Source organism: Colletotrichum siamense (assembly GCF_013390195.1).
Source record: "Colletotrichum siamense strain Cg363 chromosome Unknown KSG_Cg363_contig02, whole genome shotgun sequence".
NCBI lineage: Eukaryota > Fungi > Ascomycota > Sordariomycetes > Glomerellales > Glomerellaceae > Colletotrichum > Colletotrichum siamense.
Genome location: NW_023501015.1, coordinates 6,118,781 through 6,226,503, shown reverse-complemented (window position 1 = coordinate 6,226,503; position 107,723 = coordinate 6,118,781). Strand labels below are relative to the sequence as shown.

General features: G+C 52.7%; 32 protein-coding genes across 32 annotated transcripts; 17 read left to right on the top strand and 15 right to left on the bottom strand.

The window, feature by feature from the left end:
- Positions 1 to 467: 467 nt before the first annotated feature.
- CGCS363_v003630 (uncharacterized protein) lies at positions 468 to 5,752 on the top strand (the record flags this gene model as incomplete). Its single annotated transcript, XM_036635479.1, has 11 exons — positions 468 to 845; positions 895 to 1,602; positions 1,664 to 1,672; positions 1,725 to 1,911; positions 1,964 to 2,007; positions 2,066 to 3,142; positions 3,192 to 3,242; positions 3,297 to 3,824; positions 3,888 to 4,019; positions 4,070 to 4,163; positions 5,469 to 5,752. The coding sequence occupies 11 exons, from the start codon at positions 468 to 470 to the stop codon at positions 5,750 to 5,752; spliced, it is 3,492 nt and encodes a 1,163-aa protein (XP_036500830.1).
- Positions 5,753 to 6,002: 250 nt separating this feature from the next.
- On the bottom strand, positions 6,003 to 7,264 carry aco (1-aminocyclopropane-1-carboxylate oxidase; the record flags this gene model as incomplete). Its single annotated transcript, XM_036635478.1, has 4 exons — positions 6,003 to 6,281; positions 6,334 to 6,702; positions 6,755 to 7,128; positions 7,189 to 7,264. The coding sequence occupies 4 exons, from the start codon at positions 7,262 to 7,264 to the stop codon at positions 6,003 to 6,005; spliced, it is 1,098 nt and encodes a 365-aa protein (XP_036499808.1).
- Positions 7,265 to 8,249: 985 nt separating this feature from the next.
- CGCS363_v003628 (Pantothenate transporter liz1) lies at positions 8,250 to 10,210 on the top strand (the record flags this gene model as incomplete). The annotated part of the gene is made up of 9 exons (XM_036635477.1): positions 8,250 to 8,322; positions 8,374 to 8,462; positions 8,521 to 8,617; positions 8,670 to 8,730; positions 8,786 to 8,934; positions 8,984 to 9,353; positions 9,407 to 9,590; positions 9,648 to 9,758; positions 9,818 to 10,210. 9 exons carry the CDS (start codon positions 8,250 to 8,252, stop codon positions 10,208 to 10,210), a joined length of 1,527 nt encoding a protein of 508 aa, XP_036499809.1.
- Positions 10,211 to 10,436: 226 nt separating this feature from the next.
- Positions 10,437 to 11,429, bottom strand: ywnB-3 (Uncharacterized protein; the record flags this gene model as incomplete). The annotated part of the gene is made up of 2 exons (XM_036635476.1): positions 10,437 to 11,116; positions 11,168 to 11,429. 2 exons carry the CDS (start codon positions 11,427 to 11,429, stop codon positions 10,437 to 10,439), a joined length of 942 nt encoding a protein of 313 aa, XP_036499800.1.
- Positions 11,430 to 12,416: 987 nt separating this feature from the next.
- Positions 12,417 to 13,967, top strand: azaK (Efflux pump azaK; the record flags this gene model as incomplete). Its single annotated transcript, XM_036635475.1, has 1 exon — positions 12,417 to 13,967. The coding sequence occupies one exon, from the start codon at positions 12,417 to 12,419 to the stop codon at positions 13,965 to 13,967; it is 1,551 nt and encodes a 516-aa protein (XP_036499801.1).
- A 1,158-nt stretch (positions 13,968 to 15,125) lies between these two features.
- CGCS363_v003625 (Satratoxin biosynthesis SC1 cluster protein 4) lies at positions 15,126 to 16,768 on the bottom strand (the record flags this gene model as incomplete). Its single annotated transcript, XM_036635474.1, has 5 exons — positions 15,126 to 15,692; positions 15,742 to 15,818; positions 15,870 to 16,308; positions 16,362 to 16,429; positions 16,492 to 16,768. 5 exons carry the CDS (start codon positions 16,766 to 16,768, stop codon positions 15,126 to 15,128), a joined length of 1,428 nt encoding a protein of 475 aa, XP_036499802.1.
- A 1,817-nt stretch (positions 16,769 to 18,585) lies between these two features.
- On the top strand, positions 18,586 to 19,389 carry CGCS363_v003624 (uncharacterized protein; the record flags this gene model as incomplete). Its single annotated transcript, XM_036635473.1, has 2 exons — positions 18,586 to 18,993; positions 19,054 to 19,389. The coding sequence occupies 2 exons, from the start codon at positions 18,586 to 18,588 to the stop codon at positions 19,387 to 19,389; spliced, it is 744 nt and encodes a 247-aa protein (XP_036499803.1).
- A 2,248-nt stretch (positions 19,390 to 21,637) lies between these two features.
- CGCS363_v003623 (uncharacterized protein) lies at positions 21,638 to 22,024 on the bottom strand (the record flags this gene model as incomplete). Its single annotated transcript, XM_036635472.1, has 1 exon — positions 21,638 to 22,024. The coding sequence occupies one exon, from the start codon at positions 22,022 to 22,024 to the stop codon at positions 21,638 to 21,640; it is 387 nt and encodes a 128-aa protein (XP_036499804.1).
- Positions 22,025 to 23,469: 1,445 nt separating this feature from the next.
- Positions 23,470 to 24,570, top strand: CGCS363_v003622 (uncharacterized protein; the record flags this gene model as incomplete). Its single annotated transcript, XM_036635471.1, has 2 exons — positions 23,470 to 24,114; positions 24,169 to 24,570. 2 exons carry the CDS (start codon positions 23,470 to 23,472, stop codon positions 24,568 to 24,570), a joined length of 1,047 nt encoding a protein of 348 aa, XP_036499805.1.
- Positions 24,571 to 25,690: 1,120 nt separating this feature from the next.
- Positions 25,691 to 27,511, bottom strand: CGCS363_v003621 (uncharacterized protein; the record flags this gene model as incomplete). The annotated part of the gene is made up of 4 exons (XM_036635470.1): positions 25,691 to 26,500; positions 26,556 to 26,772; positions 26,828 to 27,328; positions 27,393 to 27,511. 4 exons carry the CDS (start codon positions 27,509 to 27,511, stop codon positions 25,691 to 25,693), a joined length of 1,647 nt encoding a protein of 548 aa, XP_036499806.1.
- A 3,709-nt stretch (positions 27,512 to 31,220) lies between these two features.
- Positions 31,221 to 33,234, top strand: BLRO-1 (Bilirubin oxidase; the record flags this gene model as incomplete). The annotated part of the gene is made up of 2 exons (XM_036635469.1): positions 31,221 to 31,363; positions 31,419 to 33,234. The coding sequence occupies 2 exons, from the start codon at positions 31,221 to 31,223 to the stop codon at positions 33,232 to 33,234; spliced, it is 1,959 nt and encodes a 652-aa protein (XP_036499807.1).
- A 13,675-nt stretch (positions 33,235 to 46,909) lies between these two features.
- Positions 46,910 to 48,293, bottom strand: FUB8-5 (Oxidase FUB9; the record flags this gene model as incomplete). The annotated part of the gene is made up of 6 exons (XM_036635468.1): positions 46,910 to 47,062; positions 47,127 to 47,380; positions 47,436 to 47,657; positions 47,720 to 48,063; positions 48,116 to 48,149; positions 48,209 to 48,293. The coding sequence occupies 6 exons, from the start codon at positions 48,291 to 48,293 to the stop codon at positions 46,910 to 46,912; spliced, it is 1,092 nt and encodes a 363-aa protein (XP_036500895.1).
- Positions 48,294 to 48,930: 637 nt separating this feature from the next.
- Positions 48,931 to 51,070, top strand: moxY-5 (FAD-binding monooxygenase moxY; the record flags this gene model as incomplete). Its single annotated transcript, XM_036635467.1, has 7 exons — positions 48,931 to 49,121; positions 49,174 to 49,193; positions 49,258 to 49,268; positions 49,326 to 49,842; positions 49,900 to 50,536; positions 50,601 to 50,670; positions 50,726 to 51,070. 7 exons carry the CDS (start codon positions 48,931 to 48,933, stop codon positions 51,068 to 51,070), a joined length of 1,791 nt encoding a protein of 596 aa, XP_036500894.1.
- Positions 51,071 to 51,474: 404 nt separating this feature from the next.
- uaY-7 (Positive regulator of purine utilization) lies at positions 51,475 to 53,676 on the top strand (the record flags this gene model as incomplete). The annotated part of the gene is made up of 5 exons (XM_036635466.1): positions 51,475 to 51,561; positions 51,626 to 51,674; positions 51,735 to 51,954; positions 52,005 to 52,179; positions 52,321 to 53,676. 5 exons carry the CDS (start codon positions 51,475 to 51,477, stop codon positions 53,674 to 53,676), a joined length of 1,887 nt encoding a protein of 628 aa, XP_036500897.1.
- A 59-nt stretch (positions 53,677 to 53,735) lies between these two features.
- Positions 53,736 to 54,179, bottom strand: CGCS363_v003616 (RutC family protein; the record flags this gene model as incomplete). Its single annotated transcript, XM_036635465.1, has 2 exons — positions 53,736 to 53,960; positions 54,015 to 54,179. 2 exons carry the CDS (start codon positions 54,177 to 54,179, stop codon positions 53,736 to 53,738), a joined length of 390 nt encoding a protein of 129 aa, XP_036500896.1.
- Positions 54,180 to 54,739: 560 nt separating this feature from the next.
- Positions 54,740 to 55,906, top strand: CGCS363_v003615 (putative aminotransferase; the record flags this gene model as incomplete). The annotated part of the gene is made up of 1 exon (XM_036635464.1): positions 54,740 to 55,906. One exon carries the CDS (start codon positions 54,740 to 54,742, stop codon positions 55,904 to 55,906), a length of 1,167 nt encoding a protein of 388 aa, XP_036500899.1.
- A 513-nt stretch (positions 55,907 to 56,419) lies between these two features.
- Positions 56,420 to 57,953, top strand: mtr-7 (N amino acid transport system protein; the record flags this gene model as incomplete). The annotated part of the gene is made up of 2 exons (XM_036635463.1): positions 56,420 to 57,047; positions 57,106 to 57,953. The coding sequence occupies 2 exons, from the start codon at positions 56,420 to 56,422 to the stop codon at positions 57,951 to 57,953; spliced, it is 1,476 nt and encodes a 491-aa protein (XP_036500898.1).
- A 381-nt stretch (positions 57,954 to 58,334) lies between these two features.
- On the bottom strand, positions 58,335 to 58,991 carry yjlB-2 (Uncharacterized protein; the record flags this gene model as incomplete). Its single annotated transcript, XM_036635462.1, has 1 exon — positions 58,335 to 58,991. One exon carries the CDS (start codon positions 58,989 to 58,991, stop codon positions 58,335 to 58,337), a length of 657 nt encoding a protein of 218 aa, XP_036500901.1.
- Positions 58,992 to 59,545: 554 nt separating this feature from the next.
- CGCS363_v003612 (Meiotically up-regulated gene 14 protein) lies at positions 59,546 to 60,433 on the bottom strand (the record flags this gene model as incomplete). The annotated part of the gene is made up of 1 exon (XM_036635461.1): positions 59,546 to 60,433. One exon carries the CDS (start codon positions 60,431 to 60,433, stop codon positions 59,546 to 59,548), a length of 888 nt encoding a protein of 295 aa, XP_036500900.1.
- A 508-nt stretch (positions 60,434 to 60,941) lies between these two features.
- On the top strand, positions 60,942 to 61,936 carry CGCS363_v003611 (putative 2-hydroxyacid dehydrogenase; the record flags this gene model as incomplete). The annotated part of the gene is made up of 3 exons (XM_036635460.1): positions 60,942 to 61,058; positions 61,113 to 61,532; positions 61,595 to 61,936. The coding sequence occupies 3 exons, from the start codon at positions 60,942 to 60,944 to the stop codon at positions 61,934 to 61,936; spliced, it is 879 nt and encodes a 292-aa protein (XP_036500903.1).
- A 1,460-nt stretch (positions 61,937 to 63,396) lies between these two features.
- Positions 63,397 to 65,635, bottom strand: CGCS363_v003610 (putative transporter; the record flags this gene model as incomplete). The annotated part of the gene is made up of 13 exons (XM_036635459.1): positions 63,397 to 63,524; positions 63,581 to 63,714; positions 63,768 to 63,975; positions 64,038 to 64,195; positions 64,245 to 64,465; positions 64,522 to 64,602; positions 64,669 to 64,693; positions 64,750 to 64,818; positions 64,874 to 64,907; positions 64,959 to 64,970; positions 65,026 to 65,172; positions 65,230 to 65,392; positions 65,468 to 65,635. 13 exons carry the CDS (start codon positions 65,633 to 65,635, stop codon positions 63,397 to 63,399), a joined length of 1,548 nt encoding a protein of 515 aa, XP_036500902.1.
- Positions 65,636 to 66,170: 535 nt separating this feature from the next.
- Positions 66,171 to 68,978, top strand: CGCS363_v003609 (putative oxidoreductase; the record flags this gene model as incomplete). Its single annotated transcript, XM_036635458.1, has 10 exons — positions 66,171 to 66,407; positions 66,463 to 66,745; positions 66,834 to 67,001; positions 67,058 to 67,089; positions 67,745 to 67,835; positions 67,897 to 68,127; positions 68,188 to 68,355; positions 68,461 to 68,694; positions 68,765 to 68,832; positions 68,901 to 68,978. The coding sequence occupies 10 exons, from the start codon at positions 66,171 to 66,173 to the stop codon at positions 68,976 to 68,978; spliced, it is 1,590 nt and encodes a 529-aa protein (XP_036499866.1).
- A 1,301-nt stretch (positions 68,979 to 70,279) lies between these two features.
- On the top strand, positions 70,280 to 70,603 carry CGCS363_v003608 (uncharacterized protein; the record flags this gene model as incomplete). The annotated part of the gene is made up of 2 exons (XM_036635457.1): positions 70,280 to 70,444; positions 70,505 to 70,603. 2 exons carry the CDS (start codon positions 70,280 to 70,282, stop codon positions 70,601 to 70,603), a joined length of 264 nt encoding a protein of 87 aa, XP_036499867.1.
- A 5,895-nt stretch (positions 70,604 to 76,498) lies between these two features.
- Positions 76,499 to 77,461, top strand: CGCS363_v003607 (uncharacterized protein; the record flags this gene model as incomplete). Its single annotated transcript, XM_036635456.1, has 1 exon — positions 76,499 to 77,461. One exon carries the CDS (start codon positions 76,499 to 76,501, stop codon positions 77,459 to 77,461), a length of 963 nt encoding a protein of 320 aa, XP_036499864.1.
- A 365-nt stretch (positions 77,462 to 77,826) lies between these two features.
- Positions 77,827 to 79,473, bottom strand: andE-3 (FAD-dependent monooxygenase andE; the record flags this gene model as incomplete). Its single annotated transcript, XM_036635455.1, has 4 exons — positions 77,827 to 78,324; positions 78,401 to 78,774; positions 78,853 to 79,124; positions 79,175 to 79,473. 4 exons carry the CDS (start codon positions 79,471 to 79,473, stop codon positions 77,827 to 77,829), a joined length of 1,443 nt encoding a protein of 480 aa, XP_036499865.1.
- A 1,477-nt stretch (positions 79,474 to 80,950) lies between these two features.
- On the top strand, positions 80,951 to 82,258 carry gly1 (putative low-specificity L-threonine aldolase; the record flags this gene model as incomplete). Its single annotated transcript, XM_036635454.1, has 3 exons — positions 80,951 to 81,085; positions 81,152 to 81,494; positions 81,555 to 82,258. The coding sequence occupies 3 exons, from the start codon at positions 80,951 to 80,953 to the stop codon at positions 82,256 to 82,258; spliced, it is 1,182 nt and encodes a 393-aa protein (XP_036499862.1).
- Positions 82,259 to 82,516: 258 nt separating this feature from the next.
- On the bottom strand, positions 82,517 to 84,945 carry CGCS363_v003604 (LysM domain-containing protein; the record flags this gene model as incomplete). The annotated part of the gene is made up of 2 exons (XM_036635453.1): positions 82,517 to 83,238; positions 83,310 to 84,945. 2 exons carry the CDS (start codon positions 84,943 to 84,945, stop codon positions 82,517 to 82,519), a joined length of 2,358 nt encoding a protein of 785 aa, XP_036499863.1.
- Positions 84,946 to 86,080: 1,135 nt separating this feature from the next.
- CHIT1-1 (Chitotriosidase-1) lies at positions 86,081 to 89,813 on the top strand (the record flags this gene model as incomplete). The annotated part of the gene is made up of 3 exons (XM_036635452.1): positions 86,081 to 87,895; positions 87,963 to 88,240; positions 88,301 to 89,813. 3 exons carry the CDS (start codon positions 86,081 to 86,083, stop codon positions 89,811 to 89,813), a joined length of 3,606 nt encoding a protein of 1,201 aa, XP_036499860.1.
- An 852-nt stretch (positions 89,814 to 90,665) lies between these two features.
- On the top strand, positions 90,666 to 91,298 carry CGCS363_v003602 (uncharacterized protein; the record flags this gene model as incomplete). The annotated part of the gene is made up of 1 exon (XM_036635451.1): positions 90,666 to 91,298. The coding sequence occupies one exon, from the start codon at positions 90,666 to 90,668 to the stop codon at positions 91,296 to 91,298; it is 633 nt and encodes a 210-aa protein (XP_036499861.1).
- A 7,663-nt stretch (positions 91,299 to 98,961) lies between these two features.
- Positions 98,962 to 100,161, bottom strand: sevA (Severin; the record flags this gene model as incomplete). The annotated part of the gene is made up of 1 exon (XM_036635450.1): positions 98,962 to 100,161. One exon carries the CDS (start codon positions 100,159 to 100,161, stop codon positions 98,962 to 98,964), a length of 1,200 nt encoding a protein of 399 aa, XP_036499858.1.
- Positions 100,162 to 100,594: 433 nt separating this feature from the next.
- CGCS363_v003600 (putative transcriptional regulatory protein) lies at positions 100,595 to 102,996 on the bottom strand (the record flags this gene model as incomplete). The annotated part of the gene is made up of 3 exons (XM_036635449.1): positions 100,595 to 100,874; positions 100,937 to 102,814; positions 102,872 to 102,996. 3 exons carry the CDS (start codon positions 102,994 to 102,996, stop codon positions 100,595 to 100,597), a joined length of 2,283 nt encoding a protein of 760 aa, XP_036499859.1.
- Positions 102,997 to 104,886: 1,890 nt separating this feature from the next.
- glpK (Glycerol kinase) lies at positions 104,887 to 106,583 on the bottom strand (the record flags this gene model as incomplete). Its single annotated transcript, XM_036635448.1, has 3 exons — positions 104,887 to 105,126; positions 105,203 to 106,361; positions 106,429 to 106,583. The coding sequence occupies 3 exons, from the start codon at positions 106,581 to 106,583 to the stop codon at positions 104,887 to 104,889; spliced, it is 1,554 nt and encodes a 517-aa protein (XP_036500652.1).
- Positions 106,584 to 107,723: the final 1,140 nt, after the last annotated feature.

Below are 107,723 nucleotides of genomic sequence, written 5' to 3'. Positions count from 1 at the left end.
CGTTTTGAGCGCCTCTTATCTGCCACATTGCTCCCAAAAATTCTCTCGCCTATGATATCGAACCCCGGCTTACAGCTTTCCCCGCCCATCACGGTGGGATCGAGGCATGTTGCTGCAGCCTGCCGGAGCTGAAGAGCCACAAGCAGGCTGTGATTGGGTTGTGATACACAAGAGCCAACCACCTTGTCTTAAATCTGACCACCCATTGACCAATCTAGTCAAGGATGAGCGAAGGATGAGCGAGAAAACCGCAACTTGGCTCGGAGCCTCGTTTTGGCCCCCAACGAGGTCCGGTCTCTTAATGGTCCTGTTCCCATACAGTTGGCTTCATGAATGCGCAACCTGACCACTGAGATCAATCACGGCTAGCCAAGATACACGACTTGCATTCTGGGCAACTGAGACCCGCAAGGCGCGACTTCACATTCACATTCTGTTGTCAATACATCACCTTCGTCCAGAAGACCATGGGAGATCACGACACAACGCCGACCTGTCTCTCCGCGGAACCCCACGGGCCCGAAGTCATCCGGGACATTTTGGCACATTACTTTGGCTGCATTGAGATACATGAACGTCCCAACTTCCTGTCTCGTATTGGGAACAAGTCCTACTGGGACAAAGAAGTCCAACTTGAGATACAGAAGTTGAACCAGCAAGATGGAAACGATGAGACGAAGCAGGACTTCAGAGACCGCGCCGAGGAGAATGTCAAGAAGAAGATCCGCAGTCATGCCATTTCCATTGAGGCACAGTATAAACGAACAGACACTTTGCGCAGCGCTCTTGAGGGTGTCAAATGTCCTCACGAGAGGAATGGAGGCCATTCTGAGGACTGCAATCTTGTGAAGTGTCTGGCGGCATGACAAGTGGAGGGGTGACAAAACGACCAAGAAAGGAATCCGGGATATACGCGAATGGAAGAGGACGAATAACAGACCTACCGACACCTTTACTCCGGACCCAAGAACAGTAGATCTAGGCCGATGTGAGGTTCTGGACCTCATAGGAAGCAATGAGAACACGGGTGAAAGCTCTGATGACGCGGCAAAGAAATACGATTTGGAGCGGGACATCAATGGATACATCATGGAATGGGACATCTGCAACCCTGAGCGGAAAGGAACGGAAGGCAATGACCCTGGCCAGCTTTCTGCATCGACCAGCTTCGACCGACCCAGTCCGGGATTGAGAAGGCAGTCTACGCCAGCAATCTCGAGAACCACCACGGAGCAGCTGACGGAAGATATTCAACCACAACGGGAGTTTGATCAGAGAGAGGAGTTCCGACGACCAAGTCTAGGAGTTCCGAAGGACTCGTACATGTCCCATGCTTCCAAGTCCTTCTACAAATCGCTTTCTGCGGATGAGAGATACCTCAAGCCAACCGACATGAAGGATGACTACCGATTCAAAGGCAAATTCCCTGATCAGAGACTGTCTCTAAGGTTCCTCCTTGGCAAAAACTTCGGAAAACCAGAGTCGAACGGCCCCGAAGAGGCAGACGAAGGCGAAGAGTCTGGGGATGAGAGTATTGTTCTCAACAAGAACGGCCATCCAGATCGGGTGCGATATATCCACATTCCTCATAACAACATGGCAGTAAGTATATCTCTATCATTCCGTCCATATGTTCGAAACAGATGCTGACCCTTTCTACCAGTGGATCGAAGTAGGACTCTTTTAGCTCTATCAAGATATGCCATCTGCTGACGTTTATCAAGCAAGCCATAGCACGCTACTTCGGTGATCGCAAGCCGGATCACGGTCGCATTTACCGAGCCCCCCCGGTCAAGACCAGAAGTCATATGATCCTTCGACCTGAGTATTGGAGAGGTCAACAACACGGAGGGAGACGGAGTATGGTCCACGCGCGGCACATGAGAGCGATTTGTGAACGAGTGTCGTCTGGTGAGCACCACCGGCCCCTTGCAAACGACATCATTTACTAACCATTGCACAGAAATTTGGGACTCAGAAGACAACCCAGGAAACGTCGTGCTTTTCGTAAGTGAAGAGACCTGTGGACTGGCGTAGACTCACCAGCACCCTAACATTGCCCTAGATGCCATATCTTCATTGGGAAGAAGACAGGAAGCGTGACAAGATCGCCAAAATAATCGACGAAGAGACCGCAAAGCATCGCAAGAAACGGGATGACGAGGCAAAAACGGCGAGGAAGGATAGGGTTGCCTTTCGAACCTTTGCCGGCAAACCTCTCAAAACGACTAGAGCGGCTCCCACCCATCCCCCGGAAGATCCAAACCACTTAAGTAGGATCCAGGAGGAGTTGGAGAAGAGAGCATCTACGACTTCATTTTCCGGGATCCATCGCACTGTTACCGAGGTTGCAAAAGGTTTCGCTGATAGGACCGGACCAGCAAAGGATGAAAAGCACGAAGATGGGCAGCAACAGCTATGGTACGTGGCCAAGCTGAAAACCGACGGCCATGGAAGAATCAAGGCCAGAAGCAAACTTGGTCAGCTTCTACTTGATGCTGCTAGGCTTTACGAGGCCATTGCTATATACAGGGATGAACAGCTTCTGAAGAAGTATCTTCACCATGATCCTCCGCTGCATCCTCGGAGAACACTCGATCAACCCTACTATTGGACTTTGAAGACAACAAAGGCTCGCGACCGAGACCAAGTCGTCTATCGAGGTACTACAATGGACGACAGAAACATGCATCGTTTCCGCGAGCTAGGCAAGAAAGACTGTACTGGAGAAGAGGGATGGATTCGCAAACACCTGGCCCTGGAGAGACTGCTGCATCACAAAACGGATGATCTTTGCGAGCGCAATCGCGACCCTGACAACACTTCGGACACGTTCAGATGGGACGATCACTGGATAGGAACAGACACCGACGGTTGCGATCATTGCCGTGGTGAGATCCGCAAGGTTTCTCGAGTTGTCATGGTTGACCAGCTTTGGATGTGGATACTCGACAAAAAGACGATCATTACCAGCTTCCCTAAGCGGTACGGAGCGAACAAGCAGGATCCCTCAGGTGTGCACAAATCAATCCGGACACGAATCAAGAATGCTCGGAAGAACCAGATCCGTTCGGTCTTTGACGTGGCGCTGATCATCCTGGACGAGTGCTCCAATACCTTCTTTGATCGCACCAAGACCCCGGTAAGCCATTCATACCACTCTCGACTTTTGATATCTGACTTGGTCACAGGACCGGCACCCTCAGGTCATGGACATATTTGGGGACGCTATTGGAAACTTGGTGAGTGCCAGCGTTTTGCCACTTGGTGGGTGTTAGGAACTAAGAGAACAACAGACCAATTTGCAGACAGTGTCCTTTCACCATCTATGGCACTGGACCAAGAGAGCCTCCCAGTTGTATGTCTCCAAGTTCAAATACGAGGACGCGTCGCACTTGCATCCGCCACTTCTCAACATCAATCCTGAAGGGAAGCTTCAACGAGAGATCAAAGACATCATCGACGAACTCGACATCATGATCAATATCAATAACAAACAGAAGGAAGTCATCAAACGATTCACGAAACATGTCGAGAACATCTACGACTCAAGCGGAGAATGGAGGGATAACTCACGGAGCCCAGATAATGACCGAGGTTATCGCAATACTGCGTCGTCTCGGCCATCCTCACTTGAGAGGAAATTGAACGAAATTACCGAAAAGGAGGCTAAGGAGGCCAAGGAGGCAAAGCAAATCAGAGAAAGAGAAAAGCAAGAATTCTTCTGGTTTCGAAAACAAGCATATGACTTGATCTCAGATGTTGGCGACAGAGTACTGGAACTTGAAGGACTTAGAAAGAGCGCTGAAAGCACAGCTCAAGGGGTAAGCCAACCCAGAAGGGTACATCGATGTAGTTGCAAGAAGATGTTGACGAAAGACCCACAGATCAAAGACCTGCTCGATCTCAAGCAACAGCAAGCCAGCATTTTGCAAGCTTGGCAGTCGGTTAAACAAGCAGATGAGACTGTTCGGCAGGGCAGGTCCATCATGATTTTCACCATTGTGACAATCATTTTCGTACGTCGCTCATCATCTTCATGGTCAAGTTCTCTACTGACTGCCCCAAGCTTCCGTTGTCCTTCATGTCCAGTGTTTTCGGCATGAATAATTCGACCATCGGATCAGACAAGATGACCTTTGGCGATCAGGCGAACTTCATGTGTACGTATCAATTCCTGATTCCTCCCCGGCTCAAAATAAGTGCTGATATTCGCCCATGAAGTCCCGATCTCGGCTGCTGTAATTTCTGTGTCGATCGTTTTCGCCTTTGGACCTTCCCGCGAACTGTCTTCTGGTCAGCTTATAAGATGCTCGAGACCTGGGTCCTGGTATATACTGGAGCCTACTATGTCTGGCTTGTGGTTTGGGACAAGTATAAGAAGTTTATGAAAAGTGACGATCTTCTCAAGAACTTAGAGAAAGAAGTCAACAGGATCAAGGGCAAGGTGAAAGACTCAAGAAAAAAGCGTCTGGACAGAAACCTAGACCAGAAGACCGACCAGGGAAACACTGACACTAATGGAAACAAGCCTCAAGGCAGGAGTCTACAGAATGTTCACAATTCCGCCCTGCCCACTGAGAGAGAAGGCCTACAAGAACAAGGATCTGATACTTCTAAGACTGAGGTAGAATCGCGTAGTCGTGGTTCTTGGCGATCTAGGCAGCCGTTTTGGCGCAGGCCTAAGGATCAGGGCTCCGGTCAGGCCGCTGAGGTCTAATTGTATTGGTTAGCGGAGGCTAGATATTTTGTTAGATTGTATCCAATGTGATTTTTCCGATGTTATGTTTTTGTATGCAGTTTATTTATGTAGAGCTTCTCGGTGTATGATGCATTATGCTTTGTTACGTCGCATGCAATCTGGTGCCTTGGCCGGGCGTTCGTGTTCTGCAACCATTTCTGTGGCTTGCTGTGGGAAGCGCAGACATTGGAATGCCAGACACGGAAGTTTCCTATCGCAGCAAAATAGGAATTGCAATCGCGGGAGCCAAGCTATATGTTGTCATGCTATCGATGCCCCTAAATGTCATGACGAGTCATACCATTGGACTTTACACCAGATGATCGCCTACTGAACCTAATATTAGTGTTCATAGTGGATTACGACCGGGGTTTACAATCAACTCGATTCAAAAAGGAGTATTGCACTCTCAACTTAAAAAAGAAATGCGCCTCCTGATTGCCGTTAGAGGCGGGCTGCCCCCCCGGCGATGAATCGACTGACCGAGCTTAGCTCTTGGCCATAGGAGAATATTTAAGACTTCGAACTCTACAACAAGAAACGGTTCATCCCAAGGTCATCCCGATTAAACTTTTTTAACACCAAACATTCACTCGTTGACGCATTGAAGCATTACTGTCGTTTACTATCCTCTTGGCCTCGGCTCGTTCACAACATCCAGTATGTATAGTTTTGCACATCCTCTCCTAGTTTCAATTTCAATCTCATACTAACAAGGAATCTCCAGCAATGACTCGATTCGCCCTGATTATCGCCGCTCTTTTCGCTGCTCTCGCCTATGCCGCTCCGGCCAATGGCACGGCCAATGCTAGCTGTCTCGTCCAGTTCGAAGACTCGATCAATGGAGGCACTGCTGGTTCTTGCTCGCAGGGAAGTGCGAGTGCGGGCGTCAGGCTGCCGAGCGGAGGACCGTACGTCCAATACACCATCAGCAAATCATGCGAGCTTGCGATTACCAACGGACCCTTAGATGGAGTGACGGGCACTGCGACTATCGTTGCGTCTTGCTAAGGCACGAAGACAAGCACCCTGTCGAAAGAATGTACAGAAACAGGCAAATGGTGACAGTCGGATTTGATATACTTGGAGAATTATCTTGATATCGATGTTTTCCTCTCTCTCTCTCCTTACTCTGGACGCAACATGGACGACATAGCGCTTGTAGATACGATGCACCGGAGAGCTTTTGTTGTTATACGGCTTTCCTGCCTATCAGTGGCCAATGAAGTGTTTTTTTACATTTACAACACTGTTCATCTAACTATTGGAAGTACTGGCCCTTGAAACCAGGCAAAATCTCTTGGCCTTCGGATGACTGGTAGCTGACGCCCTTTCTCTGCTGCCATGTCTGCTTGAGAGTCGTGAACTCGCCCATCGTTGGAACTCTGTGACCGCCGGCCTCGAACTCATTTTGTGTGAAGCCCTCGCGCTTCAAGACGGGAGAGTCAATGGTCTTCAGCGTGAGATCATTCTGGGGACGGGCGAAGTACAGAAGGCCCAGGCGATCGACGTGGCGCTGGTCCTTGGGGGGAACAGATACCTTCGCGAAGAGTCAGTACGACAATTGTGCAAAGTGATGGTGGATAGCTTACTCTGTGAACGGTAGACTTGACGTAACCGCCAGTCAGAAAGCTCAAGGCGTCGCAAGTGTTGACAGTCAGACTGCCGTCAAGAGGCTTGGCCCACTTCCAGTTGCCGGTCTCGTGATCCCTGATCTGCAGCGCGGCCACTGGCTGGCGGAAAAGAAGGGTGATGGTGCCGAGATCGGTGTGGCCACGAGACCAAAGACCGTCATCGAGCTTCTCAATCTCCTCTGGTGTGAACTTGGAGTACTTCATGTATCGCAGATGCGACTCGTCATGGACATCCCACTTGTGGACACGAGTAAAGAAGTCTTCCGGAAGCTCCAATGCAAGAGCGATGAGGTGGTTCAAGGGGTCCAATACCTTGTCATGCAAGTCCTTTCAACAAGAATTAGCATACGGCCAGGGCATCGGCAGAAATCTATCTTACCTTGGCGAAGCCCTCAATCTCCTCTTTGCGCTCCTCCAAAAGCTTGGGCAGGGGCTGGGTAATGTGACCATCCTTGGTCGCCATGTTCCAAACTTCGGTCTTGTCCTTAATGCCACCGCTCAGGAACCGCCTGCCTGCAGGACGGTATCCATTGTAGTCACCGGAATCAAGGTTGGGCTCATACTTTAGCTTCTCATCAAGAGGGAGCTCGTAGAACTTCTGGCCTAGAGCGAACTGCTTGTCGACTTCTTGTTGTGAGATGCCGTAGTTGATGACATAAAAGAAACCCTTGGTGCGGATAGCTTCGATCAAAGTCTGGGCAAGTTCCTTGTTGCCCTCTGGTGTTCCGTACTTGGCAAGGTCAATGGTGGGAACTGCGTCGCGTCAGAAAGTCGGCAAAATATTCCCTGCATAAGCTCATCATGAAAACTCACGGTCTGCCCAATCGAGGTTCTCCTCCGTCTCGGGGACGTGGGAGTATTGGTACAACTCAGACACAGCAGAAGGCATGTTGGGCGGGCGGTGAGGCGGGGTGTATTTTCTTGGGAAGGCGGGCTGATCTCTGATGCAAGCTCAGACTTTTCAGACTCCAAGGGTTCTGAGCTCGCCATTTTAACTATTAACCTTGGTTGCGACTCCGGACGGCATCTCGCCGGAAGTCCAGCCCGGCCCCCCTGAACCCTCCATCGGCCTTTACTCCGCACAACACGACCTCCACGTCCAATAACGCGACGTTGATTTGACTCAATTGTCTTCATGGTCACACACTTGAAGTCTACCCCGCGGCATCACTAAGCAAATTGGCCAAGTTATATGGCCGAGGCCGTTGGGGATGCGAGATCGTCGCATGTCATCATTTGATAACGGATGGCGCAATCCCCACCACAACCAACCCCGGTCCGCCAACGTCGTCTGCCTCGCCGGTAGATGCGCCGGAAAATAACCGTAGCAACCCCTCAAGACCCCCGCGTACGCGGTAAGCAAGCTCCGTATGATGTGCTCCCGCCGGTAAAAGGACACCGAGTTCGGCGGGATGATGCTTTGTCCGGCTCACGATTCGATGGACACTGGCCTCCCATACCGTTTCGGAGATTATTTGCATGGTGCAGTCTCCGCAAACCCGCGTCGTTCCCCAGAAGCATTGGACACCCCGAGTTGTTGAAGCATAATCGTCATTCCTGGCATAATGGCGAATAGTGGGCGAAGAGGCGTGCTTGCTGCAACTGGTCGGGTCTCGGCGGATGAAGTCCGGAGGAGAGGTTAACGAAGCTGCAACTCTGCAAGCTTATCGCGGACTGCAGGCCGCTGGTTCTGGGCGTTTGCAAGGGTACTGAAGTGGCAATGAGCTTTATAAAGATGCTCACATAACGAAATTTGGGTAGGAACCTACCTCGAAGAGTTGGGTGTACGTATAAAACGTCGGGCAAGCTGTAAAGCCGAAGGTGCTGTGCCTCTCGGACTCTCTAGCAGACCATTACGGCACACATCGACCAACATGGGGGCTATTCTTCGGGCGGTAAAGAAGAACAAAGTGGGAGCTGTGGTATTGTCAGTGTTTGACTGGTATCGTAAGTCGTCCGTGCCGATTGCTTCTCGAAGTTACCCTGACAAATTTCCAGCGTCTCACTATCCTGCCGCGGAGCGGAAGCTGCTGAGAAAGCTGGACTTGGCTATTCTCGTCTTTGGAAGCTTGAGTTTCTTCTGCAGAGTAAGTAATTTAACAATCGATACGTGATACAGTGGATGATTCTAACTGACATTGCCAGTTTCTTGGACAGCAAAATGTTACGAATGCTTATGTCTCGGGCATGCGGGAAGACCTCAATGCGTGGGGCAATGAGCTGAATTACTATGTCGTGGCATGTGAGTTTCACACCCTTCGCCTGTCTACTTGATCATGCTGACATTTGATAAGACAACACGGCCTATGTCATTGGACAGATTCCGCTGATGACCCTTCAAACCAAAGCGAAGATGTGCGAGCCTCTTTAGACACAAGCTCCAAAGCAAATAAAAGCTGACTGTATTCAGCGCTCCGTTTTTGCTGCCGTCTCTGCAGATTATTTGGGCCGTTATCGCGTTCTGTCAGTCCGAAATCAAGCACAGCTGGCACTTATACATCCTGCGCGCGGTTACAGGCTTCCTGGAGGCATCTTCATTTGGCGGCACTCACCTTATCCGTAAGTACCCATGCGCAACTGAGCGAGCAACTCTCCTAACCCATTCTAGTGGGTAGCTGGTTCAAAAATGAAGAGTTGTTCAAGAGAGCGGGTGTATGGTTCATGGGTAACTCACTTGGTTCCATGTTCTCTGGTTACCTCCAAGCAGCAGCCTACCGAAACCTGAATGGAGTCTACGGAAGAGCTGGCTGGCGATGGCTGTTCATCGTCCAAGGCATCATCACTCTTCCCATCTCATTCCTAGGCTTTGCCTTCTGGCCTGGTCTACCAATCTCTCCCAAGCGATGGTTCTTCACCGACGAGGAGTACGCCCTTGCAATCAAGAGGATGCCAACTGTGGAAACGGAGGGTATCACCTGGAAGACCTTCAAGTATACGCTTTCGCGACCAATGTGGTGGATCTGCGTACCGTGCTACATGTTAGTCGCTTCTAACTTTTCAAATGGAGGACGCCATGGCTAATAGCTAGCAGTTTCCTATGCCAAGCACACTACTGGACCGGTTACATGGCCCTGTGGCTTCGAGATGCGAAGTACTCCATCGAGTTGGTCAACATCCTACCAACTTTCATTGACCTCCTTCGCGCTCTGTCTTCATGGCTGGGTACTACGTTAGCAGGTTGCTTGAGTCTCAGAGGGCTTTGGACTTTTCAAGCAGTAAGTTGTTCACTGGTATGGGCTAGTTAAGAAGACATTACTGATATCCTATCCCAGAGCTTCGTGCTATTTTCATGCATAGTTCTATCAATCTGGAACGTCCCAGACATTTTGAAGTTCTGCGCATTCTACTTTGGCGGCTTTTCAGGCATGGCCTCTCCGATCCTGGTAGGTCACTCAGACGAGATTCTAAACACGAAGGCTGCGACTAACAAACACTTTCTCAGTACTCATGGCTTAACTTCACCCTGAAAGAGAACTACGGCGAGCGTGGTTTGATCATCTCATCCATGATGACCCTGGGCTTTTGCAACCAAATCTGGATTCCCCTCTTCACCTTTCCTACCGTCGAGGCGCCTCGATATCCGCACGGCTACCCTGCAGCGACAGTATTCGAGGTGGCAATGTGGGCCTTCCTGATGTTTGGCACGTGGTATATGAAGAGGTGGAAGCTGAAACACCCTGATCTTGAGATGAGGCTGGCAAATGAGGAGGCTAGCCAGGATGCGGCAGGTGTGACATCAGAATCTGATCGTCCTGAGGCAGAGACAGCGCCTGCGTATGACACGAAAGGACCCGAGGTGGTAGCAAACCAACCAATTTCAGTGCAGAAGCAGTAAGTGTTGCGTTCTCACAACACGACATGGAGAACACGCAACAGGACATGGAGAACACGGGTTCCGATGGGCTGCAAATGCCACAAGAATGACCTCTATTTTTCATAGTACGAATGATAGTCTATCGATCTCGTTGACCTCATGAGCTATTGTACATGATTTGAAACCAACCAAACGGCTCATTGTGACAGAGGGAAATCTCACCTTTTATCGAGTCGACTTGGTAATACTATGTAAGAGTGACATAAGTTGGACCAGGTCTATCATCAAGACCATCTGTATACGGACACCAGTGCTTCCAAACCTTCGTCTGTTGCTCAACCTCGTCTGCAATAGCAACTGCCATATCTGGAACCGAGATGCTCTGCAAACGCCCATCAAATATCGAAAAGCTATCACCGCTTTCCGCACCTTTTTGAAGTTGAAGGGGCATCCGGTCGAGCTCAACCGTGTACAAACCGGTCCTTGTCCCAGGCCGATATAGCGGGGGAGGAGCTATGTATGTCCACTTGAAAGACGTGTTACCGTCAAAGAACATGTACGTGGCGCGCGCCCCTGTGATGAAGTCCACCCCCTGGCTGTTCATATCTGCCATAGTCTTCTCCATATCCTCTAGCACCTTCTTCGTCGCATCGGTCCCCTTCCCATCCCGTTCTGCAAGCCACGCATCTCGAGCTGTCCGTAACCTTGTCGCAAAGTCTCCTGCCCAGTCTTGACAGTGCATTATGTAGGCCTCGCTGGCTAGCATTGCTCTGCCGTATGCTGTGAAGAACCTCGCATCGTCGGCGGCCGTCATATATGGCTTGTCCGGTATCTCCAGACTACCAGCTCCCCCGACCATGACGAAGTATGGTACGTGAGCCTCTCTTGAAGCAAGCAATATTTTGCGCGTCATTTCAACAAACGACCCTGTCAGAACATGTTAGCTAACTGTTCGGAGACTTCACAGGAAAGTCTTACTGTAGGCAAAAGATGATCCAAGCTGGCTGTGGGGCCCATAGGCGTTTACAACTACATCCAATCCGTAAAGTTGTTTGGATATATCCAAGACGTCCGAGCTGCCGAGATCGATGCTTCTGGGCTCATAACGCTCGTGCTTCCCAACCCTTGATGGGTCTCTCGATACCCCAACGACGTGGTGCCCTCTGTTGATCAACTCCACGGTCGCATGAGACCCCGTCATCCCCGTTGCGCCGATCACACCGACCTTCAAAGAAGACATTGTAGGAACTTCGCCGGGGGAGAGAACAGACATTGCCAAAAACGGGGAGACGTACCGCGCTGGTGGTTAAGTACTAGACCTGAGCCAGCGGAGCCGCGGTATGCTCGAGCCTCCGCCCGAACTCCCGCTAGATCTGTCATACGTCATGCGTCCAAACTCGAAAGAGCGTAACCAGTTGGAAAGAATCGGAACATGTCAGTCCTTTAGTCGGAAAGCCACGACGTGAGAACAAAGAGACGCAGGTACGGACTTTGACAAATAGCGTTTCGGGCCGGGCTGAGTTCGCCAAGCCGAGACGAGCTAACCAGAACTCCCGTTCCTGATCCGACACCTTCTTGAACCGTGCCTCACGGACGAACCCCATACTATCCGTTGACAAGAGGGTCTTGACGTCGCCTTAATCATGCCAGAAAAACCATAGGGATGCAGCGGCAGCGGCGCCAATTGAGACACCTTGAGCAACGGCTTGCAACTGCTGCTGTCGCTGTTTGTAGAGTTCGACCCCTGCAGATGACAAGCCCGCAGGTTAGACAGGGGCCAATGAGAAACACCTCAATGTCCTGGAAAGCATCTTATCATTTATCAATCTTCACAATCTCCACTGTTAAGAAAACGAACTGCTACCTTGAAAAAACTCAATTCCAAATGGCTTACGATCGCGTCGCATCTCTGCATTCTCACTCCAAAGCTGCCACCTAACTACTGTGCCTGTGTACCGAGTTCGGATCCGTCGGCGGAGATTAATTGGGGGAATAAGGGCCCAGAACAGCGAGCGCGCCTAGCCTGAACGGGAAGCTGGATTCGTAGACTTTTTGTCTGACGGTCACGCTTAACGCCGAAGACGCGCCCTTTGTGAAATTCGTCTCACCTTTGCCGTCGGGCTCATATTGTCTCAAAAACACCTCCGGAGGTGACACCGACCGTCAGCATCGACGACAAACCCTCTCAGTTATACCAGACTTAGGTGTCGGGCATCAATTCGGCACAATGGCGCCGGACCAAAGAAACCAAAACGGCGGCAACGCGTCGAACGGGGCCGTCGACGCGACCGAGGTGACACCGCTTCTGGCGACCAAGGATGTCGCTCCGACCGCCGACCCCGACATCTCACAAGCCACGACCCTCCATGAGCCGGAGCCGAACCAGGATGGGGCCGCCGAGGACGACAAGCCGCTGCCGGTGTGGCAGATCATCTGGCTCTGCTACGCCCGAATGGTTGAGCCCATGGCCTTCTTCGCCATCTTTCCGTACATCAACCAAATGGTCCAGGAGAACGGCAACCTCGCCGACACGGACGCGGGGTTCTACTCCGGCCTCATCGAGTCGCTGTTCTCCCTGACACAGGCTGTTGTCATGATCTTCTGGGGGAAACTCTCGGATCGAGTCGGCCGCAAGCCGGTGCTCGTTTACTCACTCGTCGGTGTTGCCTTTGCGACCTCCACCTTTGGCATGGCCAAGACCATTTGGCAAATGATCCTGTTCCGATGCCTAGCGGGTGTCTTTGCCGGGACGGTTGTAACCATCAGGACCATGATCGCAGAACACAGCACCCCGAAGACGCAGGCGAGGGCTTTCAGCTGGTTCGCCTTCAGCGGCAACCTGGGCGGCATTGTCTGCGGTCCGCTTTTGGGTGGTGCTTTGGCCAACCCGGCGCAACAGTACCCCAGTGTATTCGGCGACGTCCAGTTCTTCCTCGACTACCCGTATTCGCTTTCCACCTTTGTCGTCGGTTTCATCGGTCTGACGGCGGCTCTGACAAGCTTTCTTTTCCTTGAGGAGACTCTGAAGAAAGAGCATCATGCGGATGGTGATGGCCGTGGAGGACCCAAGAAGGATAACCGTTCGATCTTGGAAATCGTGAAGTCTCCCGGCGTCGGCATCGTGCTCTACACATACGGCCATGTCATGCTCCTTGCCTTCGCGTACACCGCCATCGTCCCCGTGTTCTGGTACACGCGCGTCGATCTCGGCGGACTCGGCTTCACCTCTGTGCAAATCTCCCTGATGATGGCCGTGAACGGCATCGCTCAAGCATTCTGGCTCCTGGTCATCTTCCCCCCACTCCAGCACCGCTGGGGAACCAACGGCTTACTCCGCGTCTGTGCCTACGCCTACCCGTGGTTCTTCTTCATGTTGCCACTCGGAAATCTCGCCCTCAAAGCCGGCGCCCACAACACGACTGCAATAACCTTGTTTTGGGTGTTTGCCCCGATACTTCTGGCCATCGGCAGTGGAGTGGCTATGAGTTTCACCGGCGTCCAGCTGGCCTTGAACGATGTTTCTCCTAGCCCTCAGGTCCTGGGAACCCTCAACGCTCTGTCATTGACAGGGCTCAGCATCATCCGGGCCTTTTCTCCGGCTCTTTTTGCTAGTCTGTACGCACTTGGCGCACGCACTCAGTGGCTGTGGGGATATGCGATCTGGGTTTTGTTCATTCTGATGACCTTCCCATACATCTACGCCGTCCTACACCTTCCTGAGTATGCGGATCTGAAGAAGGCACGAGAAGAATCTGAGCGAGCGGATGCCAGCCCGTAAGGCTCTGCAATGCAAGGGTGCCTGTAGGTAAACAAGACATCAGCGCGGAAAATAGACTATGTTGAGTTCAGTCCGATTCGTACATAAGGAGCCTGAGTCACATCAATTTCCAGTGGCTTGAGCTGTGAATAGCTTCATGCTGTCATTCACTACAACAACGTTGTTGTGTGATTCGCCGGCGACTTCCATCAATTATCATGGTATAAATTCAACTAATATCGATCCTCAGTTAAGGAAGATGAAGCTCAATTGAAAAGAAACTTCATTCCAGTAAATCCCGCACCACACCACAGCGTGACATTACACACAATGACTTTTGTTCACAGCGAATCAGCTTTGGCTCATAGGTTCGTCTGCTGCTGCACAGACTGCAACTGCATTGAGCCTGTCGACTCGCCTAACGGTATCTGTGAGAAGTGTCAACTCAGATGCACGGGAGGAGATTCGGTAGCCATCGAGACGAGTACGCACGAAAAATGCGAGTCAGGAACATTCGAGCACCTGTACAGCGCCCGTTGCCTATGAAGCTCCCATAGCACCAGATACCTTGTTATAAGTCTCAAAACAGTTGCAGTTATCTATGAGTCCCATTTCAATTTCCGCAGAAACGCCTGTTGGTGATCGACATTGGTTCCAGCCGTGAAGGATCGATCGCAGAGGTTGCAATTGTAACGCTGGGTTACATGCCAAGGAATCATGGGTTTGCTGTGAAATGTCTGACAAACACAGTGAAAATTCCCAGACAGAACTGACTGGGGAAGTCCTGGCCGGGCAGCCCTTGCTCTGTTCTCGTCAAAAGATTTCCCCTGCATGGGCCGGTCTTGGGCACGTGGGTAAGGGGCGGCCGCAATCGTTCGGTGCTGGAGGGGCGGGAATGGCAGCAGGGATCATATCAAACCAGTTTCGCGGGCCACCTCAGGATCCCGACTGATGGGAACGGTCCTCCCAAGGGCGGAGGCCGAGGGGACCGACTTTGCCTACCTAATCATCACCAGCAGAATCAGCTGCATTGTTTTCACCGTGGCTGAGAGTCAATCTTCGACAGCTTGAAGCTTCAAATATCTGAATAATTGTGCGTAATTACTGATGACTACTATTACAAAGTTGTACAAAGGGTATTTCATTGGGTCCTCAACCAGCTGAAGAGGGTCTCCCATCTCATAATCCGGTCGACTTCCGGAAGCTCTTTCTGTTGGACTCTGACAACACAGACTCCGGCTCAACAGGCTCCGTCGTAACCTCGACTTCACGATGCTGCCAGATTCGGTTGTCGTGATGAGGATAGCCCGTCTCCTTGCGCTTCGACAGCTTCGTTCCGTGATAATGCTCTCTCGCCGTGAGCGGCTGTTCGTTCTGAGGGAACGTTGACCTTCCCGGGCTCTTCACCGTAACGCTGACAGTACTCTGAGGCATGAGTTCGATCTCGTTTGACCCGCGTGAGCTGTGTGAGCTGCTGGCATCGTCGCCACCCATGGTCTTGAGGCCGATGCCATACTTGGCTTCTTCTCTCAGACCGGGCTTGTCTCCCTGCGATTCGTGCATCTTGGACCAGTCCTTGGACGCAGCCCTGGCGTGTGAGGCTGTTCCAGATCGTCCACCACCAATGGTCATGCCCGCTGACCTCCCTGTTGACTTTTTGGCTGCTGATGATCGGCCGTACTTGTCGAGACCGCTGCGATGAGCAGATTCGAGAAGACCCTTCCATAGTACCCGGATAATTGGACCCTGAGCCGTTGTTAGTACGGTCTTGATAGTGCCTCTTTCGATGACTTACCAAAGTTGGCAAGCAGGCCGAAACAATGCCACTGCTGATCTCGATAATGTTCCATGCCAGACCTTGAGCGAGAGAATCTTCAACATATTAGTATGCCGACGCCAAATGACACGGATGAGAATACTTACATGGCACATCATCCTTGGTGTACAACAAGAAGATTCGGAACCGGTAGATACTCGTGAAAACAACATAGCTACCCAAGAGGAAGGTGAACAAGACCAGAATGCGCTGAGCCCGATTCATCTGCAGCTTGAGGACGTGAGGAATTGGCAGGTAAAGAATCGCAATGTCGACGATAATACTCGGGACGGCGATGCACAACTGCGTCAGGAACAGGTTGATACACGTTCCCGGCTTCCAAGGTTCCCACAGCGTGTTCAGAGGAAGGCATTGGATCGATGCCGCGATAACGCAGGCAAAGGTCCAAAGGGAAGTCAGGCTGCCGCATATCCATGCTCCTTTGCGGACCTCAGGCATGGGGAAGATGCGCAGGTACAAGAACAGAAGAGCGATCTTGTACATGTTGACGCCGTTGACGTACAGGATCTCAGCGCCGATCATTGTCTGAGCACCAAGTCAGTCCCGCGCTCGGCTTCGTGGGGTTTGGGAGTACGTACGCGATCGAGAAATTGAATCTCCTGTAATGTAAGCCGGCCGGAATGCAACCCGATTCCACGATCAACAACTGCAGCAGCCTTTGTGTTAGTGGTCTCTCATTGATGTTTAGGTTGCGAATCTCCAACTTACGAAGCAGGTTCATGGCCATATTCCCAATCAGCAAGACCAAAGCGAACAGCATCAAGTAATCGTCGATCAGATATTTCGCGGCCTGGAGGTGACGCGCCAGGAACCTCAAGCCAACGATGAAGGCGGCGAATGCCGTAAAGGCGATCGTAATACCCCGAACATATCCTCTCAAGTCGTCGTCCAGGTTCTGATCCTCGGCGAAGTCGGCCAGCTTCTTCAGGTAGTCCCTCTCGCCTTGGTCGAGACTGGTGTCATTGTACGGGTAGAAGGCCGCCATGCTTGGCTGTGGCTGCTGGTGGCTTGGTGGCCACACAGGCTCTCGTTCGAACAGCGATGTTCTCCGGGACTGTCAGTTCGTCGAAAGAGAGGGGTTCATCACCGAGCAGACGGTTCACGGGGGGCCGTCTATGATACGAACCACGTGGGGAAGGAGAATCATTTTAACAAACCTTCCCACGACAAGTCTTGGGGGGAGTTCCTTTCCTGTGCCCTACGTCTATCTCACTCATTGTCTCGCTTCAGCACCAAGACACTGCAAAACACGTGCTGGTGGATGCCGCGGTTCCGCCGACGACCTGTTTCTCGACCGAACCATGGTAGCATTCCTAAACTGTCAATCTTTTCTCTTTCGGCCTGTCATGTTTGACAACTGCAAGTGACACCCCATCAACTCCATCCAGATACGACCTCGGCTGGTGGAATAAAAAGAAAGGAACATGTGGACCGTTGCACTGGAACAGGAAACGGAAAAGGGGGCAAGAGTCCCGGTCAAACCCCGAACAGTTGCCTGCTTTGTCACATTTGATCAGTTTTGAGGAACGGCATCCACAAGGGTTCACCACTGTTGTGGGTTCTTCGCCAAGGGGAATGTCGTAAGAAGAGATATTAGACTTAGTTTCTCCCGCGATATATCCACAGGAGGTCGGCCGCACTGAAAAGAGCCGTCTTCTCCGTCAACACCATCCGATTGACTCTCGAAATGGATCGAACGTCCCGGCGCACGGCTCTCCTTGAGGCTCGTTTCGTCTAGGGGAAGACCTTTGGATCTGGGTAACCGGAGCAAAGCGTTAGTCTAGAGGCCCCATCAAGACCCGCCGCTACAGGAACCCAAGAGCCCCGCCTGCCATCCCATTGATGGAACGAATGGGGCCACCGATGTCGACAGATCATCAGCGGCAATTGGCCTCTGCGTTGCCCGCGAGTTGCCGGAAGAGAAGCCGGTGGTCTTTGAAATCGCGGCTGGGGTCCATTTCCGAGTCATCAACCCTGCGATGTGCTGCGGCGCGTTGGTGGTGGATCTCAGATTTCTGACTGTGCGTCATTATCGTCATATTCCCGGGGGATAAACATACGAAGTCCTCGTTCTCCTCGGAAGGATTTTTGATCACATAAAGAAGAAATGGTCGAACAATTCCTTTCTGACTGCCGAGGTTGCAGAGATGCAAGAGACTCTTCGGGGAATTCTTCGAAGCTACTTAGCGAGAAGGCTTGAGTTATGAGTTGGAGGGTTGCGTTGCATACGCCACAAACCTGCATAAACTGTCAGTCTTGTTGACAGCCCCCACGGACTTTGTGTCCGCCAATCAGGTGTGTCCGATTCGGGTACCTGCGCCGTTTCGATGTGCCCCCTTTTTCATACACAAATGGAGCAATAAACCCACCGCCAACGTTGGCCCGTTTGTGGATATATCGAAAGACCGCGTACACTCGTGTGCTGCAGCTGCTGCGCACCAACATCGCTAACATTGCGGAGACGTCAAAAACCACAAGGGACATGGACACTGCGCAATGTCCGGCCGTTGGACTGGAGACGATCCCGCTGTCAAGCGTCGTTCATCGCCGCTGTCATTTCGGGGATATTGCTTGCTGAGGACCGACATTCATGCATCGTAGCTTTACAACTTTGTATTTTAGAAAGCCTCTGCCGCGTTGATCATCTGCTTGTTTCTTTTTCTCAGGCAGGCCGTCCGCTCATTCTCAAGTCTCAGTCGCTTCCTTGCCCATCACTCTGCACGCTCCTCTTAGTCAATCTACCTGCAGCAGAAACAAGATCCAACCCCTCCGTGGCCCTCATCCCCAGTTTCATCTGAAAAAATGAAGCCCTCAGTTCTCATCGTCCCTGGTGCTTGGCAGCTCCCCTCTGCCTTCCAGCCCTTCGCCACGGAGCTGGCCAGCGCCGACTTCAACACCTCCATCGTTGCCCTCCCCACCGTCGGCGGCACCACCACCCCGCTCGCCTCTCTCTCCGACGATGTTGCGGCCGTGCGCACTGAGCTCGATAAGCTTGTTAGCGATGGCAAGGAGGTTGTCATCTACTCCCACTCCTACGGCGGTGTTGTTGCCAGCAACGCCGTCGAGGGCTACGACGTCGCCACCCGCACTGCCGCCGGCAGCACTGGTGGTGTCGTGAGCATCGTCTACGCCAGCGCCTTCATGCTTCCCAAGGGCTCCAGCTTGCTCGACCTCCTCGGCGGCACCCCCCTTCCTTGGATGGTTGTTGAGGTATGTAGCCCCCTTCAAACCTTTGGCTGAAAAGTGACCGTGAAACTAATTGCAAAACAGGGTGACCGTGTCGTCGGCAACGCCACCATGCTGCCCGAGGTTGGCTTCAACGATCTCCCCGCCTCTGAGCAGGAGAAGTGGGCTTCCCAGATGACCTGGACTGCCCTGGGTGCCTTCACCAACGCCTCCTCCTACGAGCCCTGGAGCAACGGCATCGACTGCGCGTACCTTTACGCCACCCTCGACAACGCCCTGCCCCTCAGCTACCAGCAGGGCATGTCTGCCGTCCTCCCTGCCGGCTCCAAGACCGAGTCTGAGCCCAGCGGCCACTGCGCTCACCTCTCTCGCCCTTCAAACGTGACCTCCATCCTCAGCAGGTGGTACCCCGGCAACTAAAGTGCAGGCGATGTTGTGAGAAAGCGGGATGTTGCGAGAGAATGTTAGCGTTATGATAGCGACGGGCGCCTCGAGGATCTAAATAACGACAATAATATAATCCAAATGAGTAATGCAACCTTGCCAACAGCTTTTACTTACGACGTGATTTTTGTCGGCAGGCACGATGCACATATCCTGCTCAGTGAACGGTACGTGAATCGTGTAAAGCGCGGGAGGCCGGCGAGCTGGGGGATGCCTGCTTCAAAAGACGTTCCCCGATCTTCCGTCGCAGAATTTCTGTCATGGCACGATGAACTGTTTCGGATCGGTGTTACCACATCGAGCAGTGCCAGACCCCACAAATGTCCTCTTGTCAGGGGAAAACGTTGGAAACGTCTTTTTTGTGGTTCATGTGAAAAGTCCAGTATGCGGGATCCTTGTCGGCTCAATGGCACCAACTCAGCTCCGTCACCCGTGTCTGTAACCGGCAGGCATCTTGATTCTCTGATGGAGAGTACGATAAATCTTCGCGTAGGGAAGAGATACTTTGCTGAATCATATAATCATATTACTTTTTCCTTGTAGCAGAGGTGAATGGGTTCCAGCGGGCGCTTGCCAAAGCAGTGATATTGCATTTGCTGTGGGTGCTACCTAGACAGAATCTCGGGGTCCCCGACTGCAGTTACACAATGATTGAGTTATATCTGGAGAGATGCGGCGTAACAATCGGCGACTCTATGGCACGTCAGGATAAATGGCTCATTACGGTTGATTTGAAGCAATCAAATTATTGCTTCAAAATTGACTTCGAGAAACTCTCTGTCCCTCATTGAATATTGGTGCCAAACTGTCGAACGAGAAATAGACTTATTACTGACATCAAAAGCTGTCCATGGTCAGTAGATGTCGACTGGATTCAAACTTTGTCTCAAGAATGGATGGTCCGGCCTGCCATGATGAAAATGAATGCCGTCTGGTTCTGGCTTCATCCACGTGAGCTCAATGGGTAGGTACCATAATTACCACTGTGCCAGAGTGCAAGTGATAAATCTTGGACATAGTTTTTCATTCAATCGACCATATAATCTAATAGCTCATCAGCCGATATAGTCATCTCGAATACGTGAGTTAGTAGCTGACCCTGGCAAAGCAACTTAGTTAGAAGACACGAGAATTGCCAAAGATTGACAAGTGTGTTTTTATGGTGCACTGAAAGACCACCAAAGAAAGCTCTGGCATTTATCTTCCAAGTTTATATACTCAAATCCAGTTGCTTTCCATCAATATGCTCTCAGTTTTGATTTCATTGCGCGGGAAATATCAAGTGACATTTAAATTAACAAACGGATCGGTATCCTACCGGGTGGAATGTCAGAATGCAATATTGGCCTAGATTTACGACTATGCCGGGTTACATCATGTATTGTAGGCTCCTAAGCATGATGAAGTAGAACTCTCATCTGAATATAAGATGGCATAAGTCACCAAACACTCGGACTGCATCATTGAAGAAGCCAGCATAAAGATCCAATGGTGAAGGAGACCGAGGAAAACCGGGGGTGTCACAACCTCTTTTTACAATGAAGGTCGTCAGAATTCAGCACAGCCATCCAATCACTCGAAACCACTAGCTTTAAAGTCAACGAAAACGTGTGTTTAATAAGAGATAGCGTGAGCATATTATTTCCAGGAGTACCTGTGACACCATCAGCCCGAGTTGATTCCATGTCTCATTTCTGTTAACTATAGGTGATCAGCATCGATAGCCGCATGATCAAGCAAGACAGTGTAAATGTGATTATGCGCCTTCAGTGTACAGGAGCAAGCTTGCTGATAACAAGAATATAAAACAACCGAAATGAAGCTTTTCATTTGTCGCGTATTGTCCGGAAAGTTTTCATAATGGGTCATGACGACGGCGACTTCTTTGAAAAGCAAAGGCATAGTAAATCTGTACCAATGCCCTTCTTGTGAACTATCACTCGTGACAGGTGGTCGGCCCCTGATATGCATCTACGATGCGTATCCCAAAACTGGCGTTGACGGTTCCTTGAATAAGCCTATTGAAGCATTGAGTGTGAGCGTGTTGACATTCAACAGGCTGTGTCTTTTGCACTGAAGAAACTCACGTTTGCGATCTCCGGAACTCCGTGCTGGGTGCAATGTAAACAGAACTCTCGCTTGTCGCAACACCATTTCTGTCAAGCAGCCCCCTCCTCCACGCCTAATCCCCTCCTCCAGACATCCGCATTCATCTCAACGGAGCTCAAACCACAAGACCCAATGTGCACGCCGCGAGCGCTGCTAACAGCAGTCCTGCAAAGGGGACTGGACGATACGAGGATGCAGAGCGGACTTGGACCCCGTTCGACTCGGTCGAGTTTCGTCCCTCGGCGCGCAAGCAACTGCCGAAGACGGAGACAATTTGTGCGTCGTCCCTGTTCTTCTTGGTTGCTTCGGGAACCTCGCACCACTCCCAACAGTCGTTCACGAGATGGACTGGGTTGGGAGAGCAGCAGTTGACCATCCACGGGTCTGAGGCGTTGTGTCCCGGGATGACGGCGTATGTGACATTGTTCGGGATTGGCAAGCCCTCGGGGATCTCGTTTGTCGGACAGGATGAGGGCGCTGTCGCTGTGGTGGTTACGGACATGGCGATGGTGTTTCGCAGGCGGTGAAGGGATAGAGTGGAGTTGAGCGGTCGACAACGCGATGGCGGGAGTGAATGAATTTGAAAAACGTTTGGAACTTGAGAAAGGATTGCGGGTCTGCCGGAATTAAGAAGGCAGTCGACTTCTTTTTATACGTGCCTCAATTGCCAACAGCTATTATTTTGCAGCTCTCTCAATTTGGCGAGGTGAGTTGTTGCTTGTCACTGCCACCCCAGAACAACAACACCCTGACCCCATGAATTTGCATCGTGAACGGCGCGTACTTGGCTAATTGATTGGCACGGTAAAAAATTGCAAAGTCTTGGTATCATCTGATTGGCTGAAATTCGGTTTGGAACTGGCCTCGGTGTAGCCATAACCGAAATCTGTTGGTGACTGCGCCTTCAGAAAATCTGGGGGCCAACGAGATACAGGGGTTGTGCCCAGCCACGTAGGCGTTGTTGGAAGCTGTGAACCAACGTTTTAGCTGTAGACATTCGGGTTCCAACAAGAGCCAAGCCTCAGCCCCAGGATTTGAGGGCAGGGGGACCTTTCGAACCAACGTGGTGACTATGTGACTGTTGGAGGTTAGAGACAGGGGTTAGCACATGCCTGGGGAAGACTGAAGCCAGCAGCTGGCGCCATTGCTACAGAAATTCTGGGGTAATCAGAGCCATATCTAAGCCTCAAATGCAAAAGGCATGGTTCCCCCAGGCCCCATCGAGGAAGACCTGAAAATAGTAGCTCCCGCCGCATTATAGCAGCTTGGGGGCTGACGGAGGGCGAACTCGACCTCGGCTATCGTGGGAAGGCAGAGTTGAGGCATCTCATCGCGGCACCAACCGCTAACAAGCAGTATCGGAGCATCAGAACTTGAAGAATCATCGATCAAACCCTGGAATATCACGAAATGCCAAGCCGTGGCTCCCAAATACTGACACGAGAATCTGATCCTGCGTGCCAGGGCTTATGCGGCACCTCACGTCGTTATCCACAAGCTTAGGGGATCCAACAAGAACGAACTCAGCTTTAGCCTCAATCAGGTGGACATGTCGGATGAGATACACCTAAAATTCGACTCAATCTTGATCAAACCATGCATCGTGAGATGTTTCGCCTTGTGGACTCGTCGAAACTGTGCCCGAAATGTTCGAGGTGGAAGGAGGCGTAGTTACACGGCCTCAGTAGCTGGGCGAGTTGCCCAGAGAACTTGCGAATAACTGCATTGATGCTTCTGACCTCTGTTCAGACATATCGAGACTTAAGGACATAAATAAACACCATCTGCCATTAGATCAATCTCATCATCACTCACAAGCTCATCACATCAAACATCATCACCTTTACTCAAACCCAATCAACACAACTATCTTCATATCAACTACTCCCTCTTACCCTCACTTCTCATCTCCTCAGCACTCATCTCTTCCGCAATCACTCCATCAAGATGAAGTGCTTCTCCGCAATCCTGACCACCGCGTCCCTCCTCTCCTCCGCCCTCGCCGCTCCTGCCCTCAGCCGCCGCGACGAGACACAGCTACAGCAAGTACAAGTAGTCTACCAAGAATGCGACACCGCAACCTCCGTCGAGGTCTTCTCAGGCGGCACCGTTGTCGCGGAGGCGTGCTCTAACACCCTGGACACAGGCTCCTTCGCCGCGCTCCCGATCATGTTCGCCGTTGACCGCACCGGCGCCGGCACCGTCTCAGTCGGGTCCACGATGTACAAGATCCACGAGAAGAAGGAGATCTCCGGGGGTATCGTCTGCGGGCGGCTGTTCGACGACGGCGAGTCCGTGGTCTCGTGCGACATCGCGGTGCCGGCTGGGATGGCGTTCCAGAGCTTGAGCAGGCGCCATGAGTGTATCCCCGATGGTGAGACTACGATGGCGAGGGCGTTGCGTATTCGGAACCCGGAGCAGGACTTGCAGGCGCGGTATATTGCGCCGATTCCGTTCCTCACCTCGGGCGAGACGGATACCAACTCCGACAAGCGGGAAATCGGAAAGAGGCAAGGGTGCTACCCTCAGAAGTGGACTGAGCTGGTTGGGGACGGCAACCCGCACCAGAACTACTACCACTCCCAAATCACCGTATGCCATCCCCGCACCCTCAAATCCTCATGAGCACATACTAACAAGACACAGGAAAACAACGAGTGCGGCCTAGCAACCTGCTCCACCGGCACCGAGACCTCCAAGTCCGTCTCCGTCGGCTGGAGCGTCGAGACAGGCGGCAGCATCAGCGAGTGGATTACCGGCGGCTTCTCCGTCTCCGTCTCTTGGTCCGCCGCCGTCTCGCAGGGCTGCGAGACCGAGCCCGGCAACACCGTCTGCCAGTGGTACCGCACCGCGCACACCGCCTACACCGTCCGCGCCGGCACGACCAACACGTGCAGCTTCATCCGGTCGCTGAGCGACCCCATGGTGCTCCGCTCGCCCAACACGAACAACGCCGGCGGCGGCTACTACTGCGTTGTCGGGGCCCAGTTCTGCCGCAGCTTGGGCTCTGCGTACTGGGACTTTAACGGTCGTGCTGGTGGTCCTTGAATAGGGGGAGAGGATGGGTTGGTGAGACTACGATATTGGGACTTTCATGTTCATGGGTTGGGTGATACCCGCGGCTAGGGGCGAGAGATGATGGAGACGGGGGTTATCTGTTTACTTGCGATTTTACTACTCTTACAGCTATGTTTATGCGTCATTTCATGTCTTTGGGTCTTGTTCTTAGAAAGCGAATCGAATTCACAATATTCTGAATCAATTCGGCCTCCTAGTCTCAAAGGAGATACCATAACCGGGGCCGAGTCACTTCATTCTGGTTATGCTTAATTGGTGATACACTCCATCTTTCATTTCCACATCAACGCCATGCTGACAGATCACACGTGCCCCGAGTATGCTTAAAACATTGTTTCTTCGTATGCCCTTTTCTCCGAATGACTTAGTTCGTTCTGAGTAACGACTCTATTCATATACCGATCCCTGGACTAACGTTGATACCCCTTTCTCGAAGAAGACGCCCATAATAAAGCACTGCCCCTGGGGTGCGGCGACGGCGGCCTGACGATTTCGGTTCCGCATCTTTGCTCCGCGCAATTTCGGCGCGCTCCGACGCTATAGCCAGCCACGTTGTCGCGTCCAAATGGAAATGGGAAGTTTTGACGCGACGGCGGGTGTGGCTCGGGCTTCGGGCGATGCTTTAAAAGTTGCTAGCGGTGGTGTTGGTGGTGGCGTTTCTGACCACGACGAGAGTCATTTCATGGATGGGCGTGACAGATGATTGACAAAGCAGATGTCACGATTGACCTTGGGGCGAGTAGCGCTTCAGCTCAAGTCTGAGTGTGGTGAGGTGGAAATGACACGTCGATAGCTAATAACTTACCTTACGGTGAATAGATGACGGAAGGAGACCTGCTGGTAGATCTACGTAGTATGATTCTTGCGGTGAAGAACCACCTGAAAATGAAGATGCAAATTGGACAGCTAAAGTATGAATCAACGGATGCGGTTGTTCAATGGCGACGGTGTAGAGAAGTTATGTCATAATAGTCATCATTCATAAGGGTCTATGGTCTATAGGTATACAATAGTTGAAACACAAAGAAAGAAGAGAAGATATGCGAAAGAAAATAAAACCAGCTGTCACATCCAAATGGAAGCAAAATCTTTACCAGTTCGTCCTCGAGGCAGAACCACCCAGATTGCTGGTGCAGGTGACCTTGGTCGGTTGCTTGATCTTGTTGCCGCTAAAGTTCCAGACACCCTTGCCAGTGTTAGCGGCAGTCATGGACAGGATGGAAGTGCCGTCTTTGTTGGTGTAGGACATCTTCATGTTGACGAGGTTGTCGTTGGTGTTGCTGGAGATGCACTGAACGGTGAGAGTGCCGCCGCCAGAGGAGGCCCAGTTGGATGAAGTCGCGATGGTGACCGTGTCGACAGGTGGCTTGCTGGTCGCAGCTGCTGCGGCAGAGCTCGTGGAGCTGGGTGTAGCAGCGGGTGTTGTGGCCGGAGTGGCGGGAGCAGCAGCAGCGGGGGGACACTGGGAGTTGTCGTAGACGCTGACGCCAGACTGGGGGAAGGGGTCGAGGGGGCCCCAGAGGTTGCCGTCAGCGTCGCGGCCAAGGCCGTTGATCATCCAGCCATAGCTGCTGAAGTCGTGCCCGGTCGGGACCCTCCCGGGGGTCGAGTCCTCGGGCTGAATCCACTCGGTGACGGGGGTGACGTAGGAGCCGGCGGGGATGCCGTTTGTGGTGGCGTTGTTGTTGAAGTTGGCGGCGGTGATGTAGTACTCGCGGGCGTAGAGGACCTTCTGGCCGGACGTGGTGCGGTATTCGAACTTGTTGCGAGGCTCGGTGTTGGGGACGTTGACAGTTGCGATGTCGCGGTAGACGGGCTGGCCAGTGCAGCGGTCGTAGTCGATGGCTTGGATCTTGATGGGGTTGACGGTTGTTGCGGAGTCAGAGGTGTATCCGACGAACTGGGTAATGAGTTAGTTGAAGCCTTGTGCTACGAAGTGTATTGGAATTGCTAACCTTGGTCTGGGCGATCTCTTGGTTGATAGTGTCAGCTGTCCAAACACCAATGTTTGCATCTTCCATGCGAACATATGTTGGAGTGCCAGTCGTGGTGATTTGGATGTTGAAGGCTACCAACTCAAACACCACAATCTTGCCACCAGTCTGGTAGCCAGAGAAGGTGATGAAGTCGCCGGCAATCAAGGGAGCCATGACGTTGGCGTCCGCTGCTGGGCTATTGATGGCATTAGCGAGGGATGACAAGGCGAAGAGAGGATGACAAGACTCACATGGATCCTTGCTTGAGACCGGGACGGTTGCTCATGGGGCACAGGGGGTCGCTTGCGCTGCGCGGAACGCACATGGGGAAGCCAGAGAAGGAGCTGACGCTGGGGTTCACGTCATCCGCGGTGAAGAAGGGATCGATGCCCAGGCCCGCGTTTCCGGCCGAGTAGACGGCATTGGGATCGTTGATGCGGATTGTGACTGAAGTGCCTCCGACATTGACGGTGATGTCGCCGTTGAACTTCGTCTCAGTGATGTAGCCACTGGATGTTGTCGTGGCAAAGGGGGAAATTTCTACTTGTGCAGCTACTGCATTCTTGCCACCGACTATGTTGCCGACGATAGAGCACTCGTATCCTTTGTAGCTGCCCGCATTGGCTACAAACTTGGGGAAGGGGATGAATGCAGCTGGGAATGTGACCTGAAGGTTCTTGGGAACGGTCACTGTTTGGCCATTACATGTGATGGAGCCGCCAGAGTTGAAGGCTGTGCCAGTAACAGATGCGCTGAATGATGTTGGTTAGCATTGAAATTCGAGTCACAATTTCAGGCAGTTTGGGATGCACTCACCCCTCGAAGGCTCCGTCGATGTCAAGGGGGACATCTGCCGTAGTGCCCAGCTGGGCCTGAACCCCTGTGAAGGACAGGGTCGCGCCAAGCGCTGTGTAGAATAGAGACTTTGAAAACATGATGAAGCCGAAGATCCAAGAATGAAGTCAAGTGGTTGTGTAGAGAAGATGGTGTAGTGGATGAGTTGGGTGGATAAGAAATGTCGTGTTTAATTTCGCGATCAAACTCGAGTCTTATGAATTGCCTCGAGATGACTGCCAGAGCGTGTGATTGCCACGCGTGGCTCTCGTTCGCACAATGGCACAATGCTCGAGAGCCCAACCGTCTAGACCCTGCCGCTGGGCGAACCTAAACGCACAAAGGGCCAAGAATGTGGCTGCCATGAAGAAAGAATTGGGCCCAAGTCATGACTCCTTTGAAGAGAACCTTCATACCCCAGATGGCGGCAAGTGGGGATCATCGGCCACTAAGCTTCTGCTGGTTGGTCCAAGACCGAGAAGAGGACCACGATATCGGATGCCGAGTCTAGTGATTGTGCTCATGCACATTTGCATACGGGTGTGTTTGTGTGTTTGCATGAGCTGATATGCAGTCTGCACTGCAGCCCGGGATTCTCAGCAGGCGGTGATGCCGCGCGCGGGACTGACGACGGCCAGACTATTCACAGTCAATGCGCGAACCACTAGGAACACAAGTTCAGGTTAGTAGTCCTATGCAGATCTCCACAATAGCCACACCATCATGTGCGGAGATGAAGGATCTGGACCACTTGCCTTGCATAGAAGGAGGGCTGGACAGCTGAAGAGCTGGTAAGGTATCGATCACGGGCTGGGGAGATGAGGGTTCGCTAGAGCTGACCCATCTCGTCGACAGCGTTGCGCCTCGAGTACACTGATCATCGCCACATGAAGATCGCATTTGTTTGTGGCAAACAGAGGCTCTTTCTCTGTCAAAGATGCCCCTGAATATCCTCGTGGTTTGGCGGAACGTCTGCTGCGTACCGTTGGAGAGCGAGACACCTCGTGGCAGGCGAGACAAAGAGTGTCAACGCTTCAATATCTCTTGAAGACAATCCGAATGAACGGTTCTCGTATCCACAACGTTTGGGGTGAAACGAGGAGCGTTGGGGGCTTAGAGACACATCGGCTTGTGGGACGGCCACTCAGGCCAAGGAAGAGATCGCGTGGCCGCATTGTTGAGATCCGACAGGCCGGGACGCGGAGAAGTGGGCACGACAAAGGCCGGGATGAGTCGACGAGGATTCAAGGTTAAACAGTTCAAGGTTGATAAGCCAGGCTCTGGACTGGGGTTTGCAGACACAAAGCGCCGAGGGACACGGTCTGGCGCGGTCGAAGTTGGTTGAAGTCGTCGGAGGATTGTGGTGGTTAGCGGCGTCCTCCCAAGCCAAAAAAGGAGGGTGTGGTGAACCCTGAACCTGGGGGCTTAGCTAAGAGGGGAAAAGAGCCAATCATCCGAACTACATTTTAAGCTTCATAAGCGAGGCCCGCTGTCTGAGCTGAGGCGTTAGCGGGAACTAGCGGCTTGGCGTCAGCATCCCGGGGGCGGCAGGGACGAACAAACTTGGGGAAGGACCCAACCAGCCCAGGCACCTTCCAGTCCCTATCCGTAGGGCCAGGCACCTCGCACCTCAGGCAGCCCCCAGGCAGGCAGCTCGTCACGACTTGCCCCCCCTCCTTCCTCGTCCCGTCTTTCCCCCCTCCACCTCACGCATTCCTCTCTCTCTCCCATTCCATTTCCGGCGTCATCGCATGGTCCTCTCTTCATCTCCCTTTTCCAATTCCGGCGACTTCTTGAACACTGCCTCCACGGCTTCGATTTTACCCCTGAGATCAGACTGCTCGACTGGAAACTTCAGACGAGATGAATTGTCCCAACTTCCATTGTCCTTTTTCATCCGAAACCCATCGTTCTGCTGCAGCCCGCAGAGCCTCCTCTAGTACGAGATATCGTCGAATCATCGCATCATGGACGGGAACACGATATGCAGCAAGATGCAGCTACATCGAAGAGGCGCACGATAGTCTCGTCAGCTTGGCATCCGACTCGAGGGGACAAGCTAGCTGACTGCCACCCGCGTCGTGCTGGCCTGTCGTCCAGCTCTCACCGAACCTTCGCGCCCAGCTGCCAGGATTGTCAGCGTGGGAGACGTCCAGGCCAGAGTCAGCCTGTCATCATTGACATGAGGATGGCCCGAACTGCGTTGTGGCTGCACCAGCCGACGCGGAGGACCACCACTCGGGTTCGTTGGAAACCGGCCGAGTCTCGTCAGGACCTAATCTTGGCCATCACTTCCCAAGTCACCTGGACCAGGCACCAGATCGACCGGGATGTCCGCTTTGCGATGCTAACCCCGCCTTGTCGAGGTCTTATGCGGAAGATACGATGAAGCTCTTGTCGAGATCGAGACCATTGGTTCGGGGCTCAGGACCCCTGGTTGTGCGACTGTTGAATCGGAGCCTGTCATTCGCCCCCGCTCACCGAGGCAACGCTCCTCGCATCTGCCGTCCCAGTACCATGGAGCTCTTGCAGATCAGCTCTGCCTTCTATCGATTATTCCATGTGCACCGACACCCATGCAATCTGCGGCTACCGGTGTTGACGCTCAAGCCTACCGACCTACCCTGTGATATCCCAGAATAACCTTATGGAGGTCATCACTTGCGCTTTTCTTAGCGGCCTGTTTCAACAATTTAGGCTCACGCTATTGGGGACTGGCATTGTCCAGAGTCGGAGGCTGAGATCGCCACAACGGCCTGGACAACAAGGAAAATCAGCATCCTCAAAGAGATGCCACGCTACGTCGGTCTTATACCCGTTGTTGCTTAGCGCCCGAGTCTCGGTCGGCTCGTATGTTAACTCCAACATCGGCGAAGGACCACTTGCTCGGCAGGCAAACCTCGTCTGTCAGGTTGATACTCCGGATTTTGCACTATCTGCTACTAGTGCGCTTGCGTACCGCGTTCCCATTGCTTCTACAACCGAACTTGCATTAACGTACAGCAGGTGCATTCAATGGGCATGTGCAACCGTGGGCTGGACCTCTATTCGCAAGAGACTCGTCCATGAGAAGTGGCTGGACCTCTTCCAACAGCTACTCGCCTGCAAGTGGAGGCGAGTTACCCGACCATCCATCCCGTTGGGTCGGCATGAGGCTGCTGAACCAGAGTCCCGGGTGGTCGAAGCCCATGCCCCACAATCGTGCCTCCAGCTGAGGACTTGCAACCGTCGCGTTTTCCAGGTTGTCTTTGACTGTTTCAACGATGACCGTTGGACTCTTGTTCTTTCACAACGATCCAACGTCGACTCCACCGCCATTCAGCGTCGCATTTCAGGTTGGAGGACTAGGCGCCAGCCCGGCGCGCCGCAAGCCTCCTCATCCCGCCATACACTGCTGGAGCTGGCGAGGGCGGCCCAGACTAACACTCGTCTTCCTCAAGGGGCTAGCTCGGGACTTCCGTGCGAATATCGACTGCTCGAGATGGGTCGATGCTTCTCTATCACGAATGGCCGCCATGATGGCTTTCCTTCCGCCGCGCGGCGTGCCCTTGTCGACGACGACTCGATCGAAACATCCCGTTGCCAAGCACGAGCGGGCCGAGTATGATTCTTCTCGAGCGTCGATACCCATCGAGAAAGCAATTAAATACCCTGGTCATTTCCCGCCTCATCCGGAAACTTTCCTCATCACTCTCACCGACAATCATCCACTCCTCTCTTGACACATTCAAGGCGTCGCCACCCGTCTTGGCCAGCACTTGTCACTAACATAGCAGCTCTTGGCTTTTGCCCTTTTACATTCTATTCATCATGGTTTACCTTTCGGTTCGCCAGTCTCTGGCAATCCTTCTCACCCTTGCCTCCGATACTTTTGCCAAGGACTGGCTCAGCCCCGAGTACACCTGGCTCTATGAGTTCCCTCTTCCAATCCCTCCCCAGAAGCAGGAGAAGTTGTAAGTCTACCAATATCTTACTCTGATCTTCAGGATCGTTCTTAACACCAAGCAGCTCCGACAAGCCGGTCATCAACCCTGTCACGGGCAAGAAGATGAGATACTACGAGATCGAGATCAAGCAGCTTAGCCAGAAGGTGTACCCCAACTTGGGCAATGCCACTCTCTTTGGATACGATGGTGTCTCTCCCGGTCCCACCTTCATGATGGAACGTGGCGAGGAGGCAGTGGTCCGCTTCACCAACCATCACCCGAGCATGGCCAACTCTGTTCATCTTCACGGTTCATACTCGCGCACCCCTTGGGATGGATGGGCTGAGGATGTCACCAAGCCTGGGGAGTACAAGGACTACTACTACCCCAACAACCAGGCTGCACGAACCCTCTGGTATCACGACCATGCCATCGACCACACTGCAGAGAATGCCTACTATGGTCAAGCCGGCGCTTACATTCTCCACGACCCTGCTGAGGATGGTCTTGCTCTTCCCAGCGGATACGGCATCTACGATATTCCTTTGATCCTGTCTGCCAAGCAATATAACCCTGACGGCTCCCTGTTCTCTCCCGCCAGCGAGACTACCAGTCTTTACGGCGATGTCATCCATGTCAACGGACAGCCTTGGCCCTACCTGAAGGTTGAGCCCCGCAAGTATCGCTTCCGCCTTCTCGATGCCGCCATTTCCCGCACCTTCCTGCTTTACCTTGAGAACAGCAAGGGAGAGCGCGCCGATTTCCAGGTGATCGCTTCCGACGCTGGTCTTCTGACCGGCCCTCAAAAGGTCCAGGAGCTGTACATCGCCATGGCTGAGCGCTACGAGATCGTCATCGATTTCTCCAAGTTCAAGGGCGAGAACGTCACTCTCCGCAACACTCGCGGCTTTGCTGCCGATCAGGATTTCCTCCACACCGATAAGGTCATGCGTTTCGTGGTCAGCGATGAGTCTGTCGACGACAAGTCAGATGTTCCCTCTTCCCTCCGCAACGTCCCCTTCCCCAAGGACAAGACCGGAGTTGACCAGCACTTCCGCTTCGAGCGTACCGGCAGCGACTGGCGCATCAACGGTGTCACCTTTGCCGATGTCAACAACCGCGTTCTCGCCCGCCCCAAGCGTGGCACTATCGAGGTCTGGGAGCTTGAGAATAGCTCTGGCGGTTGGTCTCACCCCATCCACATCCATCTTGTCGACTTCCGCGTTATCAAGCGTGTCAACGGCCGCGGCGCTGTGATGCCATATGAGTTCCAGGGCCTGAAGGATGTCGTCTGGCTCGGGCCCGGTGAGACTGTTACCGTCGAAGCCCACTACGCCCCCTGGCCCGGTGTGTACATGTTCCACTGCCACAACCTGATCCACGAGGACCACGAAATGATGGCTGCCTTCAACGTCACTGTCCTCGAGGATCTTGGATACACTGAGGAATACTTCGTCGACCCCATGGAGAAGGAGTGGCGCGCCAAGCCGGAGACCTCCAACGCCTACAACTACGACTCTATCAAGTCCCGCATGCAGTTCATGGCCAACTACCAGCCCTACAACAACGTCGACGAGGTCGAGAGCCGCCTCGATGCCTACTGGGCCACCAAAACCCTGTCCACCTCCATTATCGCGGCTGCCAGCTCCACGCCCGCTGCGGTCACAACCACTCCCGTCTCTTCCTCTCCTACCTCCACCATCACTGCCAAGGCCACCACCACAAGCAAGGCGGATGATGACAAGGGTGGAAAGGACAGCACGAAGGACAGTGGCAAGGATAGTACCAAGGACAGCGGCAAGAAGACAACCACCACTACGAGCAAGAACAAGCGCGGTCTTCGCTTTCGCAACGCCAACATGCCGATGCCCAAGCGCACTGCTGCCCCTCAGGCTTGAGATGGTCGATGACGATGAACATAACCTTTTATCTTCACTCTTTCCTTTTTCTTTGACGATCTTCACGATTTCTTCATTCTTTATAGATCATAGACTTGCGAGATACTCCCCATTTTAAGACTATTTCCTTATGGAGGCGGTGGATATATGGCATGGCCTCACTTTTTTTTAATGTTACATATTGTCTCTTAATTGAACCATGTTCACCTACAACTTGACTTCCCATACGTAATTCTGATGGCTAAACTGTGTGCGGATGCCCTGCGCCTAAAGCCACACATCACGAGCGTTCTCCTAGACTGGCGGCAATGAGCCGCTATTTCGTAATTGTTGCCGTGTGATGTTAAGCTGTCCTCGACAGGTCTATCTGTCCCTGCCGAACGCAAACTTTGGAATTTTGGGTGCCGACGCGCCAATTGTATGTGTGTGCGTGCATTGCTGGGATATCTGAGGTGCCTCAGAATCGAGCAAACATGCTCTGGTGCCTCTGTCTTCCATGCCAAACATGTCAAAACAGAGCAATACGCTCCCGTGAGCACGACCCTAGATTGGATGTTTCTTCTCGTAGACTACCAAGTAGCTTTATGTTAATCATTTATGTAATCCTAACGCAGGAGATTCAAGTGACACGGGTTATTGCAGCGAGGCAGCTTGGTAACAATGTGTTATCTACCGTTTTGTAGCAACATCATTAAATTGCTCTCATCATGTGCAGCATCTTCATCGACATCAGGCCGGTGCGCGCTTCGATTACGTCCTTGGGGAGTGATGAAGCGTTGCGGCCCACTCAAGTCCCGCAGCTTGCAAACCACCAGGCTCATTTGATGTTACAATTATTGTGGTACAATGGTACATGGGAGAAAGCCATTTCGCTTCAAGTGGGAGTCGAGCGCTGAATGGGGAGGGGTCATGAGCGCGTGGCCAATCTGGCAAACTGGTACGCGCCAGCGCCATTATTCTCGGAATGCGCAGGGCGATCCACACCAACAGATCGTCATGAGATCATCTCAAATACAACGCATAGTGTAGCCCGAGAAAATCTGGCTAGGTCAACCGAAGCTGGCACTCGGTGGGCAGAATAAATGGCCGCTCATCAATTACTGTTGGTACCAAAAAGCGGCCATTTTGTGTGTCCGCCGGTATGCGAGGAGAACGCACCTATTCGTTTCCCCAGCGTCCAGCACGATTTTGCTACTGCTTGCTCGCCGTGGGCAGGTGTTGGCTTCAAAAACATGTGGAGCTTGGGCAACCTCAATCGAATCCCATTCCGTCCTCGACGGCATACCTTGGCGTACTCCGTAATCTATGATTGTTGAAAACTGGGAGGAGGTGACGAGGGCACAGCTGCCAACGTCGGCAGACGGCATGGGGTGACGTTGAGGTTCGGGGATACGCACGTTGCCCTCGACAGGCGGATTCCTTCGGGAGGATCCCTGCTAGGCCGTAATGGAAAACACGACAATTTGGCGTTTTCTAATTCTGCAACCAATTGCGATTGCAGGAATATCCAGGGGCGGTTTAATCTTCCACGGGTATGCGGAGTCCTTTCGTTGTACAAGACTCTGGTAGACCAAAAGGACTGTGCATGGTCTGCTTGGTCTGCATGTTTGGGCATTGCCAACCAATACCTTTTCGTCTCCTTGTGGCCACGGCACCCATATCTGAGCGTGGTGGCGCATTTAGGCGGTGGGGCAGCAGGTAGGCTCGGATGCGCTATCATGCGCGGTACTTTCATGCACCACCTAACCGGCGATTTGGTACGACCCCAAGGTCCCCCAAAATCGCAATTGTATAATACGGCGCGCAACCCCGCAGTCTTCGAATCGCGCAGTTGCGCAAAAAGTCTTTTCATTCAGACATCAAAGAACGGTTGTGGGCACCTCCGCTCTCATCTCAGACCAGATTCTCCGATGAAAATCTGCTCCAATACCCCGGAAGCCTAGGTTATAAGCCGGCTACCCCTACATCTGTGCTTCTACAGCAAGTAAGTTCGTCCAACACGTCCTCTCGTCTAGCAACTCCGGCAGTCCGATGATCCTTGGAATCATCATGAGGTTATTCCATTACCAATTCGAGTTCAGTCTAACAAAATCCAGGCTCCGAATCATCACATTCGACACACGTGACAAAAAACAACACGTGACTGGGAACAACCGTTGTTTTGCCGACCAACAACAGCCCGGCGAACCGTTTTCGTCCGCGACGAGGCAGCCAACCGCCTACTCACCAACACCCAACAACGACGCCTTACTTCACCCGATTCTGCCTTGTCAGCTGTTGAGGCCCGACGAAAAATGCCTCAACCCAGGCATCCCGAGCCCTTCCGACCCCTCCCAAGCCGGGCGCAAAACCCCGGCCAGGCGGCCTCCTGGACGCGTCACTCTCATGCAGCCATGATCCCATGATATCGCAGCGAGGCTCTTCACTGGACCACGTTTCTTCTCGCCAAGATGGGCTGCATGAATACGAGATTCTCAGCAACATGAGAGAGAAGTCACCCTCAGGTCACTTCCCCACTCCGTGTTGGCGAGAGGCTTGCTCTCAGCTCTAGCCGACTTTGGCATCCGCCTTCAGAATAAGACGGAGGAATCAATTTGCCTGAGCAAGGGAGCATCATTCAGCACAACCATAGCCCTCTGGAGCAGTTCAGGTTCGCCGGGCGTAAGGCAGCTACCAAGGCGGCCTCGGGATGCCGTATACTCTCGCCCCAGGCGTGAGCCCGGAGCTTTTGCTCAAGTCCCTCCGTTATTGAGTTCACGATGAGTGCTATCGTGCGTACCGGTGAGTTGAGAATTCTTCACGATGGTTCCGGTTCCGGTTGAGTTCATCGGAAAGATTCCCGGGCGAAGGCGGCGACAAGAGCCTCCGGAACCGTTATTCGCGGTGTTTGAGCTTCAACCCGGAAGTTGGTCCGGGTCATGGTCACGTCCGGGTTCCGTTTCCACGGGATCAAACGGCGCTCAGTATCTGTGTTGAAACTGCGCCATGGGCTTCTGAATGCTATACCAACCTGTCCAGAGGCATGTCAGTGTGACTAATGCCCAGTTCGAACCTACTAACAGTGGTCCATCAACCCGGCCAACGTCTAAGCCTTATCTGTGACGGATGATTATCGGAGTTTTCGATGACACTGCTCATTGGCCCAGCAGCAGACCCCTCTCCCCGGACAACACTCTCCGCCAAGGAACCGGCGCTCGCTCGAGCCCATGCCGGCGCTGTGTTGTGTTACAACAACCTCGCACCCCGAGCTGCCTCCAGAAGCAGTTTGAATATGGAAAAAGTTCCAGTTCGCCGTACCTATTGGCTGTCTTTGGTGTTGGATTTTGGAATTCGCGGCCGCCGCACTGCCGTTACGCTACGAGCGGGGTTCTATGGACGATCAGGCATTTCCCCTCAATCTGGTACAAACGGGCTTTGGAACGACGCTGTCAAGAAAAGCCGTCGAAGGGCAGTAGGTTTCTTTTCCGATGGACTTGCTGTGATTCTTAGTATCTTTTGCACATTTCCAACTTTGTTGGTATAAATAGATTCTTTAGAATTGATCATTCAACTCAACTCATATCTTGACTTGCTATCATTCGATCAACTACTTCTAGGCTCAGCAGGCTCGTTGACGCAACCGAATACTGAGTTTGCGACTACGCTGTGTGAAAATTACAGCGGCTATCAGAAATCTTCAATCTCTACCGAGACGCCATGACTTCATCCAACCAAACCAACTACCACGGGTGTGTTGTCCGACTCACTCAGCTCACGAAGATAGCGAGCTAGCTAACAGATGGTTTGCAGAGAAACCTCGTCGAAACCGTCTCATAAGCACTCCTCCAAAGACTCCCGCAAGACCCAGGCGAAGCGCCGGCAATCCATGTTCGAGGGTCACCCCGATGGCAATATGCATCGTGTTTCGGGCCAAGGCTTCAATGCCGAATCAAGCAAGTCTCAACATAAGAAACTCATGGAGAGCAAGATCGCGAACTTCGACAAGCACTTCGGCAGCAAGCCGTAGGTTTGTTGCGGAGCATCTAGTACGGCTGTTCGCTCGGAATCGTTGTCCTTGGCAGTTTGTGAGGCTCAAGCTTGTCATCGTGTTATCCGGCCTAATCGAAGTATCAAGCATGGATAAAACTTCGACAGGACTTTCTGCACAGGCTTACTATGGGAGATAATGGTGTTCTGGGGTCATAGAATCTTGCAAGGGAAGGGTCATCGGGAGTTTGGAGTTAGTTGGCAGGTGGGAATCGGCGTCACAGGCGGCAAGAAAGCCTTTCTGTTCGAGCTTGGTGTTTGTGAATTCCCAGCTTAGATAGAGCCTGCCGAATTTGAAAGCCATGTTGAATTTCCCATGTTTGAATCGGGACTTCGTAAGCATTCGTATTCGTGGTTATGCAATTGGGATAATTAATCGAGGCCAGATACACCAATGCTGCCAGGCGCTCGCCGATGCCGACACGGCGTTCGGTCGGTAATGTGGGTCTTCCGGCCGGGTCGGCCGCGGCCAACCGCGGTGGTTGAGAGTGAGAATCGGTGGGCGGCGCTTGTGCAGCCCGTGGGCCCGCCCCTACCTAGCATCCCCTGAAGAAACTCTACTCGGGGGGCTTTCGAGAGCTCACAGGGCTCAGATATAGGCTACCTGTGGCGGAGTCTACACTTACATGCAATTTTGCTATATCTGATGTCGAATTATTTCTCAATGAATACACACATACGCGTTTTATTTGGGGAAGAAGTGGCAATCCTCTTCGAATTGAAGGGTGCAGCTCAGTTCAGTACTTGTCGACATGGCGCCTCAGGAGGGACTGCTAGGGCCCAGCTCAACATAGGTACCCGTGCGAGCCGTTGGCCTATTTGCGCGGCGATTGATCTCCGAGCTGCCGCTGGTTGAAAGGAATGTAGCGAGCGAACGGCTTCCACTGCTGACGTCTCGACATCCCAGTTTTCTCCCCTTGCACGAGCGACCTCAGTTTGGTAACAGAAAATATGTTTTCGCAGAGGTTTATTGGGCGCTGGCGTGCGTTGCCCTGGTCATCAGGAAAATTAGGGATCTGCCTGCCGCACCTCCAGTGTCGCCATATGACCCAGGCAGCCAAACTAAGCCGTCCTCCCCCCTACGCCAACAGCCTTTCAAGAGGCCGAATTGAAGAGTGACAAGCCAACAACCCGCAGCGCGCTGGCTCATTCAGAAGCTTCAGACGCTTGGTGCCATGAAATGCCCGGATTCTGCGGTCATCGTATGACACATTTGACCTGGCGATTGACTGCAAATGCTCAAGCAATTGAATTTGCTGCTCAATTAAGTGTCGTTTGTAGGGGATAGAGGCCACCAGACACATTGATGCAGTGACGCAGTGAAGCAAAAAGTGCCTCGGCTCTCTCGCTCTCATTGGACAATGGTTGAAAAACCTTTCGGGTCAGGACCGCACCTCGTCGCGTCTTGGTGAGTCGAGGATTCACTATCCGTATTCAACCAACAAAAACTTTCTCAGATGATGCACAGATTTGGGATGCTAAGTACCATCTGGCGGTGGATTTGGGCCCATCGACGACGGGGGTCACCCGCCGTGATTGCCGGAAGCAGCGCACCGCACTAAATTCAATCATTAACGAGCAGCATCATACTCTTAATTGCATGCTTCTCCCAGCAACAAAATTCCAACTTGAAGCGGGTGCGGCGAGACTTGAGAGAAGGGCCAATGGCCCTCTTGACGATCGTATTTGCACCATTGAAAGGGCTGCTAGAGCGAGGTTTATCAAGGTAGTGTGACTGTTCTAATCCAGCTTAGAAAGAGCCCGGGCGGCTGAGCTGCACCTGCTACTCTTCTAAGTCCTACCCCTGCCGTGTGCTGAGCTAACTATTTAGTGGGGCCCGCGCCTCATGTCTTCACCTCTGCTGAACGTCTGCGGCCCGGATTGACCTGGTCGCAGGAAGTGCCGCCAAGCGCGAGAAATAAGTGCCTCGTGGAGCACATTATCTTTCAGCATACGCAGAGTTGTTGCGGACGCAGAAGTCCGACGTGCAGCAGGGGGGAAACACGTTGCTCTGCAAACATAAGTATTACCTCGAGAGAACTTGATCAGGACGTGTCCTACCCACTTTGCACAGTCATTTCGAGGACCAAGGCCCCTGATCACGGCGTAGTAACTAGGCTCAAAGACATTCATGGCTCATATTTTTCATCTTACATGTTGCTTGTCAATTGCCTAACATACAACCTCAAATACTTGACTCCTTGGGTCTTGCGCTGATACTGGCCTTAAAATCGCATGGATGGTGAGATAATTCTCGATGGAAGCAAGTTACTGTTCATGATTGCAATGTCGCAATGTGGTAGGCATGCATCGTACCTACGGCTAGCAACTGACTACCTGAAGGGTGCCTGGTGTGTGATACCTTCGTCCCATTAATCGGAATGATTCGCTGCAAACCAAACTGTGCACGCTTCCGCAAATCGCGAGAAAGCAACATTATGTCAATTGCCTGCCAATAAGTAGGTGCGAACCAGTGAGGCTAGTGTCAGAATCACCGGTGCCGACTTGCTCATGGTTGGGGTGGGGCGCATGGCGGGCCACACCACACTCTATCGTCGTTCAGATGCCTGTCACCTTGCCCAATGGACAGGCTTTCTTGTGATGCACCGTACTGCGTGATGGTTGAATGACAAATACGAGTCTAATTTTGGTGGTTACTGAGACGACTTTCCTACGAAACATTTCCAGAAGAGTGGGAAAATGGATACCAATCACTTCAGTCTTTTTCTGCATAGGGCATAGAATGCCTATGCTGAAGTTGCTCGTTCCGGCAGTACAGGTTGGTGCAATCGCTGGAGCACAAATCGAAGTCTTAATCGGATAGCCTCTTTAGACATAGATCTCCGACCTCCTACCATCATCTCATTCTGTGGTGGGCCGCGCCGGTGGTGGGCGCCGTGAAGCCCATGTCGCCACCATTCATTGCCAACAGTCGACAAAGACGGAACGTATGGGCGGTAAGAATGCGCCATACAGTGTCGTTGAGGTGGTCTGCGGTGGACCACTAGTGGAGTGGAATGCCCATGTAGCAGGGGTCGCAAGTCAGTGAAAGGGGATCAGTGAATCAACTGGCAGAGTCGACCTGCCGTCTGCTGCCCGCACCTTTACGAATGGGTTGCGGTAAAACATCTTGCGGGGACTGGCGTATGTTACGTTCCTCGACCAGCCATGGCCGCGCCAGCACAAGGCATACCACAAAGAGACACAATACTCGTGAACCAAAGCCCCTGGGGAAATCGAAATCAAGCAAACGTCCTCCGCCATCTGAAGTCCATCCCGTCTTGCGCCCCGTGCAGTCCCCGCAGCACCAGCAGCACAGCACAGCGCCTGGCACCTTACCCGGGGCCATCCCTATGAATACGATACAGTCCGTGAATGATTGAACTGTCTCCTTCCTACGATTTACCGATTTTGACGAGAACGGGTCGACTTTTCTCGGGCCAAAAAAGTCATGTGTGCCAGGGTATTTCCCATTGACCCTGGACGGCTTGACTGAGGCGCCAAACACGAAGGAACGGGCCTGCCCGGTGCCTCGGGGGGAGGCCACCCTTTGGTCTTATTGAGGCCATGCAGCTGTCGCCACTTCCGGTAATGTGGGTGAGCGCCGAGCGCCGCCGAGCGGTGAGATAAGATGGAGGGTACGATCCGGGTTGCGCAGGCTGCGGGAAATCGTTGGTGAGAACCCCTGGCTACACCAATGAAGACTGCCACGGCAAAGTCACTACATACCTTATGTATCTGTAAGCTCTTGGCAGACGGATCCACCTACCTCGCGCGTACTAGCTGTCACCCCTGGATCCTCTGAGATGCCAACCTCACGACAACATGTGGTGCCCCGGGTACGGTGCCAGGCGCTGTGAGCGTAGACTGGCTGACGAGCGTCAAAGGAGCGACTACTTGATCTTGATGTCTTGAGGTGTATATTGCAAGGTTCGTTATCCTGAAATGGCATCGCAAGCAACACCATCAAATCTTCCTGACCGGCACTCGGGGGACCTGAAAAAACGAAAAGCCTCTCTGTGACAGCTACTGGTACTAGAAACCGGCCATTCTTTCTGCCCACTGGGTGAACGTCAATTAAAAACAAAAGCGGGTATCGAAGGGAACCTTTTGCATCCCTGGACACTTTTTAAAGGCACCAATGCCCATGTCGGGTCATGCCCAAGCTTGCTTTCGAACACCACACTGGGCTGGTTTCCAGTCGTAATGTGTCTGACCCCACGCCCGACTGTGCAGAAGTATATCAACCTCCTGCGCGCACGCGCCAGGGTATGACTTGTTCTTCAATCGCACACGCAACTTCGATCTCTCCCTTCGTATATCAACCCCGACCTGCCCTCTTGCGACTAAAAGTAGGTTGTAGCATTCACTCACCACTCATATATTCTGTGTTTCGACTTCGCCTGACGGCGTTGCCCAAGCCAGTCTTCTTCCCTCTCTTGGTACATATCGCGCAACCCTCATCACCCGTGGATCCCCTATTTTCAATATTGACACTTCTCCCCAGACTTCCCATCAGACATCGCATCTTTCAGCATTCATGGTAAGCTATCCCTTCAACAATTCTTCGGCCTTGCTAACAGCAGCAGATTTCCACCAACCCTATCTCATGATTACGTGATCCGAGCCGGCCGATAGCTTTTCCCATCCGACCCGTCGCTGAACGATTTCATCCACAAAGGCAACCACCTTCTGAAGGCAACCGAGTGTTCCCAGGCCGGCAAACCGATACTGTTGCCTGGAGCAGGCAGGTATCTCGGGATGCGAAACCCCTCATGCCAAGCGTGATGAATTGGGCAGGTGGTTTTTGGACGCGCTGATCTCATGCATCATCACCACCATCATACACCAGTCCATGCTACTCATTGGAACACGTATTCTGGCAAGGGACCCACCCTTATCAACACGAAGCACTGTATGCGTAGGACAGCGCCTAGCCGCTCACATCATCGCCGACATGGCTCCGGCGAGCCGCTGCCAATGAGCCCTGGCCAGCCGCTCCTCATTTACGCCCGGCGGGTATTGCGAAGTGGCTACGGAGATTGCACATTCACCATGGTCCATGCAACATTCCCTGCAGTCAATTGGTCTAATTGACCCCATTCGAGCTCATCGGCGATGGGTCTTCGAAGATGAAGAGCGAACATCGAATGCAGCGACACCGGGCGTACACGAGCTTCGACTTCGGGAGCCAGCACGTTAGTTCATCCGCGTCTTCTGTTAATGTTCGGACCCGCAGGCTGCGAAGAATTCACGATGCTTTCTGCGAATGCCACGAATTGTCATAACGACGGACTTGTTACAAGCATTGCCGGCGCGGCTTTTAGTTTTTTTGGCAGCGTCAAATTCGGAGCGGAGGCATTGATCTCAAATCGGCCCCGTTTTCAACTCGGCGGTCCTTTTGACGACTGCCGGACTTGCGGACTCCCGATCTCCGGATCAATAATGTGCTATGCCTTCCCCAGGGTTACAACCACTAGCACTAACATCAACTTCCGTTCTGCTATCGGTAATACAAGCTGATCCACAGCCGACTCGTGCCAACCAAACCGCCCTGCATATCTCCTTTACCTTTCTAGCTCGCCTGCTTTCACAACAACACTCCCCCTCCCTCATACTGCTTGCGCCATCCAAGACGGATGCCCAACGGGCGTCCCCTCCCCCGCCTGCCGGAGCTGTTCAAGAATGGAGTCTTGTGCGACCGAGCTCTACAGGGAGCTGTCTGACGCCTGCTTCTTTCGCTTCTTAGCCTTTGGCTGAAGGTATCATTGCAATTGGAGTCTGAAGCAATGACGGGACTCTACTGGCAGGGTCTGAAGGTGGTCGACGAGGCGGATTGGAGCTACTGCGAGGACACAGAGATAACATGTCTGGGACACTGCGCATTGGAATTGCTCTCTCCTGCTGTCTGGTGCGCGCCCAACTTTGGCGTGCCAAAAGCCAGTATATAAATTCCTGCCAGTTTTGGGCCATTGGTGCAGTTGTTTCAATGGCAAATCACCGTGGATAGTGAAGAATACAACAATTACACCATCGTTTCATTTTCTTCTCCCTCAAATCCTCATCGGCAGACAATTGCAAACGTCTCAACACACCAAGGCGCGCACCGAAGACTCGATATCTTGCTAGTGTCAATATGAGCGATAGGTCGCAGAAGTCGAACTATTCCGGGTACGCGCAGATCGCCCCTGACAAGACAGCTTTCCTCCGCTAACCAACGCTCTCGCAGACATGTTTCGGCGAAGCCATCTCACAAGTACTCGTCGGCCGATTCCGCGAAGACCCAAGCAAAGCGACGACAAGCCAAGTTCGAAGGTGCCCCTGACGGAACTGTACACCACGTTTCCGGCCCGAGCTCTAGCACCCAATCTAGCAAGAGCAAACACAAGGCTGCAGCGAAAGACAAGATCAAGGACTTTGAACAGCAGTTCAATGGCCACTCGTCGGTGTGAGCGGGCGGTCTTTTTGAGGACGACCATGAAGGAGTCTCAGCGTTCTTTGTGGTGACGTTGAGACACGAATCTAGTGATGTGGTTCTCCAATACTGGTTGTCGAATCAAGTTTCGCCATCCGGTTTGCATGTTCTAGCAACCAGGATATGGTGATGCAATTGGAAGTGGCTGTTGGAGATGGGTGTTTATGGAAAAAGGGCATGGCTATCGCGATTGACTGGGGGTTTGGGCGTTGAATACAATGACGATCACGTCTGCTTTGACATTCGAAATGACATCGATGACTGTACGAATGAAATGTTGCTGCGTGCGTTCGGGAGCTCTCGTACTCACATGTTTTGTCGTCGGGCGCTTCAAATTATGTAGCTGCACGAGCCCTCATCGTTTGTGCTTCATTCACGTCAGCGACATGTATATCCTGGCTTAGTCCTGACCCAATTGCCACTACGCGGATGTGCTGCAGCTTCCCGAAAGGCTCCAGTGAGGGGCATCCGATCGCGGGGTCGAGGGAGTGGGGCCGGCTCCAACTCCCGTTACAGCGCGAGGGGATACCTGCAAGAAAGCTACCTTAGGTGTAATGCAGCCTGGCAATCGACCCCAGAAGAACACCGCCCATCCACTGAGCATCTCAGGAGCAACACAAGTATTCGTCAATTACGCGAGAAGTTATGAGTTTTACGCAGTCAATTGATCGTGCAGTCGTGCCCTGAACCGACGCGGTGAAAGGTGGGGTCCGCCCGGACAGCCAGACTCGGTTCAAAAGGCGCTAGGTCTTGGCGAGTGAGTATTTTCTAACTCCTCCAGCCATCAAGCTGAAGGGGAATTGCACCAGCAGATTTACATTCGTATCCTTCGTTCATGACGCCGTGCGCTTTGGGTTTGAAAGAATACCGAAACCCTTCATCATCTCTGAGCTTTCTACTCTGTATTGCTCGAAATATCGCAGCTGCATACCTTATCGGATCTGACCATGCCGGGCACTTGAAAATGTCAACGGATATGTAGACTGCGCCCGCCCGTCACCGTCGATCCTTATCAGCTGGATCACGTTTGCAATGCCCCCCCCCCTTTGGCTTTTGAACGATCATTGGCGTCGTAATTCAACCCCTGCAGAACGGAAGCGCCCATAAGGAGAAGATTTATTGGGATGGGCTGGCCAAGGCCAGCCCAGCTACATACGAGGGCGGAGCGGCGGTAACATGCCCCAAGAGGGCCGGGGCGGGGTCCCCGGCCCGGCTCGCAACCCTGCTAGCTTTCGCTGCAGACCAATGGAATCTCACTCGCAAAGTAGACGTTCAATGGCAGAATTGCTTCTTCGAATGCAGTATGCACAATAGCGGCCGCATCTTGCACCCAAACTTTCCATATCAGCCGATTTGAAATCAGGATACATATGCATGTCACCTGGCAATCTCCATTTCCACTTCCTGGCGACGTGCGGTATTACATAAATACTAACCCGCGATCTGGGCAGCCCATCCGAATAGTGACCTTCGTAGAACACCTTAGTCCTGATGTCCTGCATGCTCCAACTCGAAAGAAAATGTCACCTCCTACGAACGCAACTGACAATCTGACTTTTGTCCATGCTCCGATCAGTACTTTCCACCGATTTCGAGACCTACCTGTCGAGGTCCGTATCTTGATCTGGAAGATATTTTACCTCACCCCGCGAGCGTTTATTGCCGAGCTCGAAAGATGGAGTCCGCCAGGACGGCTGCCCCTTTCTGATTACGATTACGCGCACATTGGTTTGGATACCGAAAGTCTCGACCGATTCATGATTTGGACATTCAAGCATACAAGTGAGGCAAGATGGCTATACTACAGATCCATCGACAATGAAATCGATCGCTTGTCGAGGTCTGTCGCTCATTCGCTGCGTCCTCCTTTTTGGGTCCCAGCATGGCATAAAAGGCTAGTCGGCAATCGATATGTCTACACGACCCTTCCTCCCGAAAAGAACCCCAAAACGCCAATGCCTGAGATCCATCATATGAATTGGAACGTGGATCTGATCTGTCTATCCGAAGAAGACGTTCAAGGAATCAATTCGACGCTGTCCAGCTGGTGGACACTTGTGCGGCACCTCGCAATTTCCCCAGCAATCGAGGACTTCCCTTACCTGAAGTTCCACATTACCACGGAAAACACGTTCCTATGGTCGAACAAGAGCATGTTCAGAGGGCTGAAAAGCCTACGACGCTTACATCCAACACGATCCGAACCAGGAACTCTCAGCGAAGGAGCTCACTTTCAAACAAGGTACCTGTTACGAGACTCACCACATACACCTCCTGAGTGGAAGAAAATGGATTACTTTCAAGCATTTTGGCCTCCTGACAATATGGAGATACCGCCACAACCATCATGGAGCAAGTTCCTTCGTACGCTGCAGAGCCACCCCGACCAAATTGAAGGCATATCCTCAAAGGAGTTATCCAGGATCTCTGCGGATGACGAAGTGGCGGGTGCGAGAGAATTCTTTCGCGGCATGGTTCAGATGATGTAAAGTCCGCGGTTTCAACATGTGGTCAGCTTGCGAGTCGGTTCGTGTCGAGTTACAGCTCACGTAGCAAAAGAATAACTTGGTCTTAGACTGAAAGGCATTGCTTTAGACATATTTTTTTAGAATGATGATCCACTGCTCCTAGGCCGGTATTCATGGTTATCAGTGTACTCTGACTCGCTGACTATGCCTGATTTGAACCGTGACGTTACTCTGTCCGAGACCTATATGCATCATGGCTGGGTCAGCAATAGCGGCCGACAGCAGACTCACGAGTCTAATTAACTTCAAAATCTACACTTCATGTTACGCAGAAAGGATCAATATGCCAGGTGAATTGAAATATAAGTCAAAATTGGGTTCATGTGAACGCTAAATAATGACATCCTGATGAACATTCAACTCCTAGACTCACCAAGTCATCACAAGTACTACGGTACCTAAATGACACGCATCTCCAATTATATTAGGCAGAGGAGTTGCTGGCACTGATGTTCTCAAAGCCAAAATCTTTTCATCGGACGCAGATTGTATAGTTCAGTTTGTCCATGTTCCTCTGGGGTTTGTCATTATGTCGACAAAGGTTGTGAACCATAAGATACATACCATATCTGTTGCGAACTTAAGGTGCAATTGCTGCAGCAATTGTGTGGATCCCACTTTTGAAACAATATCAGAATAATCTAAGTCATAGTCTTGACAAAAGACCATTAGTACCCAGCATAGATAGATGATGGCGCGAAATCTCCTTGATGGAGGAGCACCCAGCAAGGGCCATAGTTGTCCTCAACTCTTGCTCCAGAATGTCGACTGCCAGCTTGACTCCCTCTTCCCCATTGTACTATGGTATTGCGTGTGAGTTAAATATGCTCCTCACACGTTTATGCATCTGGGGGCGTTCTTACCGCAAGACCCCAAATGGGAATCCGCCCCACAAAGCAACAGTCGGCCCCAAGAGCTAAGGCTTTGAAAATATCAGACCCGCGGCGGATTCCACCGTCAATTCCGATCTTGATTCTGCCTTTGGCAGCTTCGGCACATTCGAGTAGCACGTCGATAGTCGCAGCGGCGCCATCTAGCTGTCTCCCACCGTGATTGGAAACAATGATTCCATCGAGCCCGTATTTAATAGCAAGTAGCACATCCTCGCTGCAATATACTGTGATAGGCTGCAATCAGTGTTGTATCTGTTGAGAAGTTTCACATGTACCTACTGCCTTTGAGCCAAACCTCGAGTGTGGTGTGAGACTTCACCCAGGGGATGATCGATTCCCAGGAATTGCTAGCATCCCGGCCAGGATTATGATGCGAACGAACGCCTCCCAGATTTGGCAAACACAGATTATCTGGTAGGGTGAGCTTGTTCCTGGTTTCGTTCAGACGCCGGCCAAGGACAGGTGCATCAACTGTCAGTATGAGCGCTCTATAACCCGCCTCTGTTCGGTTTTAGTTGTTGGACATGAATCCCTTGATCAGCTAGGCCCAAAAGATTGCTTACTCTCTGCCCGCTTCATCAAATCCAGTGGGACCGAGCGGTCTTTTGTGACGCTCAGTTGAAACATGTAAGGATTCGAGCTTTCTCCCTTCTCTTCTATGACATCCTCAAGCGAGGTGGTTGCATAGGTTGAAAGTCCCATAGGGATACTTTTGGCTGCGGCCGCTCTTGACGTGCCCTTCTCAGCTTCATGATGAGCAAGTCCGTGCATAGCAGCGGGTGCGAAAGCGAGCGGGAGAGCAATTTCGGACCCCAGCATAGTAATCCTCGTGTCTACTGAGGCTACATCGACGAGAATGCGTTGACGGATTTTGTACTTGTCGAAAGCATGCTCGTTATCTCTGAGCCTACGTACCCGTTAGTAATTGAGTTTGCCAAGAGAGAAAACATTTGCAGTACGTGATCATATCCATCGCCCCTTCATTGAAGTACTCTGAAGTTCATGTTAGTAGATTCCAAAAACATGCAGCAGTTAATTCCTTGAATTCATACCTCGGGCGGTCTTGTCCAGCTTAGCGGAAGCTGCTCGCTTCAGCTCAGAGATGGTGAGGACTTCTTGTGATGATGTGTTCGCCATGATGAAATTTTGTGACGTGTGTATCGTGTATCGTGTCCTTGCTTCAATCGAAAGTTGATATCAAGAACGGATAGCGCAAGTTTGTACACCTGCGGTCCGTTACTATCAATCATCATCTTAGTGGAGGCCACAAACCTCGCACACCTCTCAGTAGGTACTATTTAATATATCCAATAAGATTACTTGTCCCGGAAATAACGGGTTCCCAGTTGTTGAGGGCAAGGTGAGGCCATCATGTCGGGTCAACCCGAGTATTCATATCAGACGACCCCACCCTGATAAGGGTGCAGATCAGTGCCAGTCGGGTCGACCCGAGTTACTTTACACACACATGCCGCCAAACGGAACGACCCGCTGTGTCCGTAGCAAAGCGGCTCTCAGTTTCCGATTACAATCGACCATTGAGTCTGGCTGCGTTGTGCTCGATCTCCTATGTTGGTGAGGTGACTTGTCAGCATGTGGTGAGCAAATTGGGCCATCCCATCTAAACAGCTGGATCTTACGAGCACAGGAGTAGTCTAATAAAATGAGATTTTGACTTGATGAATATGCTTCTGAAACCTACGGGCCTCTTCTGGGTACTGGTCCAACGCGCTTGGGGCTGTCAATCCTCCTACTGCGTCCGATCGTGTCCAAGATGAACACCAATGGCAATCACAAATCATGGGACGTTCCCGTAGACTTTGCTCGGAGGATGAAGGTGATTTGCATCGGTGCAGGAATGTCCGGGATCCTATGCGGGATACGATTCAAACAAAGAATTCCGAATTTGGACCTGGTCATCTATGAGAAGAATTCAGAGGTAGGCGGCGTTTGGCTTGAGAATAGGTAAGCGATTTCTTCCCTCCTCTAATAGCGATTTGACCATTGACAGAATCAGGTATCCTGGAGTTACATGTGGTAAGCTCAATTCTGGAATGCCCTTTGATGCATTGAGTCTGACTGCTACGCCTGGTGTCATCAGATGTGCCGTCCGTGAGTTCTGTCACTTGGCAAATGCCACCAACATGGGCATCCAATAACCATTTGTAGGTCTCATTTCAGTACACCTTCGAGAATAATCCCAACTGGTCTCACTTCTTCTCACCTGGACCTGAGATCGGTCGCTACTTCCAAAGCGTGGCAAAGAAATACGGCATGAAATCATTGGTCAAGTTTCAACACGCCTTCAAGTCCGCCCGATGGCTCGAAGACGAGGCTCAGTGGGAGGTGACCTTGGTGAACATGACCGATGGCACTGAGTTTAAAGATTATTGCAATGTCTTTGTCAAGGCAACAGGCAATCTTAACAAATGGATGTGGCCCAAGATTGATGGATTGCATACGTTTCGGGGGGCATTGATTCACAGCGCCAACTGGGACGAAAGCTTCGATCCAAAGGGAAAGCGGGTTGCAGTGGTTGGGTACGGGGCTACAGCCGTGCAGCTTGTCCCAGCCATCTTACCCGAGGTGCAGCATATGGATCACTATGTGAGGGGACAGGCTTGGATCTCGCCAGCTGGCTATGTTGCTGCTGATCCGAGAAAGGCTACTTCTGACATTCATAACTGTAAGTCTTGGAAATTTGTTGATGTTGACATGGGTGAATTGCTAACATTGAGAGCAGTCCCTTTCCCACCCGAAGAGCAAGACCGATTTGAGAAGTACCCAGTGGAGTACCTCAACTACCGACACCAGGTTGAAAACTTCGTCAACAAGTTTCAGCTTGTCCATTGGGTTGGATCAGACATGAACAAAAGCTTTTCGAAAGCCACGGAAGACTCGATGTTGCGCAGACTGGCCACGAGACCAGAGATATTTGACGCCCTGAAGCCAGCATACCCGGTTCTCTGTCGCCGGGTCTCCCCAGGACCAAGATACCTCGAAGCTCTGACAGAGCCCAATCTGAACTTCATTCCCCAAGGAATCAAGCAGGTCACCGAAACTGGGATAGTGGACGATGTAGGGGTTTACAGAGAGGTCGATGCTATCATCTGTGCTACTGGATTCGACACATCATTGTCGCTCAAGGAAACCCCAATCTTTGGCAGAGGCGGAGTATCGCTCGACGACTTGTGGGAAGAAGAGCCCGGCGCTTACATGTCAATGTGTCCTCCGGAAATGCCCAACTGCTTCTTCTTTGTTGGCCCGAATGGCGCTCCTGGTGCGGGGTCAACGATCCAGATGAGTGAGGTAACTTGCGAGTACATGATAAAGTGTATCCTGAAGCTGCAGCGCGAGAACCTTAAGTACATGGTTCCAAAGTGAGTTGTGCCTGCATTTGAAGCTTAGACAAGAATCGAGTGGGTATTGACAATTTCGAAACAGAATCTCGGCTGTCAATGCCTTTATGAAGCAAGTTGACCGGTATTTTGAGAAGACGACTTTCGCCTTCACGGTAAGCATACTTTCTCTTGGAGTCAGTCCCGTATGTACTGATAACGAACAACCAGTGCAATAACTGGGCCAAGAGAACATCTAATGGCAGGATGTTGGGCTACTGGCCTGGATCTGCTGTTCACCAACGTGCCACATTGATGCATCCCCGATTTGAGGATTTTGAGTACGTCTCAAATGACGAAGACGAGAGTGATAGTCTTGCGTGGATGGGGAACGGCATGATCATGGCACAAGAGATGAACACCTCCACAACTGGATATCTTGATCTAGTGGATAAGCCTCCCGTAATCGGCAAGCCAGCTGTCAGCCTCCCCCGGAACGACCACGAAGATGTGAGGGGTAGGAGTCTAGATGATTTTGTCGAGCCGGCGAAAGTTCAAATCCGTGTGGAAAACTGATGATGATGATGGACGGGACGGTGATGGTTGTTAGGAGTGCGTTAGTAGCATATAGCACCTCTTCTATGCACTGGGTGTTTTCGGAGATCGCTTCATTTATCCATCGTTAACAATAACTCCATTCCATGGCAATTTCATCCAAGGGAACGCGGGTAAGAAGTGCCAGTGATATGCTTCGTCGTTTACCCGAAGTCCCTTATCGCAGGCTACTGGCCGCAGTAAGTGCGGGGGAGGTCATTCTAACAGGGATGTGAGATACTGATGCATGCACCTGATCCACCACTGTGCATCCTTTATCTTGCTAGCCAGAACGACGGATAGCCGCGGACAATGACATCCTGCTCACTTATCACCCCTGTTGGGGAACATCTTCGTTTCCAACAACCGCAGCAACTCCAGTCAATATGTCTCCATCTCCGACAATCACCGTGCGGGCCCATGCCAAACGAGCACGAGTCGCCTGCATTGCTTGCCAGCAGAAGAAGCAAAAGGTGAGCCTGCGTAGTATGGTAACTTCTCAGCGCCTGTGGTGAACTCACAATATCACTTCTCCAGTGTGACGGCCGGGCACCTTCGTGTGGAAATTGTGTGAAAGGATCAAGAAGTGAGTTGCGAACACAGCCATTAACTTTCAATCTAAACTCGGCTGATGCGCAATCAACAGCCTGCATCATCGAAGACCCCTCTACCAAACGGCAATATCCTCGAGCATATGTCGAGGCACTGGAGGAGCGCGTGGCTCGTCTCGAAGCATCGCTGTCGGTCGACGACGGAGACTTTGACAGCATAGAACATGATTTCAACCGCCCACACAAGCACACCCAGCAACCCCAAGAAGTACCTGTGTCCATCGTAGCATCGATCGACGCAAACGCTCAAGACAGGTGTGTACCCAATGACATAGCGAATGCGTTTCTTTACTAATGTGTGCTAGCCTGCAGAATGAGTCAGCCAACGATAATGGCGAGACCCTGAACGAGCTGAGCGAGGGCCCATCTGTGCTAGATCTCCTTTGCCTTCGAGCTGCTGGTGGAGAGCCTCACTACTTCGGGTCCTCCTCCGCATTCTCTTTTACGAAACTATTTACTGCCCGTCTGAGAGGAGCCCAGGTGCGAGGTCCTGGTATGACACTCGGGGGTGTCTCCAATTCCTTCGTCCAAAGTCGACCACGTGCGGTGCCAGCACCCATGCCGGGCAGAGAAGTAGCCCGGATATTAACAACTTCCTATTTCGACAACGTCCACCCACAGTATCCGTTTCTGCATAGGCCGACGTACACCGAATATGAAGATGCTGTTATGACAGCCTGCGAGAACGGGCTTACCCCCGACCCCCTGAAAGCGTTCTTCGTATTTATGGTCACCGCGGTGGGTGCTCTCGCGGTGCCCTTCGCCGGCGCACCCCTCCCGGAGAGTCTTTATACGGCTGCTGAAGATCTCTTCGAACATGTCTTGCAACTCAATAGTCTGGAAACGATACAGGCACTGCTTTGCTGTGCCATGTACTCACTGCGGTCGCCCATAGGAGTTTCCATCTGGACGTTGTCGGGGTTAGCCGTCCGCCAGTGTGTTGAGCTGGGGCTTCACCGAGATATTCCATGGTCAAAAGTCGAGTCAAACACACTCAAAACGGAGGTACGACGCCGCGTCTTTTGGTGCTCCTACAACCTTGACAGAGCATGTGCTGTGACTTTGGGACGACCTGTGTCTATTACCGACGAAGACATTGATGTTGCTCTCTTTTTGGACATCGACGACGAGAATATCACGCCGACTGGATTTCTAGCTCAAGCGCGTACATCGAATTTAGAGCCAGCAACAGTGGTCTCTTCCGCCCTCCATACGATTCGCCTTCGACGTATATGGGCGCGCATGCAACGCACCATTTATCGAGAAACACATAGTGTGGCCCCGCATCGCAACTCCTCTTCAACGCAAAAGTTCAAAGACGAGCTTCGCGCGTGGATGGACGCCGCCCCAGAGCAACTTGTAGAGGGCTGTGCAGCAAACAACGCATTCGGTAGCCCCGAGTGGTACAAACTCATGTATCACCACTCGATCCTACTTCTCCACAGAAGGCGCTTGGTCGTACGTCAACGGTCGTCTCACGATCAAAGCCGGTGGGCAGCGCCTGAGTGCGATGATGCATCGGTGTATCTAGACTGCGCATCTTCCTCACAAGCCATTTGCGAGCTTTATCGCACGCTATACCTGAGTCAACGATTGAATGATACCTGGGGTGCGCTGCACGTCCTATTCCTAGCTGGCTTGACTTACGTCCACTGCCTGTGGAACAGTCCAGAGACAAGGGATACCATCCGACGAGACGTCGTGTCTTCGACGTGCACTTCTTGCATGATCGTTCTTGCCGTAATGTCGGAGCGATGGGATGCGGTGGCACCATATCGGGACACATTTGAAGCATTGTCAAATGCTACACAGGCCATGCTGGTGGACTTGGAGACTGCGTCATGTATGCCAAGTGGGCCTGTGTTGTCGTCTTTACAGGCCGACCAAGTCTCCAATTACTTTGCTGGCATGGCTGATATTGGCATGTGCTCATCTGTCGAGCAGCTTCTGATGGACATGATCACGGTAGAATATTAGCGATTTCTTGTCATTTAGCTATCTTAATTATTGTAGAAGCCTCAGGAAAGGTTGTGTCTTCAAATAAACCCTGTGCATTCAATCTCAACGTCCGTACCCCTGGCCAAGGCCTTAACGCACACACAGGCCCTGGCTGGTCGCGGCTCAGCAAAAAAGACCATGTAAGCTTCGTTCATGAGAGGAATATCTTCCATGCTTGTAACGTAGATGTTGACTTTCAGGATCTTGTCTGTGCCTGAACCTGCCGCTTCTAACACTTTGCCGAGCTTGGTGAGAGCCTGCGTCTGGAACATGTTGTTAGCATGAATCTCATCTGATACCATGGAGTGCTCGCTCACAGTTCTATCTGCAATGGTTCCCTCGACAATCGAGTTTGTTTGGGGGTTCATGCCGATTGACCCGGAGCAGAAGACAAAGCCGCCATGGACCATAGCCTGTGACAGTGGAGGATAGGGGCCGGGAGCCTCCTTGGTAATAATCGGCTTCCGCTGGCAATCAGACATCATTTGGACTTGTCAGATTTAGATTGAGTATTCGAGGATTATGGGTTATCATTGTCGTTTTTATTTGATGGCTCCCAGGCGTGATGTGTTCTTTAAAGCCGCCGGTTTTGCAATAACTCCACCAGAAACGAATGGCCAGCAGAGAATCGGTACGATCCGACCCGGACATCAAATCTCAGACAAGCAACTAACTCCACGCAGCACGCCCCTGGAATGATGTCAGGTGATCCCATGAATGAATGCGTTGGAAAAGTATTGATCTAGTTGAAATAGCCCGATTCAAACACAGCCACTTGAAGGTCACTCCTTTTAGCATTGGATAGCTACCGTATAGACCATCTCCTCCATTACTCGTACCTCCTCTTCAACGCACTCGGTTTGCTTCACCGCCCATCATGACGCCCTCATCTCAGACTCAGTGTCAAGCTCTGTTGGCGGAAGCTCTCCAGCAATACGAAACTCGAAATACTAAGTCTTTGGAGTACCACAACGCTGCCTTGGAAAGTCTTCCGGGTGGTAATACCAGAACGCTTCTTCATGTTTCCCCATTCCCGATCGTCATGGTGCGGGGAGAGGGATCCAAGCTGATTGACCTCGACGGTCACGAATACTGCGATTTTGTGGGAGAGCTGATTGCCGGACTCTTCGGCCACTCGGAGCCCAAGATCAAGACATCCATGTCAAATGTCCTATCGAACATCGGCTTAAGTCTCGGAGCCACCAACATCTACGAAAAGCAATACTCGGAATTGCTATGTGCTCGTTTCAACTTGGAAAGTCTTCGGTTTTCAAACTCAGGCACTGAGGCAAATTTGCACTGCATTGCCGCCGCTCGCAAATTCACTGGGAAACGCAAGATTGTGGTGTTCAGGGGCGGATACCACGGAAGCCTCTTGTCATTCTCTCTCGGGGCTGCGCCGAACAACGTCGACCAGCAAGACTGGATCGTCTCTCAATATAACGACGTTGAGCAGTTGGCTGAGGCTTTTGAGAACAACAAAGAAGATATCGCTGCGGTATTGGTGGAGGGAATGCAAGGCTCTGGAGGCGCGATTCCTGCAACCACTGAGTTCCTTCGCGCGATCAAAGAGCATTCTCGCGCCGCCAACGCACTCTTCATACTCGACGAAGTCATGACATCTCGACTCTATGGCGGTGGCATAGCCTCCACATTCGATCATGACTTGGCTCCGGACATGAAGACGTTCGGGAAGTACCTTGGCGGCGGTATGCCATTTGGCGCCTTTGGAGGGCGTCGCGACGTTATGGCCGTGTACGACCCACGAATGCAGGGATCTCTTGCCCATTCAGGCACTTTCCAGAACAACACGCTCATGCTCAATGCGGGATACACTGGCCTATCCGAAGTATTCACACATGAGGTAGCTGACGCATTCCACCAGAGGGGCGAGGCTCTGCGTGCGCAGCTACTAGAGGCAGTCCAAGGTACTCGGTTCACTGTGACGGGCCTTGGAACCCTCATGTGTATTCACGCCACCACGAACGGGCTATCCCGGGATCAGATACAATACAAGGACGACTGGACAGTGGTAGAGGACGGGGATCTGAAGCGGCTCTTCTGGTTGGAAATGTTGGAGGCAGGGTACTGGATCCACCCGCGCGGTAGTATGGCCTTGAACCTGGCTCTGACTGCAGCGGACATGGATCGGTTTGTTGGGACGGTCCGAGACTTCTGCAAAAGACATCAAGCGATGATAAGAAAGTAGATCTGATAGCTTCATGAATTTTACTTGACGTTTGATATCTCCTGATTCGGGTCAACCCGTTACCTTTAGCATGCCACTGCTGATAGTGTGCCGTCCGGATCGACCCTCAGTAGAAACAACGTGCGGGCATTGAGACCTCATTACGCCTTATCAACTCAGGTGCATAATTATCCGGGCCATACCTATCAGATGACGACAATCAATGCCAGCAGCGATTAGGCAGGATCGACCGCGACCTTATCAATGGACAGCCAAGTACTTGGCGTCGGGGGCACATCCGGGGTGGGGTATCGGCCGCGTTGGTCGGAAATGCGGAACCGCCCGACTGTAGTCTGATACCCTCAACAGGCAGTTTGCAACTTCAGATTGTTGGGTGATGCAGCGTTTCTGACTTCTTCTTACGCTGATATAGCTATTCTTGCAGAATCTGAGAAATCTAAGGTGTTTCCGCAAACATCCGACTCGCTGAACCAACCAGCTCTCTCTTCTTCGCACGCCGCCATCTCCAAGCCAATGTCCCAGTACGCAGGTGTCAAGCCCATCGCGGCCACACCGGAAGACACACATGACGACGTCAAGAAGGCGCCAACATACGACGATGATATCGAAACTGCCAGTGAGCAACTTGGCCACAGTCGAACCAATGACCAGCAAGATGCCACTTTGAGCGGAGTCTTTGGCGCCGCTGCCGCCGCTGGTGGCGAGCAATTTCGAGTGTTGGGCAAGTGGAAAACGGGCATCGTGTTGATTCATACCGAGGTTGGAATTGGCATTCTCGCCTTGCCGTCAGTTTTGCAACGTATCGGTCTCATTCCTGGCCTCATCGCCATTATGGGTATCGGAGCTTTGTCCACATACACAGCATATGTTCTCCTGCTGTACTGGAAGAAGTACCGCCACATTGACAACCTCCCGGACGCGCTGCAAGTTCTTGGCGGTAAAGTCTTGGCGACTATTGGTGCCGTCGGTCTCATCATCAACCTCAGTCTTGCTTGTGCCTCGGCGTGTTTGGCTATCAGCGTCGCTCTCAACACACTCACAGGACACAGCATGTGCACGGTGTCATTTATTGGATTCGCGGCGTTGATATGCTATGTGTTGTGTATTCCAAGGAAAATGAATTTCGTTGCTTATTTCTCATGTGAGTTTTGATACTTCGTATCTTCAACATTCGACGTCTAACACCATCCACAATCCAGGGCCTGCCACGTTTGGCATATTTGTCCCAATTTTCATAGTTGTTATCGCCTTGGCCGTAGCCTCACCACAACTCGCTCCTCCCGGAGCCGACATCAAAATCAAGTTGTGGGGTAACCCAACTTTTCAAGAAGGATTCACCGCTATTCTCAGCATCTGCTACTCCTTCGGTGGCAGGCAAGGCTTCTTTACTGTCATGGCGGAGATGAAAGACCCAGCGAAGGATTACGTCTCCGCTCTGGTCATTTTACAGTCATTTGCCATCCCCATCTATCTCATCACTGGAGGCGCCATCTATGGACTTGCCGGCGACTATGTCACATCCCCTGCCATTGGAACAGCTCCATTGCTCCCAGCCAAGGTAGCTTACGGCATTCTCCTCTCGACTCTTTTCTGCACAGGCCTATTTTACGGCCACGCCGGCATCAAATACCTCTTTGTGGTAACTATGCGCGACCTGCTCAAGATCCCACACCAAATGACAACCAACACTGTCAAGTCATGGAGCATCTGGGTTCTCCTGGGAACAGGCTTCTGGGTCTTGGTGTTTGTGCTCGCGAACGCTATTCCCGTCTTCAACTCCATAATTGCTGTGTCATCTGCTCTGCTGGTTGCCTGGTTCTCTTTCGGACTACCTGGGATCTTCTGGCTTCATCTCAATTGGAAACGACAGTTCTCTAGCAAGCGCATGATCGCGCTGTCCTGCTTGAATTGGGGACTTGTGTTCATGGGCGCGTTCCTCAACACAGCGGGTATGTATGCGTCGGTTGATACATTGGTGAAGCTGTTCTCGGACCCCGAGAGCACAATCAATGGGCCATTTTCGTGTGCTGACAATAGCCTGTTTTGAGTGGTATCTTGACTGTGGACGTTCTTGTAATTAGGGGGCTGGAACACGTGCATCACCACAGGTAAACCATCTATTACATTATTGTTCCGGACAATGTAGAGAGCGAAACCTTTTCAATCCTGTAGCTCCAGCATACTGTTTTTGGGAGGTTTCCTTATCGGTTGAAATTACAGTAGGAACAGTGTCCTATTTTGTTTTTGGGTAAAAACAACCCGACTCTGAATCAACGTGCGATAGTAATTAACAATAGCCTCATTAGATTCGGTTACCTCGCATCGAAACTTAACGGATCAATAAAAGAAACGTTGCTTTCAAGAAAGGGGTAGTAGAAAGCCTTCAATAATAATAAACCAAATTGGCTGCTACAGAAATCCTCGTTTACTATGCCCATAAACCCTGGAGTCCATCGTTAGAGCTTCCTAGCACGGGGTCCTTTTCCGGCTTAGGAACCGCCCACACCTTCTCATATCCTCCATGGTGCTCCCCGCCCTTGCAAGAATCCCAATATCCTCCGCCCTTAGGATACGCACCGATCATCGTAAACCCCGTGATACGGTCTTGCGTCTCCTTCAACGCCTTGCCAATGTCCCCTCCCGCGATATGATGTCCATCCCCAGGGGTCAAGAGTGTGAAGGAGGCTTCAGGCTTGGTGTTGAATGTTTTGTGTGCTGTGCCTGCGGGCAGGACGAACACGTCGCCTTCATGGGCTTCCAGCTCAATGCCTCCTGTCTCCTTATCCTTTCCGCAGGTGTTTTCCTTCATGTCCAGGGAGGTGTCTGCAACGCCAAAGCGGATCGTAGCTGAGCCGGAGAGGACAGCCATACACTCATGAACGCCAGAGTGGTAATGAGAACGTTGCGTCTCGCCGTATCTATAGATCCACTGGACTTCCCAGCCATTGTCTTTGAACGTTTGGCAGACTCTGTTGGCCGTCAAGTCATCTTGGGCTGAGAAGTAGCTTGGATAATGCAGAAGTGGATGTGGTGAATTTGGCATGAGTGCCGTCGCCGGCAGATGGTACTTTCGGACCTCGACCATGTTATCGATTACTGGGTGCTCATGTGAATGCACAATGCGGAATTTAGAGTAACTTAGTCGAGTGGTCTCGAGTCGTGTCCCGGACGTCTGTTATCAATACTACTTGGTATTTGTCCCGAACACGCCGAAACTCACACGAGATTGATACTTATGATGAACGCTCAATCTACTCACGGCTCAATCCGAGTGGCTGGTGAAAATCGAGAGTGCCACCGAGGCAAAAGCGGCCTGGGCCGAAAGACCGTTTGTATCGTATCTCCCGAGGTAAAGCCCGGAGTTTACTACTTTCTCCGCGATTTTGATACCAAAAATTGAATCATTGGGCGAAGGTCACTCGTGAAGATTCGCTAACTGTCTCGATGAAAAATACGCCAGACAACTAGGACGAGCGATGCATACAAGCGTGGTTATTCGTGAACTCGTCATTGCTTCCTAATCTTCGACTCTGCCCGGGCTTGATGCCAACGGATCACGCCTCCAGCATCAAATGCATAGGACAAAAATTTGCTTTATACGGCAAATCATCGTAATAAAATTCAATGTACTATCCACAACTATGACAGAAAGCTTCCATTTGTCTCTTCCAGCACCAAGTCATACTCAGGCTTGAACTGCATGAAGACAACTTCTGGTGTTCCTGATCCCGCTTTTGTGAACCTGGCTGCCTCTTCCGTGACATATCGCTTCTGAACACCGTTTGCAGCGGCAGCTTCGGCCAGTAGCTGTGCCTGACATGCCTGCTCGAGTGCGATGAAGAAAGCAGCTGCCTCATCAACAGTCCCTCCACAGGTAAGGATTCCATGGTTCTGAAGAATGACGTTCTTGTGCTTTGGCCCCAGCGCCTTCGCAATTCTCTCCCCCTCGTCTTGTGCAAGAACAACGCCACCGAAGCCTTCGTAAACAGACAGGTCATCGTAGAACATGCAACAGTCCTGGTTCAGCATCTCGATAGGCTTCCCAAACGCAGACCACGCCCTGCCGTAAGGTGAATGGCAGTGTGCAGCCGCGTTGACGTCTGGCCTGGCCTTGTGAAGCGCCGCGTGTATCATAAAGCCTGCTCGGTTGACTTTGTTGGACGTCTTGGTGAGAGGCTTCCCCTCTTCACTGACGAGAATGAGGTCGCTGACTTTCAGAAGCTTGAAGTGGACGGCGTAGGGGTTGATCCAAAAGCACTTCGGGTCGACAGGGTCGCGCAAGCTGATATGACCGCCGGCGCCGTCGTTGTAGCCGAATTTGGCGAAGATGCGAAAAGCACCCACGAGGTGTTCTTTTGCCCATTGACGTTCAACGAGGGGATCCGTAAATGTTGGAATTACGTGAAGTTTGCTGATAAGATCCGGTACGCCATCTGAAGGATGTTGTGGATCTGTGTCGCTCATGACAATCTCTTGAGGAGGAGCCTGAATGGTAGACTCGACCATTGTAATGGTTGATGTAGCCATGTTTGCGTAGGTGTTATGAGATTGTCTGAATAAAGTTGGAGATTCCAAACAAACTCGGGTCTTTCACCGGAAGGTCGCTACCAAATACTTCACAATGAAGCCCGGATTGGATTGCTTTAAATCACAGTATCATCCATTGATCACTCGGGCGATGCACCAATAAGCCCAAAGACCATTACCGGTGAGGGGATCTTCCATTGCTCCTCCTCACCTTTTCAGTCAGTTGCGGAGTACGATTACCATAGTCGGGCCAACCCGACCTGATATCGACCATGCCCCTCTTCGCTCGGCCAGGGCCGCGTTGTCTGATTGGCTGACCTGCATGTCCCCAGATGGCATCCTCCAACATTTCGATACAAGCATCGGGAATAGCTCTCCCCATTTCAGTGATATCCTAAGCCAAATAGCTCGGGGTCGTTGAGCACTAATTTTCTCAAATCATTGCCAGCTGAAGTGAAACGCTCAGTGAGACCTTCACTCATTTGTACCATCCATCTTGGACCAAATCATGGAGACCTCCACACCGCAATCTTTAGGCCGCAAGCCCAGAGTCCTATCTATTGCATGTCCCTCTTATGCAGGCGATGAGTTTGTGTCCAGGTTCCAATCTACTTGTGACCTGCATGTAAGTTCAATTCCTGACACGGGGATTCGCGAATGGGTACTAAAGATAGATCAGATCATCTTGCCTAGCGACAGAAAAGGCACTGTTCAAGCAATTTCAGACGCGCGGAACTCCGATGGACCGTTTGATGCCGTCCTGATCGGCATGGGCAATGGCGGTTATGAGAGGTTTGACGAGGGCCTGCTAGGCCCACTCCTGCCGGAACTCAAGATCGTTGCCTCCGTAAACGCCGGTTACAGCGAATTTGACATGGAATGGTTCAACAAAAACAAGATCGTCGTGACTAATACAGTTGATGCGGTCGCTGAGCCGACGGCAGATATTGCAATTTTCTTGATGCTTGGAGCTCTGAGGGACACCTCCAGGCTCGAAGGAGAGATCCGAAATGGTGGATGGCGTGGTGGGTCAAAGCTCCCCCTACTGGATCCCAAGGGCCGAACGCTTGGGATCATAGGAATGGGAAAAATCGGAAAGGTGTGACACTACAATCTCTAATACGAGTGAAAGTATGGCGCTGATCCTTCCTTACCACTCAGCATGTCGCGCGCAAGTCGCAGGCTTTCGGTATGAATGTGCAGTACTACAATCGGACCCAGCTTTCACCCGAAGAAGAAAGCCGCCTCTCTGTTGAGTATGCGGGTAGTCTAGAAGCCCTGCTCAAGACATCTGATGTCGTATCAATCAACTGTCCACTCACTCCCGACACACGAGGTTTGATTGGTTCTGATGAATTCGCAAAGATGAAGGATGGGGTCATCCTTGTCAACACTGGCCGTGGGGCAGTGGTGGATGAGGCAGCCTTCATTGAAGCGTTGGAGAGCGGCAAGGTTGCCCGGGCTGGCCTCGATGTTTTTGATGGAGAGCCCAACGTCAAGTGAGTCACAGCCTGATGCACGAATCCATGGCTTGAACCGAAGTTTTGAAAAGGCAGAACTGACCAGACCTGTCAGCTCATACTTCCGGAATAGCACCCGGTGTATTGTCCAGCCGCATATGGGATCTTGGACTGACGTAGCCTGGGGGAACGCTTATCGGGAGGCCATGGACAACATCACAGCCTTTTTTGCCAACGGGAAAGCTATTTCACAAGTAAACTCATTTTAGGTCACGCTGAATGTGATTCGGTTGGAAGCACTCGCGTCCGCCACCCTAATGTTTGCCGTCAGGGCCGCAGGGGAAGTGTGAGCTGTGCGTGTCAAAAACCCACATCGATGAACGTAAAGCCCAATAGAGATCATTGAATTTGTCGTTGATAGCCCGCGCGAAGTCAACAAGCTTGATGACTTCCGATGTTCCACAAAGTCACTGCGGTGGCGCAAGATCCCGTGTGTCACTGCACCAAGCAGGTGTTCCCCGAGGTGGTGCTGCGTCGTAGCTTGCGTCCAAGGTTGGCGCTGAGGTCAGATGTTGAAGATCCACAGGAGTCACAGGGGTGGTGATCCTACGGTTGGATGCATTTGGGGGCGGCCCTAGGCTTCCCGCATGATTAGCCCTCAGGCCCTGTCAATGGAATTGCAAGAGCATCAAGGATTGCTGTTTGATTGGCTTTCCGCGGCTGCGTAGGGCCGCTTGCGAAGGCAGTGCTGACATGTTGACGCAGAACAGGGGTCCTGTAAGCACTAAAAGTTGCCCGCTTCCCGCGGTCCTGGAGCGGCGAAGGATTCGGCCCCCACAGCGCATGTTGACATGGCTGGTATTAAAAGGCCTTGCATGCCCGTCTTCCGAACTGTGAGTCACAAAGGAGATATTATCATTGAGGCTCACCGTCGGCAGGTCATTGTCAGTATATGAGTCTCGAAGCCCACACGGGTGCTTCCCGATGCAAATCTATCTGTCGAACTCTTTGGTACTCGACCTCGTCGATTCTCATCTCCCATTACCTTCTTCTTTCATTTCGCCATACAACACACGAAACGGTCCGCTCTACTATGGCACCCAAGGTTGATGGGAATCCGAAATCACAGCAATGCTGCGTTAGTCAGGTCAACGACACTTTCATGGCTTTCCAACAGTTCACTTCACCTACGACCAGATCATACAGCTGGCGAATTCTGGCAGCACCTGGCCATAGTTGAGATGCGAACCGACACGTCGACAGGCGAGGCAACCAGCTGCCTCATGCGAAATCCGAACTGGATGCTGCCTGAAGTCAGGCAAAGCCAGGCGACCAGGCGACCGACGCTATCGCGAGGCAGATTTCAAGGCGCAGAGTGAGGCGGAAAGTTGGGGCCGGAGGCCTCGCTGAAGTCTCACTGCATGCAGGCAGAAGCGCCCTGAAATCCTTCGACACCCCTGACGGAGCATCGATTGGGCGAGCTGCGCTCATCCAGTGACGTGCTCAAAGCACATATCTAAAGTCCTTGTTCTCGAACTCAGTCTGGTCCCTCATTCCGGCTTCCTTGCTGCTCTCCCTATTGGGCTCGCCGTACCTCTTGTCACGATGGCGATTCACCAGGTACATATAGACTGGATGACCATTAGCGACCGTGTTAAAGGGGATCATGCGACCCCTGGCGACTTACTGAGCAGAGTCAGGTGGCAGATCAACTTGATAGCGTAGCCGACCAGGAGCCCAATCGTAGCTCCTCGAAAGTGCGGCGCCTCCGATTGCTTGACTACGAATGGTCCAGCAAAGTTTCCCCAGCAGTACGCCGTGCTGTAACTTCACGTAAGCTTAATCGAGTAAAAGCTTCACTCAGGCGGACTCACAAAACCATGGCGCTCGCGAGAGAACGATGGGTGTATCCGGCCATGTTGGAGGAGATGGTGGTCAGAGACACCGTGAAGCCGACTGACTGTGAGTTGACCAGCCAGAATGACACAAGCCGGCCCCAGGTATTCGACTCAGGTAGATATGCCATACAAGCAGCCGAGATTGTGCAAAGCAGATTGGCTACCGAAGCTGTAATCAGACGCGCTGTTTTCCACACATGTGATGTCAGTTGCAAGAGGCTTGCATTGTTTGCGGGAGGGACTCACAATCCTTCACATTCAGGATGACACTGCCCCCAATGAGGAGAGCGACGATCTGAACCGCATCTCCAACCGACTTGAGCTGCGTGGTCTGTGTTGTGCTGAACCCCATGTCACGGATGATAACAGTGGAAAAGGAGTTGACAACCCCGTTGGGAATCGCGCTATGCTCTTATCAGTAGGGATTCGTCTCATGACGGGGCTGCTACTGACGCTGCAAAAACGGACGTGAACAGCAGCAGAGTCTTCGGGTCGAAAGATCCCAAGAGGGCCTGTTTCTTGTCGAACGCTTTGTTCTTGATGCCAGTCTCGTTCTCAGAGACCCTTTTGACTGCAACAAGTCTTTCGCGGTGGTTCAGGAAGAACGCGTTTGAGGGCGAGTCTGGTAAGAAAAACCAGATCACCAGCGACCAGACGCACGTCACTCCGCCCAGCTACCGAGATATTTTCGTCAGGCGAACCGAACAGGCTGTCCATGTTAAACACATACCATGAAGAAAATGAGCTCCCAGCGCTCTGGTTTCAGGTCAGCGGGGAGCTTGGACACGCCCATAGAGATGTAAGATCCGATCTTAGCACCGCGTTAGCTGGTGTTAGGTTTCCGTTGTCAGCTATGTAGAAAATCCAGCAGACTCACGATACCGCCCCAGCCAAGAGACGAGCTAGGCATAGTGTCAGCTCATGTATGAGGCTCGGTGTGCTTTGACATGATACATACTACCATATGCACTGTCGAAGGGGTATCTCTTTACGCGTATACCAGAACCCCGTCATGAGTGTCAAGCCACTGAGAATATTGTAAGAGGCGTCTAGCTTTCTTCATTTTCTTGGAAATGACCCACGGTGTAACGGCGGCTTCAAATATTCCCATTATGACTACCACCCCTGTCAGTCTTCCGACGCCTAGCTACGGGCGAAATTGCGCACATCGGACGCCTACTACAGACAAGGTCAGTTAGTTTTGATTGAAAAGTATGATTGGGGACTGGCGTACAGGCACTAGAATAAGTTCGAGTTTGGGTCATGAGAATCACCATCAGACCCCAGAAGAAGATGCTGATGGCCATGACTCTTTGAGCAGGATATCTACCAATCAGCCAGCCGCAAGGATACTGGCCGAAGAAATACCCGGCATATACCACTGTGATAGCAATTTAGCGAGGTTTACCTCGACTCCTGCAAAGTAAATGGGACTCACTCGCTGAGAGGTAGTTGAACTGTTGGCCCTGAAGATTGAGTGCTGCTTGGTACCCAAAGAGGTTGGCATAGTTCAAGGACGTCTTGTCCATGAACTGCAAAGCTTGGGTCACAAGAAACATGGGTAGGATGGTGAGATCAAGCTTCCATCGAAGTCTTCGCAGCTTTCGTTCGAGTTGTCAGAGGTTGGGTCATTTCTGGTTCAAACCCAACTCCCACTATGGGAAAGGGGGACGAACCTCTTTATCCGAGACCTCCAAGTCTATGGCTTCAAGGTACTCTCTATATCCGACAGCGTTCTCTTGGTGCTCTGCGTCTAACTCCTGAAGTTTAAGATCAGACGAGGGTAGGACTCCCCGGTCGATATCGCCTACGCCACCCTGTGGCTTGATAGGAGCGTCTGTCATTTCTGCTAGTCTTGACACCAAATCAAGTCGCTTTTCAAACGAAGACGCTGGATGTAAAATGCCTAAGAGTTCTTGGGACCTGGGAGATAACAGTAAGCAGAATGAAGAGACGCGCCTCATGCTTGAAGAAGAGCTCGTAATCGCTCCCATGGCACTGGCCCCATGGATAGCTTCTGCGGGGAAGAGATCCCAGGAAGACTGCGGGGAACCCACATCCCGCTCCCGGCGGCATGGAGTGCGGGGGTCAGCACGCTAGGCAGATAGAATTCCTCTACTGGTCACTATTATCAGGAATGTGGTGTGGGTGACAAATTTGAGCGAGTGAGGAGAATGACGCCCGTTATCATCAACCTGGCCGAGCCGATTTGCCGACAGCAAGAGAAACATCCGCTGATCAGAAAATACGTCACAGCCACGGTACAATGAGATCTCATTAGACTGGTAATGAGAATCGAAACACAGTCAGTTTAGCATTCAACAACAGCCCGTAAAACGGCACCACATGTCTACGGACAAGATACCAGGGTATCTCGCCATGCCGAGTGGTGAGTGTTGTCTCAAAGGCACGATCCACGAAGGTGAAGCACGCGGGTCCTGGGAAGTGATCGCAGATGTCCAGACTTACGTATCAAAACCGCCTACCGATAAGGCAAACGGCCATGTTGTGCTTTACTTCCCTGATGTCTGGGGTATGTTTGTCAACGGACTGCTGGTCATGGACGCCTTTGCGGATGCAGGGTATCTAGTACTGGGCCTCGATTACTTCCGTGGGGTGAGGGCGTTTCTTGAAGCACGCACTGATGACATGGAGCTGACTATTGCCGAAGGACCCAGTCTGGAAACATCGAAAAGACAGAAATGACACCTCTAACCCTGACTTTGACTACGAGGCTTGGAAAACCAAACACACAACTTTCGCGGATGTTGCTGTGCCCAAATGGGTGGACGCGGTTAAGCAACGATATGGAACGGAAACGACGGGGTTCGCCTGCGTAGGCTACTGTTTTGGCGCGCCATACGTCTGCGATGAGCTGGCAAAGAATACGGTCACAGTCGGCGCATTTGCGCATCCGGCGTTTCTGAAGGGACATCACTTCCTCAATCTTAAAAGTGCGGTTTTTTCTATACCCTGAATATTACCCAAGTCCGTTGCTGGATGCTGGTTGCAAAGGATTATGAGCTGATCTCGCTTTATCAGAGCCTCTCCTCATGTCCTGCTCCGAGGTTGACCATACGTTCGATGTCCCATCTCGTAGAAGAGCGTTAGATATCCTTCAGTCCGAGAAGAAGATCTATCACTATCAACTATTTTCGGGCGTTGAGCACGGGTTCGCTTTGCGCGGTGATTCCAAGGACCCGTACCAACGTAAGTACCTCTACTCCTTAGAGTAGGACGTATTTTACTAACTAATACTTCTCCAGGATGGGTGAAGGAGCAGAGCCTGGCTGGGATTGTGAGTTGGTTCAACTATTGGTTGTCTTGTCCACCATCCACAACGTCATAATCCGAGTCGTTCTGGGCGCTTCTGTAGATTTCTGTAATCATGGGAATCTAGAATATGGGGAACCAAGAGATTTTGCATCGTAAGAGTCAACACTGATAGGTCTGGTCACCATTGGTCGTTGTCATGTGTTGGGATGCTTACGGTGTACCAAGCAATGGGCAAACCGTTTGAGAGGAACATGACATTATTCAATTGACATACGTATTCGGGACGGCTGAATTTAGACTATGGCTTAAAATGCCTCTCTATATAGACTGTTACCGGGATGAAGAAAGAATTGCGAGAAACACGCACACCTCTTCAATCGGCAAGCCACCACAAATTGTGCAGGCATTGGTTCTACTCCGTCTGAAGTCTGCCAGGCGTGTGAGAGATTTCAATACCCCGCTTGTTATCCCCGAACTCGGCTGCCATGTGATGTCATGAAGGTTATCATTTTCCGCTATAGAAAAAACAAGCGGACTGTAACAATTGGCTGCATCGCAAATCTGAAAGCTCTTGGGGTACGCGCCTAGACACGGATCATCTTCGCAAGAGCATCTCGAACTACCGCTGTTTACATGTAACAGCGATTGAAACGAACTCCCCTGAAAGACAACTGAAGATTACGCAAGTCGCCAGTATGGTTCCTCCTCGAGCTTTCGACTTCGCAGGGGATGTGGCGATCGTCACCGGCGCAGGCTCCCGGATGGATGGTGCGTTCGCACGGTTCACCAACGCAGTCAATGTAGTCTAAAGCACACTAACATACTTCAGGTGAAATTGGAAACGGCCGGGCTGCAGCAATCCTCCTTGCCAGGCACGGAGCTAAGGTTGCGTTGCTTGACTTGAATGAGGACTGGGCTAGAGAGACCAGACGAATGATAGATGAGGAAGGCGGGACGTCTGAAATCATCCAGACAGACGTCAGCAAAGAAGACTCTTGCAGAGATGCGGTTTCTAAGACCGTTGAGCTGTTTGGTGCCGTTCATATACTGGTTAATAACGGTAAGTGAACTTTCTTGAAAGCATACGGCTTGTGAATGACCAGTCTGACTTCATGTACAGTTGGCGTGGGGGGCGCTATCGGAAATGCCACGAACATCAACCTCGAGGCATGGGAAAGAGATTTTCGGATCAACGTAACGAGTATGGTCATGATGTCGCGCTACGCGATTCCCGAGATGAGAAAGCAAGGGCGAGGTTCCATTATTAACATCTCTTCTGTCAGTGGCTGTAAGTTCAAGTGGTTCATTTTCTGGGCCGAGACATCGCAGTGCGATGTTTCCCCGGGTCTCTTAACGAGATATTGACCACCGCTGACCTATGAAACTGGGTTAGTACTCGGAGGTAACCCCAGTCTGCTCTATCCCACAACCAAAGGTGCAATCATTCAAATGACCAGAGCCATGGCTGCTCAACACGGCTCGGAGAACATTCGTGTCAATTGCATTGCTCCGGGCATGGTCTACACTCCAATGGTCCGAGGGCGTGGCATGACCGAGGAAACAAGACAGGCTCGGATCGACCAGAACTTGATGAAGAAAGAAGGCACGGCTTGGGATGTTGGGTACGGTGAGTATCTGTTGACCGCTCTTGCAGCACTTCTCGAAATCAATGAGATCAGCTGATAAGGAATGTGTAGCCGTTTTATTCCTGGCCAGCAAAGAGGCTGGGTGGATCACAGGACTAATTATGCCTGTTGACGGTGGTGTATGTCCCCTTCTCCCAGCGCCATCTCTACTAAGGTGGGTATTATATAATGGGCTAACAGAATTTAGACTACCGCTGGCAGATCAGATAGACCGGCTCTCAAGGCCGATGGTCTGGCGGCTGAGAACACAGGCATTGAAAACTAAAGAACCAGTGGACAACAAAGATTGAAACCCGAGAACTACTATTTGGACGACGTAGATTCCAGCTCTGAAGTTTGAGTAACTGGTTCAAGTCCATGCGTGTGGATAACTGAGATTTGTAGGCTCCGGGAGACTTTGAGAGTGCTTCAGAGTACCAATCCAAAAGATTCAGGACGATAGTGGAAACTGCCTTTGTCAATCGAAAATATGTCGTACTTATACTTTCGAATTGCACTCATGAGCATCGTGTTCCGGACTAGAAACCTAGGTGACAGGCAAAGCTTTAATTATGCTATTTATAGTTCCCAGAAATAACCAACATTAGACTGCATTGTCCTGGAAACGCAGAAAGGAGATAACCTTGGGAGTCGTTTATTCCACATGATCACGGTTTACCCTGGGCAAACGAAGAAGACCTGGCAATCGCTATATCTGTTACGAACCCTACGCCTCCGCTGCAAGCTGTCTGGGCCAGGTTCACGCAGCCGGTGATTAACAGTGATCACTGATGGTTGCAGTCAATTCTTCGGAAACTTCCCATACGGGCAATTAGGCTGGCAACCAAGGGTCACAATCGTGCAAGGGCAACTTGAGTATGCGCCGGTGAAGTGCGCATTCATGACTGGGTGGCACAGTTGTGGTGAAGTCGTCTTCTCGGCTTCGGTTTCTGAAATGCACCCCTGAACCCCCAAACAAGGACGCTGACTATCCGCATGGCCTTTAAAGAGGAAGGGGCTCGAATCATGCAACACCATACCCCAGGGCCCAACTCCCTAACGAGCTTGGCGGGGTCACGAAAGGAGATCGCTAAGGGCGTTCTACGACATGAATGTACCGCAGATGAGAATGAAAAGTCCGTCCTAGATTGTGAATTCAGAACGAGAGACTTTCACTTGCAAGTGGAGACAACTGACAATATCTCGGGGCGTCCGAAGTCTAATTCGGGTAGCATCTTATCAGTACGGGGCAAGTGCGATCAGCCAGGGGCGCGAGTCGCCAGAATAGCCACTACGCGCGTATGCGAAACTCCGTATGATCCTCAATTGGTTGATACGAGAAATCTCGCATTCAAGATGGCTAAAATAAGAACGTTGACGCAAGTAGCATACATATAAAGCTCGACGGACAGCCTCAGCAGCCCCGTCTGGCACAAGCGCCACCATCAGAGTTGTAGCTTCAACCAACCCTTCGCACCAACTTCCTCGAGGTCCCAATCGCAGAAATGGTGTCTTTCACTATCATCGTAGTAGCTATGTAAGTGAACACTGCTTCACTCTGCAGAGAGGTTTTAATAAGTAATTAGAATGGCGGCTACCACCGCGATGGCCCAATTTCCTGCACCGGGCGAGGAAGTAGATTGTGACTGCACAGACCTCAAAGATGGCGAAGTTGTCCCGGACGATGACGGCGTAAGGAGAGGCTGCGCCAACCGTGGATATCTCGTCATTCGAGACGGTGGTGATCTCAAGGTGAACATCTGAACCCTTCTGTTCTTGAACGACAACGCTGACTGCGGCCCTGAATTACAGTGTGTCATCGTAGAAGATGGCACAGAGCATCATGATCGAGCCCGAGATTTTGTTAACAACTGCTCTTTGCACGGGACTTGTGGTTATGTTGGCCAGTAAAATCATTTGAGCGTAAGCACACGACCAACGTCATTCAAGGAATTTCATCGGACGGAAATGTTTGAAACCAATCATCAGTCAGACGAAACAAAAAGAGTACATTTAATGGCAGCAATCGATAGTACGAATGAGATATAACTAGTTCGTATTGATATTTCTTGACGCGAATGATACATTCGCTCACATATGATAGTTTCGCGGAATGATTAGCATATCAAGATTCCTCATCTTTGCAACGTCAAAGGGGCACTACTTCCTGCCATCTCGGTCCTACATATCCTTCGCCGCTGCGCCTCTAATCCCATTCATCAATCAAGTGGAATAGTCAAGACCGCTCGATAAGTCAGTGCTTTTTAGAAATCTGCGCAATGCATACTCTAACTTTGAGTGAGGGCCAACCCTGCAACATACCTTTTCTAAGGCCTTTTGGCGGTGAGGAGGTAGACGTTCATAAATCGCCATCATACTGCATGTCGTCAAGGCCACAAGCTCTTGGCACTGCTAACGTCTCGTCTTGAAGGAGTTTCAGACAATCGAGTAAGACGCAAAGACAAATATGAAATAAGGAATCATTGCAGCAGCTTTCAATCAACACAGTGCGCCATGTGGTTGAAATGGGGCGACTCAAGCGCCATCGGGTGTACATCTCCACTGTACTACCGCTTCTGAGGTCAGGACGATTCATGGCAGGATTTGATCTGATACCCACAAATTGATCTCATTCATACCGGGCTTGGCACCGGAGTCTGACGGGAGCGTTGCAAATTGTAAGCCCTAAGAGTTGGAGAGGTTGCTGGTGCGATGCACGGCTGCCACAAGCGTTCGGCACTGAGCTCCTCAGCTGAAGCGACAGCCTGGGTCGCCAGAAGCGAGTACTCAGGTATGTTCTTGTACTCCAAATATCAGAATACCTTCTTCGTGATAGCGCACACGTCCTCTCTTTATAATACTGTATTTCAGTCTCGCGCGCCGTAGCACGCGGCACGGTGACAGGGGCAATGAACATCGGTGATAGGGATCAACCACTGTTAATCGCCCGAGGGGTAAATGTCCATCACCCCAATGACAGGGTACGCAAGCTTGCATGTCTTAAATAAGTAAGTAGCCAGATCAAGTCGCTATCAACGCTGACTATCAACGCTGACAGGCTGATCGTATTTTGATGAATTATGCAATGGCAAATGCAGAGGACACAAAACACATTTACCGCAGCTTGGCTGCAATACACTGTGCGGAGCTGTGTTGGCGCCCTGTAGCTAACAGATGTGGATTGCAGACGTCTCTGTGGCCGCGCCGGGGGCGACCGGCCACCTGATGGTGGCTCACTGCTTCTAAGTGTTCTCTCACCACTCACCCCACTGTTGTCCTATTCCATCACTTTCTCCACTTGTCAAATCTCCCATCCCTCCACACCAGTTCATTCTGCTTGCCCTTTTCGGGGTCGAATCTAAACCGCGACCCGATGAACCATTGGCCCTAGATATGGATTTTGACGTCGCCTTTCAACGACATCAACAGTCACTATCGCCAATTGGACATGGCCCGGCTGAAAAGGCAGAAGAACAACCACCGTATGGGCGTCGGGTGAGCGGTGCGCATTTCGACATAACAGCGAGTTGGCAAGCTTGTCCACGCTGGCTGTCTCTGGAGACTTACGTCGCATTCATGACGCATGCCCGAATCCGAGAACAAAGTCGAATATTCAAGCGCGGAAACGCCCCGTTCTTCCATCTTGCGCGTTGCTGCCATCATTGGGTGCCTGCGACATGACCTATCCATCGTAAAAGGGCTATTGGTGCGAGGAGGGGGGGGGGGGGGTCTATTCGGCCACTGGCACCTGGAGCGTGGCCATTTTGTGGGGTTTACGTTGAGAGTCGGTGTCATAACTAGCTGCGGAAGGCACTTGGAAACGCATCAAAGCTGCGCCCGGCCAAACCATAGGTCAAGGATAAAGCGAGGGGTGGGTGGCATGTACCATCCGAATGACATGTCGCAGGCAGGTAGTGATGGCAGAATGAACACGCAAGATGACCTGGAACAGGAGCGTAGGTCTCCTGCCTTTGCAGCCCGGCTACGACCAGTCGGATCTGGCCGCTCCCCTTTCGACGACAGATACCCTTTCTCATTTCAGATTTCCCATCCTGGACTCTTAGGACCTTCGTTGACGTGGCATATCAAATGAAGAAATACGGCTGCATTTGACAAAAACCGTACACCCAACACTTAGCTGAGAAATTGAAGAAATCAGAAGGTACCATGTGAAAAGGCTGCAGGTTTGCCCCCAATGTGACATCGGACCTTGGACGACAGGCCTCGCAAATAAGCACCCTTGTCGTTTGTCCTAAGCTCCATGATAGGGTTGCAGGGGTTGAAAATCGGGTCCATCACAGAGAGGAATGCAGTACAAGGGTCATTTCACTCAGATCAGACGATCCTGGGGCTGACCGACCGAGCCGCAACCAAGAAGGGAACATTTAAGCACTCGTAGCCCCCCAACATTTTTGCGTGCAGTACTTCATTTTCCTTTCTTATGTGTGCATTCGGTGTTGGTGCGAATGCACATTTTGCATCGGCTTCAGGCTCCAAAGGTCCATTTGCCTCCCGCCGACATATACCTAAGCTCGCCATCACCCGCTCCTTTCTCTGATCCTTCTTCCTCCACCCTCCGTCTTTCCCACGGTGACTTACCTCTCAGACGGCCATGATGATCACTCACCAGGCGACATGACATTGATCATCAACACCGACCTCGACCTCGCTCTCAACTCCATATCCTTTTTTTTTTTTTTTTTTGGGGGAATACACACACCAATTCAGTGGAACGCCACATAACCCCAGCCACACGACAGAGCCACAGCATAAGCCACTATACACGAGCCACTATACACGAGCCACTCCAAGATTACTAACCATGTTCCAATAGTTCTCTTTCCCCGACCAGTTTGCGAACCATGTCATCAAGACAAAGGCAACCAAAGAAGGCCTACTTCGACTGCCTAGTTCTGCCTGGCGCCAAGTTCAGGCAGCATCGAAGGTAGTGTCGACACAATGTCGGAAAACCGGTTTTCCGCACCAGTTAGATGACAACACGTCAAACTACGACCAGGCTTACCCCTCATCATCCCTTTACCGCAGTATCCTGAAAAGCACCGATACGAGGTCAACTGGCGACGCTCTGCAGCTAGTGCTGCTTCCACCACTCAACATCATGATAAGGTATGCGGAGTACTTTCACTTCACGTCGTGTAACATTCGACGTGTTTCCCCCTCAAAATTCTGCCTTGGTTCTGCGCCTGTTGCGTGCCGCTTGCGTTGGTCTTATCTCAGTATCCACGTCTGGCAACCCTCCAATCATGGTTTGATCTGGTATCATTTGGGCTACTCCATTCGTTTTGGGCGCGAGATGCTACCATCGAAGCTTTCTCCAAATTTTCATGCAATATCCTGATACGCCAGTAGCGTTATCAGCATATGCTCTTTACGAGGGTTCGAAGTTGAATATCCTTGTGCCGGACGCCCTTTAAACTTTGGGCTGATCGCTGTTACGGAGCCGCATCCGCAGCCGCAGCCGGAGACAGATCCGGGCCGGAGACCGGAACAACGGTCTCCAAAGTCTTCCTTTTCGATCATTGAAACTTGAATTTGACATTCTTTCAAATTTGATCTTCGATAACATCCATATTCTAAGCATCGTTGTGGGGCATGAGGCTCTCTCTTGTCGACTCTAGATACACAACACCGGATGATGTTGAGGCATGCCTAAGCCTCACCATGTGCTTACCTCGTTAGAGCATTATCACAAACCGGCCCACTGCGATTCACGCCAAGTCGTACATTGACAGCCCATATCCAGAATCTCCCACCGACATCAAACCCATGTCGACGCGGAATCATCCCGGCGCAACGCCTGCCTCTCTTGCAAATTATGGTCTTGCCCACCTCGACTGCGGTTTTGATGCATCGCCCCGCCCCATTGGCAGATTCTTGCAAATCGCAAGTACAGCTTGCTAGTACAGACATGGTTAGGCTGGCCAGACCGCAGAGCAATGAGTCTCGGGCGAACCACTGTTCAGTTGCTGAACGAAGCGGGCGTGGTAGGGAAAAGTGATTGCGCTGGACTGAGGAGGTGGAGGCTCAGGGAGCAACTCTCTGTAATATAAAAAGTGCAGACTGGGACAGCTTTCGAAACCTATCATTGGCGTCTTAAAGCATTGGTATTCGTACATATCCAAAGTGTCAATCCAACTTTCGACCGTTGAATATTCGCTGTTTGCTCGTTATAATATCGTTGTCGGAGATATTGTTGAATTTCGAACCCAAAAGTCCTTTGTATTCATCATGAACTCCACCAATTCCGTCTACAACGGGTACAGTTTCTCCAAACATCTAGGTATGCGGTGTGTGAACTGAAGTGATTCGTAGCAACACTCCATCGAAACCATCTCATCGACATTCATCGACCGAATCGAAAAGCGAAATCACAAGGCGAAGATCATCCCAATACACAAGCCAACAACTGCACGGCGATGGAAGCATGCACCGCGTCTCGTACCAAGGCACTGACGCCAATGTCACCAGAGCTCACCACAAGACGAGGATGGAAGAGCAGCTGGCAGTTTTCAACAACCAGTACGGTGATCAGCCCTGATCTTTCCCATTCGAAGCCAATGGATCAATTCAATCGCCGGTCGCAGCCAATCTTGATGGCTCGCAAGATGCTTCCAAATGCGATTTGTAATTGTAGAAGATCTTTGATAGTGACTGGGGTATCTTCGAATGGGACAAAGTTCATCACCGTTCATTCTATGTGGGCAAGGGTGATTAGACAAGTCACGGAAAACCCCCAGGGGATGCTGCGGTTACGTTTGTTTCAATTATTATTGAGCACAAAGTATTCTTCATTCTAAGCGGATGACATCAATCACGTGGCTTTGGATCCCTTTTTGAATATTGCGATATCCAATGAATGTCGTCCGTGTACATTAGTGTGATGGGTAAATGCTGCCTCTGCAGGGCGCAGCTGTCATTGGGGGAGGGGAGGGGAGCTGGAGCTGGAGAAAACTCGGAGACCCATATGCAGATCCAGATGATAACAAGGCCGGGTTGAATTCAATGTACCGTCACTGGGCAAAGGTGGACTTTGACCACTCACCACACACCCTGCGTGGTAGAGCTGTAATCTAGAATTGCCTTACATGAACGCACCTCGCAGGCGTTCCCAAGTTTCTGCTTCGGCCTCAATGGTAGCCCATCGCGTCGCAGAGAGCCGCGATAATAGGTATCTTGCAATGTTGAGTGCGTTTCCACCACCGAAGTCAATTGTCTAGGATCTCTTGCGAGATGCGTGGCCGCGCCCGCGCGTGTGTGTTTCGTTAAGCGGCACGCGGCTGCTACGAAAAAAAAAAAAGAAAAGGAGGGCGGGGGTTGCTCCAAGTTTTCCGGCGTCGGTCCAAAGCCACCCCAGTGAAGCCTGAGAGCGATGTGTGTGACTGCAGCACGAGCTCATTGCTGTGGCTGTCGCGATGATCGAGACATTACCTGGATTAGTGATCACTCCACGTGCAACCAAGATTGAAAACTCCAGCCCGTTCAATTCACTGTCTCGATTAAACTGCAATTGATTGGGTTTCTTAAAATGCTAAACGTACGTTCACTAAAGACGTGCTGCTGGGAATGCGGCGACCCGCCATGGGCCGACGCGTAGCGCGTCCTGTTAAGTGCAGGATTAGCGCATACCTGCAATATGGGGAAACCATGCCTGAGAACGAGGGCGGCCTTTAACATTCCACTAACGCGACGCATTATCAAAAATGTTTACTGGGATGAAATACCCAACTTCCTGTCTCGCGTAAAGTATTTCGTCAAAGCAAACCGCACCCGAAATCAATAGTCGCCATGGGCCGCTCACACCAAACAAAAAAGCTGCCGCTGCCGTCTTGGTATTACCGAGTCAGCCACCTGAGCGATACTTGCGGTGTGGGTGTCTGCTCTGAATTCTTCGACGAAGATATTTCCGACCTAGAAAGCGACAAGGGCGAATCTACCGTTGAAGGAGTGCCGGCGGCCAAGCGTGATTGCGGCTGCGCGGGCAAGGACTGCGAGCATCACGTTGACGTTGATGGCAAGCAAGATATCATTGGTTCCGATGACAATTCATCAGAAAGGTCATATGACGGCTCTGACGCGGATGACTACTACGAACTCAGAGACCTTCGGGAGGAGCGAAAACGAGAGCTACGGGTGATCGCCAAAGAAAGAGAGAGCCTAAGAGACTATGAAAGCGACAAAGTACAAGAGGTTCGAGCCGCATACAAATCTCTCAAAAAGGCCGAGAGGGAAAGCGAGACGCTCTCCATGGGATTCCTTGCTTCGAAGACTTTCCGACTCTACTCGTCCGACTATGTCCAACATCGTTGGTCGAGACTCTGGCCATCAAAATACGTTGAATTCTTATCTCTAGCTAGCGTTAGCGGGAAAAGGCGGCGGAGCACATCAGAGAGCGACAGACGCCTTGTCGTAGGTCACATGTACCTGGATTGGGCAACAGATATCGCTTTCCAGCCTTTTCCCTCACCCACTCGCCCTAGCCGACGAAATCATGTCCTACAGACCTTGGATGAGAGAGATGATATTATATTCAAGTTCGTCAGTGATGATCACCTCATCATTCGCGTCAGCCGCGATCTGGTGTTCAAGGGTTGTCAGGTTTCTATACCAGAATCAGCTCCGGAGATCTTTGAGTTTGTGGGCATTCTTTTTAATGAGGAGAAGGAAAAGGAGGAAAGGCTCAAGTGGTGGAAGGAAGAAGAGGAACGAAAGATCGAGCGGCAGAGGAAGAATACGAGTGTTTCGTCTTGAGGACTGCCTCAATGTCTTCGGGGGGAGAATGCCGCGTCGCTAGTAGCAAGTTGTTGAAAAACTCCGAAAGGAAGAGGGAAAGAGTTAGGTGTTGGTAAACGTGACAGGGGAGGCGTCTGGCGTTCTTCTTTAGATACTTATGTTTTGGGCCGCAGACGCTCTTTGTTTTCAAAAGGCCTACAAGCTGTGGTAATCTATGCATTTGTTGGGCCACTGCCAACATACGTAGCTCACAAACTGGCTGCTAGAATAGAGCAGTAGAGATGTAACAGTACGTAGCCAAAAATAAAGGATAGATAAAGCTGAGCAAAACATTCCAGACTTTTAAAGACAAATCGATCCAGTAAAGACATCCTCAATCGTGTTCAGCGGCTCTTGGCCACCCATGCCAACCGTCCAGCATTTTGGGCGAGGGCCAGAGCCACACCGAGAGTCACCACTGTGAGCGTCCCCGTAGTCCAACCAAACCAAGAAGATCCAGCAGAGGTCTGAGGCAGCTCGTCATTGTACGGTGTTGCATGGGGTCTTTCCGGGGCAGGGAGCTTCTCAATGCGTGGGCCAGCGAGAGACTGCTTAAGGACCTCCTTGAAAAATAGGTCATCTCCGAGCCAGGGCAAAACGTAATGAATAAGAAAACCTGAAAATGGCGGCTGCTGGCAAAGAAAGGAGCCATCGCGACGACCCTTCTTCATCATGCTCGAGGCTCGTTCGTATCGAATAGCGCACACTTCACCAAGTGCCTTCTCGATGAACTCGAGTTTCAGATCTGGAGAGGATGGGAACTCGCTCCGTGTGAGGGCGTTGACGAGATTCGCTGCCGCCTCAATCGCACCATTTCCTCCTTGGGCAGCAATCGGATGGACCTGGAAGATATTGTCAGCGCGTGTTTCCACGACAAAGTACATATGCTCAAGGCGTATGGGTCATTGCAGTCAGTACCTTGGTTGCCGCATCTCCGATGATCAAAATTCGCTGAAAATGCCACCTCCTGAAGACGTGCTCTTCTAATGGGACCAATGTAGACTTGATGCGGTTGTCGTAGAGGTCCCCGAACGTCATGTCTTCCGTGATGTGATCGTCTCGATATTGAGTCGCGAGGAGCAGCTCGTCGTCTTTAGAAAACTTTGGGATGTCTTTCCCATGCTTGGTCCCATCTAATTCATGGAACAGAAACCAATATACTCGGCCGCCTGGTGCCGATATGACCAGGTACAGGTGCCCACGGAAGAAGGAGGACTGTTGAGTGGCACCGGTTGGGAAATTCGTCGGTTGTTTAGAAATGCCGAAGATGCATTTCATGCTCGATTGTACGACTGCGCGGACTTGTTAGTATGTCTCTCTTCGCAAGACCTGGATTAGTGGCAATGTTGTGAAAGTCTTTCTGCACTTACTCGATCTCTCTTCAGGCGGAAAAGCGGTTGGATCAGAGACACTCGCTATCCGCCACATCTCTTGCCGTACCTTGCTGTGAACTCCGTCGCCGCCGACCAAGATGTCGCCAGCATATGTCGATCCATCTTCCGTTTTCACCACAACTCCAGTAGAGCTGGTTTCCACATGAACGACGCGCTTATTGGTGAGGACTTTGTCCTTCTGCTTCAAGTTGTCATACAGAATCTGCAGCAGCATTTGTCTGTCCACCCACAAGGATGCGTATCCGGCACTTCGTCTGTCAGTATCTTAAGCATCGACGACTGAAAGGAATTGACCAACTGTTTCTCCATCCTCTCAGAGATGGTTGGGCCGGGGTTTGAGGAAATGGGCTTCCCCTTAGCATCGCGAAAGACCACTCTGTGGTAGTAGTTTCCAGCAGCCTCTCGGAGTCGCTCGTAGCAGCCCAATTGGTCCAGAATGCGCAGGCCGTTGGGAAGCAAGCCGATACTGGCTCCGACTTGGGGAGCAATCTGCGAATACGCTTCGAGAATCGTGTAGTCAATGTCGAACTTCTCAAGCATATTTGCAAGAGAAAGGCCGGCGACGCTGCCGCCTACGATGATGATTTTGATACCCATGGCGTTTGTGTTGTACGATGAAGCATGAAATAACTAGCGATGATGGAATATCAACAAGACTAGCAGAAATTGCAGATATAGATTTTCTGTGGCCCTTGTCACTGGTCTAGGGCGGTCTCATCCGTGTTCAATGCCGCACACAGATCGCAGTCTTCGGATCTTGGCAAGTTCCGCGCCGCCGGCATCGCGGTGTCACGGCATCAGGACCTTGCATCCCGCGATACCCACCGGCCGCAGTGCTTGGCATGTAACAGCTCGTATCGCCAGCTTGAAAGAAAAAAAAAAAAAAAAAACCAGGGCGTGTCATCGTCTCCTGAACTAAATGTCCCCACAGTGGAATTATGGGATGTCGTGATAATAAGGACAAAGGGAGGACCCGAATCTCCGATCTTCGGGACGAAGCGGGAGCGACCGATGATGCATCAGTGCACCTCCCTGGTCATCCAACTCTGCGCCGGCGGATGGCATTTACACCGTTTGCCCACTGTGTTGCCCCAGGTTTCTGGAGTCTCCAACTGCTTTACATTAGTGGTTCCCTCCAAGACTGTTCCGCAGGCACTTGAAACCTCCCAAGTCCGTTTAAGGGTCGTTGTCGAGCTTCTTGAGCCTAAAGTCTGTTTCGTGCGACGTAAAGATTTCCCTAATAGACCGCATACTGCCGCACTCTCTCACAGCACGACACTTCTTCGCGTACTCGTTCTCATCAGTGCCTAATATGACGAAGCCTGTCTCATGGCAATGCTCTAGAATCACAGCCCGTTTGTCCTAGTCATTGATGCGGTCTTTTTCGAATTTGCACCATGAAGAAGTCAGAACTACTGCCGAATTCAATCAGACCATTACCTGCGATGATTTGGTATGAGGCAATCCACATGATTGTGAATATCGGAGTGATGGGCCCACAACTTTCGCCGTCCACGGGCGCCGCCGTGGGGCCGCAAATCCGGAAACCTAGTGTCTCTCCGCTGCTTCGGCGACCCGTTACTTCCGTGGCCTCATGTTGTCTGTCTGTCTACGGCTGTATGTAAATCAAAGCCAATCAGCTACGCACGTTGAAGTCTCCGACCGGCTCCTAGGGAAACTGTAGTTTGCCTCGGGCAACTTCTCTCAATGGAACCCGCTGTTACTGGTAGATTCGCAATTGTATGCATGAGAAACGCGGGGTAGGTGGAGATGTTCGTCGCAATGCGTAATCCCCGTGGGGAACCCGAGCAGCACCAGATACCAAACTCGAGAAATTCTGAGCAGCTTCGATGCTGCACTCGGAGCAACAACCTCGGCGTTCGGTATACCATCAAATGCCTCAGTACTGAACTTAATGCTGTCAGATTTAAGGAAAAGGCTCGGCTGCATTTCTCCAGATACTCAGAGTTGTCTAAGACTACCCGGCCATCGATCAGCACAGAGGCGCCTTAAACCACAATACTTTTTTATGCAATCAACACTAAGCTCCTGACTCCTGTATCACCCAGCAAACATGTCTTCCACCAAGAATGATGAGCTCATGGCGTTCTCCCCTGCTCTAATGGCTAAGTGGGAGGCGGCAGCTGATAAAGCATCAAGAGACTTCCGCTCTGATGTCGTCACGGTTCCAACGCCAGACATGATGCAGGTATAGCAGATCTTTCGTATCTCTGGCGCCTACGTAGAATTTTATGGAGTTGTTCCACTGACCTAGAGTACGTCAAAGGCTATCCTCGAGGCTTCGGTGAACGATGACATCTACGACGTTGACGGCGATCCATCCGTCAAGGCTCTTGAGGCTAGACTGGTGGATTTGACTGGCAAGGAAGCCGCTCTCTGGGCAATCTCTGGGACTCAAGGCAACCAGATCTGCCTCCGCACCCATCTAACCCAGCCGCCTCATACCGTTCTTCTGGACTACCGTGCCCACGTCCATTGCTGGGAGTCCGGCGCCCTGCCAGTCATGTCTCAGGCGTCTGCCACCACGGTTCATCCCAAGAATGGAGTTCACCTGACTCTCGACGATGTCAAAGCGAACATGATTGCGGATGAAAACAGTGAGTTGCATTCGGGTCCCCAGAAACAGAACTAGTATGTGTAACAGTCGTTGTACTCAGTCCATTTTCCTCCAACGCGTGTGGTGTCTCTGGAAAACACCCTCAGCGGTACAATTCTTCCCCTCAAAGACGCCCAGGCCATCTCTCAATACGTGCGATCCTTTCCCGTACCAGAAGGACAGAAGCCAGTGGCAATGCATCTCGACGCCGCTCGTTTGTTTGATGGTGTCATCGGTGAGGGTGTTGATCTCAAGGCATATGCAGCTTGCTTCGATAGCTTGTCCATCTGCCTGGCAAAGGGCATCGGTGCACCCATGGGAAGCGTTATCCTCGGAAGCAAGCATTTCATTGAGCGTGCCAAATGGTTCCGCAAGATGTTTGGAGGTGGCACGAGGCAACCAGGAATGATGGCTGCGGCCGCGCTAGAAGCATTGAACTACACCCTTCCACGCATGAGCAAGGTTCATGCATTGACTAAGGAGACTGCGGCCAAGATCGAAGAATTGGGATACAAGTTCGCGCTCCCAGTCCAAACAAACATGATCGTTCTTGATCTGGCCGCCGTTGATATCCCGGCTGCTGCGTTTGTGGACTACTGCGCCAAACGTCGACTGGCAGTCTTCCCGAACGGAAGGGTTGTGCTTCATCACCAGAGTACATCGGAAACAACTGACGCGCTGGTAACTGCATTAACGGAGCTCATGAGGGACAAGAGTGATGGGAAAGCTCTCAGCAATGCCGAGGTTCATGGAGGATATTCCTAGATTCGGACAAAACAAACGGACCGTCCCGGCGGCCCACCTCCAGAAATGACAGCACATATTTGGAAATCATCTTATACGCAGCAATGTTTAGATTCGTTGGGTACTGGACACAGCATCTATCATTTCCCGAGATGACTCACGAGCGTGATAGGATGAGGTGTAATTAAGGTCAACATAGCATTCCTCCCACAAACACCGAGCTCCCCCCGATGTTTAGCAATCCAATGCCAGACGTGCCTTTGGAGCAGACGAGGACGCCTAAACACCAACGCAGACGGCATAATCAGGCCACAAGTTCTGGCAATCAGACCCAAGCGCCGGGTTCCACTCGACAAAAGTCGCATAGTCGGGAATCCCGTACTCCTGCTGAATGCCCCAGCACCCCTCCCCGGACTGGACAAGGTGGTACTTCTTGCAGCTGGGCGTGATCCCCTCCTGCGTGGGCCCAGGCGGCTCGACCGGCTCCGCCCCGCCGCCGCTGGGAGGAGCGGGACCCTGAACACAGTAGGCGTACGTCGGCCACAAGCCCGAGCAGTCCCCGTTGAGGGCGGGGTTCCACTCGTAAAAGTCGGCGAGGTCGATGCCGTTGGCGTCGGCGATGGCCCAGCACCCGTCCCCGGACGCGGCGACGTAGTACTTCCGGCACCCCTCGACGATCCCGGGCTGCGTCGGGCCGGGGGGCTCGACGGGCTCGGTGGGCGGCGGCGTGCCCGAGCCGGCCGTGTGCCTGACGCAGACGCCGCGCTCCGCGTCTTCGGCGAGGTCGGCGTAGAGGCCCGCGTCGCAGTCGGATTCCTCGCCGATCCACGAGTTCCACCGGACCAGGTCGCTCACGGTGATGTTCCTGTCCTCGGCAATGTCCGCGCACAGGAACTTGCCGGCGTTGAAGCCGCTGATCTTGGTGAAGCAGGCGCAGTCCTCGACGGTGCCGGGCTCCGGGGTCTCGACGTCGAGGCACCCGCCGTCCGAAGTGTCAGGGGCTGCCGTGTTTCTTGTGTTAGCATACGTTTCACAAAAAGGGGGAGATTCGTGCTCTCAGGAGTAATCTCACCAGTCGCGTTGCCATACGCTCCGCAGTATCGGAGGTTGGGCTGCAAAACACACGGATCCACGTTCCTCAGGCTCGGGTTCCACTCGATGAAATCCTCCATCGTGATCCTCTGCGCCGCGACAACGTAGTCGCAGGCGTTGATGTTCTTGGTCAGCTGCGGCACGTCGGGCTGCTGGCTCTGGTCCTTCTGCAAGGGGACCTCGACGTGCTCGACGAATTCGCGGCACCCGCCCGCCTCGTCGCGAGAGCCGGAGGCGAGAGGGTGCTCGACGACAGGCGTCTCGCTGGGGGCTACGGTCTCGATGGCCGGCTGCGTGGTGGTGACGTAGTCGGGCGGCGTGAGTGTGTAGGGCGGGGAGGTGGAATAGGGGTAGGAGGGGTAGGTGTTGATGTCGCCGACGGGCTGGACGCAGTAGGATGTGTTGAGCCACAGGTTCCCGCAGCCGGGGTCGTCGACCGACGGGTTGAGGAAGAAGAAGTCGCGGAGCTCGACCGAGTTCTTGATCGAGATCATCTGGCAGTAGTCGCCCGTGCGGATCTCGTACCACGCCGCGCACCGCTCGTTGGACTCGGCCTTGGCGTTGGAGGGCCTCGGGACCGGCGTGGCAGGCGGCTGCGTCGTGGTTGGCGGGCCAGAGGGGACGGCGGTGGCGTCGGCCAGGGTCCTCCCCGGGGGACTGACGCAGATCAGGTGCCCGACCATGTCATCGAGGTTGGTGCAGAGGGGGCTGATGTTGGGGTTCCAGGTCAGGAGGTGCTGGGCCTGGAGACCGGGAACGGCCTCGAGGATGTCCTCGCAGCTGTCGTCCCACTTGACGCGGTAATGGGCGCACGCCTCGGGGAGGCAGAGCTGGGTGCCCGGGACGAGGTTCCTGCACCCGGGACCGGTGACGCCGGCCCTGATGACTGCGTTGGTCGACACCTTGCGCGCCGTGGCGATGGAGTCGCACGTGTCGCCCGGCTGGACGGTGTAAGGCGAGGCGCACGCCGGGCCGTCCGTGGACGTCGGCGCGGGCTTGGTGGTGACGGCGTACGCGGCAGGCGTGGTAAAGTCATAGCCGGCGGCGCCGCAGCTGGCCGTGCGGGACTTGAAGTCGGCTGCGAACTCTGCATCGAAGCCAAAGGGCGAGTTGAGGAGGACCTTGGCGGTGCCGAGGGAGCAGCCGGAGCAAGGACCGGCGGCGGTGCCGTTGGCCAGGTTATCGAGGTACACCTCGTCGCAGTACACGCCCGTGTTGCCATCCTGGGCGCAAGATAGATCATAGGCGTGGATCATGCGGTCGATCATGTAGGTCGCGGGATACACGACCCGGTCAAACTCGACAACATCGGTCTCGGCACCACAGCCCGAGGCGATGGTCCGGCGGGCGGCAGCCAGGGACGACTGGCAGCCCGCTGTGCAGAGGGCCTCCAGCATCTGAGACTCGAGGCGGGGGACGGCGGCTGCATGGGTGGCCAGGAAGCCGGGACAGGTCTGGACCGTCGTGTTGAGAGCTTGGTAGCAGCTCTCGCTGAGCCCTGGGTAGTGGGCGTAGCCCAGCTTCACGTCGGTGAACTGTTGGGCGTCGACGAAGCCCATGAGAGCAAGCAAGTGAATCGCAAGGGGCAGAGCCCACGAGCGAAGAGACAGGTCCATCGTGGAGAAAGGGGAAAACGAGCGACGGAGACAGCAAAGAGTCAAAAGAGCGTAGAGATGGGCTGTATAACGAGCATGAGACCCCGAAGGTGCGAGGGTTCTCGACGAGAAATATCTGGAATCGGGCGATGCCGCCATAAAGAGGGAAGTGAGATGGCTCAGGAAACGAACCATGATGCCTACTGCCATCACAAGCCCATTCCAGTCCAGCCCGGAACATGACATGTCCGCCCACATCCCTTCATCACCTGCCGACCGTTCCCTCATCCCATAGTATGCCCCCCAATCTCATTATCACGAGGCCTCGAAAGGGATTGATCTAGGCTTGAACGTGATCATAACCGATATCAATAGCTTATCTTGGCAAGCTTTCATGGGTTGTAACTCGGTGCAACGCTGACAAGCAACGCTGACCGGGCCGTCATGGTCACATCCGGGATGGACCTCTGTCTTGCCTTGCCCCTGCATCCCGCAGCCCTCGGGCTGACCCTATTGAGTCTAACTTTAACTCTATTAGCACTCTTAACTAAAATCGCCATGATGTTCCCGACGAGGCTGATGCCTAAATGCAGCCAAGGCTGACGCTTGATGCAACGCTTGATGCAGCCAAGGCTGTGTGGCCCAGGAACAGCATCACGGGATTCGCCCGTCAGCAGCTCACATGCAACTGTGCAATTTATGAGGGCCGACACCCTATGATGATCCTTCCTGGTAGCCTTCATCGAGCTTCCTCTCTCGGAAAGGCATGAGCCCTAAATGAGGGCGCGCGATAATCTCACGAGACATCCGTATATCGCTCAAATGACGGGCGAGCTGGTGTCAAGTAAGACTCCGTCAGACCAGGGTAGTATTCGAGTCCGAGCCAGAGAGAACGTCGGATGATCCCCTGCGTGAGCTGAAAAGGGAAGGACCCTGAAATGCTGGGAGTTCGTGGTTCGGGACGAGCAAGCCACGATACCGTCGGCCGACATCATGGCTCTTTCGTGATGGTTGAGCTTAAGAGCACCCATCCCCAGGGCGGCCGATGCCCGTTGAAACCAGGCTCGCCCAGACGGCTCACCTTTTGACACTCTTTCCTGAGGTCGACGTTCGTTCACTTCTCACTCATCGCGGGACACGATCCATCCCGGCAACCATGGCATCATCCATTAGGGACCGCCGCTCCACTCTCTTTACCCTCTCTTCGCTCGTTCCTCTCTTCTTTCTTGCCTTTTATATCGGAAGCAGACACGAGAGCGCTCCTGTCGAGTTAGCTCACCTGAGTCCCAGGGCAGAGAACTCAACTGCTCAGCCCGTCATCGAGACCACCACCTCTTCCGCTTTCCCTGCTCCGTCTGGCAACTTGTCCGTCTCGGACGCGGAGGCCCCCTTCGGCCTCGCTGTGCGCCTCGACGACGATCCCTACACCTGCGGCCCGGGCCGCCCCTGCTCCAACGGCGCCTGTTGCGGCGCCTCGGGCAACTGCGGCTATGCCCCGGCCTACTGCGGCGCGGGCTGCCAGTCCAACTGCGACGCCAAGGCCGAGTGCGGCCAGTACGCCGTGAACCCGGGGCAAACCTGCAAGCTCAACGCCTGCTGCAGCGAGCACGGCTTCTGCGGCACCACCTCCGAGTTCTGCACCGAGGGGTGCCAGTCTAACTGCATCCTAGAGCCTCAGCCCCCGGGCGGCTCACCCAAGGACGCCGCCATGGAACGCGTGATAGGCTACTACGAGTCCTGGAGCTACAAGTCAAAGTGTAACCAGAAGTCGCCCTCGGATCTACCCCTTAAGGAGCTTACCCACCTCAACTATGCCTTCACCTTCATCGAGCCTGGGACCTACGAGATGGTCACCATGGACATGAAGCACGAGGACGACCTGTGGCAGGTTACCGTAGACAGTAAAAAGTACAACCCTAACCTCAAGGTGTACGTCGCTGTCGGCGGCTGGACCTTCTCCGACAACGGCACCGTCACTCAGCCGCTGTTCGGCGAGATTGCCAGCACCCAGGCGAACCGGCAAAAGTTCGCCGACGGCGTGGTCAGGTTCCTCGATAAGTACGGCTTCGACGGCCTCGACATCGACTGGGAGTACCCCGGCGCTGGAGACCGCGGTGGCAGGGATGAGGATACCCCCAACTTCGTCTTGCTGATGAAGACGCTGCGCAACACTTTTGATCGGTCGTCCCGCAAGCTGGGCCTGACCTTCACCATCCCCTCGTCCTTCTGGTACCTGCGCTGGTTCGACATGCCCGGGCTGTTGCAGTACGCCGACTGGACCAACCTGATGAGCTACGACCTCCACGGCACCTGGGACCGGGACAACCCTATCGGGGCCATCGCGCAGGCCCATACTAATCTGACGGAAATCAAGCTCGCCACGCAGCTCCTCTGGCGTGTGGGCGTGAAGCCTGAGCAGGTGGTCCTGGGCTATGGCTTCTATGGGCGCGCCTTTGAGCTTGCGGATTCCAGCTGTACCAAGCCCGGATGCCCATTCGCCGGCGGGGCCAAGAAGGGCCCTTGCTCCAATGAGGCCGGCATCCTCATGTACTACGAGATCCAGGCAATCCTGAAGAAGTTCCCGGACCTCGAGCCCGTGTTCGACAAGGAGGCGGCGGTCAAGTACATCACCTGGGACAAGAACCAGTGGATTTCGTACGATGATGCCGACACATTCAAGCTCAAGCTCAAGTGGGCCAACGAGATGGGTTTCGGCGGTTCGATGATCTGGGCCGTCGACACGGACGACGATAAGTTCACGGCCATGAGCGGGCTGATGGGCCACCAGGTGGCGCACATCAACACCAATAAAGTCGAGGCTCTGGAGATGACCAGCTCTAACTTGATCGAGACCATCAAGCTGGAGAACGGACAAGGCTGCTACGTGCACAAATCTGAGGGCTGTAGAGAGGATGGACACTTTGCCTGCCCCAATGGCGAGAGCCTGGTTGCCATCGACAGGCAAGGATGCGTAAGTGACGCTGTTGACAGAGATGCCACTAGAGAGGCAGACGTGTTGACTCTTGTGTGTGTTATAGGGCTCCGAAGACAGCAGCAAGGGCATGCCGGTCTGCTGTCCCCGGGACTCGACAAGCTCGTGTACCTGGCGAGGCACGCCCGACGACGGTGGCGTCTGGGGTGACTGCAACGGGCAGTGCCACACTGGTGAGACGGCCGTTGTGTCTTCCAAATGGGGAGGCACTCCCTCGGCCGACACCAAATGGCCACGCAAGAACTGCGCGCGGGGGTCCAAGGTGCTCTGCTGCGAAGCCCCCAACTTCAAGAGCATTGTCAAGGACTGCTATTGGACGGGATGGTGAGTTCCCCCCGCCTCTGTGATGGCTTCACGACTGAGTAGGGCTGATCCGGTTTGTAGCATCCAGAGCAATGAGTGCTCCTCGACGCACACGAAGGTGGCGACCAAGACGGGAGCATGCCCCTTCAGCGTCGTGCAGAGTTACTGCTGCCCCCGGGACACGGGACTGTACGAGTGCGGGTGGCGCGGCACCTCGCCCGACTGCGTTGACGGCAACTGCAAGGCCCTGGACAAGGACAATAAGCCCCTGTACGAGGTGCAGATCGACAGCCACGCCAGCGGTGACTCGTACAACGCCTGCAGCTGGGACCGGGAGAAGGCGCTCTGCTGCAAGGTCCGGGTGGAGGTGCCCAAGCCGCTGACCTGCACAGTCGACTCGTGCATGCTCGACTACAACTTCTGCTCACAGACCAACCGCGACGACTGGGGCAACCACATTGAGCCGCGCGATGAGGACAGCGAGACGGGTGTAGCTCTGGCCGAGGCGGCTAATGCTCAGAAGGGCCCCGGGGTATCGCTCGTGATTCGGCAAGATGACGGCGAGTTCCAGATCCTCAACAAGCGCGATTACAAGTGGCTGGCGTCCTTCGGCATCGTCATTCTCCAAGAGTCGCTCGCGTACCCCCCGCCATCACAGCTCATGCGCAGGCTCCGGGAGGGTTTGGTGAGGGTGCTCCGTCGGTGGGCGACGCAGTCGGACCATTGCGGCGACCCGGGAATCGAGGCGCTCGACATTGACCTGGACAACGACGCGCCTCCTCCCGACCGAGGGCAGGTAGAGCACACGATTCCGCTGGTCATTGTAGGGCGATTCGCTTCAGTGGCGGAGCACGGTCGGATGTGGGCGGCTCGGCCGGCGGGATACGTACGCGAAGACGGCACAACGGTGGGACAGGCTCATCCGCAGGGGAGGCTTACGACGGCGCGGCGGGTAGGCAACCAGAACTTCTGGCAGAACATCTGGGGCGACCCGGCGGGGCTGCCGGCGAATCTGCCCCGGGTGACGTCCGACTCGCCCGATATCCGGCGGCCGGTGGGGCGGCTGTACGAGGCGCTCGGGTCGACGACGCACCCGACCGAGTTCACGTTCCTGCAGGACAACATCAACGGCGTCAAGGGCCGTGTGGAGATCTTCAACGCGCCGATGGGGTCGAACCTGTTTGGGAGGTTCCTCCGGGACGCGGTGGACCGTAGCAACGACTCGCCGCTGACGGACATCATGTCGTTCATGGCGCCGCTGCGCGAGCTGGTGGCCCTGTTCGGGTACCTGCGAGACGACGACGTGGTGACGAGCATCGACAACGGGGCAGCGCTGTTCCTGGCGCAGCTGCAACAGCTCGAGCTCAACCTGCCGGACGCGCGGGGTCTGTCGGCGCAGTGGAACGAGTTCTACCCGTCGTACTTTCGTATGGTGACTGAGTTTGCGCGTACATGGGCGCGGGCGCGCATCCGGCAGGTCAGGCGGGTGTACAACAGTCGCAACAACCTGAACGCGCAGCACAGGGCTGAGGTTTTGGCGGATTTGCAGGAGATTGAGAACGACATTCCCAACTGGACGCACCCGGCGGAATGAGCATTCTGGCTGCGAGAGTGGTCCGGAGTAGACTGACGTGTCGTTTAGAGGGGGATGTGATGGTATCAGACGTCTATCTGTTGTTTTTGTCAGGCTGGTAGAGAAGTAACTGTATAGAAAGATACTAATTGATTGATTGATTGATGGATGGATGAACGGATTGATGCGTTGGAGAGAAGTAATAATCATCGCGTTTGGAAGGAGGTTTGTTTCTTTCTGGTAGTGATGATGATGACTAAAGGTGGCTTACTCTGCCAAGTGCTGCCAGGTGTCCAGGTACTGGTAGATACATAACCTTAACCCCAATCGCGCGCCTGCTCTCCTGCCACTCACTTTTCTTGCCAACTTGCCTGACCTACCTACCTTAGGCAGGTTGGTAGGTACATTGTATATAGCATCATCTGCGACACTGCAGGTTCTAATGATATTGATTGGGGCTGAGCTCCAGAGAGAGCCGAATGTCACCATACCATATCATGTAATGTGGCCTACATGTATTTATTACCTACCTAATGTCATATGTCGTTTCCCCCCTGCCCGTTAGCTGCCCTTGGCGGCCCGCCAGTGTCACCCTGCTGCATTTGATAAACAGACTACATGTAGCCTGTAGGTGCCATGTAAGTGTTCCAGCACAAAGTCCGCTGAGTTAAATACTCTCATGCATCCTCCAAAGCCAGCATGCGCTCACTACCTCAGGTAGGATTGATCAAGCGCATCCCTCGCATCATTATCAATCAGCATTTCCGAACAAGCAACATCACCATTTTCCGACCCCAAGTCATCGCTTCGTCACCTGCTAAAATTTCCCTTACATTTCTTCATCATAACCACCGTCACCATCACCCTCACGTCATGTCCTCCCCACCACCCTCAGACTCGGGATCCGACATATTCAAAGCGGACGACGACGAATTCCCCGAACCAACACCCGAAACCAACATCCGCGACTGCGGCTATCTGAAATGGGGCTTCGTCATCTACCGCACAACCTACTCCCCCGAGTCAACCTCGAAATGGGACCAGTTCAAGGCCCTCGTCCTCTCCAACCTCCGCAAACGCATCGCCGACTCCCCCGCCCCGGAGATCCTCCAAAACATGGACTTCATCTTCGTCGACGACCCCTCCCTGGACAACGTCTCCATCGCCGACCTGCAGCACCGTTTCCGCACCTGGGTCGAGTCCGAGGGCATGCTCCCCTTCAAGCCCAGCCAGAGCGACCCGCAGGAAATGGTCTACGTGCCCCGCGGCGCCAGGTACGAGTTCTTCCTCATGATCGACGAGCTCGCCCTGGCTTCCCCTTGCGTCAAGCTCGTGCGTGGCTTTCCCGAGCCCGAGAACCCGGACGAGGTCGGGCGCGAGCACGCCAAGGTCTGGCACATTGCTGTCGGAACCGAGCTGTACGATGAGCTGGGCGATCCGAATGCCCCTTACACCGGCCGCTATTACAGGTCTTTGCCTAGCCACCTGGTCGCCCAGGGCTATTAGTCACGGCGGACGTGGTGCCCAAGTCATCCACAGCTTTCAAAGGACTGCAATGAGTCCCATGAAGCCCCGGGCGCGGCGGACGTTCTCGACACTTGCCTTGGAGCGCTATATCATGCACACAGTGGCACCTGTGGTATAAAGGAGCTTCACCAGCTTGTAGCCGACGCCCGCGTTACCGCCCGTGACGATAAAGACACAACCATTCTGGGGCCTGACGTGTTCCTCCGTGAAGGACGGCTTGGGAGGATAGTGCTGCGTGCGCCACTTGTGGAATGCGACAAGTAACCTAGGGTACAATGATTTATGAAAGAAGGGAGAGACAACATTATATATATTGAATCATTCCACTAAGTACTAGCACTTGTTAAGGTCCATCATGTATAGTTTTCCCTCTCACATCCTTTTGACCTTGCATGAGTGCGAGCTGCCTTGCAATCGCCGATCGGCCTCTCTCCCAACACTCTAAAATGGGGTTATGGATTGCAGGTATACAGTGCTGAGACGATAAGCATGCGCCAGTGGTTTCATTGAAACCAGCTTGTCATGACGTATTCTTGAGTCACTTGCTACTAAGAAAAAGATCAAAAGACCACGTCAAATAGGTGATCCAGGTTGGGTATGCAATAGTGGCCGAAATGTTCTTTTACTTGTTCCCCGTTTTCCTTTTTCGGTTGCTTTCACTCTCAGGCTGAGAGACCTCAATGCTCTCATGATTAGCTGACAGCGATAGGCTTGGTTCGGTGTAGGGTTGTTGAACGGAAGGAGGTGCAAATTTTGTGCACAAATGACATGTTAGATCAGCCTAGGCTGCGAACTTGTGTCATATCTTCAGGCTGCATGAAACTTCATTGGCATTACCACTCGGAAAATTGATACACTGATGTTTGGGTTTCTCACCTGATGTCCATAGTGGTGTCTGAAAAGCAATAGTCCTCAGTCAACCACGGCAATTCGAGGGTGTTTCGCTATGTGGCCAAGATTTACCAGACCAAGCAACTTTCCCACCGGATGCTAGAGTCTAGTGACGCAATACGACCCCTTTCTACATGAACCATTTTGCCCTGACACATTGGCATCCATGGATGAGGCTTAGCGTAGGATCTTGAGTAGGTGACTGTCGAGAGCAAAAAGTGTATTGTAACCAACGAAAAGTTACGAGCCTGCTAGCAGTATGTTTCATTCCTCACGGTCAGGCAACAATCCTCCCAGGCTCCATTTTCCAAGAATGTCAAAATATTTCGCGCCATTGGTGTCACGCCGCGTGCGCGGTGCCGCGATATTAGAACCGGATATGCCGCTAATTGATTGGTCGTGGGAGACCAGTCAAGGCCTTGAGTCACCCAGTTATCATGCGCAAACGAATCAAGCGCCTTTTGATTGGCTTCAGCAAGCGCTGGTTTTAAACCCCCTTGGGCATCACATTGATCGGGCTAAGATATTTTCCTGCCGCTCAAAAGAAAGGAGAAGAATTAAAAACAGCTGTATTCCCCATTCCCCTCTGCCAACCCTTTCCGAAATCCCGCTCTTGACCGGAACATGCTGTGTCCGTCTTTGACGGCTTCTCCAGCAATCACCTCGAAACCTGACAACGTGAGTAACTTAGTACCGTTCTTCAATGATCCAACCAAGAAGGCATGTTTTGTTTTCTCCTTTCTAGTTTCTAGCTTCGTATGAAACTTACCGCCCTTGGAAACGCTCATATGAAGATAGGAGTTCTCTACAGTTACGCCAACCTCTTCAACAAGAGAACAGTCCACGGCATGCTTTCTTGAACCAAACGGTCTGTCGCTTGGATGGCGTGCTCTCTGCTACTTGTTTCCTCTTCTTCTTACTTCTTCCATGAGATGAACCATGTTATCGTACCTTTATAAATAAGGCAAGTATGGATACTCAGTGAGTGCAGCATCATTCCGCCTGGCGCCAATTGGCGCCAAATCGCTTTGGCTTGCTGCACATTACCTAATCCATGCTGACTTGCCTTTTTAGCGAGACGCGGGCGACTGAGACCAACTGACTGAGCCCGCCGTTGGCTGCCTCGAAGGTGGAAGGCGCGCCATGTTCCGACACACAAACACACACACACACCTCCTCGTTTCAATCATCTCGTTGCCTTTTTATCGATTGGCCAAGGTCAACTTCGTCTGCCGAGCGCTCAATGTCGCCCCCGAGTCGCGAAAACCAACGAAGCTGTGTCTTTGGATGTTTCCGAAACCTAGTTTAGATGGCTCTGGACCGAAGGCCAACCCTCAGAGTTCGAGTCGGTTGGGAAATCAAGTCAATCCGCCTCCATTCAAGCCGTCACATTCGATGCACGCAGCCTGCAACTCATGCGAACCGGCGGTGTGCGATTTGTTGTGGGAGAGCGAAGCATACCCGATTTCCAGCCAATATGAGCAGCAACACAGATGCCCGATTCGTCCCGCCGCGTAGTGTGCCGCTGACCAGATTGTCAACCCGCCGCGATTTCTTTCATGACTCCCAGTCGCAGTCCAAAATTGGATGTGTAGCAAAAAAAAGCCGGGGGTTTCAATATGGCAACTTGGGAAGTGTGTAGCAAACGTCTTTTGCGACCATGCGGTCTAAGCGGATCCACTCTTCGGCGGCAGGGCCGCTTCCCGGTGCCGGTCCGAAGCCGGCATTGGCGGGTCTGCAGCGCAACGTTGCTTTACCTTGAGTATTATTTCCCCTCTTTTTGTGCTTGACTTGGTTACTTTTCCACGTCCATCAGGTCCTCTTCTACCGGTGCTAGGTCGAGCTTTCGACCTTTCGACCTTTCATGTCATGCAAGCGGCAATGTTCGCCGACGCTGATCCTGCTGCTGCTGCAAGACCCCTAATCCCAGTTTGTTCTCGCCACCTCCGTTCTTAGCTGTGACGCCTACCTGGCCACGAAATTTAAGGCGTCCACGCCCCCGAGCACTCGAACGACGACTTCCCCTAATTGCCGCCGAGCCACTCAGCAGAGCCGCAGACGTCCAATCGACTTACCACCCCAAATGAAAAGAGAACACCCTCGACGGCGATATTTCTTGCACTTTTGGGGATTCAGGAGTTCTTTACCGCCAAGGCAAAGTTTCAGATTCCATCAGCGCGTCGGCGAAGGGCTCATATCATGGCGGGAGAGACTGAGCTGGCGACGTCGCCTGAGCGGTTCGGCTGGATTCGCCAGCGTTACGGCAGTCTATAAAGCCCAAAAGCAAACCTCCTATCTGGATTGTTGTCACTAGAATTACAGACAGCACACAACTTAATTTCGATTCGAACGGGTATCAGTAATACAAGTAATATTGCGAAGACTTTCTTTCTCCGTTTCACTTTCTTTCCGCTACGAACTTGACAGCCCGCCCCTTCTCCCCAGACCTCTTGGAAGACGCACTCAATCATGGCTTCCGCTACCAATGTATCCGGACGATCTGGGTTTGTATTTTCCTTCTTCATGCCAGGGGCGATGTTGACTAAATTGATTCTGTTGCTGCAGCACCGCCGCCAACAAACCGCCCCGCGTGTACTCCTCGGCCGAGTCTTCGAGAGAGCTTGCAGAGCGACGATTTGCGTCTTTCGATGCCCAGCCGTCGTCTCAAAACGGCAACATGTATCACATCTCCGGACAATCTACCAACACTACCGTCCTTCGAAAGCAACACGAGAAGAGAATCAAGGATGAGTTGACGAAGATCATGGCTCCCTTCAACGGCCAGAATGCCTAGGGGCGGGTCCCAGGCTGGCGGTGTATCCACCCCGCGCCGAGATCTTGCTTATCCGGTCTGCGTCTCGGAGCTGGCCTTCGTTACGCATCCGGCGTTGCAATACTCGGCGGACAGACACCTTGTCAATGCGGATCATTGGCCGGCCCAACGAGCTGATTGACATGAGTAATAAATTGATCGGTTGCGTCGAAGTAGACATAGACATGGTAGAATAGGGCATTGATGGGGCTTGGGGCGTTCTGGTTGCAATCGGTGTGGTACACTGTCATTTGATATGATTTACTATACCTTAATCGCACTTCTTGCTCTGTCACATGACGAACATCTTACTGGTTGAATTAGACGTTGACGTGTATGCCCTCTGATGTGTTGACGAAGAACGATGCCTTTCTTCGGTTTAAGCCAGTAATCATTTCCACCAGCCAACGAAGACGATAACCGCGCCACCGGCATGTTGAACGCATGCGTAGCCTGCCCGGATCCCGGATCAGCGAAGCCAATGTTCCAAACTTCGTCAGCCTTATTCAATGACATCCAGTGACACATATCAGACAAGATCCTCTTGGAAGGCCGTTGTGTAGATACACTAGGGAGGGAAATTCTATGCTGGCACTCTTTGGCCTAGCAGTTTCAATGTTTCACATGCCACGATAGGAGACCTTAAGATGTTCGTACAAGGAGGGGATGCTTGCCGTTACCACATATGGGAGGTCACCTAATATTTTGAACGGCTGCTCATACCTAGACTATTGTGCTTTATGGTAATGATTGCAAGCTCTGCCGCCGCCTGTGTTTTGAATCCCGACCTTCTAAACTTGGGTTGGCTGGAGTTGGCTGAAGTTGGCTGGGATGTTTTCCAATTGTGTTATTCTCCACTGTTCTAGAATAAAGTTTCTTTTGTTGTTGTTCCAAGTGGCCCTCACCTTTTGAAACAGTCGGCACCTTCACAAGTCCAAGGGCCCAAGGGGTTTCTTTACGTCACTGAAACGCTAATATCACGTAGACTAACACAGCAGAATCTGTCTTTTAAAAAAGCCCACAAACGTTTTGGAGTTTACTCATGATGCAAGACATGGTATGGATTTTCAAGTTTGACAACAATTTGGCGCACGTAGTCAAAGAAGTGGATTTGGCTCATGCTCAGAATTGGCGGGTTGTGGGAAGCGTCGCGGCTATAACCACCATTGGCTGAAGTCTGGAGAGGCTGGGACACATTAAGACAATTATATACCTATCACACTTAGCTGACAGGCTTTTTAATCGCATCAACTCCCGGTGGAATGAAGACAGAAGCTTCGCCTCTATACCACGAGCAGCCGCAAGAAAGTGGAATTTCGACGACGGTTCCCTGGTCCTCTTTGTTGAGAACCTCTGACTGCTCGCCACGTCAAAGTCTTTCCATTGTATAGATATTTTCAACTAAACCATAAACATCACCAATATTTAATCCTTCCTGACTGCAGCTTAAACTCGCAGGACGACTTTTGATGATGATGAGAATGACACCGCCGCTAGAAGTAGCCTTCGTAGAGCGCGGTTGCGTGCGCGAGGTGCGCTTGGTGAGTCGCGAACACACGCTCGGATTGCTGCAAACTGGAAACAGGAGACAGTTCAAGCCCCCTGTCTCCCAAGGTCTCCTTGTCGTATCGGAAAAGAAAGACGAAGGAATTGTCTGGTACGCCACCCCTGAAAGCGGCCCTCAACAGTTGTCGTGGGAGCGAATTCGAGTTGCGATTCAATGGTGGCGCATGAATGCTGCTCTGCTTGGACCTAGCAATCATACTGATCTTTCGATTGACATTCTCGGCAAGTATTCTCTCTATGCACGCAATATGAACTGGTTTCTGACTTGAATATTAGCTCAACGAGCCGTCGCACACGTTGACTGTACCAAGCGAACAGTTCCAGTTGAAGACGAAAGCATTTTGTTCTGTGAAGAACTTGGCCAGCTTCTTTGCCACGGCGATGACAATTATTGTACATTCCTAGACAACCGTTTGAAGGCCGTTTCCTTGAGCCTAAAGCGGCCGATTCCAGGCACAGGTATGTGTCACACTATCCTCAGAAATCGGGATAATAAGGAGCTAACTAGAGTAATGCCACAGAGAGCCAACTTTCTTTAGATCAGATGGATTCGACTGCCTGCAATCTCGGCTCATCTTCAGGCACCAAGCCAATTACATTGCCATTGCATTACCCATTCAACTTCACACCAGGCAACAATTGGAATTCAGATGTCACAGGGGACGATGCCCTTCAGCCCCCGATGATTGAATTCCGCGAAGGCGGTGACTCTTATTCGGCGTCACTTGACACGCCAGGTCCTGAAGCATTTACAAAAGGACAAAGGCGTTATGACAGAATTCGGGTTCTACTCATCACATGGGCACGCCACGATCTTTACCATTTTGGCCTATCATTGATTGAGGATGAGATGAAAAGGGTGCGGGCGGCCTTCGAATCGTACAATTACGAAGTGGAGGAGTTTCTTGTCCCGGAAACATCCGCTCTCCTGTCATTGAACCGCAAGATTGAAGACTCCGTCGATGATCTCAACGCCGCCGAGAAGATGAACACGCTATTGATCCTTTGGTTCTATGGTCATGGCGGACTGACATCAAAATCTGGGAATGACTTGATCCTGGCCAGGTAAGAGCGATGCAACCCTCCTCAGAGTTATCTACGTTGTAGCTTATCTCTTCCTGTTGAAAGGGAGTTTCTACTAACTGAAAGTTACAGCCATGAAACGGGTGGGACGTGGTTCCATTGGACGGATGTAGCAAAGGCCATTCTCCAAGTCAAAAGCGATGTCTTGACTTTCCTCAACTGCTGCCATGCCGGTGCATCACTGCTCGGGGAGGACCAACTGGAGCCCTTTTTAAAAAGAAACGAACAATACACCAAGGAGGTTTTCACTGAGTGTGGGTTTGAAAGTCTTGTTGAAGATGCATATGATAACAGCCTGTCGTACTCTCTAACTGACATCTTGGCCCACCATCTCGATCGAATGGATCTTGACACCATTCGTTTGCACAGGGAGGCTACACGTAGAGCAAAGGAGGCGTATACCAAGGAGCGCCCTTTTACCAAAACCCCAGGTCTCATGAGCATGATTAAGGGGCGCCCGGGATCAATCATGCTGCATCCGTTGCCCGATCCCTTAGCCCCGAGAGAAAAGAAGAGATTAGGCTCTTTCAACTCAACTGACTCTGACAACGAGCCACCTAACAAGATTCCTGCCACGGCTCTCATGATGTCATAACGAATCATCGACGATTGAGCAAGATCTCTACTGACCAGCCATAGAGCTGGATGTCCTCGTCATTTTTGTTTTTTTTGGCGGTTGAGTCGTCCTTTGCTGTCATTTGATCGGCTCTGTTCCCCCATCGCCACTGGTGTTCTTGTCTTAGCTCCCGAGTACAGAGGATGATTGACCTGGATAACGGAATTGCCGTTTCATTGCATTTCATGCTTAGATTTCATGCTTGGGTACTAATCAATCTTCAAAGCGGCCGTTGAAAGCCTGATTCAAATACATTCCCACGAGCCGTTTATCGTGCAGAACAATATTTCAATAGAGCAATCAGTGAAGACGTGATATTTGGATGGGAAGTGGCAGTGAAGATAGCGCTCCAGCTGAGGCAGGACCCCACCCAGGTCGATTGCCGTCCAGCAAGACCGCACTTTCCTGCACTGTCTCTTCCGGAAAATCACCCACCGCCTTCCGAATGAGAATTGTGAGGTCGGGTGGCAGCTGCGACGGGCGGGAAGGAGTCTGCGCAACGTTTGCCACAACAAACCCGAGTCTCTCGTCAACGTCACGCCAAACATCACACACATCGGAAGTATGGAGTCGCGGCACGATACCAAACACTGCGAGAACAAACAGATCCTGTTTTAGATTTACCATTCGCCTGAAAAGATACTCCTAATACTTTGGCAATCCTCGTCCATCTCTTACGCCTGAACAGCCTTCATGAAAGCCCGGCTCTCGTTGCCCTCAACCACCTTGGCGACGGGCGTGAGGTGCGCCTCGTTGGCCTCGTCTGCCCCCTGCAACTGGCGAATGTAGGCCTGGGCGACTCTCAACCAGTTTGCCTTCTCGCCCCTGCTCGCGCCCTGTCCTTCCCACACCCAGACGGTACGTCCGGCATCATCCAAAAGGAACACATCCTGTCCATCGAAGTCTGACATGGACGCCTTGCTTCCATCCTTGATCAGGTCGAATCTGAGCTCGCCAGATGCGTCGCTCAGCCTGAAGAGCTTCTGGGGCCGCTCGCCAGCGTGGGCCTTGGACGCTGACCTGACAGGACGGGCGCACTTGAATCCGGACTGGGGGGTGTCGTCGTCACCACCGAGCAAGCCCACGATGACGCGGGATCTCGACTCCTCCTGCGTCAACACCTCTACATCGATGTGCTTCGCAAGGGTCATGTCGTTGACGACTTGCGCAGCCTTGGCCTTTTCCATCGGGCTGCAGCTCTTGCCCTGCCACTGCCAGATCTTTTCGCCAGTATCCAGCACAAAGACGTCTTCGTCGTCCAAGCTCTTCCACGTGGGCTCGACCTCGTGCACCACAACACCACTCGCGCCAACGGACGGATTCTTGAAGATACGCAGGAGCGTGAGAATTTCTCCCTTAGGCTCATCCTCCTCGACGTGGCGGAATCCTGATCTGACACCACCTGAGCGGATCTGAATCCGGGGGAAGAGTTCCAAGAAGTCATCCGAGGGCGCCGACTGCACCTCACGATGCTGGGTGGCGGCGCCGTGCAGAAACTCATCGAGCTCTACCGTCTTGTACGCCGCAGTGCCGGCCTCGTCCTGCGTCGTGTGGGCTCCGAGCCAGAAGAAGATCTCGTGCCCTAGCTTCTCAGCATCGTCCTTGGAGCCGACTTTATACGAGTGGAGCACGATGTAGCTGTCGCCGTCCATGAACTGGCCGTACTTCTCCTTCGGCCAAGGGACGACCTCGAATTCCTCGATGCGCCAGATGTGCAGGCCTGCCTCCTGGCCGACCTTTCCGTCGTTCCATGCGGGCTCGGTTGCGGCGGAGTTGTACTTCACGCGATGGTCAATGTCCGAGCCAATGAGCTCGACATTGCTGTCCTTGATGTCGTACTCCTTGAGGTGCACGAGACCTTGGTTTGGCGCCATATTTGATTGAAATTGAAGAAAGTGGTATGTTCGTCTCTTCACAATGTATTGTGTCAGTTTCAATGGTTGATGAGATCGTTGCAGGTTGTGAAGAGCAGTTCCAAGATGTTGAGGGCGGACAGGGGACAACGTTTCAACTTCAACGTCATGGCGAACACGGACGGCCAGTGGCTGAGCCCAATCACGGTGGAGTGTGTCTCGTCAGCTGTGCGGGGATCAGCGAATTCAATTGGGCCGACCTCCCTTGCGGCTGTATCTCGAAGCCACAGGAGATACATCAATAATCAAGGTTACAGCGCCCCAGAAACGCCTCTTCAAAGTCCAATCCTCTAGCGCCAGCCACAGCTTTCTTCAAGTGGTATGTGGTATCTTCCACGACACGTCAAGCCTGGCAACAAAAACCTCGCGGGTCGCGAAATCCGCCGACACCGCCTCAATTGAAAGGGGTATTGAATCCCAGCCAGTCTGATTCTGGGTCTGGTACGCCTGTGCATCTCATGGGATCGCCTCCTAGCCCGCTCATGGCCTGCGCTTGCAAAATATTGGTCTGGCCGTTGGTGGCTCTCGTTTGTGGGTCCGACATCTTCGGATAATTGAAGAAGTCGAACACGTCGATGTTGTCCAGCTCGCTTAACGACGTCACCTGGGTCGATGTGGGCTCCAAGCCAGACCGCCGTGTTGAGGATGTCAAAGTCACCAAATCATGAGCACTCCTGAGGATCACACTGTCAGCAAAGTCCGGGCGCTGGAGGGATGGCGAACACGGGGTACTGACTTTCTCATGGCAGTAAAGTTCATGTCGCCTTGGCGTCCTCGCTGAACTACTCGAGCAAGGATTTTGGCATAATTATTTGCCACCTCCCAGTATTGGCCGACATGTCTGAGGGTTTCGATGAAGAAATCAATCTTGGGATCAACCGGGCAGCCTACGGTTGCGGCATGGACGAGCAGCAACCGAGCAGCAACCCATAGGGAGAAGGCAAAGGGGGGCCCGAGCAGGTCGAGACCATTAGCCTCGAACACGTCTTGCGCAATGTCGCCGAGACTTTGCACGGCCGACAGGCATCGCTGCATTGCATAATGTGACGGGACGAATATGTGAGATCTCACGGTGGGGTACGCAGCCGAGGAATGCAGGCGCACCACCGACGTGACATACGCGCTATGCAGCATGAACCAGTTCGCGACACGGCTGGCTGGATCGGAGTGGCACAGCGCCGATATCCTGCTGTATTCACTCGGCAGGCTTTGCAACCAGTTGTCGAGCGCACCATCTAGTGACCTGTATGTGTTGCGCCAGACGGCCATCTCGCCCGATGATGTTACGTCGATGGGTGTTTTCAGAAAATCGTGGACTTTGCTGAGTATCCGGAGAATTTCGCAGTGATACGAGAAGCTCCCCAAGTTGTCCGGCTTGTTGATCGCTGGAGGAGCTGTCGGATCGGAGGACGGGCTCCATGATCTCGTCTCGACCGGCACATTTCGGGAAAACAAGTCGTACGAACACGGAAGGCCGCGCTTCATCTTTTTGTCGTCGAGCATGAATTCGAATGTGGTCGTTGCGATCGTTGCGTATCGATCGAGAAGGTATACCATCCAACACAGTCTCCTCCGGCCCTCATCTTCGATCCACGACTCCGGACGCCCTGTTGCAACTCTTCGTATCGACCCGGTATGCGGTGTATCTTCGGCCTCGGCCGTGAGGTATACGCTGCTTTCCTCGCACAAGTCAAGCTGTCTCACGTTCTGTGAGAGCAGCGCAAGCATGTTCCAACCACGCGGCCCGTTGGACGTACCGAGCTCATCCAAGCACAGAATGACCAAAGCTCTCAATGCCGCGATGCTGACATTCTCCATCGCGTATATCTGGACTCGTCCTTTCGACAAGGCGTGGTAATGAGATCGCATCTCGGGTGATAGTCGCGGATCTTTCATGAACCTCAGTGTCGTTGCTACAATAGCGTGTAACAGAACACGGTCGGCTTCGGTCAGGGAAGTCGAGCCGAAGAAGGCGCCGAATGTTGTCTTGCGGTCAAGGATAGGACACCATGTGTTGCAGTGTTTGAAGTACAGGTCGACAAGCGTGTAGAGCATGTCGTGTGGCGGAAACTCTGACACAGTCGACAACGACGATGCATCTTTCCGAGGCCCAGAAATGCTGGGAGATGCACCTGTTTGACTGAAAGATTCACCAGCCGAAAGGTTTAGGAGAGCCTGGACTGAGGTTCGGTCACCGTTCTGAAGGGCCTCCTGAGCATCGCCACCCTGCCAGAAGGGACTCGAGAAAGCCGGCGTCCTCCCGTTCGTTGTTGGTGCTGGCCGTGGAATAGCGGTCGCGGGACTGACGCCATTCCCATCATGATGAAATCCTTCGACCTGAGATGATGCTTGGTTACTGATGGCCGGGGACAGGGCCTGGGTGTTGCCGTTGGCGACGTGATCATTGGCGATGTGGTCCTCCACTCGGCGACCCAGGGCCTGTAGGAGCGCGTCGAGCCTGTTGACCTTGGCCTCAAGCTCGAGACTGAATCCAATGCGGCTTCCAGGCTTCTGTCTCTCAAGATAGACACACGTGCGGTTGTGTCGAGCGCACCATGAGCAGGCCGGTTCTGCGCGATCGCATTTCACCTTTCTCGCCTTGCACAGCTCACATCTGAAGCGCGGTCAGCCAGGTGTTACAGCGTCATCCATCGGCAAGCAAACAACATACGACGTCTTTTGGTGCTTCTCCCTCTTGCGCTTTCTCGGTGGCCCGGCCGAGCCATTGTTGGCTGTCTCATCACCACTCGAGCCTTCGTCGTGACTGAAGACCGAGTTCGCTTCCTCCTCGGCCATTGATTGCGGACGTGCATTTGCATTCGTTCCTATCATGTCTGTCCCATGTTCGTGGGAACTCCACATTTCCCCTTTTTACTCTGACAGAAAGTGAAGTGTTTTGCTCTTATCAGGGCCCTTTTGGATGGAGCCTTGAGGAGCAGGGCCGAATTTGATGTCAGAAAGTGGTCATTTCACTAGGCGATGCGGGCGTGCAGCGAGCAGTAAAAGGTAGGCTAACGAATTGCCTCAGCCGGCCGGGATGGTGGAGGATGCGCCGCAGCAGCTGGATGCGCATATGGGGATAATCCGGCGTTGCCCGCCGTGGTTGGCCGGCTTGAGGGCAAAGTCTTGGACTTTTGCTAGGCAACGTGGGCAGCTGGTTCCAGTTGAGTGCACGAACCTGCAGCAAGCTTGTCTGTCTGTCTGCAGTGCTGCGCTATGCAGAGCGCAAGCGCAAGCACAATTGAATGCAGCAAGGGCTTGTCTGAAGGGGGTGGTGTGCACAGGGTCGAGACTGAGGGGACGATGCGGCAAACAGGAGAAGAGGGAGAGACTACCGAATCTTCAGCGAGAGGCAAAGATTCGACGAGACTAGGGGGAAAAGAGTCGGGAAAGCTTGTCCGCGAGATGACAGCAGGCAACTGAGCGCTGTGGTGTGTCTGAGTGAGAAGAAATTCTGACCAGAGGTGCCTGTGCCAGCGAGCCACGGGGCTTTTCGGTGTTCTCGCCCGACACACAAAAGAGAAGAAGGATGCGCAGAAGAAAATCGGTCCAGGTCCAGTCATGGGCCCACTTGCTGTCCACAATAAGAGCTTGGATCTGGTGTCGCAAAAAAGCTACGGAAGACGGCGGAAGAGAGAAATAAAGACTCCGCCGCGCCGCCGTCGCGCGCCAACCAAGTCAACGAACCAACCGGTCCCGTGGCCGCTGCGCCCTCGTCTCTCACGGAAAAACCGTTGCACAGTAAGTCATCCCGCGGCAACGAGGGATGGACGGAACGGATGAGGGGAGATCGTTGCGCCCAATGCCGCGAGTCCCTGGGGGCGATTACGATAACGAGGGTCATCTCCGAAGACATTTGTCGCAACACACAATGGGCAGACGGAACAAAGGTACTATTACAGCTTCTTGGTACAGCAAAAGAGACGCAGGAACCGCGTTACCGCCATCTATTCCCCTCATTGTCTCCAAGTTTACAACTGAAAACTCCCACCCTATTTGGCAAACAGCGCCGCACCCCGGCCAGTCCGAACCCGCACCCCGCTCGTTGCCTTCCCCTGTCAAGGCTGGTTCTGCGAGGATCATCCATGCGGTCTCATAGCCGTCAAAAGGTGGGGGGCACGGCAGTGGCTTCGACGATGTCTCCCACCGCGGGGCACCATATGAGATGGCTGGTGGTTTTGCGATCGTCACCCGCGACCCTCCGCGGTCTTCGTCCGAGGAGAGCGAGAAGCGCGGAATGTCCTCCACGGTGGCAGCAATGACGACCATTTCCCTGCGGGCCACTGCCTTCACGACTCAGTCAAAGGCACGATGGAGACGTGGGACAGCCCGCCTTCCGATCATCCGTACGTTACAGGGAACTTCCGCACGTGGAGATGGATCGCGATGATGCTGCGACTGCGGGTTTCCTTGAAAACCTCGACTCGGCAGTCTTGAAAATATTGCAGGCCAGCGCACACGAACGGAGCACGAGGTCCAGCACACAAACACACACGTTTCGACAAAGAGGCAAAAATGCGTCATTCCCTCGTGGTACCTATGATACAAATCGGAGCTGTCTCCAACAGGCGCCAAACCTCATTCGCGCCGCCGTCGTGATGGGATTCCCCAAGCAACACAGTGGTATATGGCAAAAATAATTAATCATGAAAAGAAAAGATGGAATCCGACCCTCCAATAATCTTTTTAGCTAGACCAGCCCTTGCTCATCTGGACAGCCTTCTCCCAGCGGCCGAAGCGCTTGCCAGCCTCCTCGTCCGTGATCTGGGGCTTGAAGATGGTGCGACCCTCCAGGTTGACGTCGTTGAGCTCGTCGAAGCTCTTCCATACGCCCACAGCGAAGCCTGCCGCGATGGCCGCGCCGAGGGCAGTGGTCTCGCGCATGCCTGGACGGTTGACAGGGATGCCAATGATGTCGGACTGGGTCTGTTACAAGGGTCAGCGCCTGTGTTTTTCTTCCTTCCGCACCGAGGCTCGGAAAAGGTCCGGGGCTTATTCTTACCTGCATGACGAGGTCGGAGTTACACATGCCACCGTCGACGGCGAGCTCGGTGAGGGCGGCGCCACTGTCCTTCTCCATGGAGTCCAAGATGGCCTTGGTCTGGAAGCAGGTAGCCTCGAGGGTGGCGCGAGCAATGTGACCACGCTGGGTGTACGCCGTGATACCGAAGATGGTACCCCGCGCATCGTCGATCCAGTAAGGAGCGAAGAGACCGCTGAAAGCGGTAACGAATGTGCAACCACCGTTGTCCTCGACAGTCTCGGCGAGGGCGCTGAGCTTAGAGGACGACTCCATGAAGCCAAAGTTGTCCACGAGGAACTTGACACTAGATCCGGCAACAGCAATGCTGCCCTCAAGGGCGTACATGGTCTTGCCGGGGCCAAAGTCGAAAGCAACGGTGGTGAGCAGACCATGAGAGGAAATAACGGGCTTAGGGCCAATGTTGTACAGCAGGAAGCATCCAGTGCCGTATGTGTTCTTCGCAAGACCAGCAGTGAAACCCTTCTGGCCGACCAGAGCAGCGGACTGGTCACCCAAGCAGCCAGTAATCTTGGTACCGCTCAGGGCGGTGTTGGCCAGGGTGCCGTAGGCCTCGGGATCAGACGAGCGCACAATCTTGGCCAGCTTGACCTTCTTGGGGTCAATTCTGAACCAGTCAATGAGGTCCTCATCGTACTGCAGGGTGTGGATGTTCATGAACATGGTACGGGCGGCGTTGGAGGGATCGGAGACGTAGACATCGCGCGACGGGCCGCCATTGAGCTTGTAGACCAACCAGGTATCGACGGTACCAAAAGCCAGAACACCGCGCTCGTAAGCATCCTTGACTTCGGGAACGTTGTCAATGAGCCAGAGAAGCTTGCCAACAGAGGGGTATGTGGAGAGGGGAAGACCGCATCGCTGGGTGAGCTCGCTGGCGCCGAGACGGTGCTTGAGCTTGCGGACGAGGTCCTTAGTACGGGTATCGGTCCAAACAATGGCGTTGTACAGAGCCTTGCCGGTGGTCTTGTCCCAAAGGACGGTGGTCTCTCTCTGGTTGGTGATGCCGACAGCCTTGATCTGGTCGCGGGAGTGGCCCTGGGTCTCAAAAGCCTGCACGGCGCCGTCAATGCACGCCTCGACCGAAGAGACAAGCTCCTCGGGGTCGTGCTCGTGCCAGCTATCGCAAACTAATTAGCTTTCTGCGCCATTGCGACCAGAGCTAACCAATTGAAGGCGCGACTTACCCAGGGTTGGGGTAGATTTGCTTGAACTCAAGCTGGTGCGTCGCAACGACCTCACCGTGGGGGTTGAAGATGAGGAAACGCGTGCTCGTGGTGCCCTGGTCAATGGCACCGACGAAGGACGGCTTCTGGCCGTTGGCGGCGGCAGAGGAAGACATTTTGTTGGAGGAGAGTTTGAAACGGCTGGGAAGAAGGGACGAGAGCATTCAATGGCACCAACGAGGACGACGACGGCGACGGGCGCAATGAGCTTGAGAAGGAGAAGAAGGGACAATTGGGTATCTTGAGGAACGAGGTGAGGAGGGAAGAAGGAGAGGAGCACAGGTTCACGATTGGGCTTTGAGTTTCACGGGCTGACAAAATATTTGTAGTGAGTTCCCCTCCGGCCCCAGTACCATGTGTGCGGCGCATGTGGGAAACCCAGCTCAGCTCCTCCAACAGCTTAGGTGCGGCGTCGGGTTAGCTCCCTCCATGGGGAACAGGAACGAGACAGCTTTCTCGAACAAAAGCTACCCCTCATTCTCCCATCTCGACCTACCTTACCCCATCCCCAGATCTGTGGAGATGTCACGAGATGAGCACCAACAGGCCGGACTGGGAGAACCGCAGCTCTGTCAACGAGGGGGCCCCGGAAATGCAGGATCATCCCCCACTGGGGCATGCGAACGGGTCACAACGGGGGAATGCGGATGCAAGTAGGTACTTCTTCAATGACAGGCAGCCGAATCCTTCTTCAATTGCACGCGAGGAATTCCGGGATGGCAGCAGGATGGGGATTCGGGGTGGGCACACCGAGTAGCCGCAGCTGGTCGGCCGATGGTTCGAGGGGGGAGCAGGCAATGTCGGCCGCAAACAGCGAGTAAAAGCGGGGGAGGACGGGCTTGATGTCATTCCCAGGCGCAGTGCAACGAGATCAGTTTCGGTCTGCGTCGGGGCGAACTCCACGGCCGGTGGGTCCGGCCTTATGCCGGCCGTTATCTCGAGCACCGGTCGCCCGAAGAGCGGGGTTCTTCACACGAAAAAAGAAGGACGAGGTGACCAGACGAGATGATGGTCCCACGGGATGCTACGGATAGCCCGCGGTGTGTGTGTGGTGTCACTGGTGTGCGGAACTACTAGACTGGCACACGATCCCACAACAACCTGGACCCATTCTTGCAGACCAAGGCCGTCCAAGACTCGCCAGGCTAGAGCTGAACGGGCTGGATCCCCCGCCTCTTACGTGCGGCTTTGAGGGAAAAGAGCAGCATGGGATGAGGATCTCGTGGACATGAGGGTGGGCAGAAGTCCGTTCGGAC